This window comes from Onychostoma macrolepis, chromosome 17 (genome assembly GCF_012432095.1).
Source record: "Onychostoma macrolepis isolate SWU-2019 chromosome 17, ASM1243209v1, whole genome shotgun sequence".
Taxonomy (NCBI): Eukaryota; Metazoa; Chordata; class Actinopteri; order Cypriniformes; family Cyprinidae; genus Onychostoma; species Onychostoma macrolepis.
Window position 1 is genome coordinate 29,348,311 of NC_081171.1, and position 127,067 is coordinate 29,475,377.

Below are 127,067 nucleotides of genomic sequence, written 5' to 3' on the forward strand. Positions count from 1 at the left end.
TATTAGGCTAGCTTCCCATTCTGAACAGCACAAGAATAATGTGTGTGACGTCTAAGTAACTTAAACTGATGTATAGATTTTTGTAGGGTTTAATTGAAATGATACATCCAGAAAAACAGACTTGGTAAAAGAATTAATCACCACTAGATGGTGCTGCATTCATGTTTAGTGTCATGTTGATTTCCTTGTGTTCTATAAAATCTTTGTGCAGTTTAATACATTAACAAGTTGTAAAATGGTGCCATTTGAATGGAAATCAAAAGCAAAAAAGTCACTCATTTTTACAGCTACATTTATTTATATAAAAATACAAAACTTAAAAAAAAAAAAAAAAAAAAGTTTCCATAGGAAAGCAATTCAGAAGCAATCCCATCTCTTTCATATCCATTTCAAATGCATCAGTGGCATACATTTCAGTTCAATAATACAGATTTTAGGTTAAAAATAACATTAACTTACTAATCAAGTATAAAATGGAAATGGTCACTGAGGAGGAAGAAATCTGTGCGACTGTGTGAAGAGGAAGACCTCCTTGTCAAAGATTGAAGAGTAGCCATTTTATGAAATGTTCTCCCAACAATCTCTTAACACTCCTCAATAGAAAATAGCATGAGCTTCCATTTTAACCTATAAAAGGGGGAGTCTGTTCAGGAATTAACCTTCCTCCAACACACAGAAAACTACACGTACGATTAAACCTCCCTCATATCCTCCAGTCAAGTATCTGGCCTCATGATTTACAAATTTATACGCATATATAAAAAAGTACTAGAAAAGAAAAAGAAAAAAAGAAAAGCGAAACATCCACAGGACTGAGAGCCTTTGTGCGTCTTTCAGGTTTGAGCATTTGCAACTTATACAAACAAAGTGAAAAACAGCTGCATTTAGAACAGAAATTTAGCTATTGTTATGTGGATATGGTGGACCTCAAGACAGGGTGTAAATCACTGGAGAACTACGATAAACCGCTGTCTGAAGGAGAACTGGCTCTCGCTCTGGCAGTCTGCACTGAAGAGCATCACAGCACTTGAGTATGGCACGGCTTGGCTGGCACATCCAATGTGCTCTCGCGTCCGCAGTGGGATGGCATGTTTCCAGCGCACTGCTCAGCAGGAAGTGGAATCCCCTGAGCACGGATCTGCTGCATACACTGCCTGCAATAAAGGAGTCGATGAATTTAGTCAAAACCATTATCCATTAGTCATTCTTTCAGTACAAGACTTTTGTTTGGATGGTAAAAATATTATTTCTTACCGTTTTAAGTGTAATAAAATATTTTAAGCATAATTTACTGAAGTTACACATCTACAAATTCAATGTATGTTGATATTTAGATTTTTTCTCTTTTTGTATTTTCGGTCTTTACTGTAATTTAATCTATCTGCAGTTTATTAGTAATATTGTTGTGTTTGTCATTTTTATTAGTTTTGTTGATCCTGCTCGTTTAGCTTTTATTATAACTTAATTTTATTTCAGTTTTAATACACTCCATTTTTTTCTGATTTTAGTTTTAGTAATTCGGTATAACTTTTTAATTGATTCAATCCAGTTTATTCGGAGTGTGACATGAGTAAGCCTTTCTGAACGATTCATTGAACAGAACTGGCTCATTTTAGTATGGTGTTCGGTCTACTTTGACAAAAGAACTCATACATTACAAAGAACTGTTAATGAAGCTGAAAGTAATGAAAATTGGTTCCCACATCCTACTTACCAGGCTGTGCGGGACATTATGTAATGAATATCGGGTTTCTGGAAGCCATTGAAGGTGGAGGATGCAGCTACAGTGTAGGCACCCATGTTCTCAAACAGCAGCCAGTCGCCCACCTGCATGTCAGGCAGGCTGCACTGCTCCACAATACGGTCCAGCCCATCACAGGTCGGGCCCCAAATGCTGCATGGGTACATGCGCTCGTCAGGCTTGGGTTTCTGTGAGAGATTATTGGTTACAGGTTAGTCTCTGGGAAGAAACACCATCTAACAAACAGGAATCTGACGGACTTATTTCCGTACCTTGTGCAGAGTTGGCAAGACATGCGCATGGTCATACAGAATGCAGTTGAAGGAACCATAAACACCATCGTTCACGTAGTACATCAGGGTTCGGTCATTGGCCCCATCCTCTTCTTCTGAAAAAGTTAACAAGAAATTAAGTCAGTTAAATCAGTTTTATGTAATGCTTTACACACTACCCTTCAGTTATAAACAGGACAATAACAGCGTTATTCATTGCAGTTAAATTGATAAGATTACTGAATATTAGTGTGTAGTTACTGAATATAGTCCTTTAATTTGAAGTCTGAGAATAATCATTAAGAGCACATTAAAAACATGGTTTTGAATGTTTGCTTTTACCATCTGAGGCGGATTGCTCATTCATGATGACCTTTTTGGCAATGATGTTGACAGCCAGCGTGTAAGCAGACGCTACATAATAGCGGCCAGGTTCAGCAATGATCCTCACGCCGCAGTCAACAGGGAAATATTTATCCAGTGCAGGGTTAATCACAGCAGCGATCTGGCAACCAAAAAAAGCCCACAAGTTAAGTTTGGTATAACCTAAACATCTTTGGTCACTTGAAGTTAAGAAGGTGATTAAGAATAAATACCTCTTCAAATTTCAGTTTGGTGTCCTCGGAGCCTGGAAAGCCTCCGCCAATGTCAAGCAGGGTCATGTCATATCCCAGTTCCGCCTGGTGGACAATATAATTTTCAGACTAAGTATATTCTATTGCATAAATGTGTAGTTTGAATTTTTATAGCAATAAGGCCACTTACCCCCATGTCAAAAACATAGCGCGCATCTGAGATTGCCTGGCTGTATGTCTCCGGATCGGTGCAACCGCTGCCCACATGGAAACTGACTCCAATCACGTCCAGCCCGAGCTCCTTCGCCCTCTCCAGCAACAGCCGGCTGCTCTTTAACGTGGCGCCAAACTTCACACTTAACCTGCACACCGCCTTGGAGTCGTCGGTGGCGATACGGAGAACCAGTCTACAGAAACAGAAAATTTGTGTTTAAAATGTCAGAAAAATCTTGTAGCGAGGCACTAAATCATTTTTTTTAATTATATTTTAGTGGTATAAAATAAATCATTGTCAGCCGATAAATTGTTCTGTTTGGCAAGCATCATGAGCAGAAAAATGTTTAATCGTCACACAAATCTTGCCACAATGCACAATTTTTTATTTTTTTTACACTTTGAAGTGGTCCAAAAAATATATCAGCTTATATTTGGCATTTTTTTATTGCCATAATAGGTTTACAGTAAAAGTGTTTATTTCACAGATTGAACAAAGTACATTTTTTTTTTTAACGGATACATTTCCAAATAATAATTAAATGTTAAAATAAACAAATATATTTGCAATAATTGTTATGCTTGTTTTATTCACTGTTGCTAATTTATATGGTCTGATATCAAATACAATCTGCTTTATATTGGTCATCAGTCACCCAGTTATCAACCATAAAAAAACAAAAAAAAAAAAAAAAAAACAAACAAACTGGTAAGATCACTATTTTGTGGTAAAATGTGACCTGGTTTTCTAGTAAAGTTACTCACTTGGCATTCTCATGGCTTCGTGCCACCTTCATGAGCTCCACTTCACTGTCAAACGTCATCATCTGCACTCCATGAGCAGAGGCGTATTTGATCTGAGACACCTGCTTGCAGGGGTTGGCGTAGATGATCCTGCTTGGCTCCACACCCACAGACTGCACGAGCTGGATCTCGGTCTAGCAGAAGAGATGAGGATTAGAAGTCAGGTTAATACAGGATTAACGCTGCTACATTCTTACAGTTTGGTGCTGATGTCATGCACTCATTGAGACACATGGAGAAGCCACATTCGTGATTTAAGGGACTTGAAAGATCTTCCACATACCTTGCTCGCACAGTCGAATCCGGCTCCCAGAGACGCCAGTGTCGTGACGACAGCCCTGCTGTCATTGCACTTCACTGCATAGAACGGTGTGACACGGGGTAAAACACGCAACCAACGGAGGTGCTTCTTCAGGACGTCACCCAGGTCGGCCACATAGAAGGCATCTTTGTCATCCTAAAAGAAGAAAAGATGTGATAAGAATGGTGGATGGCATATGCAGAGCCATTTAGAGAAAACTAAGGCTAAGTTTACATGAATAAACGTGTAGGTAGAATACAACACGTTCACTTACTGATTGTAACGACTCATTGATCTTCTGTTCCACGATATCACGTGCACAGAATCCCTCCTCCAGGAAGGCGAAGTCAAAGTCTGATCCAGTCAAAGAGGTCATGCTGTTTGTTCAAGATTTGCTTGCAAAAGAAACTGTAAAAGAAAATGACGGGTGTTATAAAATGTGACCGCTAAGATAACAGACTCCACTCAGTGGCCGTTCAAGACAAAGAAAGACTATCTGTCAGTGTACGTAAAGTAGTAGCTTATCTTTACACCAATGACGGCTTTAGAGACGGTTCAAAGGCAACTCACAGACAGCGATCACAGGGAACTGCAGCTACTGTGCAATGACACATGCTACAAATCAGTGTTAATTTAGTATTATGGAGATACCATTATAGTTATTCAATTTATTACATTTGACATTTTTAATTTGAGTTTGTTTTAAGTTCTAATAATCTTGCATTTTTATAATTTGTGTTAGTTTTAAATATTTATCGATTAGTACTTTATTTCGGTTTTAACTTTAGTATAAGTGAAATTAAATGATAAATTTAGCTTGGCAAGTAGCATTCATTTTATAAATGTTTATTAAATTAATTTTATTTCAAGTAAAGTGTTTTTTGTGTGTGTGTGTGTTTTTAGTTTTAATTAACTATAATAACTGACAAATTTAAGGAAAGCACTCATATCACATCCACTGCTCTCATTTTACCCAGTCACCAGGGTTTCACAGCTACTGACCAATTTTTAAAAGCGATTTCGCTGAAAAAGAGCTCTAATATTTTAGATCTAAAAACCACTAAAATTATTCAAAATGTCTACATTACAACATAAGACTGTACTATTACTTGCACAAATTTCTGTAGAATTATTAACCTCTCTCACTGGTGAAACTTGAATTTAAAAAGGTACAAAATTACACTGAGCTCTTTAAGGGGTTTGAGTTTTTCATCCCTCTTTATTTGGTGCTCTCAAAAGGCAGAACGACTCACCAGATGAATGGAAGAGATGGAATTATAATGTGGCTAACAGATGTCAGACAGCCAAGGAGGTTCACCAGTGAAGTTGAATCCTTTCAGATAAGCCTCAAGGCCAGGGCCAGTGTGCACGTCTCCCAAGCAAGAATTCTGCAAGGATCAAAATAAGAAAATATTACGTCGAACCCTAAAGTACAGGCAACAAATCAGTCCAACAAAATAGGTTCTCTCGGTAATTCTCACAGCATGTAAAACTCTCATTACACGCAATTTGTCGTTTATCGTAACAGTCCATTTCGTGTAAAATTAGGAAATTATTTCTCAATGAACCGGGCACCCGCACACACATTTTTGGACACTTTTAGAGCAATTTCGCAAAACCGGTGAAATTAGTCCCTCCCCTGCGAAAAGCGCGACTACATCAGTTACCCAATAAGGAAAAGCCCTGTTTGGACAAACTATAACAGACATTCCTGTCAGCCAATCAGCCAGCCGGCCTCGGCTTTCGGCTCAGCCAATAGAATGCGCTCATTCAGGCTAGCGAGGCTATGCAGCGTGAGGCTTCATTCATTGATCTCGATCTTGAAGATAACTGTTAGCATTAACCAAAGAATATAGTGGTATACATATTAGCAACTCCACGTTTGTTAACACAGCTGGCTCCAACGATAAAGATCTTTGTTATAACACTGATAAAAGTCGAAGTGAAATACGCACAGGAAAGAGTGACACGGCGGCCACGTTGACTCAGAGGCCATAGTGTCATAACATACGACACAACTAAACGAGCTTACACAATTAAACTACGTCGAAAAACATTTCAGCGAATACGTTAGAGGCTGATCGGTTAGTTTCTTTATTTTTGATTAGACTGTACCATACTGAAAGTTTACCCTAACATAACGGATATAAGACACTTACCGTTAATTTCGCTCAGTAATATCGTATAACTCACCTTAAAACGCATTTACAAAGAGTTTTCCCATTAGACCAGAGTGCTGGAAATGAATAATATCGGTGTTGTCCCGCACACGAACGGTTGTGGAGGTCTAGAGGCGCACAAGCGGAGTAAAAGCCGGTGCTGGATCCCAGCTCTATATATAGTGAGGTGGTTGCCAAGGTGACGCACCAGCTAAAACTGGCTTCCTCTGAGCGCGCGAGCGCGAGCGAACCGGTTTGTTCTTGTCAGCGGCTTCGCGCGTGAGCGTTTGAAGGAGTGAAGAAAAAACAGATTTCCGCATCTGACTGAACCAAAGTTACACACAACTGCGATACGATTCATAATAACCATTTAATCTAAAACCTGTTAATGATACAGAGCCCATTATGAACAATCGGCTTAACCATGTAAAATATAAACAGCTGAACTCTTGTGGTTTCCTGAGCATTTATAAACGTAAAAAAGTCTCTAAATTAGAAAGTTAAATAGCCTATACAAACACACACACACACACACACACACACACTTTAGTATTCTCTATGCGGTTCAAATGTATTTTATTAAAATGTGACACAACTGTAAAATAGAGAAATGGTGTGTTTTTATCTCTCTAAACATCTACAGTACATTTGAAGTGGATCAAAAAAGTGCATCAAAGTTGTCCTGAGACGAGAACGCATTTTGGTTTTAGGTTTTAGGACGACTTTGATGAAAGGTTTTGATCCACTTCAAATATTGACTATAGGCTACTATGTAAACTTCCTGAAAAGTTCAAAACTTTAAAGCTTTTGTTGTTTTCCACAAGTCTCAAAATATCATGGGTAAAGTGTTGTTATTAATTAAAACTATTGGAAATTAATTTTAGTAATTAAAAAATACTGGACAACAGCACACAACAAAAATACTAACAGTTAGCCTAAATGAAAACTGAAAAAATAAAAGTTAATTCCAAACGTTAATACTAAAATAATACTGAAATATCACATCTAACGTTGTAGGCTACTATTTTGGGAAATAGTGAGCAAACAGCAGTTATATTACAGTTACGTTTACGTTATTAGAATTAGGCCAATAAAACCTCTCTTACAAAGCATAGAGGTCAGATTCATAGAAATGTGTATTTTAGAAGCAAACGTATAATTGCTCTTAATTGGAAAAATACCAGTGAGCCAAGATTTGGAATGTGGATTAAAGAAATGGTGTCAATGGAAAAGATATTGTATATTGTTTAAAAGAAACAAAATGTTTTTGAAGATGTCTGGAGACCTTTTACTAGGATTAATGTTGGTTGCCTGCTACAACAAGAACTAGGGAGTAGTGTAGCATCATGATCTTCTACATAGACTTGGGAAACACTCTTTACCGATTTAGGTATCCTTAATATATATATATTTTTTTCTTTTTTCTTTCATTTGGGGATGGGAGGGAGAATAGGGTCTAAAATGTTTGATGTGTTACATGATTGTTATTCATTGTGTAATCTGTTGTGATATGCGAACTGAAAAAGTAATATATATTTTGTTCAAAAAAAACAAACAAAAAAAAAATGAATTGGGCCAATGCAGATGAGGTCATGTGGAGCGTTTCTGTGCCTTTGTAACTCTTCCTTCCTTGTAATTGGGACATCTGGTTCCAGTTACCCCACTTTCACGACAGCAGCTTTCAGTCAACATGCTGCAAGGCCTCGCTGAAGATGCCAGAATGGATGTTTCCTCACCTTTTGCACAAACGTCCTGTTCCCTCTTTTATCTTTGTTCTGCACACTTTGTTGTCATCCTGCCAGATGTGGTGTAATTAGGAGTGGACACTACACCTAAATATATCAGTCCTAAAACTCCCCGTAATCAAAGGAGCAGACTAATCCTGTGCACCTGGTGATGGAAACAAACACATTTTCCCTCCTTTAAAAAATAAATCAATAAAATCAGTTAAGGCATTTGAGTGCATTACAAGACTCATTGTAGGCATGTATATTTGTTATTCATGAAGTTCAGACATATCCGTCGCCATCACCTTTCTAACTTTATAACAGAGTCAGTTCATGATTATTTTATCTTCACAGCCGACTATCGGACAACAGTTATCTCTGAATGTAGTGAATAGTTAATTACATTTCTTTACACACCAATGAAATGATCTTTACTACCACATATCACCAATTACCATAAACTAGTCAAATAAGTTCACATACAGTCTGGCTCATAACATTGGCAATTATCTCAACATATGCAAATGTAAGTCTCATATGGTCCATGGATCTGCAGTTTTAATATGTGACCCTGGAGCACAAAACCAGTCTCAAGTCGCTGGGGTATATTTGTAGCAATAGCCAAAAATACATTGTATGGGTCAAAATTATATATTTTTCTTTTATGCCAAAAATCATTAGGATATTAAGCAAAGATCATATTCCATGAAGATATTTTGTAAATTTACTACTGTAAATATATCAAAACTTAATTTTTGATTAGTAATATGCATTGCTAAGAATTCATTTGGACAACTTTAAAGGCGTTTTTCTCTATATTTAGATTTTTTTGCACCCTCAGATTCCAGATTTTCAAATAGTTGTATCTCAGCCAAATAGTGTCCGATCTTAACAAACCATACATCAATGGAAAGCTTATTTATCCAGCTTTCAGATAATGTCAAATGTCAAATCTCAAATTCGAAAAATTGACACTTAAGACTGGTTTTGTGGTGCAGGGTCACATATAGTCTTGAAATTTCACGATTTGTAAAACCTTGGCATATAGAAGTTATCAGAGCAATTACAGCACACACATTTTGATTTATAGCATTTTAAGTGCACGTGCAAGCCCATCTGCATTACTGTCAGACCCTTCTGATCAATAAATATTTAAATATTATCAATATTATTATTATTATTAAATGAAAAATCACATATCAGGCTTGTGAATGTATACAGGCTACAAAATTGCACAAGTTAGAAGTGTTTCAAAAATCATTTAAGAGTCATTCACAAGTGGAAAATCCTTAAACCTCTGTATTTCCATCTGTACTCTCACATACTCGCTGTGGCTTTTACCCTGATCTTCGACTCGAGAAACTCTATGATCCATGACGACTACATTGCTGTGGCCGGGAATACGTTTCCCAGATGCAAATGAGCCCCAAGCTTAATTCATCGTCTTGCAGAATCCAGACAGACCTTTCCAGAACTATGATTTTTCCTTCAGAGGTCAACTAGACCATGAGGTCATTGTTTATATCCTCAAACACCACAAACCACTTTTTCATGAACGCAATAATATTTAATAGGTAAGAAGGTTCCTATGTCAGTTTTTCCCCTTCCTTTATATTAAGGCTCCATACAACACTTTTAATGTGGCAACATTTTCCACCCTTATCACGATTTCAGTCGGATTTCCTAATCTGTCAATCTTGTATTTTCCTCACAATTCCACAGAGAGAGATCATGGAAAGGAATTAGTTCGTGACGTCTCTCTTTTTAATAAGGTTCTTTACCTCTGTATATTAAAGAATGTTGTATGTGCAGTTGACAATTATTGTAATACACTGGTGTTTGTTTGCACAGAGAAAAAATGGCACGTGCACATTTATGCAAATAAGATATACACGACACACAGGCTATTCTACCTTGTTCTGTGTACAGTACACACTTGAACTTATGACCTCAATAGCTTTATTTCTAGCAACACGGATAGTTTTGGGTCAAAGCAGTTTGAAGGATGTGCCTTATTTCATCAAATTCAAACACTTGACATAAACACTGAGAACATGAGGGGTAAATAACTGGGTAAGATTTTGTTTCACTTATCAATATAATCATGGATAGAAACATCTCAAAAGTCAAACATAACAAAATCTTCAGACAATGTTTTAGTAAAATATCTGTTATACCTAGTAAACAGTTATCTAGAAACCACTTGAATTTTGACATATCACACACACACACACACACACACACACAAAATGCTTGATGCATTCGCTCAATTAAGACAAAGTATTTTTTATTAAGTTTTTTTTTTTAATTAGATAAGAAAACACTATGGAAACACATTTATCCAATACATTCCTGGGTGTGCAACTCGCGTGGCTTTGATTGAATAACTGGACTATAACCAGCTGACCATCGCAAACATTGTTTTAATTATTCTGAAATGCCTGAGCCAAAAATTATTTGGCATAATCACCTCCCAGAAAACATGACAGCGTTCCCAAACATGACATACCTGAATGCAAGATAACATGAGAGTGTTTGTTATTGTGTGTCTTCTATGTGCTCTGAGTTGCAGGTCATTTATTATGTAGCAAAAAAAGAGTCACAGGCTTTATTGCAGCAACCTTTTAATATTTCTTTATTGATATTTGCAGTTTTCCAGGAACTGAAGAACATATGGGATGGAAAACGCAACTGTTTTATCCGATATTCCAATTTTTTGCACAAATTTAATTCACAACTTTGGATGGAAACTTAGTGACAGGCCCAAAAGATAACATCTTTCACAGTTTTCCTGAGACTGTATGATATGTGTGGGGTGACAGAGATTAGATGAAGGAGGTTTCTATGTCACAGCCATCAGGAACGATCACCGATAAGCCTACTTTATTTACCAGGACTCACCTGTTTTCAGACCTAAGAGCATTTAGACACATTATGTGTGTCACCATGAATGACACGTTCACACACACATGCACACCAAACAAGAATCTACCCATTTGATTAATGTATGACTAGATTGATTAGCTCATATTAAAACTTTGCAATTTAAATGGATGGAAATTGTATTTGTAATTCAAATACATAAATCTTAAATTTGGGCCTTTTTTTGTATAGCTCTTTTAGTTTTACATAGGGACAGTTCACCCAAAAATGAAAATGCATTTCTTTTGCAACCTATGCAATACAAAAGAAGGCATTTTTTGAAGAACGTGGGTAAACAAGTTATTGCTGATAGAAAAAAATACTATGGAAGTCTGTGGCTTCCAGCAACCGTTTGGTTACCAATATTCTTCGAAATATGTCTTCTTTTGTATTCAGCAGAAGAAAGAAATTTAATCAGGTTTGGAACAACATGAGGGTATTTTTAATTTAATTAAATTTTTTTTTTTCCTCTACTGACTTTTCATTGGCATTTACCATTCTTTGAATTATGGTAAAAGGAAATGTCCACAAACCTAACAGAAAATATATTGATAATTTTCTGCCAGGACAGATTTATTTATTTTTTCTTACAGTATAGTTAATCTTACATCCTAATGTATTTTAGATACCAGGGGCAATGCAGGTGTAATGTCAGCACAGGTCATGACACAGTTTGACAGCAGTTTAATCCTCAGGATGTGTAAACCTGGGTCAAGAGATTCTCTCCTCTTTCAGCCAGCAGAGTCTGGATTCAACTTGTTCTTGATCCTGTAACGACTCACACATAAACAATGTGTAAAGTGCTTTCAGAGCATGCTCTCTTTTCATGTATGTGATGACTGTTAGCTAAAACATTTACATGATTCATCTGGCAGACGCACTTTTTCCAAAACGACTTATAGTATATTCAACCTTTACACTTTATTAAGTGCATTCCCTAGAAACTGCAACATGATCTCGGCATTGCTTTAGGAACTCACACATGACCGCGTTTCCAGATCCTGAAGCACTTACAGGTAGGTAAAAGTCACAGATACTGAAGCTATAAAATGGCAATGGTGTAAGACAGCATTAAAGAGTCAAATCTTTTTTGATGAAAACACACTTTAATCCTTGTGCTGAGCTGAAAATCCTCTACACTCTTAAAAATAAAGGTGCTTCACGATGCCATAGAAGAACCTTATTGTCTAAATGGTTCCATAAAGAACTGTCTGTATCACAAAAGGTTCTTCAGAATATAAAAAGGTAAGAAAGAGATGGTTCTTCTATGGCATCGCTGTGAAGAACCTTTTAAGCACCTTTATTTTTAAGATGTGGTATTCCCTGTCAAAAAATAAATGAATAAATTATTATGCTACATATACCACCAAATTTTAGATTCTGTCTTTTTGTAAAGTTGTTTTTTTCCCCCAGATTGAATCCATTATTTCGTAATAATATAGCATCATGAAAAATGTAGGCTATAAGCAATTTCTTGTAGGCCAGTAATTTTTCTATGTGAATATCAAAATTGTAGCAAGGTGGGGAAAAGTACAATAATTAAACACAGTTTCACCCTGTGTGAGCAAAGTCAGTAAGTTTAAACAAACAAACAAAAAAACCTAACACGAGCTTCTCTACTCTCTACTCGTTTTCTTTTTATTTATTATATAATTTTAAAAAAAAAAAAAAAACCTTGCTACGTGTACGGCGTTAAGACTTGTCATAGCACTTGCACATTGCTCTTTTGTTGATTTTGATTGCTTCCACTGTCCTCATTTGTAAGTCGCTTTGGATAAAAGCGTCTGCTAAATGACTAAATGTAAATGTAATGTTTTAGTACAATGTGACAACATTAAAGGGGGACACTGTGTGTGTTCCCTTTAATGTCATCACATTGTACTAAAATTTCATTGTACTAAATTTCTGCCAATCTCATATGTTCATCTTGAGAACCTATATTAGTCCTTCATATCTCCAAAGAGTCTTTAGTTTTATCAGATTTATAAAAGAAAGATACAGCTGTACCGCTTCTCTCTGAAAACAGTCGAGTACCTGGAGGCGTGCCGTGGGCGGAGCTAAAGAGTAATGAGCAGCTTATGCGTATAATAATGCGTATTATTGATTTTGTGGTAAAATCCTTCTTCTCGAAACAATGATATCTCGCAACTACGGTGTAACGGGATAGCAGACTTGGAGACGCCCAAACAGGCATGTTTATGGACATGAGACAAATGATTCTGATGATCTTGGTTTGTTGTACTGGGTTGCTGAGCACACACGGGTTGTCTGGTAGAACAAGGATGGATTCCAGGAACTGGTGGCAGGTAAGTGGACAGGTGAGTAGATCCGCAAGGGAGACGAAGGAGATCTTGGAACAGGTAAGAGTACATCCAGAGAGAGTGTGTAGTCCACAAGGAGACCAGACAGAAGGAAGTGTGTGCTCTTATAGTGCTGGTGATGGGATGACGGACAGGTGTGTCTCGTTACTCAGGTGCGTGGAAGAGCCTGGCTCTCGCTCAGGACATACAGCCACAGGTCACAAATTCAGCTGAACGCATAAAACTACTTGGAAAATTGCAGGAAACTAGACACCAAAGGGTCGCTGTGCGTTCAGTTTCATCTTTCAGTCTATGAGTGTGGAATTACTCTATCCACCTTATTCTTCAACATGGAAGTAAGCCTATGGGCGAGACTTCCGGTTCATTAGCCGCTGTAGGGAAATAGCGAGAACAATAACAACGTGCAGTAAACTGTAAAACCGTTTGCACTACAAGCTAGTGTGTTCATAATTAAGATAATTCATTAAAATAATAAAGTAAGACACACCAATTTTCAATATCAAGCAGCAAGACTAGCTAAAAATAGCTGGATGTGGATGAGACCGGAAGCCAGATCCCATAAAAATTACAAATGGCCACGCCCATTTTTACGGCAAGAATAAGGTGGATATACATTACAACAAACACACAATTCTGTTTTCATACGTGTTCTGTATTTCTCAGGAAACATCGAACTTTCTCAAGAGGAAACTTTATTGGCAGCAACATCACAAGGTTATGTAATAGGCGTACATGGATGTGTGCAAACATGTTGTGTGACGTAAGCCGTTTAATATTGCCTTACAGACAGATATGAGTCATTATTCACTCAATGCTGAAATTATAGATCAAGTAACGTAAATCCACTGATTTGTACCCTCCCTCAAAACAAAAGCAAATCTTCTGGCACACATCCGCTTGCAGTTGGTAAAAAGTCTCTTATGCTCAGAAAGGCTGGATTTATTACATCAAAAATACTGTAAAATTGTGAAATATTACAATTTTAAATAATTGTTTACTATTGTAAAATGTAATTGACTGCTGTGATCAAAGCTGAATTTTCAGCATCATTACTCCAGTCTTCAGTGTTCAGCGTCTTCTGTGCTGCTTCATATTTTTGTGGAAACCATGATAATTGTTTTTTAAGATTGTTTGATGAATAGAAAGTTCAAAAGAAAAGCATTTAAAAAATAAATAAATAGAAATATCTTTTGTAACAGTGTATTTTAATATATATATATATAAGATTAAAGAAAGGAATCATGTTTCACATTAGAGTAAATCCAGACACAAACTGCTTCTCACTGGTTGAAGGTTGTTCAGACATTTGCTGATTGCATCACACATCCTCATCACAGACTGAACTAGTTCTTTCTTTCTTTCTTTCTTTCTTTCTGTATTTGTTGCTTCCACTGGATGTGAGGAGAATTTCTAAGTATTTCAAGGTTCTGTCAGGACGTGTGAAGGAAGACGTTATCTGGCTTGAGGTTGTTGATAAGTTGCCCTAAAATGAGCTTTATTCAGAAGCACAAATACTTTTTAATTGCGTTTGCAGTACTCATGTATTAAAATGAATGGCACAGACTAGGATTTTTAACATCAACTTTACATCAACATCATCATGCATCAACACCCACCAGCCTTTTTGAAGATCTGTTTGATGAGGATGAATACTGAAGTTTTGAACCCTGTTGGAAAAAACTAAACAAAAAAACAACAGCATATGCTGGTTAGGTGTGTTTTGAAGCATGGCAGTTGGTTTGAGCTGGTTTAAAAAGGTCCTTAGTTCGTTTGAGCTGGTTTAAGCTTGCTTAGGACCAGCTTATAACCAGCTCAAACCAGCTGCCATGCTTCAAAATAACCAGCATGCTGGGAATGGGGAATGGACCACCTGCTTGTGACAATCCAGTGTTTGAAAACTGCCTTACATTTGATATGATTTAAAGCGCTTCTGGAGCTCTGGAGGTTGGTGTTTAAGTAAACTATTAAATAATGTCAACTGTTTAATTTTTCCATTTAAGAAGTAGAAGCAAATGATTTAACAAATAAACCACTACTTTGGCTATAATTCCGCTTTTGATGGCTAGCCTGCTCTGTTTTGGCAACTTGTTTAATGAGTTAAAAGCGTAATGACTTTAACAATCAGTGTTATTAAGTTTAAGTGAAAAGAAGTGGATGGATTTGCATGGCTTTTCTCTCTGTTACATCATGTCTCAAGAGGTTTGTGACCACAATCTTCTGCGGTCGTACTTAAGCCCCAGTTCAAGACAAAATGCATTAGATTACATATTCCCCTGCTTTTGATCTTTATAGGCTATGGCTTTAGCAGGTGAGCGCTGACCGCAAAGTATAGGCCATTCATTTCAGACTTTTGCAACAAAGAGATGCTGCTGATCTCAATAAATGTCATTTATGAGCTGTTGAGAATTGCGATGGCTGTCAGGTGCCTTCGTACTAGACAGACAGGCAGGACGAGCGCCAAGACCCGGTGTGGTGAGATCTCTCTGTTTCTCGAGTCAGCACATTTCTCTTTTCAGTTCCTCCCGCAGAAAACCAGGGAGACAAAAGAGGGAGATCAGAAGGAAAGCACAAATGAGAGCAGGATCAAAAGAGGATAAACGAGGCCAGACGGAGTGCAAAGAAGAGAAGCTCTCCATGATCGAGACCACTTTTTTACACACATGAGAGCACACTTATAGAGAATGACAAAGCACTGCCAGAGATGGGCTCATGGCCTTGTGAAAAAGAAGTGTGCTTAAATGTAGTGAATGTGCTCTTGTAGTGTACTTCAAATAGATGGTTTATTTTTAAAAACTGTACTTGCAGATAATGTAACAGCAATGAAAAAAGACCACTTAAGTGGGTTTTCATGACACTTTAATGACTGTAAAGTTTAAAGTACATTTTAAATCAGTTTTAAATAATCTTTTATGATGAGTGCACTTATTTTAATGTTGACTAACTCAATATTACAATTAAAGTAAATGTACTAAATTAAATATATTTAAATACATGACATACAAATTTCAATATAAATGACATTATAGTATATTTTAGTTTAAGTCAAGTCAAGTCAAGTCACCTTTATTTATATAGCGCTTTTACAATACAGATTGTGTCAAAGCACTTAACAGTATCAAATTGGAGGATAGAGTGTCAGTAATGTATAATGATAAGATTAAACACTCAATTTTCAGTTAAAGGCATTTCATTATTGAATTCAGAGATGTCATTGTCTAGCTCAGTTTAGTTTAAATAGTATCTGTGCAATCAAATCGGCGATAATCGCTAGAAATTACTGTAGAGTTTAGAGTTTACTGTAAATGCTTGTCAGTACATTCAGCAGTTCACTTTAATCAGATTTTAAATTGCATAGAAGTAGAAATGACATTACATATAATGATGTACCGTAGGACACGTGTCCAAAAAAAAAAAAAAAACATGCTTAAGTTCATTTAATATAAATTATAATACATTTAATTAAGGTTTTTAATCTTGTAACTGTAGCTGAACAATTTTTTTTTTTTAACAGAATAAAAGTTTCCATAAAGAAGCATGCTTTGAAAATGCTATACAACCTTAATGGTGTTGTTAAGAATGGACAATGTGAACTCTTCACAGTAAATAGGGTAAGCTTTGATTTCATGTTGACTTTAATAAGTGCTTGTGTTCTCTGGCATCGTTTGATCTGTCTGAACGCAAACTATGCAACAGATATGAGATGAAAAATGTGATGAAGTGGAAGGAAGCGCACCTCCTTTTCCTAGAAATTCCCAACTTCCCACTGGACCCTCCAGCACTGAGCCTGTAAATCCCAGCGTGGCCCTCAGACGGTCCTGGGCTCAGACAGTGATGTGTAGTGGGGCGGCTTTTTGACCCGGATCACTGAGGGGGGATTACTCTGAATAAGCACACCCTCTTTTGTCTGGCTGTGTGAAACCCAACCAAAACTCTTCTGTTCTTCCATATCATCCACTAAACACAAAAGAAAACTTACACTGGAGCAAAATGTTTAAGTGAAACATTAGTTTTGGTCATATTTTTTGTAAAATAATGAGCTCACATATAGTTTCCCTGGACGGCTTCATTTTTTTTTTACATTTTATGTTGAGCCTAAAAGCCTGTTCACACCAAGACAAATATTTGGCGCAAAAATTCTGTGCAGTAAACATTTTAATTTTACGTTAATGCATCTGTTAAGAACGACACAAACATTTACTTTTTTTTTGCCATTGCACTGTGAAGAAAACGGGCGAACCTATAAAGTGCTGCAGGGATGACATAATTACATTGTCCTGAAATCAATGGATGAATGGGTGTTTGGATAAATGCCTAAGATACAGTAAGGTGAACACAAGCTCAAGATATTTTCACGTTTTAATATATTGCATAATACATCGGTAATACCCTCTTGTGATTTTTACATTTCCATTTAATCATTTAGGAGACGCTTTTATCCAAAGCGACACAAATGATAAGAACAATAAAAGCAATCAGATAATCAAGAGAGCAACAGTATACAGGTGCAGTGACAAGTCTCTGTTAGTCTAGCAAAGTACACATTGCAAGTTTTTCTCTTTAAATGAATTAGAAAAAATAGAATAGAAAAGAATAGAATAGAATAGATAAGTGCTAGTTTTAATTAGTCCAGTGCTGACAAAAAGTCTTTAGACATTTTTTGATGTCATCATTATAAGTCTGAACTAGCGAGTTTAGGTATATTGGTGCAGAGCCAGTGGTTGTCTTGTAGGCAAACATCAGTACCTTGAATTTGATGCAGGTGGCTATTGGCAGCCAGTGCAAACTGATGAAGAGAGATGTGACGTGGCCTTTTTTTATTGGCTCATTGAAGACCACTCTTGCTGCTGCATTCTCGATCAGTTGCAGAGTCATGATAGCACATGTCAGATGATCCTCCAAGAGAACATTACAATAGTCCAGTCTGGAGAGAACGAGAGCTTGGACAAGGAGTTGTGTGGCCTGCTCTGATAGGAAGGGTATAATCTTCCTAATGTTGTATAAGGCAAATCTGCAGGACCGGGCCGTAGTAACAATATGGTCTGTGAAGCTTAAATGATCATCCCTGGCTGTCCTGGAAGGAGTTATAGTTGATGAACCTAGCTGTATAGAGAAGTTGTAATGAAGAGCTGGGTTGCTTGAGACCACGAGCAGTTCTGTCTTAGCAAGGTTGAGTTGAAGATGATGGTCCTGCATCCATCCAGAAATGTCTTTCAGACAGGCTGCAATGCGAACAGTCACTGTTGGATCATCTGGTTGGAATGAAAAGTAGAGTTGAGTGTCATCTACATAGCAGGAAAAGCCATGTTTCTGAATGACAGATCCTAATGATGACATGTAGATGGAGAAGAGAAGTGGTCCAAGCACCGAGCCCTGAGGAACCCCAGTACAAGAAGTTGTGACTTAGAAACCTCACCCCTCCAAAACACCCTGAAGGACCTACTTGAGAGGGAAGACTTGAACCACTGGAGTGCAGTTGCTGAGATGCCTATCTTCATGAGGATGCAAAGGAGGAGGATCTGGTGGTTAACTGTGTCAAAAGCAGCTGACAGATCCAGCAAGATGACTACTGAGGATTTGGAAGCTGCTTTTGCCAATTAGGGCTTCAGTAACCGAGAGCAGGGCAATCTTATTGGCCGCTGATTGTTCTTGTTATATTTATGAAGAATATAGCAAAGTTGTCAACTGTAAAGGTTTTTTCAAACTGAGTCCGAAATTCTCGTCTGAAATTTTTGCAAGGTTTGATTTACTGCGTTTTCGCATGCGTAGCAAACATTTTAATAGGAAAGGATGACAAATATGAAAAAAAATAAAAAAATACAAATGCATACGAAAATTTCGGACTCAGTGTGCAAGGACCTTAAGAGTTGATGAAGGAGAAGGAGGAGGGGGGCAAAGAAGAGAAAGGTTTTGAAAAGTGTGCAAGAGTCTGAACAATTGTTAATTTTGTTGTGGTAGTATGTAATTTTAGCAGTGGAGACATTTGCATAGAGGGAAGAGAGGAGTGACTGATACGAACTAAGGTCAGTGGAGTTTTTGTTTTGCACCACTTCCTCTCTGCGGCCCTGAGTCTAGAAATGAAACAAGACAGCTTTTCTAAGACAGCCCTGTTGAAAAAAACAGCATATGCTGGTTAGGTATGTTTTGAAGCATGGAAGCTGATTTGAACTGGTTTAAATGGAAGCTGGTCCTTAGTTGGCCATGAGCTGGTCCTGAGCAGGAGCTAGTGGCTTAGGGACCAGCTCATGACTAGTTTATACCAGGTCATGACCAGATAAGGACCAGCTTAAACCATCTCAAACCAGCTGTCATGCTTCAAAACATACCTTACCAGCATATGCAGTTTTTTCAACAGGGAGGTAAAATGTTTTTAAAGGAAGAACTGACCAAAGCTTAATGGTGGTGATGTTGGAGTCATATGATCATGGTGTAGCTTGTTTGAAGTCTACATTTAGATTTTTACTTTTGCCAATTGTATTTAGGCTTTAAAATCCATAAAAGTTGTGTTCAGTTATAAAGATTATCATGATGAGGAAAACATGCAAGAATCATCAACTTATCATCAGTTTATTTTCTACAATAATCCAAAAGCCAATGGAAAAAAAAAATCATATATATATATATATATATATATATATATATATATATATATATAAGCGAACCATGGTGAAGCTAACTTCACTTTTCACTCCATATGGCATAATGACAGTCCAAAAAAAAAAAAAAAAAAAAATTAGCAAAATGTAGCATTTCATCGCTTGTTTACCAATCCCAGCAGGCACAAAACAGGCACACAACATCATAAGACGTTGATATTTGGTTAAATTTTGGTTGCCACGTCGGTTGACCAAAATTCAATGTAAATTCAACGTCTAATGTCAATGTTAAATTGATGTCCGACGTCAGCTGACGTTGAGATTTTGTTGTTTTTAGGTTGTGCAACCAAAATCCAATGTTAAGTCAACGTCAAATTGACGTCAACCCGATTTTCAACTGCAACATCTGTCCGACGTCATGTCCAACGTCAACCTGACGTTACATAGACGTCTGGTGCCTGCTGGGATGGATCCTCTGCAATAATTTATTTATTTAGTTATTGTGATGAAGTGGCTTGAATTTATTGTGAGGTTGTGGTTTAATGTATGGTTTTGTTTATTTGTTTTGTTTAAATGGGGTTCCCATTCTCTTGTACATGGTTAACTCTGCTAAAGTGAGGGGGAGCAATTTGTAGTGGTTTGAGTTAAGTGAGTGTTGGGTTTTGACACTTGTAGTGATATTTGGTTTTGTGTTGTGATTGATTAAAAAAATAAAAACAAACAAACACATTAAAACCAAACACGCTTACTATAACCACAAGAGTCACAACCCTTACCTCCACAAATTACTTCCACACTGCTCACAAGGTAACTAGTTTTTTTTTATTTCCTCTTTATAGTAACTAGACTCATGGGATTTGTAGTCCAACTCATTTGTAGTCCTAAACAAGCTTAATATAAAGCCACTACCAATACTACTTCCACCCCATTACATAAAGTAAAGCCACAACTTACACAACAGATCTTTTTTCCTGACAAAATCAATATAATGCAATATTTCTATCTGCTGAATGTAAGCTTTTCCATATTCCAAGCTTGCCTGCTGCACTGGGGACATCACATGCATGTGCGAGTCATGCAAATTATGAAAATAAATCTAGGAATTATTTGATTGTTAGATTTTAAATAAGTGGGGTCAAAAGTAACTAAGAGGCATCAAAAGTAACTAAGATGTTTTATGGAAAGTAACTGTAATATTATTACTGAAATCTTATTAGTAATTAGTTACACTACTAGTTACTGCAAAAAGTAATAATATTACAGTAACTAAATTACTAGTAACTAGTTACTGCCCAACACTGCTTATAAACTATCCAAACAGAAACACTGCATCCTCTGATGTTTCTGTTCTCTTGAATTAAAGTAACCTCGCATTACATAAACTAGCACCCTCAGTCAACTATAATTTAGACAATTGAAAGTTAGATATTCACCACATTTTACAGACTTTAAAATAGCTTTTGCTTTTTTCTGCTTTAATGGAAAATGAAACTGTCAGCTGGTAATATTTGAATACTGAGACAAATTTTGAAAAGTGAAACCACAAGATTGTCCATCTGATGTTAGATTTGATGGTAGTCACTTCCTCCTGCCTTCAGTGTCAAATTTCCTTCTAAACTAATATATATATACTGTATATAATACATTTTTGTTTTAGTTTTACATTTAAATTTTAATTAACTGTAATTTGATAATAACAACAATGACAACAAATACATAATAAAATTACTACAACTTTAAAAATGTAAGTGAAAAAAATAGTATTTCAATGATACTGAAATATCATTGTTTCAGATCTCATCAGTTCCTGAAAAAAAGACCACATGAGGTTTTAGTTGGGTTTGGGTTTTTAATCCTGCAAAGCAATATTATAAATGCGCTGTTTTAAGTGCAGGATTACATCATCATTGCACAAACCACATGCTTACAATAGCCAAAACATTCTCAGAGTTTGTTTAATTACCTTATTTTAGCAATCAGGTACATGAAATCATACTATATACATTCTGAATATTGTCACAACTAAAGGCCATAATTTGCCACTACACACTTGAGTGCCTAACAAGTTTTCTTAAAAAATAACAAGTTTCTTTATAATACTATTTAAATAATCAAATTAGAAGATCTAGCTGTGACATGTCAGCTAAAGTTAATAGTTGTTCTCTATGGTTGCTGTGCAGTTACATGCATAGTTGCTGCTGGGCACCCGTTACATTGACTTTCAACAAGTGCTGAGCACAAATATGGTCTTAAACGTTGTAATTCTGACGTATTTCTCATTTATTGGCAGGGACAGAGCATTTTTACAGCTGGAGCTCTGCTATGAAAAGATGCTTTTACAGTAATTGCAACTGATAAGAGGCTCGTGTCCAGTGATCAAAGAACATAAAAGACAACAGGCCATTAGGCGATCATTTCAGGTGTTGTACTGCCAAAACATGCTTCTAGGGTAATCAATAGAGTTTTATAGTCTGTAAGCCTTTATAAAGAGCTAATGCAATGACAAAATGATTTTCCTGTTCTATAAAAGCTCTTCCCTTGTGCAAAAGATATACACAGTTGGACATTTGAAAACGTATCACTATCATTGCATTGATATTCAAAATATCAAACCAAGTGGCATTTGGAGAAATGTAGCATTTCATCACTTGCTCACCAATGGATACAGTGCAGTGAATGGGTGCCGTCAGAATGAGAATCCAAACAGCTGATAAAAACAGCACGATAATCCACAAGACGTTTTTAACTTCATCTGTGCATATCTCTCTCCTTATTCAGACGTGACGACTTTTTCTATTGAGGAAGACTTTTTATTGATTATTGGTGTGTTTACTGGAGATACACTGATGGGTGTTTCAGAGAATTGAGTAGAGTTATTCAATAACACAGGTACTGATTTTAATTGAATTATTGGTGTATTTGAAATTAGTTTTTTAAGCTTTTTTATTGTAACTTGTGTTATGTTTTATTCCAATATTTTAAAGGGGCAATCATGAATCGTATTTTCTTTGTTTTTACAGATGATGCATGATTGCCATTTACTTTTATTGAGAATATTGGTGGCTTCATGTTGGGTCTCAAGATATGACTTTAAGTGTTACATTGTGATGAAGTGGCTTGAATTTATTGTGAGGTTGTGGTTTAATGTATGGTTTTGTTTATTTGTTTTGTTTAAATGGGGTTCCCGTTCTCTTGTACATGGTTAACTCTGCTAAAGTGAGGGGGAGCAATTTGTAGTGTTTGAGTGAAGTGAGTGTTGGGTTTTGACACTTGTAGTGATATTTGGTTTTGTGTTGTGATTGAGTGTATATTCTTTTTCACAGAGGAATTGCCATTTTATATGATTGGGGAACCCTATGGTTGGTAGTGGGTTTAACCTTATTTGTTTTTTCCTTTTGTGTTTTTGCCACTTCTAATTATCCTTTGTGCCCAATAAATTTTGTTGTATTTGCAAGGAAACACACTGTGGTTGTTGCCCTTCTTTTATATCCTCCCCATCACTGGTGAGGTCTGGGGAGGGTTACATTTACTCTGGCATGACATCCCTCTGATCAGCATGTGGTAAATTATATTAATATAATTAAAAATATTTTTGGAAAATTAAACAGTTTCTTACAAATTCATGTGATTTGATAAAATACATAACGAAATTTAATCGCATAATGGGTAACGGAAAAATTACTTCAAGCTACACATGACAATTAATGACATGAATACAACACTTCTACTTGAATGTCACTATCAATCACTATTGAGTGTTTGTAATAACTTCTGACTGCGATCCAATGTGGATTTTAGTCAAATGATGAAGCAGAAATATGTTGTTAGTAACATTCTAGAAGAATTTTATCTGGAAGATACACAGTTCTTCTTCTGTGGGGCGTGAAGGAAAAGTAATGTAACTAGTAGTGTAACTAATTACTGTTGCCAGAAAGTAATAAGTAAAGTAACAATATTACTTTTGAAAGGAGTAACTAATAATGAGTAATATATTACATTCTTTGAGTAACTAGCCCAACACTGTTTATAAGTCTGTGATGCTGTGTGCCTTTGATCTATGTCTGTGTCCGAATTTGCAATAATAGAATTGTCTCTAAAATCATTAGTTTGCTAAATAATTTTTGGTACTTTTTTTTTTTTTAAAGTATGCGTATATGTTTTTATATTGCACATGACACCTTGTACATCTTACAGGTTGCTTTTTTCAAAAGAGATTTTGCCACAAACAAAATATGAAAATAAATGTAAAAAAAAATTAAAAAAAGTTGTGACAACAGTTTTTAAATGTATAAGTGATATAAGTAATAATAGTAGCCTCATAACATTACGGTTGAACCACTGATGTCACACGGAGCATTTTAATGTCCTTACTGTGTTTCTGGGCCTTCAACATCGTAGTTGTGTTGGTGTCTATGCAGGGTCAGAAAGCTCTTGGATTTCATCAAAAATATCTTTATTTGTGTTCAGAAGATAAGCAAAGGTCTTGCGGGTTTACAACGACATGAGTGTGAGTAATTAATGACAGAATTGTCTTTTTTTTGGGTTAACTATCCCTTTAAATTGTTCCACACCAAAATCATCCAACCCTGCCTTTAAGGACCTTGCTTCTTGCTTTGAGCACCGGGGCTCAGTCATGCTGGAATAGAACTTGTTCACACAAAGTTGAATCATAGCATTGTCTGAAATGTCTTGTTATGCTGAAGCATTAAGATTTCCCTTCACTGGAAGTAAGATGCCTAGTCTGACAAACAGCCACATTGTCCATTGTCCCTCCTTCACCAAACTTTACATCTGGCACAGTGCAGAGGCAAAGTGAATGTTCTCCTGGCACCAGACTGTGAAACAGAGAAGCGTGATTTGTCACTACACAGAACAGATTTCCACTGCTCCAGAGTCCAGTGCTGGTGTGCTTTACTCCACTCCATCCATCTTGGTGATGTGAGGCTTGCATGCAGCCACTTGGCCATTGAAACCTATTCCACGAAGCTCCTGCCACACAGTTTATATGTTAATATTATGCCAGTGGATGTTTGGATCTCTTCAGCTCTGGAATCAGCAGAGCGCTGGTGACTTCTACACACTCGCTCTGGTCACCTCGCTCTGTGACATTACATGGTCTTCTGCTTTGAGTTGCTGCTGTTCCTAAGATCTTCCATTATCCACTTACAGTCGAAGGTGGACTATCTAGCAGGAGTGACATTTCACAAACTGACTAATTGCAAAGGTGGCATCCAATCACACTACCATGTTTGAATTCACTGAGCTCTTCAGATAGACTCTTGCACATATGTTTGTAAATGCAGATTGCATGGCGAGGTACTTGATTTTATTCACCCGTGGCAACGCATCTGATTGAATCTTCTGAATTCAACAATTGAAGGGATAGGTCACCCAAAAATGAAAATTACCCCATGATTTAGTCACCCTCAAGCCATCCTAGGTGTATATGACTTTCTCCTTTCAGACAAATCCAATCGGAGTTATATTAAAAATAGTTTAAAAAAGAGTATTCATCCATCATTAAAAAGATGGCTCCAGGGCGGCCTTCTGAGCGGAATAGATGCATTTGTGCAAGAATAATATCCATATTTAAAACTTAATAAACCACAATCTCTAACTACGTAGGTGTAGTGTAAGCTCCGGTGAGAATATTCTAGTCTTACGACAACCAAGTTTTGTTTACAGCAAAGGAAAACCACTCTCTCCTCTTGGCTTATATTGAAATCCTCCGACATCTTCGTTTTGTACCTCTAATCATGACAAGTGTTTTGCTCTCTCTCTGTGCTTCTGCGTTCATCACTTCTCACCGGAGCTTACGCTACGCCTAAAACTTGCGCCATCCGCAGAAATGCCACTCTCTCGTGAACCCGCGGACAACAGTTAGCAGAAGATTACGGTTTACGAAGTTGTAAATATGGATATTAATCTGACAAAAATGCATCGATTCACTTCAGGAGGCCTTTATTAACGCCCTGTAGAGTACTTTTTATGATGGATTTATCTATGCACTTTATTTTGCTTCAAAATCTCGACCTCCATTCACTGCCATTATAAAGCTGGGAAGAGCCAAGACATTTTTTAATAGAACTCCGATTGGATTCGTCTGAAAGAAGTAAATCATATACAGCTAGGATGGCTTATGAGCGAGTAATTCATGGGGTAATTTTCATTTTTGGGTGAACTATCCCTTTAAGAGATGTGTCCCAAAACTTTTGTCCATATAGTGTATGTAAAATGGGACATGGCCCTGTTTGATTTTGGTCAGCCTCTCTGTGCTGCGGTTTTGTATGAGTCAAACCATGATTTAGTTGTTAAACCACTATAAAGAATCAAAAGCATTTTAGAAATGATCAGCACTAAAAGTGAATCGATGCTGAATGAGAAATGATTTGTGTGTAAATCAGAACAGGACAGAGCAGATGTTGATAAAAATGTTTTATGGTTCTTCACAAAACACAAGGTCCTGTTTAGACTGTACTGAGAGATGTTGTGGAAAAAGGGACGTCTGACACACTGACTGACACACACACACACACACACACACACACACATCATTGAAAGCATCTGTAAAAAGGAACTGTCTCTTGACATCTGTCTCTTGAACACAAAAGTGGTTCCTGCAGATGTATATGATCAGACACGTTGTAAGGCTGTTTTAAAAGTCCTGCATATCAGCATCCATGAGGACGATCAGTCCTGAGTTTAAAAGGGTTTCCTTCCTCTTCCACCACCTCTTCCTCCGCCACCACCTCTTCCTCCGCCACCACCTCTTCCTCCGCCACCACCTCTTCCTCGTCCTCGTCCTCCTCCGCCGCCTCTTCCTCGTCCTCCCCTGTGAGAATGTAAGTGTCCGGCCGACCGTCTGATCTTCCTCCGCTCCTCATGATGGTCACGTTCAGCCTGCTGTTGAAATCGCTGCCTCTCCGTCTGACAAAATACAAGTACAAGAAACGATTAAAGCCAAAATGATCCACAACTTGTCTAAGTTTTTTTTATATTTTTTAGAATTTTTTCCGAAAGGTTAAAAAAAGGCTTGGCTGCGTCTAAGCAGCGTTGAGTAGTGATTAACTAAAAGCAGTGACACAGTAGACTCAGCACAACAATAGCTTTTTTTATTTTTTTTTTTTATAAATAGTGTCGCTTTCCACTAACAGAATATCCTTTTCCAAAAAGTTCAGTGTAGCGTAACAACTGAGCTGTAATCAAATGCGTTTGCTCGCTCTCTTTCAAGAAGTACTGGAAAACTTGATTCATTTTAGTGATTCATCAGCTTTCTTTAGTCATTCTTTGGTTTGTTCAGACTCTTCACGGAAAGGTCCCTGCATGGCATTTTACATTATTTATAGTGAAACACAGCTTTGAAATTAGTACTGCTGTCCATCAGTATATTTTTACTCTGTTCTAGTTCTGATAGTTTGTATAGTGTAATTCAAGCTTACTGAGGTCAACTTAACTAAAATGGATAGAAAAGCAACTACTGCTTAAACTCGGAGAACTAAATTCCGAACAAATCCACTATGAGAAAAATCTGGTGTTTTAATTCTTTGTCCTATTGTGAATGTAGCACAACCACAGAGAACAAGCAGGTGTTTTCATGCGGATAATCTGCTAAAAGAAAACTTTGTCTAAAAAAAATGAACAAAGTGTACTTTTATTTTAAACTTGCATGCTGTTGTTTTTCCACAAACAGAGAATGGTTGAGACGCTCAAGAACAAATGATGCCAATGAAAAGATTGGGGTCACTGATTTTTTGATGTCAAGATGTTGTGTCTCATGTGTTTACCAAGGCAGCGTTTGTGTTATCAAAAACATAGTAAAATAGTGATTGTGTAATATCATTACAATTTAAAGTATCCTTTTTATGTGAATATATTGTAAAATGTAATTTATTTCTGTGATCAAAGCTGTATTTTCAGCATCATTACTCCAGTCTTCAGCGTCACATGATCCTTTAGAAATTATTCTAATATGCTGATTTGCTGCTCAATTATTGATTCTATTGAATTATTATTGCTCAATTATCAAAAACGGTTCTTATTGCTTGAAAACAGTTTTTGTATACAAAATATTTTTAAGGAAACCTGAGGGACAGGAAGCTCAAAATAACAGCATTTCTATGAAATATTCCTTATATTACAATCCTAAACATCTTTACTGTGATTTTAACTTAATTAATTCTTGCTAAATTAATGTCTTTTTCAAAAAAATGTACTGACCCCAATATTTGAACATTAATTGTGTCATACTTCCTTGAGAACTACAGCAGAATGGTTAAATAATCACTGAACCATTACATAAGCTATTAAATGACTTATATGATTATAGCGCATGAGTCATATAGACTACTCAAACTATCCAGTTACGAAAATATTTTCAGGTTCATTTAACAACCCAACAAAGCAGCTAAGTGAGTTCCCTGAATGATGCGTTGGACAGACAGGAGGAGTATGGGAATTAAACGGGCGTGTGAGCGGTCAAAGGACAGAAAACCACGGTGAGAATTCAGAGCATACAGAAGCCATTCTTCAGTCTTTGCTGTGAGTCAGCAGAAATCTGAGCTGGGAATGAGTCTGACCCAATTTTACCACACCATAACCTTCATTTGACCAAAGACCGAGACGTGAAGACAGAATAATATATCGCAGTAACAAATTAAAAATGTCTTAAACTTTCTGCAGATGAAACCTCAGCAGAGATCAAATGAGTGGAATAAAGCCTCAATCTGCAGACTGGTGGCAGCTGGGATAGGTTGCCATCCTCATGCTTACCTTTCTGAGAGTGAACGTGAGCTGTTTGCTTCCAACCGCTGTGTCCTTGAGGTTTAGCATCCCTGAGCTCTCCTCCCGCTGGAGTCGCTCCGCCAGAGACGTCCTGAGTGACATCAAACAGTGTTACGTTCAAGTCTGAATACACAGCAATTGAGCAAAATAATAACCAACAAATAAAAATCTTTTTACTTCTGTAACGTGACTTATAATCTTGAACAGGAGAAAATAGATCATGTTAGATTTATATACGTATAGATTTAAATATCAATTCTTTTTTCTTTATAACAATTTGCATTTAGGAATCGTTCCCAATAAGACCATAAACATGTATTAATAATGCAAAATAGAGTCAATTTTGATTTCATGTTGACATTAACATGGAAAACCCCTGCTAGATTAAGTATGTAAAACATCAAGTCTGAGAGCATTAGACGATTGTCTAGCACTTTAAAACCCATTAGGAGCTTATATGGCACGTTCACTTACATGCGATTCAACCCAGAGTCAACATGTGTTACCCGTCAATAAACCACCCACTGCACGTCAAACAAGGTTAGGACGGGACAGCCATTACTGACCGACACGGAGTGCTAGTATAGCTGTTCTAACAGCAGTCATTAATATTAAATAGGTCATATCATGAAAAAAATAAAAATAAATTAAAAAAATAAATAAAAGACATTTTCCACACAATTAGAAACTATGGGTTCAGTGGTTTTAAAGGTAACCTCATAAACTAGAAACTTGATCATTTCTAGATAGATCCCTAATCATTTCAGTAGCACAGGGATGATCATTTTGTGAGTCAGTATAACGCAGCTTTACGCACAAGTCTTCAAGGTGTACTCTATTGACGGCGAGCGCAGATAAAGCCTTCTATGACAGCAATCGATCAGTTGCATGTGCCATTGTCCACACGGATATATAAAAAAAATATAGATTGTGCATTAGACTGTGCTGAGGATGAAGGGAAGCATACCTCAGGATTTAAGCTCTCAGTATACTTGGTGCTATAACAGGGTTTCTGTAGGTTTTATGATGGTAAGACCTTTTTAAGATCAAGTAAATAAAATTTAAGAAATAAATGGAAGGGAACACAATATATTCTCTAAATCTACATGTCTAGGCACACAATGAGTGTTTACCAACAGTTTGAAAATACAACTAACAGATCTCCACTACAACAGCCTGAATACCTATTTCCAATCACTAGAACATGGAAATAGCAGTAAATTTGTGTGTGCGTGTGTGTTTTTTTCCCAGTGCAAATGAATGGAGATTCTTAAAAGACACATTAATTTGAGATTTCTGAAAAATTGATCAAAATGAAGTGAATTTATGATTAAAACAAAAAGTCTTGTTTTCTTGGGGAAAAAAGTACAAAATTTAATTCATTAAACAAGAACAAATCTACCAATGGATTCAGAAAGAGCGACTTAATTTATAAAGAAAACAAGTTTTTTTGTTTAACTCAATTTTGTAATTTTCTTTTTTTCCAGAAAACAAGACTTCGTGTCTTCAACTTGCATCTCAGTTAAATGTATCTTGACTTAAGGATGTTCAGATATTTATATTGGTTAAAAAAAAAAAGAAACACTGAGAAAGATTTATTTTTTGCTTTCAAGGACATCATTTCATAATTTTCTGTTCCAATTTAAGAACTTAACTGGTTTTAAAATGATCTAAGATAAACTCACTTGTGCATCTTCTGTTTGCGGACCACATCGCCGAAGCTGCGAAACTCCTCTCCTGCTTTGATCTGGTAGAATCTGGGCTGATTCTGGCTCTGAGGCTCCTGCTGGCGGTTCCTGACTGAATCAGAGCTCTGTAAGCTGGTTTCGCGGTCCTGTTGCCTCCTCTCTTTCCACTGGTTGAACGTGCGCTCTCGCTCCTCCGCCCGTAAAAGACGGCGCTGCTCCCTCACTTCCTGCACCCAGCCCTTATCATCATCATCAGAGCTCTCCTCTTCCTCGGAGCTGCCACGGCCTTCCGCCTCCTCCTCTTCCTCATCCTGCTAGTGAGATCAAGGCAGTTTGAGAGAAATCTCAATGTGACATTTACATGTTGCACTTGTTTAAAAAGTTTCTTGGTGGTATTTTTATAATTTCCACAATCAAAGACTTCGGCTCTGTTCATAAAACCTTGAGACCTGCCTTCAGAGCTGGTCTAGTAATTGATTACATGTTATCTGGATTACATAATCAGATTACAAAAATCAAGTACATTACATTTTTTAACCCTCATAATCAGATTACAGTTTTTTTTTTTTTATAGATGATTAGATGATCTTCACACAATAGCAGTAAATCATTAATAATTTACTGATTCTGAAAAACCTTGAGCGTGTAATGTCATTATTGTCTGTCTATTAAAGTTTGTTCATGTAATGCAGGGATTCCCAACCATTTTTGTCAGCCAAACACCATTGAAATGATACTTGCAATATTTCAATAATTTAACACATTTGCATATTTACAGTTCTCTAATGCTCACATTGACATGGTAAACAGATAAAAAAGGAAATAATTTCTATTTTTAGTGTTCACGTGTTTTTTATTTTTTTATTTTATAATTGAATTAATTATTAGCATTTTATCAGCTCACAAACCCACTGCAGTTCTTACATTAAGCCCAGTTTGGAAAACCCAGGTTTAATATATATATACAGTGGTGTGAAAAAGTGTTGGCCCCCTTCCTGATTTTTAATTTTTTTGCATATTTGTCACACTTAAAAGATTCAGATCATCAAACTAATTTTAATATTACACAAAGATAATGCAAGTAAATACAAAAATGCAGTTTTTAAATGATGATTTAATTTATTAAGGGAAAAAAGCTGTCCAAACCTACCTGGCCCTATGTGAAAAAGTGCTTGCCCCCTCCTATTAAATCATGAAAGAACTGTGATTAATCACATTATTTTAGAAAGGGGAGTTAAATTTCAGTAGCCAAACCCAGGCCTGATTACTGCCAGACCTGTTGAATCAAGGAATCACTTAAATAGATCCTGTCTGACAAAGTGAAGCATGTTTAAAGACAAACACATCATGCTGCAATCTAAAGAAATTCAAGAACAGATGAGAAACAAAATAGTTGACATGTATCAGTCTGGAAAGGGTTATAAAGCCATTTCTAAGGCTTTGGGACTCCAGCAAACCACGGTCAGAGCCATTATCCACAAATGGAGAAAACTTGGAACAGTGGTGAACCTTCCCAGCAGTGGCCGGTCTACCAAAATTACTCCAAGAGCACAAAGACAACTCATCCAGGAGGTCATAAAAGAACCCAGAACAACATCTAAAGAACTGCAGGCCTCACTTGCCTCAATTAAGGTCAGTGTTCATGATTCAACAATAAGAAAGAGACTGGGCAAAAACAGCATCCATGGGAGAGTTCCAAGGCAAAAGCCACTGCTGACCAAAAGAACACAAAGGCTCGTCTCACATTTGCCAAAAAATATCTTGATTATCCCCAAGACTTTTGGGCAAATGTTCTGTGGACTGATGCGACAAAAGTTGAACTTTTTGGAAGGTGTGTGTCCCGTTACATCTGGCGTAAAACCAACACAGCATTTCATAAAAAGAACATCATACCAGCAGTCAAACATGGTGGTGGTGGTGTGATGGTCTGGGGCTGCTTTGCAGCTTCAGAACCTGGATGACTTGCCATAATTGATGGAGCCATGAATTCTGCTCTCTATCAGAAAATCCTGAAGGAGAATGTCCGGCCATCAGTTTGTGACCTCAAGCTCAAGCACACTTGGGTTCTGCAGCAGGACAATGATCCAAAACACACCAGCAAGTCCACCTCTGAATGGCTCAAGAAAAACTAAATTAAGGTTTTGGAGTGGCCAAATCAAAGTCTGGACTTAAATCCTATTGAAATGCTGTGGCATGACCTTAAACAGTCCATTCATGCTCGAAAACCCTCCAATGTGGCTGAATTAAAACAATTCTGCAAAGAAGAGTGGACCAAAACTCCTCCACAGCGATGTAACAGACTCATTGCTAGTTATCGCAAACGCTTGATTGCAGTTGTTGCTGCTAAGGGTGGCACAACCAGTTATTAGGTTTAGGGGCAAGCACTTTTTCACACAGGGTCATGTGGGTTTGGATTTTGTTTTCCCTTCATAATAAAAAACTTCATTTAAAAACTGCATGTTGTGTTTACTTGTGTTATCTTTGATTAATATTTAAATTTGTTTGATGATCTGAAACATTAAAGTGTGACAAACATGCAAAAAAATAAAAAATCAGGAAGGGGGCCAACACTTTTTCACACCACTAATGCATTTTATGATGTTAATATTAATAAAAATGGAACAGGTCTATATTTTCTTTCTATTTGCTTTTTTATATCAATATGGTACATTTAATGGTAAGTTTAAAACAAGTTAGATAAAAAGTAATCTAAAAAGCAGTCAGAATACATTACCTAAAAGGAGTAACCTAGATTACGTTACTAACTACAGTTTTATCATGTAATCAGTAACTTGTAAGTAATCTACGTCTTGCTGTCTAGATCAGTGATATATACAGATTTCATTAATATTTGTGAATTAGTTTTTATGTTTTGTTTTCATTTAAATTTCAGTGAAAAACTTAGATTGGTCCTTTTGTTGTTGTTTTTTGTCATTTTTAGTATTTTATTATCATTTTTTTTTTACATTTACACATCCCCAGCAGAGTTGTCACGAGTTCTAACTTTGATACAATATCTTGAACACTATTTATATTTCATACCTTTTTCAATACAGGAAGGAAAAAAAAAAACGTACCTGTTCCTCTTGCTGAACAATCTGGCTGAGTTTCTTCCTCCTCTTTTCACCCACTTGAGACACGATGGGGTTGAGCAGCCGGAACTCCTCGCTTCGCTCATCCACCTGGTAATCAGGGTTCTCGAACATCACCTTGAAACGGTCGTCCGTCAGGAGATTGGCTACGGCCTTGAGAGAAAAACAGATAAGAGCAGGAGGAGTGAGAGAGACGACAGAATTAAAACACTCGACTAAAATATTTCTGTATTCCATCAGTGTAGAAATCAGTCAAAGAAACATTGCCCACATTGCCCTTTTTCTTCTTCTTCTTGGTTGAAAGCTCACTTTCCTCCATGAGTTTCATGGCCAGTTCCATGTTGACCTTGGGCAGCTTCTGTTAGAGAAAACAAGACAGAGAATGACGGAGTCAAAGCACTGATGATAACAGACTATGAGAACTGCTCTGGAAAAAAAACTGTTATATTCACTCAATACTAGGGAAAAAGTGTATTGACAAAATGGCGATATGATCTAGTGTCTGTGAATATTGTGCTGCAAAAACACTGGTTTAAATATGAAGCCTGCACGTCTGTGTGAACGAGTGACGTGATTTCATCTTTTACACGCAAACTGAAGCATACTCACTACATGAGCACATAAAAACTTCAACTTCATCTCCAGAGCTGCTCTGAGAGTCACTGCAGCAGATTTACACCATTTCATTTGTGAAAAACTACCGTCATTTACAGACACAAACTCAAAGACCTTCACTACAACACACCATAATAAATGTTAAAACATTTCATAGGGTCCTATTACTGTGAACATTTTAATAAACTATTAAAGTGGTTACATTTTATGATTTCAAATAAATATTAAATTAACTATTAAAAAAGAATAAAATGGAAAACATGGAATTTGGGAAAAATAAAATGAAATTTAGTAATGGGGTCCATATTGGGTCCATATGGTTAAACATTTAATAAAGTGTTATTCAGTTATGGAAGTTTCATAATTTCAATTAATTACACTTGCTTTTTTATTACTAAAATTACAAAATGGAATAAGCTGGAAAAAAATAAAACGGATTTGGTTGCACTTTATTTTAAGGTGTCTTTGTTACAGTGTAATTACATATTTAAGTACTGAGTAATATTAATTAACTACATATACTTACTATATGGTTAGGGTTAGGATTTGTCTTAGGGTTACTTGCATGTAATTTGCACACACACACACACACATTACCTTGAGCTGCACTCTCTGAGTTCTCGACTCCTCGATCTTCTGCCGGATTCTGTCCTTACGGTAATCTTCATAGGCAAACGGGTTTGCCATGGTCTTCACCTACGCCAATGCACAGGAATTAAACATGAATCATCATTTAAAAACCAAAAATGTTCAAACAAACTACAAAACGTGCACAAATGCTCAGACACAAATCTGCACCTTGTGGTAGAGCCTGATGTCCATGAAGAAGCCGTGCATGTAGGCCCTGAGCAGAGGCGAGCCAATCAGATGCGTCACGCCTTTCAGGAGGGAAAAACAAGCAAAACATCAGGAAATGCAACACAAGTTCAAGAATCACAAAGAACAATAGATTTAGAACAAATAATATAAGCTGCTCGGTTGGTCCCAAACCACTATGTGTTTTGGGTGTATATTCCACACTCAAGTTGTTTCAAAACTGTATGAGTTTCTTCCTTCTGTTGAAAGCAAAATAAGATATTTTGGAGAATGTGGGTAAGCAAACAGTGATTGGTTCCCATTGACTTCCACAGTATGGAAAAATAGTAAGTCAATGGCTACCACCAACTGCTGCTTTCAACAGAAATAAGAAACTTGAGTAAATGACGACAATTTTCATTTTTGGGTGAACTATCCCTTTAAACCTGATTTAATGTGCAAATGCCATAATATTATAACAATCTATCAGATGAAGTGGACAAAAAGATATAATGTTCAAAATAAAGACAAGTACAGACTGACTTCATGCATCCACTAAAAATCACTTTGGCATCAGTTGAACAAAGGTCACCGAGCAACAAAATGATGAAGAAAAGTTAGTTTTGAACAAAACTGGTTTGATAATTTGCTTAATACTTTTTGGGGTCATTGTAGTGTTTCCTGAGCATGCACAGTTTATCTGCTGGATAATCTCATGCAACTAAACCCTCAGAGAAGAGACACAACAAGTACACAATATTACGCCACCATTAGACACTCTGAGCACCAAAACACCAGCATCCTCAACCCAATGCTGTATTCAACAGACAGCATGACAAACCTGCTTATATTGTATTTCCATGGATTTAAAATCGCAAGGTTCAATGAAGACATGCTAAAGCATTTAAAGAATTCAGCTGACCTTTGTCTATTGAGCAGGGATGAACTATTCCTTCAATTACACTCTGAAAACTTTTACTGTTATCAGGAAAGAGGCTGATTACACTACAGATACAACACAAAACTGACCAGAGACTGTCTGTCTGAACAGATCCGGACCCAGAGCACCTCTGCTGCAAATTACAAACATGTCTCTGTGACAGACCAGGCTGCCAAATTTCATCATGGTCTACTGTTATTTTTATTTCTTCCTTCTATTTTTATGGCTGAGAAACAAACCAAAATTTAAAACCTTTTTCAAAAACAAAACCTTCCATTCATTGAAATCATGATGCACACAATAAATCAATGGTAACGCTGCACATTAAATAAAATGTTCTATATGTCATCATTATATGTTATAATATTAATGTATTAGGTATCATAAACTAACAGCACGGTTTTTATAAATTAACTTTTTACTAATTAATTTTAAATGAATTAAATAATGTAATATTTGTAATAAATGTATAAACTACCATTTGTTCATTGTTATTCCGTAATCCATTAGCAGTTATACGTTACGGTTAACGATAAAAATGTAGTTAATGTGTGTATGTAGAAACGTTAAAGTGACAGTTCAGCAACAGAATTTCCATAAACACCAGACATTCATTATTCTTTGGAACACGAATTAAGATATTTGTTATATTCTCATTATTTTTATCTATGCATTGAAAAAGCCCACATAACCAACATTTTCAAACTTCAAAACACAATCACTTCATATGATGAACAGATTTAATATAAGCTTTTATGCACAAACACACAACGACACACATTCACAGAGCTTATCAAATATGGTAAATGAATCAACCGCACTTGCTTGACATAAGAAAAAAAAGTTTTCCATATATGTGCGCTGCATGTGCATTCATCAATATTTATGCATGCATAAAAAAATAATAAATAAATTAAAAACGCATCATATAAAGCTATTGTGTGATCAACGTTCAATGATTCAAAGTCCACTGTGTTAATAAATGCTCCTGCATACCATCTAGGCTAACTCATTTAGGGGGAGGTGCAACAGTACAAACTTTACTGGATCTCCTGCACATCTCGATATGTTTAGTTTAAATGCATTTCTTGAATTTCTGCACCAGCGTTTTTAAAATTTGTTAAATGAGGGAAAGTTTCAGTTACTACGACTTTTGCCAGTGACGGTGGCATGGCCAGACAAGAGACAGAGCGCTCAATAGGCACTAGTCCTGTTACATAACCCTGCTGAACCCCGTCCCTCCACGTCACATAACCCACTGCATCACATGCTGACGCTGGCATTCCTCTGCTGTTTTCCCATCCTCGACCCACTGAACTGGATCTTATCATCGCTGTAGGCCTCACTCAAGGACTCTCTGTGGCTCAAGGCCTGAAATCACGCCTGCGACTGACTGACGCAACTACTGGAATGTTCTCGTAGTAAATACTTTATAAGCAGATGCACCTCAAACTTTGCACAAAACTTGTCATAACGTGCTCCTCGGTGATAAAACTACAACTAGACCTGGACTGACTCTGCAGTTTAAATACCATTTCTGTTCAAATTAAAACATACAGAAACAAAGGAAAAAATGTGAATACTTGTGGCTTTAATTAATTACAAATTCAAGCCTGAAAAATTGACCAGAACCCATGCCAAAATCTAAATTTTAAGTTTGCTGGGTCCAGTTGGGCCCTGATTGATTAGCGGACCTCTAATGCATTTATGATTTATGTATTTTAATTTAAAATAAAATTTCCATCCATTTGAATTACGGAGTTAACAAAAACTAATAAACTTAAATGTAATTCATATTTGTCAGTCATACATAAATGAAACAGGTCAGATTCAGTAACAGTGCAAATAAACTGATTTAACCAGGTATATTTATAAATCCAATTTGGCTTCAATCTCATACATTTTAACTAACTGAATACTTCTAGTCATTTTTAACCATGTTCATATTTTATAACTGAATAAATGTAATAGTTTTCACAAAGAACAGATGCATGCTGATTCTAAGCTATTTGAGTAAAAGCATTATGAAAATATGATTATTTGAATAAAATCAAAAATCAAGCAAATAGTTAATAATAAACTATGCTAATAAACAATGCCTCTACTGCTTCATTTCTGAATGACTAGCAAATATGCCTCACAATAAGTTAGTATTCATGCATCACATTAGTTTATATTAAATCTTTATTTGATGAAATTTTATATGCAATTCAAATACATAAATCTAAGACACATATATACATGTATATATATTTTTTTTTTACTTACTGGTGATCTTCTGACAGTTGGGCAGAAGGAGACAGACTTACCCAGGTTCTCCAGGTCTTTACGGGTGACAAACTTGTAGTCGTCATAGATGGTGCTCTCTGGGTTCTCCTCGAGCTCCTCTGTCAGGTTATCCAGGAAGGAGCACCAGCGTGGAGCCGGACCAAGAGCCTAAAGACAGCATGACACACCACAGATAATGTGAGTGGATGGGAAAATAAGGCTTCTTTTGTGGTAGATCATGAACAGCTGCTTATCGAAACATGGCAGTCTACAGATATTCTGGAGATGAACATTTAAGGATGAATCTCATTCAAACTGGTGTGATAACTGGTCAGGCTTCACAGAGAAATGCACCCGGAAGGCCAAAACCACCATCAGAAACCCAGGTTACAACACTTTCACCCTTCTGGGAAACGATACAAAAATAGCTTTTACTACATAGCAGTTGCTCTATTGAAAACCCCACCCTCCACAGGGGTGACCTAAAGACCTCAACCACTTCCCTACGTGTAAAACCCATTCACTGTGTAAAAGTCTTTATTTATCACGGTCAAGATCTCAACTTTACTACCTCAACACTTGTCACTTCCTGCTTAATTGCACATAATGTCTACATTTATGCACATACACAATGCTTACATTCATGCACATTTGTTGTCTTGTGTTATGTGTCCTCTGTGTACTGTGTTGAATAGCGTATTGTATATATTGTATTGTACAGAGTATTAAGTGTATAATATGTACATGGTACATCACTTATCTGCATGTATCAAGAAGGAACCTGGAGGTTGCTCCACCAGAGTTTCATTGTACATGTACAGTGACAATAAAGTTCGTTCTTACTTAGAAAGAAGTTGCCCAGACAAAGGCTGTGTTTATGCACCATTAAGACTGTTTGTATTGTGACATTTTCATGTCAATTAAGCACATTTTCAGTTAATGTGAAAAAAGATGCATAATGGCAGTATCTGTTGCAACTGACAATAATTTAAACTGATTAAAAAAAACAAAAACCCCTCAAAGCTCTTCACTGCAAACCACCAAATTAATTCCTAATTTATTAGTAAATTAATTATTTGATTACATTTAAAATAATTAAATGAAGTTTTATGAATTCATCTCATTGGACATGAATTCATAAAATTAATTGTAATTTCATTTAATTAGACTTTTAAACCCTGAAAGACAGAATTCAGGAAAAAAAGTTGTTTACGTTCATGCTTGAGCTCTAACAAACATGTGAAATGCATCCTTGCCCATAGATTTTATGTTATGAATATTGTGATATATATCAATATCAAATGATAATGGAAAAAATATTGTTTGGCCATATCGCCCAACCATAATTTTGTGTTTGAGGGGAAAATGTGATGAAAATAATGTCACAAAGTAAAAAACTTAACGGTCCTTAAAACAGGCCTTCAATTTGCAAAGTATTATTTAACGTCGTTTTGAGTTTGTTGAGAAATGTGACCAGGACTTTTCTTCACGAGATTCACTGAGCCTTGTTTGTTTGATAAGCACGTCACTGCTTTCGTGAAGGACATATCAAATGATCTGTTTATATTTTTTGGAGATCTCCAGTGTTTGGTAATTGTGTGTGTGTGTGTGTGTGTATTCAACAAGTACACACACACACACACACACACACACACACACACACACACACACAGAGTAAACGCTCTCTTATTGCCAAACACACAGAGTTATATCATGTGCAGGTCTAGATCAGAACATAGTTTCTCAGAAATGTTTCAGCGGCCCTTAACTACCATTGCCCTGTTCACTATAAACACTATAAAAGCACCGGGAGGGCTTACTTTTACTTAGAAAGACAGGAAAAGGCATAGTTGGTAGGCGTATACAGACATGCCATGACTAATCAAGATATGAGGAACAAAATGTGCTTTTTGCAGCATACTTTGATAGCACGCCATCTGATACTTACAGGGATGTAAAAGGTGTTCATTTTGGGATCTTCATTGGCAGTGAAGAGCATACCTGTAAATTGGGTCACAGAACAGCAATTAGAAAACAAACACACCCCTCATGGGACAAAAAAACTCCCAAATACAGTGAGTCAGCTGATGGACAATGTCACGCTCTGCCAATGGGTGCATGCAGGCCTAAACATTCGAGCTGTGTAAATATAATGTACTCCTAATGAACAAAGTACAATGAACAATAATCAGTCTATAACACAGAACTCTGAAATATTTTATTCTGGTCACTACCATACAAAAGAACGAGGTTGGTAGATTTTGGTCTGTAAGCCTCTTTTGTATGTTCACCAAGGCTGTATTTATTTTATATATGAAAAAAAAAAAATCTTTTGTGAAATATTATTATAATTAAAAATTCTATTGCAGTATCTCAACAACTATTGCATTGCTGTCATTCATTTACAATTTTTCATTAATAGATGAAAATTGAATAAAGCGGTCTGCAAAATATTAAAATGAAAGATTTAGTATAGTGTTACTGTAACACTGTAAGAAGTGTAACTGTATAATGAAATCCAATTTTTTCTATGCATTTATATATTTCATAAATATTTAATTTATTTTACATATAAAACAGCAATACAAATGAATGATAATTAATATAATTTGTGCTACTATTCAAATGTTTAGGGTTGGCAGGATTTTTCAAGTTTCTGAATTATGTTTGTTTGATCAAAAATATAGTAAAATGGCAATACTGTAGAATTATTACAATTTCGAATAATTGGGTCTATTGCAATATATATTTTGTCAATAATATATGCTGAATCTAAAGCTGAATTGTCAGCATCATTACTCCAGTCTTCAGAGTCACATGATCTTCAGAAATCATTCTGATATGCTGATTCGCTGCTCAAGAAACAGTTCTGATTATTATCAATGTTGGCTTTATCAAAGGAGTCTTTGATTTTGACTGCACATTATCACTTACATGGGTGCAAATTTTAATTTTTAAAAACAAATCAAATCAAACATTTCAAATCGTTTTCTTCACTCCTTTAAAAAGGCTATAATATAATAGTCTTCTCAGCTTTGAGCTTTCTGTGTCAATTACTTCCATTTCAGCTGCACAAAAGAGCCATGCTTGATTCTGCAGACTTGTATTTCATATCATATTCTTTTAATGCATTGTCGTAATTATAAACACACAGGTTTGTATTGAAAATAGTTTTACCATTTACTGCACTTAGTTATTCTTCTAATTATTTACCTAGAGCTAATAAATCAGAAGTCTGGCACATTCACAGAATATAGCTCACTTCTGAGTAGCAAAAAAGGTGGATATTACCTAATAAAATGACTGTTATATTTTTATTATATTAGTCTATTTTAAAAGGGGTTTTATTGTTTCGTTTAAGACACGCTGCCATACCACGACTAGCAATTTTCTATTGTAAGAGACATCCTACAAATTTGCACGCCCTGTGAGCAAGATGAGATCAATAATTTTGGTCTGCTTTCCAGTAAGAGAAGGATTATCATTTCTAAATATGCTACAAAGTTTATGTTGGCATCTTTCAGTACGAATGCCATGAAATGCCACAAAACTCCAATTTGGATTTCAAGGGGTCAGTTAGAAATGAACTAGTAGCTTCTTGTGGTTAAACGTCAGTTCTATTTGCGTGAACTAACCGGAGCCGGGGTAGAGACACACATCATTGATGTTGGCCTGCGGTTCGATGGAGGAAAATACTCTTCCCTAAAATTAAGAGATAAAAAAAAAAAAAGTTATGCATTTGATGTTTGTCTTTGAAGGTTCATTGCTGGACGTCTGGATATAAAGTACACCAGCAAAGCCGGACTTACATTGTCTTTATTCCACATCTTGATGATTTTGGAGTCGGCGGAGAGCACCAGGTCCAGCGGGTTGTGGAAGTGAAGGGATTTGATGGGAAGCCCATAGTAATGATCTTTAACCAGCAGAGGACGTGAAGAACGAAGATCGTAGACGAGAACCTGAGGACGCGTCACAGCTTAAAGTCAAAATGAGCACTGCTAGCCATTCAGCACTGTCAACCTGAAGAGTTTACTGATTTTAAACTGAGGAATCTCCTCAATGTGAGAAATAAAAATGACCTGTCCAGTGCTGGTGCCCACTGCCATGCCCAGAGAGCCATTAAACTTCAGTGCGCTGATGGACGGCAGGCCTTGCACCCTTCAAACATGAGAAAAGCACATAAGGACGAGGTTATTACTCATTTGATTGATAACAGTATTAGACTGGAGTAATCTTACTGACCCTAAACGTTTGATATGCAAAACATGATCAAAACATTGCTGCGAAACCTGTTGCACACAATCTACAACTACATGTCTTCTGTCGTCTGATTGATAGTTTAGGCTTTTTTATCAAATTAAAGGTCTTTTAGTATAATTGTATAAACGTCCACCTTCAGCTCGTGCTTCACATGTCTTTTTGATATTGAATAACTTTGATATTGTTAGTAATATTTCAAGATGAACACTTGCTGGAGTGAAGCAGCTTCACTTGATAATCCATAAAATCATGTTCAAATGCGAGTCTCAAATATTATCATCAGGCTTTTGATGAATGTGTATTTGTTCATCTCTCAATCATCGTGTTGCATTGTATTATATTGTATTTTGATCATCAAACTATTATGACATTACGTTTCAACATCATCTAGCTAAGATATATTACTGGAGATATAAAGTGACAACTGATATTTATGTAATTTTATATAAGTATCTGCTATACTGTTATGCATTACATCAGAATTGCATCTTACTTTTTGCCCGTATATCAACATCTGCACCAAATTTCATATTTTTGCTCAGTTTAGGCCTCTGAATAAAACTGATCTATTTTTCTTTGATATATCACACTATATGAGCCAAAAGGTCAGATGCATCAAATATGTTACTCAACAATGTTAATATTTTTTGAAAGATTGTCTAAAGGTTCAATCAATCTTTCCATTTCTAAAAATGAGTAATCATAATACAATGATTTAAATGATTATGACACAGAAATTATAAGCCTGGATAATTAACTATACGTTATACTTATACTGAAAGGCCTTCTGAAGTCATATGACAGCTTTTTAGGACAAACAGATAAATGATTCACAGAAATTCTGGTTTAACAGCCGTGGCCACCATTCATTTTCATCGCACAGGGAAAGAGCTGCATTTCTTATGCGTTAACGGAACAAGTAAGTCATATGAGTCATAAAACGGTGAGTAACAAAATGACAGATTATTCATTCTTGGGCGAATGGTGAAATATTTCTTTGAGGCGTATATGAGAATAACAGATGCATGTAAACTTACTCGGTTCCATCAGTGATGCTGCTGAGAGCGCAGTCCAAAACACCCACTCGACTCCGGACACGAGGGTCCCAGCAGTCCACTCTGCCCTTCACACACACACACATTAACACACAGCACAATAACTCTAACACAAAGACCAGTCCTGAGATAAACACCTACCTCTAATGTTCCCGCAGCAAATAACTGATGAACAGGATTGATGTCACACACGTTGATTTCTCTGTGAAGACATGAGACCTTTATAATTCATACACGACTGATCTACTGTGATCACTGTTTGGGTGTCCAACAGTATCATGTATTGAAACATGCTATTTTGCATCTCAAACTGTTATATAAAAATATTCTATTATAACAGCATTTTATATTCCTTTCTTATGCATCTTGTTATATAATTGTGTTAATACGCAATTAATTGAGACTACATCAGCATTTTATTAAAATCTATATACTATTATAGTTTGTTAATTTTGTTTTTTATTTTCTGTTTTCACTTTGATTTCAGTTAATGTTTAAGTAATTTTGCTTTATCAGGGCTCCAAACAAAAAAATCGAGTAAGTAGCCATTGGCTCCTATAAGAAAAAAACTTAGGAGGCAAGTTATTTTTTTAGGTGCCACAGAATAAACGTGTTTTATTTATTTGTTTTTTTAACATTTCAATCATACGGACATGTGTTTGTCTACTCTTTTCTTGACTTTATCAGCATTTTAATCCATCTTGTAGATGACCTGGGAACTAAGGTTCACTTAAAGTGGGAACTAAACGTCTTTTCCAACTTGAAATATACAGTCACAAAGAATTGTTTATTACACAGAATCTGTACCAATATCATGGACCATAAGAACTTTTAAGTAATTGCAATTTAATAAATTTAAGTTGGTCCAACTTAAAATAAAAAGTGAACAACACATTTTCAAACTGTTATTTGTCAGTGTAACTCAGAATTGTCAAGTTCACTTAATGTATTTCTTTAATTATGCATTAAGTTGGCGCTTTAGGAGCAAATATAGCGGCTTCTCCGAGATAGGTATAAACGGAGGTTGGAGCAGCTCTAAATGGGCGGGACTTGTTAATATTCCCTACACCAAACTCGTATTTATTCAATGACATCATTGCCTTTTGAAGTTTAATCCAGCTGTATCGAGGTTCTTGTCTTTCCATCCCCAACTGTAAGACCTCTTGAAATTATAATTAAGACTACCATTTAACATATTTAAAACTTTTTATGGCCGTAAATTTTATACAAGTAAATTGAGAGGTTTTTAAGGACCCACAGTATTTAAGTTAGCCCGCTGGGAAGGGCAGTGACACATTTTGGAAGCCCAACTGGAAAACGCAATAGCCCCGTGATTTTGCGAGCCCTGGGTTTCCTCAATTTTTTAAAGAAAAGTCAACTGATCGCTTTTTACAGTGTTAGTTGGGCTCCTCCTCAATGCATCCTATAGAAATGTTGTCAAATCTCTAACACATCCAGTCGGTTTTTGCATTTTTTATCATGTAGACAACAGGTTAAGTAAAAATATTAATAAGCAAGAGCGAATAAATATAGCAAAATGCTCCTCTTTATAATTATTTTTCTAGCTGACTGATGAGCTTACGGATGGCCAGTGGTTAGGTATTGTTACATGGCATTGTTTACAAGATTTCCACAGTTTGACACAGAATGAGCGATTACATGAGACATTTCAATAAGTGTAGGCTCTCTTATAAAACAGCCTACCTTTTGATATTAATTCACATTCATTTCATACTATAATAGAAAGATATAATGGGTTCACTTGCCACTTGAACTGAGGCGCTAAAGCGTTAAAGAGCGCCAAAACCGTATTTATTTTATGAATTTTGTTATGAATTTGGCAGAATGTTAAAGCTGATACTTTGTTTATTAAAAAGTAACAAAGCACAAAACGTATTATGATTACTGGATGGCAAGTGCGCTGCAAACAGGCTTTTCACGCATTTACAGAACTCAGCATATAGACCAGGGCTTTAGCTGTAACCCTAATCAAACACACCTGAACATGCTAATCAATGTCTTCAGGATCATTAGAAAATCACAGACAGGTGAGTTTGATCAGGGTTGGAGCTAAACTCTGCAGTGGATTGGACCTCCAGGGTAAGATTTGAGGAACCCTGAGATAGACTAAAGATCTTGATAACAAGAAGCCATATAATCGAGAATTGTTAACGATATTGCCAAGATCCACACAGCTGACAGCTTTACCTGTTGAAGTTTGTTCAAGTTGTGCATGAAATAGACACTGCTTTTCTGCACTTTAACTCTGCACGTCTCCGTCGTTTAGCAGGCATTTCGGCAGAGACGAGGACTCCTGTTTGAAACTCCTTTTTTCCATTAAAACTTTGATGCGCATCGTCTCAGTTTAATACGTGGACATAAAAGATGTGATCGCAAAACAATCAGGAAAAAAAATCAAGTCATAACATAGTCGCCATTGGCGACCTCAGCAAAAACTTCACTCGCAAATTAATATTTTTGGTCATAAATGCGACCGTTTGGAGTTTGGAGCCCTGTTTATGCCATTTTTATTTATTTTATTTTTTTATCTATTAGTCTTAGTTTAAGTTTCAGTTGTTGTAGTAGTTAAATTAAATGAAAATAAGAAGTGTTCCCTTGAATAGTAGCTGAAATAAAATAAATGTTATTTCAGTTAAAATAAATTTTATTTGAAATAAAACGTTTTCATGATTTCAGTTTTAGTGAACTATTAGAACCCTGGACTACACGTAATATTTTTCATTTTAACCATGTACGCTCCACACAGCTACATTATGCTAAAAAAGCTAAAGGTGCTTATATGCTACTAAAAATGTACAATTTTCTTGAAAGTTCTGATGTTTATATTTGATACACTAGAAATGTGTTTAAATGAAAGAAATGCTGTATTTTTCATTGCAAGCTGCATAAAGGAAACTCACCGATAACTTAATTAACTGCACCACTGTATACACAAAACATACTAACCAGCAGGCCTATAGCCACCATAGATGTGAGAAAGAACGGTTTCTATCCCACAAGCACAGCCACAATGGTGAAACAGCACCCTGAGGTGGTGAGATACTTACGCTGCATCTGTCTGTAAGGAGTTGAGGAATCGGCCTTGTTCAAGATTCAGTCTGACGACCTCTGAGCTACAGCGTAAACACAACACATGCACTTCATTTAGAAAACGAAGCAGCTCACACAAAGTTAGGAGTTAACAGGGTTTGCACAGCGTCCCGTGTATGTATATTGATACCAAAAAAAGCAATGAAAAATCAAAATGAATCGCAGACGAAAGGTCTATTCACACCAAGATTGAACTGAAAAAGTGCTCTGGGCATTCACTTGCATTGATGTCAGATGGGCAGAAAAACAGACGTCACTCGTTCCAGAACAAATCAGCCTAACTCGCATTGCAGCAAAAATTTCAACCTCTTTGATGCAAGTCATCTGATAATAAATATTTCACTCGCTACAGTGCATTAATTTACCAATAACATCATAAGCTTATTACACAGCTACGTGAATAAATGGATATAAAATATATTACACAACTGTTCAAAGGTTTGGGGTCAGTGAGTTTTTTTAATACTCTTTTGCCCACCAAGGGTGCATTTATTAGATTAAAAGTACAGTAAAAACAGTAATATTGTGAAATATTATTACTATTTAAAATAACTGTTTTCTATGTGAATATATTTTAAAATGTAATTTATTGCTGTGATCAAAGCTGTATTTTCAGCATCATTACTCCAGTCTTCAGTGTCACATGATCCTTCAGAAATCATTCTGATATGCTGATTTGCTGCTTAAAAAATGTCTGATTATTATCAATGTTGAAAACAACATATTTTTGTGGAAACTGTGATATATTTTAAGCATTCTGAAAGAACAGCATTTCCTTGAAATGACAATAGTAGATGAAATGATAAAAGTAGGAAGTAAATATGTGCTCTTGGTGTGAACAGACTTCGATAAGAGGTGCTTTTCAGTGTGATGTCTTACCTGGCACCCACGAAGTAGAGATCACAGGAAGGGTAGTGGTAGGAAAAATCTCGGCCAAACTTCGGGATGCGGGTCTTGTAGTAATGGCCGTGCTGAGAGTGGAATTCCACATAGCGGTCTATACGCAGAAATATTAGCTATAAGAAACAAGGACAAAGTCACACAAATCCTATTTTATTTGCTTTTCTAGTCGCATCACAACACAACAACTCTCAAACCTCATGTTGACAGGGTCTCTGCTGACTGTGTTTTTTAAAGTTTTTTTAAGTTAAGACTTAAGACCTGCACAAATACAATAAATACCACCTTTTTTCTAACAATCTTACTGCCTTTTATAACATTGGGAGGCACTTCTGGTTTGGGGAAGTTCCATTCAAAAAGACTGCAACAAATCATTTCAAATCAGAAGATTGCGCTACAAATAATCCTCATCCGTCATTTTGACTGAATGGGCTGTACATTTTCATTTTCAGAAATCAGGAGATAAAATAACATTACGTTTGGTATTAAGTAAAGATCATGTTCCATATTAGTAATATGCATTGCTAAGAACTTCATATGAACAACTTTAAAGGCGATTTTCTCAATATTTAGATTTTTTTGCACCCTCAGATTCCAGATTTTCAAATAGTTGTATCTCAGCCAAATATTGTCAGATCCTAACAAACCATACATCAATGGAAAGCTTATTTATTTCAGCTTTCAGATAATGTTTAAACTAAAATAACACTTAAGACTGTTTTTGTCGTCCAGGGTCACATATAGACATATATTACTATAATGATATTTAACACGTCCGCAATACTGCTGCGGATAGGAGGAGGATCTTTAGGAGTTCTTCATGGTATGCTGAAAGTCATTTTTAAAAATGATAGATGGTTAAAGGGTGAGTAAAATTACGTCACCTCATTGTACCCAGTTTTTCAAAATGCTTATTACTGTGTTCACAGAGCGAATCTTTTTCTGATTGATTACAGTGTAAATGGAAGTTACTCCCATAATTTGTGCAAAGCCTCGTGGGGCGTAGGAAAAAGGTGGATAGTTTATTGTGTAACCAAAAAAGAATGAAACAAGCCTGCAATACACCGAGACTCTGTTCGTTAAGTCTCCCGTCTCATTCAAAAAGACGAGAGAGCTGAAATATGCACTCTACAACCTATTACAATATATTAAACTCCATAAAGTAAACACTCATAAATCATCAAAATAGATCACAGGTTTGGAATAAATGCACAGTATTATTGCTCCAAAAACACAGGCCTGTAGAAAGAGCAACAGTGCAGTGTTTGGACTAGTGTTAAAACCACATTTCTGTCAAAAATCCTCTTAAATTTGTTAAAATAACGTAAGCGTACAACAAAAATAGCTGACAAGCAGAAAGAAGCATGTAAAGGCTGTGTGGGTTTACCTTCGAGTAGTCCTCAGATAGGATGTCAAACGTCACCACTGTGAGAGGAAAAAAAACCATGTGGTGAGTGACAAAGCGTCCTTAATTACAACATCAACCAGCCGCTGTGTTATTTGCAATCAACGGCACATTAATGAGAGCTCAGGTTGTTTGTGTGAGATTAAATATTAAGCAGTGCACTGGGCTTTTATTACAGAGACCATTAACAGCACCCAAACTAAACCCTCAACTTCATACCACTAGAACTAGCATTTATAACATAGATGGTACCATGGATGCTGATTGGATGATGATAATATCATATTTGCATGCATTATACAGTAATTATAACACTTACCATCAGACTCCAGGCACCTCTCGAATTTCAGAGACAGCTGGTAAGTGTCATAGCATCGGACTCTAGGTTTGTATGTTCCTGAGAGCATTCAACAACATTTTCAGATGATTTCAAATTAATGTTCAGCATCATTTATCTGTACATTCGGCATAAAAGATACAGACCTGCAGCTAAAATGAACTGTCCATCTCGTGACACTCGGATGGAGGTGCAGACTGTGGGCATCTCAAACTCCTGAATCAGCTCAATCCTCTTCTGGATATCTATTAAAGATATGATTGAAGATGTCTTTATTAATGCGCTACAGGAGAGCATATAAGAGAGAGTGAGCCAAACATTTCACATTTTACTAATGCACATAATTCATATTACAAGAACAGTAAAATGTACATTTCGCTAAATTAAAGGGCGTTACAAATGTTAATAACACTCAACCCCGTTTTTATTAAAACTATTATTTATAGCATTATTTCACAATATGTTAAAGGGTATGAAACATGAGAGCTCACCAACATCACTCTTCTGTAAGACTCTCTTCTTTCGATCCGACAGCCACTGAAATAAACATATGTAGTGTCGGTGTCAATTATTTCCTCAATTAATTGGATTACAAAAATATATATATATATATATATATATATATATATATATATATATATATATATATATATATATATATATATATATATATATATATACACACACATTCAGCATACATATGCTGAATGTACACACACTTATTAATTTAATAGAAAGAGAGAGAAATCAAGTATAGTGAATGAACAATATATAATGTGCATAAAAAGGAAACATTACATTCTAAGCCTAAAAACAACCACTTGTCCACGGTTTTAAAATCATTAGATTAAAAATGATTTTGAAATGTTGACATTACACGAGGTACATTCATAATTCACACCATAACAAAACCAGTTAAAGACAAATACTAATGTAACGTATGACATGTCTGTATTACATAAATCTAAAGCATTAGTACTTATTAATTAATTCACCGAGGGATGTAAACTCTAGCTGTGTACTTATATGTAAAGTCTTCTTAACTAGTCATCTTAACGGGAGTCATAAAACTAGCTGAAAATGACAGGTAACGTGTTTTTGTTTCTAAATCATGGGTGAAGGCTAAAAGTTTACATTACAAGCTTTACTGTCATTCACTGTATTCACATTTGCTAACTACCAACTCTTTGAGAACAACACAAACAGAAGAGTTTTACCTCCGGAAGAGATTTCCCATGACTCAGATTATAGATCTTCACGTTATTCACACTGGACACCTGCATCTCTAAAGCGCTCAGACAGAGCTTTCAATCATAACACACAAAATCATGTAAAAGTTGAAGTACAAATGGTATCCGGCATGAACATCAGCACAGGACCCCACGTGGATACACAACAGGAAGTGAAGAGGCGATGGATGAAGTCCGTGTGGAAACACATCCCGCGACGATGGTTCCAAGTACTGAGATTATTATTTTTTTATTTTATTTTATTTTATTTTTGGTAGCAGCGCTAAAATGACTATTCTCTAACTGATTGATGAGCACCATTTTATGTCACACATGTAGCCTATTTTAAATGTTCTTTTATCTATTCTCCCATATGTATTGTTTTAGGAGAATTTAAACGATTTTATATAAACCAGAGGGGGGGATATATATATATATATATATATATATAGCCTATATTCGAGTTTAGAATTCAAGACCCACTTAAAAGATGGACATTGCAAAAACACTATTATTTACAATTATCTCTATTTTGAAATAAAATGTATGTGAATATGCATTTTCCTAGTTATTCTCAGCTGCAAAATATTTCATTTGGTAGAATTAGGTGGGTGTTCTGTGGGTCATTCTACAGAAACGTCCACTTTTGGTATGGCGAGATGTCTTACATTAAAAAAATAAAAATGTAACATTTAAACTTAGACCACATTATTAGATTACCTTTTGACTTTATGAATACACATAAATGACAGCTTAATGATTTTTGTTTATTTTAAAAATATATTTTTGTACATTTATTTAAAGACCACATGTACCATTTTATTTTCACTGGTGTTACCTTACTTCTTTGGCAGTTTTAAAGGTTTTTATGAAATATTATTTCTCTATTTTTTTTCAGCACATGTAGTCAGAGTTACAGAAAAAATAATGATAATGCAACAAATAAAGATATTATGCTTTATTTATTTTAATCAGGTTTGTTAAAAGTGTGATTGAATGATGTTAGTTCATTTGCGCAACCATGTATTTGTTATAAAATGAAAATATTTGAAAACCATTATAAACAAGTAATGATGCTATCCTTTAAATCTTAACTCTTGAGTGAAGCAGAATTCAATGGATGTAAAATTATTATCATGTCACATGTGGTACATTTTATTTAATGTGACAGAAAAAACAAAAACAAAACATGGTAACACCAGTGACATACATTAGACCAAAGATCCTTATTCTTCAACTATAATTATTAGATGAGACTAAACTTTTACATTTGGCATACATTTGGCATTTAGTGAAAGCAGTTAGTAAAAGAACATAAACATAAACTGATCTTCACTGGTGTTACCCACAAGGAAGGTAAAACCAGTGACAGTAACACCATTGACAATTTTCATGAAAAATGCATTTTACTGTCTGCTGCAAGGTATCAAACCACATGTTGTCAATCATGGTATACTCACCAAATTAAGTAGTTTAATCCAATTGTATTCTAGTTTTTTACAATTCCCTAACAATAAGGTAGGTCATACCAGTGACTTCAACTAAAAGCTTCATATGAAATCATGAGATAACTGAGAAAATATCTGATAACTGAAAAGAGACAATGGACTTATCATGGGCCTTTTTTCATAGATCTTTATGAAATAGGTGGAAGAAAGTCAAATCATGTCATCAGTGTGATTTTTATTACAAAATAAATGATTAATACCATTAAACGGTAACACCAGTGACAAAACTCCAGGGGGCCAATACTTTCATTATATATTTTATAATATTCATTTGGCATTTTGTTTTTTATGCTTTTCAATTGTAATATTTCTGTAAAGGCTACCCCTATATATTAAAAATCCGCAAAAATGTTGGAGCCGATAGCCTCGTGGGCAGTGTTTTCACATATAGTCCTTGTCTTTGCACCCTGTGCTTCACTGCAAAAATGCTTTTCTTACTTAGATTTTTAGTCTTGTTTCCATCCAAAATATCTAAAAATTCTTAAATCACGAAGGATTTTCTAGACAAGTAAAAATTATTGTCTTGTTTTCAGCAAAAACAAGTCAAAATTAAGTGTTTTTGCTTGAAACAAGCAAAATAATCTGCCAATGGGGTCAGCAAAATATTCTTGTTTTCTGTTTGAAATAAGATTATTTTACTTACCCCATTGTCAGACTATTTTGCTTGTTTAGAGCAAAACTCACTTAATTTTGACTTGTTTTTGCTGAAAACAAGACAATAATTTTTACTTCCCTAGAAAATCCTTCTTGATTTAAGAATTTTTAGATATTTTGGATGGAAACAAGACTACAAATCTAAGTAAGAAAAGCATTTTTTGCAATGTTTTCTGTCCTATAAAGGCATAAAAATCCACAAAAATTCACAAATGACCAGAAAAGTCAAAGAACAGTTATTTTTTGGTGCCTTTTGGGCTTCGCCATGAAAGCATGTGAGAACCATGCTGTCTGAAGTCAAATCTAAAAATTTGGCTTGGTAACATCTGTGAGGAGAGGTATTTGTTGAAATCTCTCTCTCTCTCTTCAGCATCACGGAATGCAATGTGAGAAGAGCGCGTGTCTCTCATTATGGTAATGTTTGCACACAACACCTGTTCTCTCACAATGCTTTACCAGCGATCACTTTACATAACAGTCCACTGTCTGCCTTTCCTCACATACCTCATGAAGTACGCATACTTCATTCACTAACCTTTATCCTATTAATTCATTTTATAATACTACATTTTACATTCATTTCTTCACTGTTGTATGTAAGCTTCTTACACCTGCCTATGCAAAATACACAGTAAACCTAACTAACCACAGGTAAGTGAGAATCTATGTGAACTCATTATTTATTCTAAATGTATTGATAAACTTGTAAAACTGTTGTTGTTAAAGATGCTCATTACATTAAATATAAATGTGCATTAATTAAATATAAATCAATTTATCCTGAGTATAGTTTGCTGAATGCATTGTATTATCAGTTTAAGCGACATGATTTCAACAGATGACATTAAATTCTTGAATTGAATTGAATCATGCACACAAATGGATTTTGTAAAAACTGAAGATGGATCTCACAGACTATTTCTTTAGCTGATCTTGATGAGGTATTACCTCATTTACTCTCATCATAAAACTTTAGTGTCTTTAGAACATGAGAATTGTGCTCGTCTGTCTCAGAAACCTAATCTTCTCAGACACTGTAGTCAGCAAACCAGTGATACAGTCAGCAACTGCTCAATGTACGTCCACTAGAATTCATAATTTGACTCATTCTAAGTCACAGACTGCTGTCACAGGTGAGAAGAACCAGCATGATGGAGTTCTGGTTGATTTCGGTTCCTCTGGATAAAATCAGCTGTCAGTCTTTAGAGAAACTCAAACGGGTCTCAGCCAAAACAGGTCTGGCCACGAGCTCCAGATTTCACATCCCAGAGCTGAAGGTAAGGAAACACTCTTCTTCTAAGACTTCTGGGCTCTCTGGAGGATCTCCGGTGCTTCACTATAGGCCAGTCCGAGGCTTATAGTTGAAAATTGTTGCTTAAGGTCAATAATCAATGGACAGTAAACAATAATAGAAAAAGGTTCATTTTTAGACACTTTCCACGAATAGAGTACAAAATAGAGTTTGAAGTTCTTAACAAAAGGTTTTTTCTACTTTTTCAATCAAGAGTCAGTAAAAATAAGTGCCAAAATCTTTTTACTGATTCTTACTGACTCATTATATCATTACAAATACTTTGAAAATAGTGTTAAATTGTTGAGCTTGATAAATGCAGTCAATGCTATGATTTTATATAATGAGATTATACTTCTGCTGCCTTCAAGTGCACCTGGGAAATTAAATTTCCCAGAATTACAGAAGCCTGAAACATAATGCAGAAGTAGCCTAAACAAAGCAAAATAATTATATTGTGAACAGTAATCACCAATAGCTACATGAGAATTAAAAATGAGGAAATTCATTTCTTTCTCTTGTTCGTGCATGGTTGGTAACTCTCTTTATTATAAATAATAGTTGGGTGATTAACTCATTGTCGCTTTATATAGATTATAGGTATATCATATTATGTTATCTATGTAATAGATCAATATTTTCACCATATTTCAATGTGATGCACTCCTTCAAATGTCACAACTTGGCAACTCATTTAGAAATGAGTTTTTTTTATTCATAAATACAACTTCCTTCTGTCATTCATGTGCTCAAAATGCGTAATTACAATATTTAGACTTGCACTTCCAGAGCAAATTATAAGGTCCAAATAATGTCACTTCCGGTCTGTCATGGAGATACCAATGTAAATGAGTTATGCTGAAATTATGAAATTTAAATGATTTTAATTCTTGGATACATGTAAGAAGGTACACAAAACTAAAAGTGATTTACTCATCCTTAAGTTGTTCCAAACCTGTTTCTTTCTTCAGTTGAACACAAATGAAGATTTTGGAAAAATGTTGATAACCAAACAGTTGACGGTAGCCATAGTATAGAAAAAATATTATTGAAGTCAGTGGTTACCGTCATTGGTTACCAAGAAGGTGGAGGGCTTAAAATTTTAAGTTGGCTCAACTTTTCCCGTGTATTTGTCTTAAGAAAGCAGTTTTACATGCAGATGCTGTGGGTCTGGATTCTGCTGGATCAAATTGTTATTTCACCCAAAAAGGTTCACTCAAAAGATCTGTCATCATTTACTCATCTTCATGTCAATTTAAACCTGTATGATGTCTTTTTTCTTTGGAGAATGTTGGTAACCATATAGTTTTGGTGCCCATTGGCTTACAAGATAATTCTCAAAATATCTTCCTTTATGTTCGACAGAAGAAGTTAATCATACAGTTTTGGAACGACATGAAGGTGAGTAAATAATAACAGAATGTTCATTTTTTTGGTGAACTCTCGATGTAATGAGAAAATGGGCACAAAATGGAATATAATATTGATTATTTCCAAGCAGGTTATTTTGATTATACTGCACAAGTGTCTGCCATTGTTTGGATTAAATAGACAGTCTTTCCTCAAACCCATGCCAGTGGTTTAGCCAGAATTTTACATTTGGGCCACTCAAACTATGAGTGCCACAGTGTTACACTCTTTAGAAAGTGAGAAAGGAGAAAGATACACTTTTCACCTTTAACTTTAATTAACAGAAGTTTAAGTTTGTATAGAATGATAATGGATAGCGTGATTTCCCTTTACAAACCATGTGACTGGTTTTGAATTGCCCTGTCTTGGCAACATGACTCTAGTTAGTGACCAATTTGTTCCATATGAATTAATGGATTCAAAAGAGCTTAACTGTGTGTCTGTCTGTGCATCAAAACAGGTGTTAGATTGTCAAATGTCTCCATCAGGAGCAACTTCTCAAAAAGTGGTTTCAGAAATTTCTGCTATGATTTAGGTGTTTTGATGGTAAAAAAAATATTGGCTAAATGTTTGATCTCTCAAAGGTTGAAGTGGTATATATTTTTGGGAGGCATGTAGTATAATGGGCCCTCAGTGCATTTTGTTATGTTTGATTCATCTATAATGCCATTGCTGTAGCTTGTGTAACGGTTTATTGTGATGTTTCTGAAGGTAGGAACGCTGGATGTGCTACTGGGGGTCTCTGATGACCTGTCCAGACTGGACTCCTATACGGAGGGGTAAGCACTATTGCTTGAAAAATTACAATTATGTGTATCTAAATATATAAATGCATCATGTGTTCATTACTGAACTGCTTTCTATATTATAATACATTCCAGTAATAATAGGCCCACCTTTGTCCTTTTTAGTTGTTTCTAGTTACTAGCAACCAGTTATTTAAAGTTGTTTTTAGGGTATGATTGTAATAATGGAATATTTTTAGTGAATGTGTTTGCAATCACCTAATGCCATTTAACCCTGTAAAGTGCATATAAAAAAAGTGTACATAAACAAATTGTCAGAAAAGCTATATATGTAGGCCTATATATTTTAAAAAAAGTATAACAAATAATAAAAAGCATGTGTTTTATGTTTTGTATCATATTTGATAAATCAGGATTTCTTATACAGTATATAGTATGGCATAGTGAGAATATGGAAGGGGAAAAAACATGAATTTATTCATGTCCCAAAGCAAGCAAACATACAAAATTTTGCAGATGCTGATATTTATATGACCAATAAGTAAGATAACACTCTGATCTCTTGTAATTTAAATCAATGAGATCTTTATAACAGTATAGTAGATACCTGCATAAAATTATATAAATATCAGTCGTCACTCTATATCTCCAATAATATGCCTTAGTAAGATGATATTTAGATGCTTAGTTTTATGATACAAACATATAATGTAATTCAATACAATGACGATTGAGAGATGAACAAATAAATGTTCTTCAAAAGCCTGATGATCGTATTTGAGACTCACATTTGAACATGATTTTTATAAAAAAAGATCAAATAGATCAAATAAAGTTGCCAAAAGTTTCAGTCCAATATAAAAGATATGACAGTATCAAAGTTATTCTTAAATTTATTTTATAAAATCGGTCAAGATTTGACAGCAAAAAGACACGTGAAGCACGAGCTGAAGATGGACGTTTGCACAATTATAATAAAATATATTTTATTACTAAAAACATCTAAACTATCAGTCAGATGACAGAAGGCATGTAGATTGTGTACAACAGATTATTCACCATTTTCAGTTTTGACCATGTTGATCATTTAGAGGCCTTAGAAATTTTCCAATCAAATATGATACAGTAGACTTTATAGGATTAAGAATCTATTAGATCTTCTTCTGATGGTGTGTGGGGTTTACAGGTTCTTTGTCACTTTAATATATCCCCATATTACCAGTAAGGACTATAGATCAGACTGATGTGTTCTATAGCACGTTCACCTCCATGTGTTTGTGGGAAATTTCTCGAGCTGTTGTCACTCAATCCAGTCGAGTCCAGTTTCAGGTGCCAGCTGACATGAATCTTCCTGTCTCAGCTGCAGTGTTTATGTGTTGTGGAAACTGCCCTCTCCTTTACTCCTTTCTCTCTTTCAGTCTACGATATCCATTCATATGACTTCCAGACAAGGTTACACCGGGTTCAGGTGCTGAGGTGACCTTTGGGGTCATAGCTCTAAGTGTGAACACTAGCAAATACCTATGCTTAATTATCATTATCCTGGCTGAGAGATATTTTGCAGCTCCAAGATTACTGTAAAAAGTGATAAGTTGACTTAACTTAAAAAAAATGAGGAAACCCGCTGCCTTAAAATGATTACGTTTTACAGTGATTCATCGCTAAAGATTTAAAACAGTATTGTTTCATGACCTTATTATCTTGTTAAGTTTAGAGAGTGGAGTCTAGGTATTGTATTTATGTTATATATTCATATATTTAATAGGTTCAGTAATTTCACTTTAATGAATAGCTCCTTTTCATGCAATTAAAGTGAAACAACTGAACATAAACAGGAGAAAAATGCTAATTTTAGAATAAAAACTCTTCATGCAAATGTAATATTGAATAACGCAGTTAAAATGATAATCAAGTGCTTTACATGTGCTTTAGTATGTTACTCAACACATCAAAATAAGTGTACTTTTTCAAAGCACGACAACTTTAACGTAAACTTGACACATTATCACACTTATGAAAATGTGTACTTAAATATGTTAAGAAACAAGTGTACTCTCCTTAAGTAGCCTTATATTTTATTATTATATGTCTTCAAGTTCTGTTTTTAAATATACTTTGAAGATCTGAAGTGCATTACTTATTTATGAATTAAAGATATAAATAAATGGTATAAAAAGTGTTAGTTCATTCATAATAAATTGTACATTAACTACTGTTCAAGTATAGACCCTTAACCAACATGTCACTCTTCTGCATTCTCTTGTACCACTGTAACACAGTGTGATGCGTCAGACCTCTCAGTGTTTGGGTGAGGTGATGGAAGAGTTCAGTGGAAAACTGCTGGAGAGCATGCTGGCCAACGGAGGTGAGTGAATGTGGGGAGCACTCCTCTGTAACAACTAAACCTGAGAAGAGCCAAAGCAGAGAAGAGCTCATTAGCAGAAGGCCACCTCCTCTGAACCAGGCCATGTTCACCGCGAGATCAAGTTGCATAAGATATAAACATGGCTTATTGGAAGTGTTACATACCATGCAAATGCATGCAAATGATCATTGCCTTGCGAGATTGTTTCATTTCTTTGATTGTTAATCAAAAGTCTCAGTAATGCTTTGTTAATATTATCAACAGAGCACAGGACTCATCAGAAAGATCATCAGACACCTTTGAAATCGTACTTCCAGACTATACAAGGTATGCTAACATTTGCTAACTTTCTGAGCTAGTACTAACCTTATTAGTGTAAAGGTATAAGCATATCTTTCAACCTTTGATGAAGTGCACTTAATTGTATCGAAAGTGCACTTGTAATATTAGAAGTATATATATTTTTTAAAACTGCTAATATAATATTAATGAAATACTTATATGTAGTGAAAAAGAGACACTTTCAAGACTGTTTCTTAACAAACTTTTTGAAAAAAAAAAAATGTTTTGAAAAAATGCACTTTGTAATAATGGCAAATTAAAAGTTTTACATTTTAAAATAATTTTAATACACTTCTCTTGATGTGCTGACTAACATACGCTACACATGTGAAGTATGTTTATTTGAACTGCATTGTGTATTTGATGTTACATTTAGCGTTAATATGTTTTACATGACATGTAAGTTTTAATAGCAGTTACATTAAAATATATTTTACTTTATCATTGCCAGTACATTCAGCAGTATACAACCCGAATTCCGTAAATGGTGGGACGTTTTTTAAATTTGAATAAAATGAAAACTTAAATACTTTCAAATCACATGAGCCAATATTTTATTCACAATAGAACATAGATAACATAACAAATGTTTAAACGGAGAAATTTTACAATTTTATGCACAAAATGAGCTAATTTCACGGCGCCCGTGATTTCCAACAAGAATGTCAAATTTGGACTCGTCTGACCATAGAACTATTTTCCACTTTGAAACAGTCCATTTTAAATGAGCCTTGGCCCACAGGACACGACGGCGCTTCTGGACTATGTTCACATATGGCTTCCTTTTTGCATGATAGAGCTTTAGTTGGCATCTGCAGATGGCATGGCGGATTGTGTTTACCGACAGTGCTTTCTGGAAGTATTCCTGGGCCCATTTAGTAATGCTAATGACAGAATCATTCCAATAAGTGATGCAGTGTCGTCTGAGGGCCTGAAGACCACGGGCATCCAACAAAAGTCTTCGGCCTTGTCCCTTACTCACAGACATTTCTCCAGTTTCTCAGAATCTTTTGATGATGTTATGCACTGTAGATGATGAGATTTGCAAAGCATTTGCAATTTGATGTTGAGGAACGTTGTTTTTGAAATATTCCACAATCTTTTTAAGCACTATTTCACAGATTGGAGAGCCTCTGCCCAACTTTACTTTGACTCTGCCTCTCTAAGACATCCCTTTTATAGCTAATCATGTTACAGACCTGATGTCAATTAACTTAATCAGTTGCTAGATGTTCTCCCAGCTGAATCTTTTCAAAATTTCTTGCTTTTTCAGCCCTTTGTTGCCCCCGTGCCAACTTTTTTGAGACCTGTAGCTGGCATCAAATTTGAATTGAGCTCATTTAGTGGATAAAAGTGTAAAATTTCTCAGTTTAAACATTTGTTATGTTCTCTATGTTCTATTGTGAATAAAATATTGGCTCATGTGATTTGAAAGTCTTTTAGTTTTCATTTTATTCAAATTTAAAAAACATCCCAACATTTACGGAATTCGGGTTGTACTTTAACCACATTTCAAACACAATGCCCCCCCCCCCAAATATGATTGTAAAGCGCTTTGGGTGTACAGCAATACACAATAAAAGCGCTATATAAATGCCTCATTCATTCATTAAAAAATGCTAAAGTATACATTGAATAATTCAGTAATTCAACTCAAATTGTCAAACTCGTGTATTAAATAAATTCAATGCACACAGACTGAAGTAGTTTAAGTCTTTGGTTCTTTTAATTGTGATGATTTTGGCTCACATTTAACAAAAACCCACCAATTCACTATCTCAACAAAATAGAATACTTCATAAGTCCAAAAAAAAAAAAAAAAAAAAAGAATTTAGTTGAATTTTTGGCATTCTGGAAAGTATGGTCATTTACTGTATATGTTTTCAATACTTGGTTGGGGCTCCTTTTGCTTTAATTGCTGCCTCAATTCGGCGTGGCATGGAGGTGATCAGTTTGTGGCACTACTGAGGTGGTATGGAAGCCCAGGTTTCTTTGACAGTGGCCTTCAGCTCATCTGCATTTTTTGGTCTCTTGTTTCTCATTTTCCTCTTGACAATACTCCATAGATTCTCTATGGGGTTCAGGTCTGGTGAGTTTGCTGGCCAGTCAAGCACACCAACACTATGGTCATTAAATCAACTTTTGGTGCGTTTGGCAGTGTGGGCAGGTGCCAAATCCTGCTGGAAAATGAAATCAGCACCTTTAAAAAGCTGGTCAGCAGAAGGAAGCATGAAATGCTCCAAAATTTCTTGGTAAACAGGTGCAGTGACGAAAAAACACAATGGATCAACACCAGCAGATGACATTGCACCCCAAATCATCACAGACTGTGGAAACTTAACACTGGACTTCAAGCAACTTGGGCTATGAGCTTCTCCACCCTTCCTCCAGACTCTAGGACCTTGGTTTCCAAATGAAATACAAAACTTGCTCTCATCTGAAAATAGGACTTTGGACCACTGGGCAACAGTCCAGTTCTTCTTCTCCTTAGCCCAGGTAAGACGCTTCTGACGTCGTCTGTGGTTCAGGAGTGGCTTAACAAGTGGAATATAACAACCGTAGCCAAATTCCTTGACACGTCTGTGTGTGGTGGCTCTTGATGCCTTGACCCCGGCCTCAGTCCATTCCTTGTGAAGTTCACCCAAATTCTTGAATCGATTTTGCTTGACAATCCTCATAAGGCTGCGGTTCTCTCGGTTGGTTGTGCATCTTTTTCTTCCACACTTTTTCCTTCCACTCAACTTTCTGTTAACATGCTTGGATACAGCACTCTGTGAACAGCCAGCTTCTTTGGCAATGAATGTTTGTGGCTCACCCTCCTTGTGAAGGGTGTCAATGATTGTCTTCTGGACAACTGTCAGATCAGCAGTCTTCCCCATGATTGTGTAGCCTAGTGAACCAAATTGAGAGACCATTTTGAAGGCTCAGGAAACCTTTGCAGGTGTTTTGAGTTAATTAGCTGATTGGCATGTCACCATATTCTAATTTGTTGAGATAGTGAATTGGTGGGTTTTTGTTAAATGTGAGCCAAAATCATCGCAATTAAAAGAACCAAAGACTTAAACTACTTCAGTCTGTGTGCATTGAATTTATTTAATACACAATTTTCACAATTTTAGTTGAATTACTGAAATAAATGAACTTTTCCACGACATTCTAATTTATTGAGATGTACCTGTACTTCTTTTTCACAAGTGAAGTTATGTCATAACCAGTTGGACTAAGTTTTGCATGATAAACACAAGGACACCAGAAAATAATGTGGTGTAAATATCCTTAGAGTCCTTTTACATGGTGCAAACTCCCACATGAATTATAGGCTATCAGCAGCCATAACCAGAAGTCCATCCACAAGGACAAGTAGTCTCACCTAAAATATATGATTTAGACAACTTCAGCTTATGTAATAAACACTCATGTGCTTCCAAGCTTTACAAATCGGAAACTCACCAATAAACATAAGTGCATTATTGTGAGTGTAACAGAAGCCAGATGGTAAGATGTAAACCTCATGATCTCAAGAGGTGTGCTAGGAACTGGTGTTAGAGGCTGCAGTCTGTAGCGTCCTTATTAGCGCACCTACCTCCCATGCCAGAAAGATAGGTTCGAATCCTGCTCTGAGCAAGTACGTGGGAAGTAGAACTGCAGGGGTTACATTGATGCCATTTTGTCATGCGTAGCACACTGAACTACAGAACACTGCACTGTAAACCAATTTAGAAATTTGATCTTTTGCAGTATAGGCCTTTATGAAGTTTTATAAAATTTTAAAAAAGATGTCTATTGAGATTGATTCCACACTAAGTGAAAGGTTTCTATTCAGTAAATCTGACTGAATCCTGCTAATTTAAGCAGTTAATAGCTGCACTTCCACAAAAAAAATATTAAAGGACATATTCTGTATAGTAAATGAGAAATCACTTTATCTGCCTGCTGTTGTAATTATGCCGCTGTTCTGCTTACAGCATTCACTTTTTTCTTGATGTTTCAGTGGATTTGGCAACATATGTGACCAGGTTTCAATGGGACAGAGCCAAATACCCCACTGCACAGCCTCTGAAAACCCTCGCTGACATCATCTCCAAAGTATACCCCTTATATAAAACACCTTCTTAAACAATTACAACTATTTGTTTCTATATGCCTGTTCTATTGTATAAATGTTTGTCTGTGTGGGTGGTTGTGTGTGTGTTTGTATGTATGTTAGCAAGTTTCTCAGGTGGACACCGAGTTGAAATCCCGCAGGGCGGCTTACAGTCATGTGAAAGCCAGTATTCAAAGCTTTGAGCGAAAAACTGAGTGAGTTTTCATATCATGAAATATCATATCATGAGGACAAACATAATATTTTGAGGTCTATTTTAGAACTATTTTTTGCATTGTTTTCATTAAAAATTATATTACAGGAAAAATTATATTTCAATGCTTTAGTATTTTCCCGAGAAACTTTTGAGTTCACTTGCAAAACTTTTGTGATGAAAATAATATGAGGGAATGGAAGGAAAAAATATATTTCAATGCTTTTGCATTCGCTCATAAAACTTTTGCATTCTCTTAAGAAACGATATTCACTCGCAAAACTTTTGTGATGTTAATAATAATAAAAAAACATGGTTCCCTTTCAGTCAGTCATGCTCTAGTTACGTCGATACGGATGTTTGGGGTTTCCCTTGTGAGCCCCAATCACCTCTGTGTAGTAAAAACAGGCCACAGAGACATTGACGAGTGGAATTAGCATGCAGCCACTCCTCCGTGCACGCCGGTATATAAGAAGGTGGAGTGTATGCACTCATTCAGATTTTTGTTTGGAGCCAAACGGTTGCTGCTATATGTGCTTTTCGTTTTCTCCAATCACCTGCGGGAAATTCTCTTTGTTGGCCACTTCTGTTTACGGTGCATTCAGTGGTGTTTCCCCTGTCATAGCACGGTTAAATTCTGTGATTCCCCCCTTGGCGCTTTGGCATCAAAAGAGCAGTTTCCCTTGAAGAGCTACACAGATGAGAGTGTCTTTTTAGCATTTCTAGATTAGGTTGTTTCCTGACCCCCTCTGACAGCCACGATAGTTGTCTCATGTGTCTGGGCCGTAAACATGCTGAGACTTCGTTCATGGATGGTTCATATCCTCATTGTGAGCACATGTCCATGGCAATGTTGAGATCGTGACTTTCCCTTCTCGTGAGGGGGGAAGTCCCCTCAGCTGCAGCTCAGCCCGGAAATTCTGGAAAGCATTAGTCCTCGTTGGTTAGCACTCTGGATCTGAGGGTTACAGTGGGAGCTCTTCTGTCATGCCAGTCCTCACGGACCTTGTTGCATGCCATCAAGCTCCCGAAGGAGATTGCCGGGCTGTCTCACAGCAGTCCAACAATTTCATTTGGGGTTCTGGAGGAGGACCAGGTGCTTCATAGGATGAGGACTCTGATGAGCTTTCTCCTTCTGGGAGCACTGCAAAGTCAGAGTCTGACTCTGAAGTGTCTTCTATGCTTTCCTGGGCAGTCGAGAACATTGGGCTTGAGTGGAAACCTCCACCCAACCTGGAGTGTTCTCGGCTGGACGATCGGTTCCTAGACATGTGGCGCAACTTGCAGCCATAACCAGCCTCAGTGCCAATTTTCCCGGAGGTGCATGAGGAGGTCACGAAGTTGTGAAGGGCACCTTTCTCTGCCCTAAGCTGCCTCCTATTCCCTCACTACCAACGTGGCATTGTTAAAAGCGCTATACAAATAATAGTGACTAGGTAGGCTACGATGTGGAATGATAGCTGTTACTTGGCATGCTTGTACCTGCCATCTTCTGCATCACCAGATCTCGTAACACAGTTAAGTAGTTGTGGCGCTTTCTATAAGGAACCCAAACGTCAATGTCATAACATCGGATGTGTCTGATTGAAAGGGAACGTCTGTTTGCCTTGCTCTACCCTAATGTACTACTCAAACAGCCTACCAAAGGAAGCATGAAAGATGCTAGAAATGCTCAGTAAATAGCACTACATACTACAACCTTCAATGTTAGCACTCCTCCAAGGGGGAGCATACATCCCCACAGCTTACTCAGGAAAGGGAGGCAAACAAGAGCAGGACATAATGCTTTGCCCAGTAACTCTCATTACCCAGGCTCTAAACCTCAAAGGAGCCACAGGGAAGCTTAGGCCCTACTTCAAGTCTCAAAAGTAACAGGAGGAGAGCAGCTCATACCCTGCATTGAGTAAAGGCACAAAGGGGAGTGATATCCCTACTTCAAGAACCAAAAAAGAGTTGGGGAGGGACATAACCAAAGTAAAGGGAATATATACTGCCCTACCTAACTCTGTTCACTTTGCTTAACCATTGACTAGAGGGCACAAGCAACAAGGTGTGACAAGGAGAGTGATTTAGTTCTAAAACAAAACTCAATCCCTGTGAAACCAGCAACCAAACCTCCTAGTCAGAGGAGCAAACAAGAGAAAGGCAGGTTGCCATTTGCCAATAACTCTCACCCACCATACTCCAAACCCAAGGAGGCCACAGGGAAGCTTATGCCTACTATGGGAATCTGATCCCATATATGCCCTACTTAAAAACCCCACGACATTGAGGAGAGCAGCTCAATCCTGACTTAAATAATGATAATTCTCTAGGACTCTCTATAGCTAGCACTTTACTCTAATGCTAACCGTAGTATGCAATATATAAGAAGGGACACCCCACAGGTCAACTACCTCTGCTTGCCAGGTTTCTACCACGCAACCATCCACAGGGGAGTGTAAAATTATACTTTAGACCCTAACATAGTGGAGAATATACCTCAACCCTTGAAAAACATACTTCAGGATATCTGAACCAAAGTACAGTATCTTGCTGAAAAAGTGCCGGTATGCATAAGTAAACAAATACTACTCAGAGTGCAATATGAAACAAGTGACAGAAAGAGCTACTCAAACAGTTGGGAGCCTTGGTGAGCGTGATTTCACCAAGTACAACATGTTCCTGGATCAACATCCTTGTTGATCCTGGAACGTCATTCCAATCAACCAATCAGAATTGAGGGATAACTTTTCAGGAAATAAAAGTTTTAGGCTTATGATCAGGGTTAGGTGCTTCGACACCCTTGTTAATCAGCTATGATTTCTCACTTATTTTAGGAATAAATTATGGGTAGGGTTAGGTTTAGGGGTAGAGATTGAGTTAAGTCTATATTTTTGGACAATAATGTTGATCCAGGATCAACAAAAGATGTTGATCCAGGAACATGTCTTACTTGGCAAAATCACGGTGACCGCCTTATTCATCCTACATCTCCACACTGAGGTGTTGAGATAATGGAGGAATTTCTATGTAGCTTGTATAGTCTCTGATTCATCTAGGAGGTTTGGGTGCTAGTTTTACAGGTTTTCAGTAGGGTTTGAAAAGGCTTGCAAACTTGTGCAGGGAAGTAGAGGAACCAACATGAAAGTGAACTGCCAACATGAACTGCCATCGCCCAATGAATTGGCATGTTTGCTACATGTGCTCAGACTCAAGTCACGCTGATGGCGCTCCCCATAGCATGAAATCCAGTGCCCCCTCAGATTTTTGAGCCAAGTGGATTTTGAATGCAGCTTCCAAAGGACAAAAAATACCTGAATAATATTTTCTATAATTGATACAATCATACCAGCGTGATTAAATCGTTCAGCGCTTCATATCATCAGCTGCTAAATACAAATCTGTGTTTGCTGGCTGGCCCTGAGCCAGAGACAGACGCGGTTTTACTGCACAGCGCATTATAACCAATCACACGATTCTGTTGAGCTTATGAATGCAATAGTCAATCAGAGGCACTCTTTCTGGCAAATTGTCTCGTCAGAAATAACAAAGTGCAAATGTGTGTACGAATATGTAAGTAAGATATTCATTTCACTGTGTAAACAGCTTCAGTGATTTTAATGGGAGTTTTTGAGAGTGCTTGAACTCTGTCAGTGAAAATGTTCTTTGATAATGTAAATGTTCTTTGCTCTCTTTCTGTACAATGAAAGTGTTATGATAAGTACCCTAACTTACAATGTTTTTATTCATAACTTTCAATGTTAATTCACATTAAATATAAAAGTCAGTTGTATTAAAACTATGTTATGGCATGACACCCATATATGTTACTTAAGTAAACAGACAGGTTTTTATACATAGTTAATAGAAAATTAGGTTACTTTGACCATCGCCCACTACAGATCAACTAACATAATCTATAAAGGTGAGAATTGAGATATTTCATGATATAGTTAATGCGTTTGGGAATGTTTAAAAAAAAAAAAAAAAAAAATTATATATATATATATATATATAGTGCTATTGTGCTATTGTGGCTGCTGTGTGTCACATGCCCACACAAACACACACACACACTCGTGCCCCCTCAAAAATAATGAGTGCATGACGCCCCTGCTCCATACATTTCCCTTCTAAATGCAAAAATGTAAAATGAGGTTCTTAGTTTTTAAATGTGACCTGGACGTTTATGTGAGATTCAAAGAAAACTTAATAACCATCACTACTGCTGTACTTAACCAGGGGAAGCTTGCAGACCCGTGCATTGACCAATATTGTGAAAAAGGAGGACTTGGTTTTGAATTCAGAGTACCTCACAACACTGCTAGCTGTGGTGCCCAGGTCAGTGTGAACTCTGAGAGCATATCTTAGCTCACATATTACTGATCAAGCATTTTTTTTAAAATTTATTTGTTACATCATTTCTGTAGAACGGCATATGCACTATGGGAGAAGACATATGAGTCGATGTCAAAGTTTGTGGTTCCTCGTTCCAGCCGGTTGGTCCCCATGCATGTTTGTTGAGTGGTTTGTATTTCAGGGTTCCCACGGTCATGGAAAATCTGAAAATTGTAATTTTAATAGTTTAAATGCATTAATCGCGGATTAATTGATCATTGATATCTGGACATCCACCCCCTTAATCTCTATAAAATGCTATTATGAAATCTGTATCTAGTAATCATGAATGACTGGAAAGGTCATGGAAATTCACTGAAAAAACAGGCGTGGGAACACTGTTGTTTCGACAGCCCAGATTTCATCTCATTTTACATATCTTGCTTTAACCATGTAGCAGAAGGCTAATCCAGCTGTATTATCAAGTTACTGTCTGGTTGTCGTAGTTTGTCTGGCTGTAGTCTGGGAGATGGTTTCCAACTCATTGGCTTTAATTGGCTCTGTGTATTTTCTCTCTGTTTCAGACATATCAACCAAACCATAGTCATTTTTCAGTTTGCCTCTACTCTTTTGCATGGCATAATAACTATGTTTATATTTGTATAACAGGAAGTTGGTTGAGGATGCAGATGCAGGGATTTTCACAGTAACCCTGTTTAAGAATGTCATTGCCGAATTCAAAACCAATGCCAAAAAGCACAAGTAAGCTTACTCTCAAATCTTTACTACACAGCCTTGTTAAAAAGATGCAGACTTTTAAAAAGAGTGTTTTTGGACATTTATTTGGATGTTCATTTCAATTAAAAGAAAATATATTATTGAATTTATATTAAATGCAATTAACAAAACTTTAGAGTGCTTTTGAGTGCCACCTAAGTAGAACTGAAGTACATGTTCATAAGTAATTTCATAATTACTTCTATGGAGTGACATCAAAACCTGGAAGACCAATTTGCCATGAGTTCACTCAAGATCTGCAAGTACACTCTCCTTTAAAAATGTACATAAGTGGCATGACCTCTAAAGGGTGCATAAAAGTGCCTTAAAGGTACATATTAGTATTTAAATTGTACATACATATACTTAAATGGAACATATTAGTAACTTTTTAAAGTGTACCGCCCCTATGACAGCTTTTAAACCTTTTTTTTTCTGAAAGTGTACAGTTTTTTCATATACTTTTAAGAATTTAATATTTAATATTTAATTTTAATATTTATTTAATACAATTAAGTGCACTTCTTTTTAACAAGGTTTGATGTGCCTCTATGCTTATTTAGGCTGAATAAAGAAACTACTTATTCCTGTGGTGGCCAACAGGTTTACAGTGCGGGAATACAACCTGGATGAAGCCGAGAAGCAAAAGCAGGAGATAGGCCATCTTGCTGTGGATAAGAAGGAACTGTATGTAAGTAAATCCTAATAACTGAGAGCCTATTCTTTTTTCCTAATATAAACACTAAACAATATTCATTTAAAGTTCTTTATTGAGCACTGTTTATAGAGAAGAAAAAAAAAAACAGACCACAGAGATGATCAAATAAGCATTTTGCATCAATGATTCTTCAACATGTTCAACTGTGTTTGGATGCAACCTCCTGCTTTTTCCATTTTCACACTTTTTTATTTTGTTTTGATTTTTTTGTCTGTCACCAACACCGTTAGATAAAAACATGTGTACTGTCTTAAAGAATATTTATGATATGTAATTTCAAATCTACACCTTCAGTAGACTACAGAATGGCATGAGACTGGATGTTTTCAATCCCAATTTTTAGCTTCAATTCGTCAGTACAAAAATCTTGTTGAAAAATTTCCATATTTCCCATTTTATGCGTTAAATGCATGCATGCAATTTATTTTTGTCATTTTTACTAGCTACTAATTGACCTTATAACAGGTGAAATATGGAAAAATATCTTCATGGTAGAGACAGACCGTGATATTGTTTGATTTAATGCTATCCTTAATTTCAATATCTGAGAGTGCTGGCAAAAAAGTAGACATGAAACCTTATAATGTTGTAACAGCCCATAGCGCTGTTACTATGGATTTAGTTAGGGTGCAGTTTTACTACAGCCCTCTGGGGGCTCTAGGGTGCTCCCCTCCTCTATATTAAGCCCAGGTGTGGTAGTAGAGTGAGTTACATTGTTTGGTTGGGAGGAAGCATGGCTTCTCATGCTACCTTCAATGTTTAGAGTCCTGGTTGAGAAAACGTCGATGTTTTAAGCTCAATCAATAGGGACTCTTTTGTACCTGTGGTTATTCTTGCCACTGAAGGCCACGCTGTATGTACCTGGGAGATATCTCTAGGATGGGTTTCCTGTTGCTGTCGTGGACAGTTTGAGTTTCCTCACTCGGGGACTAGAGTGGTTTTGGGACTATATGGTGGAGTTTGTTGGATGCACATTGAGCTTTGTCGTCTTCATCAGAATCATCGTCATCACCTTCGATATCATCGTCTTCATTGATAAGTACTACAGACATTCAGTGACATTCATGTTCCCCATTGGACTATGCTTAACTTTCAACCAGTTTCCACTCCTGTTTGTATGCTTGCAAACCTACATGCTTGCATTTCACAAAGCAACCGAGACTGTTGTTTTTTTGTTGTTTATGTTGTGATTGGTTTATGCCAACTTCTACCACACAATAATAATTGGTTTAATCTCACTCTGTGTATTGATTTGGTCATTTGTGTCAACATATTTGTGTTTTAAGGTACACTTATGGAGAAAGGTTGGTGGGCCCCTCTCTCAAAATATATTGTAGTGGCTCGTTCTTTTAAAGAGAAGGGGAGCGGTTACATATTGGCGCCCGAACAGGGACCATTAAGCCTTATATTTGTTACCTTTAACAGTGACCATGTCTTACAATAGGGACAGCCAGATTGCTCTGGATGGGATTGAGGCCGTGCCTGATGGGGAGTTTGCTTCTGCTCCGTTCACTACACGAAGGGAACCCCTAAGAGACTTAATCCACACTTTTAGTGACTTGTATATTGATTCAGATGACGAAAGTGTGGGAAATGAGGACAATGTACCTGAGGTTCCAGATGATTCCCATTTTCCACCTCCTCCACCACCACCGGCGATTGATCCTGAAACAAACCACGACCCGGCTGCTTCAGTGGGATCGTTGATTGAACGCCTGACAGATCGGTTCGCTGGTATCGAAGACCAACTAGCTGACTTTGGCCAGAGAGTGAGTACGAACGTTTCTTATGGTGAATTTGAAAGACGATGCAAAAAGAGGAAAGAATGTCATATCAAATACAACGTGAGTGTGAGAAAGTGAAGAGTCAAGTGGAACTGCTGGTTCAGGAGCTGGGCCAATCTGTTGTAGATTGCTTAAAGCGAAGGGATCGTCAATTGGAGCACAGATTCCAATCCTTGTTTGCCATCTGCATCCACCCCGATTGCCCCAGTCCCTAATTCTACAGTTTCCTTTCCCCACTCTAAACAAAGAAATACAGCTTACAGTGTACAGTCCAGTTACTTACCAATGCAGGGCAGCCAATCCGCAGTACAGTATAATCCCCCAGTGAAACTAGATTTCCCTACTTTTGGTAGTACCCAAGAGGATGATCCTGTGGTATTTATTGAACATTGCCAAGAATATTTTGCTGTCCGACCCCTTAGCGATGATGAAATCCTCGCCTCACTCACTGCTGTTCTCAAGGGCACCGCAAAGGATTGGTGGATGGCAGAACGAAGGAAGGTATATAACTGGAGCCAGTTTAAAGAAAGTTTTCTGCACTCTTTTTTAAGTGAGGACTATGATGTTGCAGCAAGAAAACCGTTAGAGAGGAAACAAGGTACCAAAGAAAGTATCAGAGATTTTGCATTTCACTATCGAGCATTGTGTGTGCGGTGGAGAAAAGGAATGACTGAGAAGGAAATGGTCCAAGCCATTCTTAGAAATTGTAATCCCCGGCTTGCTAGTTTACTACGTGGGACCGTCAAAGACGTGGGAGAATTAGTACGGGTTGGAACCCAAATAGAGAGAGATTTTGATGAGTCCAAAAGATATTGGAGTCAGGCTAATGTGGAGGAACAGAAGAGGAAAGTCTCTTCAGTTCACGATCCTCAGCAAAAACCACCACAAGCAAGCAATCGAGTAGTGCAATCTTTCCAAAAGGCTGTGCAGCATGACTATAGAAATATCACCCAGCCGATAATTCTACAAGACAGGTATGCCATTGCCTTGGTTGACACAGGTAGCACTTACTCGCTGATCCAGAAATCTTTTTGTAACAAGTTGTGGCCCCAAGAGCAGTACCAACCCAGTGAAGGACAATCCTTTCTACTGGCCAATGGACAAAAGCAGACCGCCATTGGAAAGGTGACGTGGAAGTGTGAAGTGCAAGGACAGATTGTAGACCTGGCATTTTATATAATGAGAGATACTGATCTGACAGTACCCATCATACTGGGAATGGATTTTCTGTTGAAGACCGGAATGGTGCCAGACTTTCACAATGCCCAGTATAGCCTGCCCATTGCAGGGTCTATGAAAGTAAAAACCTTCCCCTTTCTTCATCATGATATCAATCCCACCATGCATTTTTACCTTGCCATTTCTTCACCTGCCTGCAGCGACGAAACTCTTCAGTGCATACACCAACTTTCTTCGGCAGCAGACACAGATCCGCAGACAAAAGAAAAGTTGGAGAGTTTAATGTTGAGCTGGCCTACTGTGTGTACTCAAGAAATCGGTCGCACTAACCTTATTAAACACCGCATCATTACCACTGATGAAGTACCGTTAAGGAAGCGTGTGTATAAGGTCTCTATTGAAAAGCAGCAGTTCATTGAAGAGCAGATACAGGATCTGCTAGACAAAGGGATCATTCGACCATCTACATCCCCCTGGGCTTCTCCGGTAGTGGTGGTACAAAAGAAGGATGGAGGATCTAGGCTGTGTATTGACTATCGTGGATTGAATGCTAAGACTCACCTAGATGCTTACCCCATGCCCCAGATACAGGATATCTTGGAGTCACTACATGGTGCCACTATTTTTAGTACGCTGGACCTAAAAAGTGGTTACTGGCAGCTGGAAATGGAGTCCGACAGCATTCAAAAGACCGCCTTTGTAACATCCACAGGGCTATATGAATTTCTTTGTCTTCCCTTCGGCCTAAAAAATGCCTCTGCGTCTTTTCAACGGCTAATGGAACATGTTCTCCGAGAAGTAAGGGGCACGTGTTGCATGGTATATATTGATGACATTGTCATCTATTCTAAGACCATGGGAGAACATCTACAACACCTCTACCAAGTATTCACATGTCTTCACAAGGCTGGACTCACGCTTAATCTGAAGAAATGCAATTTTATTCAAAGATCACTTGCATTCCTTGGACATATAGTTTCAGATGAAGGTGTAAAGACAGATCCAGCTAAAGTCGATGCAGTGAAATCATTCCCTGTCCCTCAATCCATCAAGGACGTACAAAGGTTCTTAGGATTGGCAGGTTGGTACCACCGTTTTATATCTCACTTTTCAGAGAAAGCCGCACCACTGCACGCTTTGAAGCAGAAAAACTCGACATGGATGTGGACAGAACAGTGTCAGAGCGCATTTGACACAATTAAGCAAGATCTGGTACAAGCTCCTGTTTTAATAGCACCTGATTTTAGCAAGAGTTTTCGAGTGCAAACTGACGCAAGTGACTTAGGCCTGGGAGCTGTTCTTACACAGGAATCCTCAGGAGAGGAGCATGTGATTGCCTATGCTTCTCGGTTGCTCAGAGGAGCCGAGAGAGCATATTCAGTATCAGAAAAGGAGTGTTTGGCCGTAGTCTGGGCTGTTGAAAAGTGGCGGCCATACCTTGAAGGTCGGCCCTTCGAAGTCATCACTGACCATGCTGCCCTGACATGGGCCTTCCAACACCCAAAGCCTTCTTCTCGCCTCATTCGTTGGACAATACGGTTACAGGGATTCCATTTCACTGTAAAATACAGGAAGGGACAATGTAACACAGTACCGGACGTATTGTCCAGAACTCAAAATCACAATGCTCTGCCTGACACGATCTTCATTGTTAACGCTTCCAAGACCACTGCATCACAAGTCAGCATGCCAGTAGACCTCACTCAAATTGCAATATCACAAAGTAATGACCGTGAAGTTCAAGAGCTGATGGCCAAAGCTGAGAATCAGACTGTACCAGATGCTTCACGAATCCAATACATTGTGAAGAATGGTTTTCTGTTTCGCAGTGTGCCTGATGGTCAGAAAGGACAAAAATACCAACTGATAATTCCATCTGTTCATCGGGAGGCCTTTCTGAATTATGCCCACGACAATCCACTCAGCGGGCACTTGGGAAAGCAGTGGGGAGTTGTCCAAAAGTTGACTACTGCGTACCATCCTCAGACAAATTTGACTGAGCGGGTAAATCGTAATCTTAAAACTATGATAGCATCCTATGTAGGAGAACAACATCGGCAGTGGGACAAATGGTTAGCAGAATTCAGATTCGCCATTAATTCTGCCTGGCATGAGAGCACAGGATTTACCCCGGCAGAAGTCGCTCTTGGGCGCAAACTCAAAGGACCTATGGAAAGAGCTCTTTAGCAACCACCTGACAGCCCTTTCTATTCCTTACTTGACCGACAAAAGGACCTCATCAGTCTGGTAAAGGAGAATGTGGAGCGAGCCCAAGCCAAGCAGAAACGGTACTACGACCAGCGCCACAAACCAGTACAGTTTCATGTTGGAGATGTAGTTTGGGTACGGACTCATCCTTTATCCAGAGCAGATGCTGGCTTTATGGCCAAACTTTCCATAAAATGGAAAGGTCCATAAAAGTTGTCAAACGCTTAGGTCCTGTTAATTACTCTGTTTCCCTTGAGTCTGATCCGTCTAACGTTGATACCTACCATGTACAGAATCTTAAGATTTGTCACGGTTATGACAAATCTTCCATTGAGCAGGGGGGTATGTAACAGCCCATAGCGCTGTTACTATGGATTTAGTTAGGGTGCAGTTTTACTACAGCCCTCTGGGGGCTCTAGGGTGCTCCCCTCCTCTATATTAAGCCCAGGTGTGGTAGTAGAGTGAGTTACATTGTTTGGTTGGGAGGAAGCATGGCTTCTCATGCTACCTTCAATGTTTAGAGTCCAGGTTGAGAAAACGTCGATGTTTTAAGCTCAATCAATAGGGACTCTTTTGTACCTGTGGTTATTCTTGCCACTGAAGGCCACGCTGTATGTACCTGGGAGATATCTCTAGGATGGGTTTCCTGTTGCTGTCGTGGACCGTTTGAGTTTCCTCACTCGGGGACTAGAGTGGTTTTGGGACTATATGGTGGAGTTTGTTGGATGCACATTGAGCTTTGTCGTCTTCATCAGAATCATCGTCATCACCTTCGATATCATCGTCTTCATTGATAAGTACTACAGACATTCAGTGACATTCATGTTCCCCATTGGACTATGCTTAACTTTCAACCAGTTTCCACTCCTGTTTGTATGCTTGCAAACCTACATGCTTGCATTTCACAAAGCAACCGAGACTGTCGTTTTTTTGTTGTTTATGTTGTGATTGGATTATGCCAACTTCTACCACACAATAATAATTGGTTTAATCTCACTCTGTGTATTGATTTGGTCATTTGTGTCAAGATATTTGTGTTTTAAGGTACACTTATGGAGAAAGGTTGGTGGGCCCCTCTCTCAAAATATATTGTAGTGGCTCGTTCTTTTAAAGAGAAGGGGAGCGGTTACAATGTTAACCTTTTCATTCTCACAGGACATAGCAGTAAATGTATATACCAATATTTCTGTTTGGCTGAAGTTTAATATATATTTTTAACCAACATGTAATATAGATATGAGGATGGGCTAGTGAGAGCATTTTTTTGGGGGATAGTGAGAGACTAAATTGAAAAAAAGAGAGAACTAAATTGTGTTAGAGCATTCTAGTGATCATCTGTGATTAATTTCAAAATTAATGGCCAGTAAAAGTTTTATTCAATGTCTCAAGAATCAGTGCAATGATAACAGTGTGCTTGTTTGTCCCAACAGAGAACATTTTTGTGTTGGCTAAAGGTAAATTTCAGTGAGATCTTTGTGGCCTGGATTCACATCAAGGTCCTCCGTACATTCGTTGAGTCAGTTCTCAGGTAAAACGTATACTTGAAGTAAACTAAATAAATCATACATATAAACAGATAAACACAAAACTCATTGCAATTGCTCTGCTGTTGGTTAGGTACGGTCTGCCGGTCAGTTTCCAAGCTATTTTGCTACAACCCACTAAGAAGAGTTGGAAGCAGCTAAGGAAGCAACTCAACTCTTTATTCAAACACCTCGACCCAGCAGCGGCAACCGGTAAACCAGATGTAAGATTTGTTTTCATTCTCTTTTTGTACCTCCAAAGTAACACACGATTAAAGGATTGGTGCACCCAGAAATTACTTTCTATTATAAAATACGGAAAGTTTAAATGTTGCTTGAAAAAAAATTGGCTGCATATAGAAATATTTTTGAAAAAAAAGAAGAAAAAAAAAGAAATATTTTTGAATAGTCATCAATGGAAAAAGATCCTCTTTAATACCAGGTGGTGTGGTTACTACATCTACTAGCATTTATACTCACCCTCATGTCATTTCAAAGCCGTGTGACTTTTTATTTCTTACGTGAAACACAAAAGGGAAAATTCCAAAGAATTAAACACCTGCTACTCACTCTTTTGTAACGAATGGGACTAAAGTGTTGAAACTTCAAAAATTACACAATAACACCCTACACTGTAAAAAGAAAAAGGTTGAGCCAACTTAAAATTTTAAGGCAACAAACTTCAGCAGATTTTTGAGTTTTCTCAACTTGTTGTTTTTAAGTTCATACAACACAAATTTGAGAATCTCCCACAAAAACAAGTTGAGCAAACTCAAAAATCTGCTGAAGCTGGTAAAAAATGTTTTTTTTTAAGTTCGCTCAACTTTTTTTTTTTTTTTACAGTGTAGAAATACCTCAAAAATATCAGAATTGTAGAACTGCTCACTGACATTAGCTGTTTACATTTATATATGAAGAGTTCGGATACAAAAGCCTCTAAGTGCCATCTGAAAATTTCATCTAAAATGAGCATTTTTTTTCAGGCTCCCATGTGTAGGTTCAGTAATTTTACTCTAATGGCAGTGTATAGGTCCTTTTCTATGCAATTAAAGTGAAATAACTGAACATAAATATAGGAGCCTGATAAAAATGCTAATTTTAGAAGAATATTTCAGACTCTTCATATTTTTATATACTGTACAAGGTTTGGGATATTGCATAAAAAACACCAAGATGCTCATAAAATCTTAAAATGTGCATAAAAAAGGAATGTACTCAACTGAGGTGGTTATTTTTTTTATTCAGTAAGAAAACATGCACATAAACTACAATGAAAATAAATATACCGAATAACAAAATTACAGAATCAATTCCTGGATACACAACAACAACAACAACAACACCAACAAAAAAAAAACAAACAACTAATGTGACTTTGCCTCAACATACCATTAGATAACTGGATTAACCAGAATAGCAATCCCGTTTCACCCCATTTGTTTTAGTCAGTCTAAAATGCCTGAGCCAAAGACTGCCGTCAAAATAATTTGGTATAATTACCTCCCAGAACTGGCTCACAGATTTGCATTCCTAAAAATCAGGCATCCAAACACAAGATGACAGCAGCTGTTATTGCTTTTTATCTGTGTACTCTGAGGTGCAGATGATTTGTTATGTAGGAAAAAAGAGTCAGAGGCTTCCCTGAATGCAGCAACTGTTTGTTTATTAATAGTTTGCATCCTTTTCCCAGAAAGTGAAGGTTTTTTTTCTCTTTCTGTCATTCTTCCTAGGTGGTACTTGATATCCCAGATGGAAACACCAGCCAGCAGGAATATTACTCTTACATCTGTTATCCTATCAAAATTCATTTGGTGGATCCAAGTTAATGCTAAATCATAGAATAACTTTATTTGGCACTTATTGTTTTGCATCTTGCAGATTTAAATAAACCCTGACAAGCAGATGGAAGGCATGGTTATTGAGTGTGAACTTTATGACCTGCAGTGTGTGAAGTTGTGAAGACAGATACATTTACTTGGGAACTATACTGGTTTTTAAATGACTATTTTTGTTGCCAAATTACAGAATCATCTGAATTACAGATTAGTTGTAACATTGATCCCAGGTTTTATACTCTGGAAATGTATCATACTAAAAATATATTTAAAAAAATACATTTTAAATACACAATAAAAATGTATAACAAAATGTTTTATTTCTGTCACGCCCCTGGACTGTTTTGTTGTGGTTTTTGCTCCCCATGTGTTCCCTGTGACCCAGTTTCTTCCCAGTCTGATTGTGTTAATTTGATTCCAGGTGTGTCTCCTTAGTTTCCATGATTGTCCTGTCTTTAAAACCCTCAGTCCTTTCAGTTAGTGTTTGTCGGTCTTTAAGTGTCTACCCTGCCTGTGATCTGTGTTCCTATTTTGAATATTAAACTCCCGTGTTCTGAATTCCTCGTTCCTGGTTTCCGTGCTCCCCGTGAGTTGTGACAATTTCAACATGTATGTTGTAATTCAACACACACACACACGCACACACACGCCACACATGCGCACACACGCACACAAGTGTATTTGCAAAAAATGATTGCATTGTCGGTCCCGCTTTATATTAGGTGGGCTTACATGGATAATTAATCATTTGATACAATGCACTTTTTGTGTACATGCATGTTTTTACGTTGTACTTATATTTTAGAAAATACCTGCATATAATTACATCTGTAATTAATTTCTGTAATTACATTTATAATTACACTGTTGACCCATCCCTTACACCTTAAACCTACCCATACCACCAAACCTGTCCCTAACCTTACCCGTATCCCACCGCAATAGCAGCAGAAGTGTTTTGCAATACAAAATGAACACTAAGTACTTTTTTCTTTTTTTTTTCTTAGGTAAGTACATAGTAGTTAAGGCCACCTAATATAAAGTGGAATAATCAGAATAATCATAGCGATAACATTTATACCACCATATATGTGACCCTGGACGACAAAACCAGTCTTAAGTATAAATTTGTATGTATGGTTTGTTAGGATCGGACAATATTTGGCTGAGATACAACTATTTGAAAATCTGGAATCTGAGGGTGCAAAAAAATCAAAATATTGAGAAAAACGCCTTTAAAGTTGTTCAAATGAAGTTCTTAGCAATGCATATTACTAATCAAAAATTAAGTTTTGATACATTTACGGTAATAAATTTACAAAATATCTTCATGGAACATGATCTTTACTTAATATCCTAATGATTTTTGGCATAAAAGAAAAATTGATAATTTTGACCCATACTATGTATTTTTGCTATTGCTACAAATATACCCCAGCGACTTAAGACTGGTTTTGTGGTCCAGGGTCACATATACAAGTTGGCATAGTTCGTGAAGCATAACAAAAATATATCAAAGCATTTAACATAATAGCTAATTTTATTGTAGTGTATAACACCTCAATGTAAAATAGCAAACCAGTGAAAAAAGTCAGGACACTCAAACAGAGAAATATGTTATCAAGGAGTAGAGTTTTCTAGAAAATGTTTATGTATTACATTGATGTTGATTCCACCAATGTACAACAACAAGATATATACTACTAGTTATTGGTGTAACTGTGGTTCTATTAATAGTGGAAGACCACCAGAGACAGTTATGTCAAGTGTCTTATTCAAGGTTATTACGATCCATCCAAATAACAGGTATCCCTGAGCCCTCCAACCAGAGGTGCTACTCTCCCAATGCCAACCTGACAGCCAGTAATTACCGATATTGTTATTTCTGTTCCACTGGGGAAAGCTGGTGAGAAAAAAAAAAACACAGCTGTGTATTTTTCCATCAGAACAAGAGCTCTGGGGCAAAATGGCCCCCCACTTCTGATGCCTTCACCACAAATTGACACAAAGGATCAGGATTAGAAAGAATGGAGGCGAAAACAAAGCAGCTCTTAAGTTCTTGAAATGCCTGTGGTGACCAGCTGAAGCGTTTCTTGGTGAAAGTTAAACTTGTCAGAGGGAAGGCGATCTGACTAAATTTCTGAATGAACCGCCTATAAAAACTGGAGTCAACAAGGGCAGAGACTTGAAGGAAAATATAATATAATTTTGCAATAGCCTGGCCTGGGGAAGAGTGCAAAGTCCAGGTAGATTGCCATTTTTAGGGGACACGTCCTTGCTAGGATTTCTATATTGCCTAAAATATCCAGGTTTTGGCTGTTTGTGCTACACAGACCAATTGTTGTATGACATGTACCTTGAGAGCTATAGACCGCAGACAGCTCCTTTCAAATAATTCTTGCGGTACTTTAATGTCATTCACCGATGAGTCTGAGCAGCGTTGCTTCATGTCAAACACAACTAATATGTAAGTATATTTGCATTGCCTTGACCGTTCTTTGTAGATCCCACCTTCTCACGTGCCACGATTGGTCGATGCATGTTATTGGTCAAACTTTTCAACTTTACCTTCAGCAAGTATGAAAACAGGAAAACAAAGCATGTAATAACAACCTAAAGAAATAATTATAAAGTGTAATAATAACACATTTGCATAGCAACTGTTACTTGTATTGTGTTTACAGCTGCCATTAACATTCTTTCATGCGGGTTCATTCTGTCCTTATAGAAACAGATAATCCTCAGTCTGAGGACGTGAAAAGTCCCGAGTTGAATGTTATGTGTTGTCATCGAATTACGGTTACATCCTCAATTCCAATAATGCTCACAAATCTTTGTTTTTGAACAGTAAAAGCATTGTCATACTGAGTCATGTTTATCATAAAACACTGAGCATATACCCCCACTTTATTGGAATTTAAATAGTATATGTTTATTATTCTTTATTCTTGAACAGATGGCACTATATTAAGCTGTATAAAAAGTGTTTCTGTTGCTCATGGAAAAGTTTCTGAAATGTCTGTGTATTTAACAAATATTGCATTTAATTCACTTCATCTGTGATAGAGTATGCAAACAACGTGCGAGCATCACTACGGGGAGCAGAAAGTTATGGCAAGAATTATGCTATAGATTAATCGCATTTACAGCCAAATGTTGTCAAATACGGCGTTTCAAGTTTGATTTAACAACAAATTTAACAACAGCATTTTTACAGTATCAAACAGATACAGCCGTGGTGAGAAGAAAAAACTTCATTAAAAATATATATTTTTAAAAGTACAGCTCATTATTTCCATTAGTTCCATCATTATTTACTAACCCCCCAGGTCATCCATAATGTATAACAGTGGTTCCCAAACACATTCCCAGAGCCCACACCCTTTTCAGGTTTTGGAGTAGCTTAACGGGCTGAATCAATTGTGTTTGATTAAAAGAGACGTGCAAGAAACATATACGTTTATATTGCAATAATTTCACATTCAATCTACAGCATAAAGACAGTCCATTTTTAATTTTTGATTAATGGAATCTTTTTTTGTGACTGAAGGCGAGTATCACTGATACCAATACTACTGATGTCTCTATGAAATTGCTTTTGTTTTGTTTTGTTTTTTCTAAAATTTAACCATTGACTATAGCCATTCATCTGTTACGGGGCTGACGAGACATGAGACGTGCGGATCCATATGCAGACTTTTATTTACGAGAGACGTGGTCTTAACAGGCAGGGTCGAACAATGGCAGACAGGTATATCATAGGCAATGCAAAGAGTAATCTAAAATGGGCGTGGGTCAGATGACAGCGAACAGTATCCAAAGTGGCAAAGTGTCCAAGGCTTTTAAAACGTGTCTAATGGGTTTCAGCTGTAATCAGTGCAATGTGTAATCTGTGACAGCTGTGTGATCTGTGCAATGGATGATGGGAAATGTAGTAGATGGTGAAGTGCAACAGTAATGTGATCAGTGCAATGGATGATGGGAAATGTAGTAGATGGTGAAGTGCAACAGTAATGTTGTTACGTGCCGCGTGTGTTTTTGTTTCTTTTCTCTTATTTCTATCAATCTGTTCTCTAGTCTGTCATCATTGTTCTTAGGTCTCTGCTGGTTGGAGGAGACTGCTGTCAATCATCATTAAGGGCGTCGTTCCTGCAGCCAATCCGAAGTCACCCTGCTGTTTAAAGATCTCCCGGCGTGTCACGCTGGATAGCTCAGTGTGTGTGTGTGTTCAGGTGTTTTGAATTAGTTTGTTTCGGCGTTCGTATCACATATGTGTGAGCTTAATACTTGTTGCTGCGTTATCGCAATTTTGAGCGGAGTGTTGATAATAATTACTGTTCTTTCTTTGAATGGGGAAATGAGGAACAGGTTAGTGTAGTGCGCGCCCTAGGATACATCTTGCCCGCAGTTAACAAGTGTTAGACACACTAGATGAGAGGTGAGCGTCTCTTTTGTATTTTTGTTTGTAGTTAGTGTAGTTTAGTTGTGGCGTCGTATACGCCGAAGATGTCGAGTTTGTTTTCTGCATTTTTCTTTGGTTAGTTAGGTTAAGAGGGTTTTGGGGACTTGGTTTAGAATATTTATGTTTTATTATTTTTGTTGATTTGACGCCTCCTTCGTTCCTCAGGTTTTCCTAATGTATTAATGTATTCTTATTATTTTTGCTTTATAGACGAAACCTGCGCTCCCTTTCTCCTTCCCATCTTTCCTCTGTAGTATCCTCCTCTCTTCCCTCACCTACCCATTTCTCATCTCTGGATGTAAACGCAGCTACTGAAACTTTATGCTCTACCTTAACTTCTTGTCTAGACGACATTTGTCCTCTCTCCTCTAGGTCAGCACGGACTGCCCCTTCTAACCCCTGGTTATCTGATGTTCTTCGTGAACATCGGACTAAACTCAGAGCGGCAGAGAGAAAATGGCACAAATCAAACAACCCGTCGGACCTGAGTAGGTATCAGTCTCTGCTCTCATCTTTCTCTGCTGATGTCCACACTGCCAAATCCTCACATTTCCACAACAAGATCAACAGCGCTCCAGACATGCGTAATCTCTTCAGAACATTTAATTCTCTCCTCTGTCCCCCTCCACCACCTCCCACCACTTCTATTACAGCTGATGACTTTGCTACTTTTTTTACAGACAAAACTAGATCGATCAGTGATCAGTTCTCACCTCCACGCACACAGGACCCCCAACCAACCACATCCACTGCTAAACCGCCCATTTTCTCCTTCTGTCCCCTGACGGAGGCTGAAGTATCCAAACTTCTCCTCTCCAACCATCCTACAACATGTCCTCTTGACCCAATCCTCGCACCTTCTGCAAGCAATCTCTCCCACGCTCTTACCGACACTCACACACATCATCAACACATCCCTCCTCACAGGCATCTTCCCCACTGCGTTCAAGCAGGCTCGGTAACCCCACTGCTCAAAAACCTACATTAAACACTTCTCTTATAGAAAACTATAGACCTGTCTCTCTCCTTCCATTCATAGCGAAAACACTTGAACGTGTTGTCTTCAACCAGGTCTCATTGTTTCTTTCACAGAACAACAAACTGGACGCTAAACAGTCAGGTTTCAGGAGTGGCCATTCAACTGAGACTGCACTTCTCTCGGTCACTGAAGCCCTGCGAATTGCAAAAGCCCATTCCAAATCATCAGTCCTCATTCTGCTGGATCTATCTGCCGCGTTTGACACTGTCAATCATCAGATACTCCTCTCCACTCTCTCATCACTGGGCATCGCTGGAATTCCACTTCGCTGGTTTGAATCCTATCTCACTGGTAGGTCTTTCAGGGTGGCCTGGGGAGGGGAGGTATCCAAAGCACATACACTGGTCACTGGGGTTCCTCAGGGATCGGTTCTTGGACCCCTCCTCTTCTCCACATACACTACATCACTGGGTCCCATCATACACGCACATGGATTCTCCTACCACTGCTTTGCTGATGACACACAGCTCTATCTCTCTTTTCAACCAGATGATCCAACGGTAGCTGCAAGGATCTCAGGTTGCCTGGCAGACATCTCGGCATGGATGAAAGAACATCACCTCCAGCTCAACCTGGCAAAGACTGAGCTTCTTGTCTTTCCTGCCGCTCCAACTCTACAGCATGACATCACGATCCAGTTAGGTTCATCAACAATTACCCCATCAACTTCGGTCAGAAATCTTGGTGTAATCTTTGATGACCAGCTGACCTTCAAAGACCACATTGCAAAGACTGCTCGATCTTGCAGGTTTGCACTACACAACATCAGAAAGATCAGGCCCTTTCTGACGGAGCATGCTGCACAACTTCTTGTCCAGGCCCTTGTCATTTCTAGGCTGGACTACTGCAATGCTCTTCTGGCTGGACTTCCATCAAACACAGTCAAACCTCTACAAATGATTCAGAATGCGGCGGCACGACTGGTCTTCAAGGAACCCAAAAGAGCCCATGTTACACCTCTCTTTATCTCATTGCATTGGCTACCAATCGCAGCTCGCATCAAGTTCAAGACACTGATGCTTGCTCATAGAACAACCACAGGCTCAGCACCCGCCTACATGCACTCACTATTAAGAATCTACATCCCTCCAGAAGTCTGAGATCTGCTAGTGAGCGACGCCTCGTGGTACCATCACAAAGAGGCTCAAAATCACTCTCCAGAACATCCTCGTTCACCATTCCTGGCTGGTGGAATGATCTTCCCACCCATATTCGGAGTACTGGATCCCTGTCAATCTTCAAGCAACAGCTGAAAACTCATCTCTTTCGACACTACTTGACTTCAACCTACACATAAAAAAAAAAAAAAAAAAAAAAAAATCTTTCTCCTTACTTATTCCTTCCCTTGCTAGCTTGTACTTATTTAAACAATGCCTGAGACTTGGTGTTACAAGCACTTCCTTCGTCGGATTGCCTCTTCAAGATGAATCGCTTCATGTGTTCCCCAAATTGTAAGTCGCTTTGGATAAAAGCGTCTGCAAAATGACTAAATGTAAATGTAAATATATTATGCATTGTATATAGCTCACACATTTAGTGGCTCAGGCTTAAAGAAATTAAAAACTTCTGATTGAATTAAGCGTTCTTTCTGCCTGGTTTCTTCTACAATCTCCATTCTCCCAGCAATATTGAATAATAATGTTGCGTTCCAATCCCTAGATCTTTAAAGATCGTAACATTTAATGGGGGCTCGTCCGGGATAAAATAATGATCATAATGATCTAATAAATATATTTCCCGTGATATTGAATATTGCTGGGGTAGAGAGTAGAATGACCGTGGCTTTAGTAATTCGTTGGAGCATGTTTTTTGAGGCGTGACTGGTTGACTGAGTGGTTGGCGTATATTTCGGCGTAATTATGGCTGATTTTGATCTGGAGACTTTTGTTAGTGCACCGTCTATCGAGAAGCTTGATAAATGTCGAAAGAATGATTTGATAACTCTTGCGGCTCATTATCAAATTTCGATTACGACGCAGCAGCTGAAAAGAGAGAAAGAGTGCTGTCATACAAAGGTTGGTGGAAAAAAAGGTTCTGGTGTTGCCTACAGGAGTCGAGGAAGAATCTCCTGGAGCCGATGTTCAGGTGGCGTTGTTAGGTGAGGAGGAGCAGGGTGGGGATGCTGAGGTAGAGGGTTCCGAAGCCAAAGCTTCCCTGCCGCCCTTCGAACCTTTTTCTCCGGCCTCTATGGGGTCTGGAGGTGATGCGCGCTTTAAAGTTCGTTTGGCGCGTGTCCAAATGGAAGCGCATGAGAAGGCAGAGGAACGTCAGGCGGAGATGAAGTTACGACTCGAAGTTCGTAAATTGGAGATTGAGGCGGATAAGCAGGTTATACTGCGTGAACTTGAGTTGAACGCAGCTAAGAATGCACCTGCCTCACTTGTCGCACCGTTGCAAATTGCTGGTGCTCCGTTGGGGCCTGGACCGCCGGTGACCACCTTTGATGTAAGTAAGCATATCTCTCTTGTTCCGCAATTTCGTGAAACAGAAGTTGATTCATATTTTAGTGTATTCGAGCGCATTGCGTCGGCACTAAATTGGTCTAGGGAAGTGTGGCCTTTACTTTTACAGTGTAAATTAACGGGTAAAGCCCAGGAGGTGTGTGCAACTCTATCTTTAGAAGATAGTTTAAATTATGATATGGTAAAAGTTGCAATCCTGCGTGCTTACGAGTTGGTACCAGAAGCCTATAGGCAGTGGTTTAGGAATCATAAGAAAACTTCTAGTCAAACCTTTGTTGAATTTGCCCGAGAGAAAGGTGTTTTATTTGACAAATGGTGCGCATCGAGTAAGGTTACAGATTTTAAGACATTACGAGAACTTATTCTTCTAGAAGAATTTAAAAACTGTGTGCCCGAACATATCGTTGTCTATTTGAACGAACAAAAGGTGTCGTCTTTATCACAAGCTTCTGTCTTTGCAGACGAATTCGCGTTGACACATAAGAACGTTTTTACTCCCGTTCGTTCTGATAAAATTGCGCCCGTTCCTCTGAGTAATCAGTCACGTCCGAAATTTTTTGCACCGAAGTCAAGGGAAGACCGAGAATGCTTTTATTGCCATAAGTCTGGCCATTTAATTGCTGACTGTTCCGTGCTGAAACGGAAACAGCAGAGCTCGGTGACTAAGAGCGTTGGTTTTGTGAAAGCTGTGGAGGTTGACAATGCTGAGCGTACTGGTAGGCTAGATCCTAGTTATGAGCCGTTCCTGATGGAAGGGTTCATTTCCTTTACGGGGAAGGTTACAGATCAGGTGAAAGTTAAAATACTTCGTGACACTGGAACTACGCAATCTTTTGTGGTTGTACATTCACTGCCGTTTTCTGAACACACTTTTTGTGGCAGTAATGTGTTGGTACAGGGTATAGAGATGGGACTCGTTAAGGTTCCGCTACATCGGATACATTTGCAGTCTAAGCTTTGTACAGGATTTGTGAACATAGGTGTTCGAGACTGTCTGCCTGTGAAAGGGGTAGAATTGATTCTTGGTAACGACTTGGCTGGGGGAAAGGTTTTTCCTGTGTTAGAGGTTTTTGATACTCCTGTTGTGTTAGACCAGCCTGATGACTTGACTGAGATGTACCCTGCAGTTTTTCCTGCTTGTGCTGTCACACGAGCTCAAGCTCGTAAAAGAGATGGCTTCGATCTGTCTTCTTTTATTGCACCTATTTTTGCTAACAATGTTTTACCACAAGTTGAAAGTAAAGCCGCTGAAAAGTTTTCTCCTGTTAGTTTGAACAGTTTGAAGTTGCCTGTGACTCGTGACAAAATTAGTTCTGCGCAAAGATCAGATGTAACTTTGCAGAAGTGTTTCTCTGTTGTTGTTCCTTTGGAGCAAGCACAAAAGAGAAAATCTGCTTATTTTGTTGAAGATGGTTTGTTAATGCGCAGATGGTGTCCTGATGTCAAGGATGATTCTGAATGGGATGTGGTGTATCAGGTTGTTGTTCCTGCGTGTTGCCGACAGCAAGTCTTATCGTTGGCTCATGATCATGACTTGTCTGGACATTTAGGAGTTAAGAAAACGTATACTCGGATCCTGAGGCACTTTTTTTTGGCCTTGTCTAAAAACTGACGTTGCTAATTTTTGTCGCACCTGTTGCACTTGTCAGATTACTGGTAAACCGAACCAGGTAATTCCTCCGGCACCGCTCGTTCCTATTCCAGTTGTAGGGGAACCGTTTGAACACGTTATTGTCGATTGTGTTGGACCCCTACCTAAGACTAAAACTGGTAACCAATTTATGTTAACGATCATGTGCAGTGCTACGTGTTTTCCTGAGGCGATTCCACTGAGAAAAATAACAGCATCTGTTGTTATCAAAGCACTTGTGAAATTCTTTTCTACGTTTGGCTTACAAAAGTGGTGCAAACTGATCAAGGCACTAATTTTCTTTCTAAACTTTTTTCACAAGTTTTGACTACTCTAAATATTTCTCACAGAGTGGCAAGCGCTTACCATCCAGAGAGCCAAGGTGCGCTTGAACGTTTTCACCAAACGTTGAAAGCGATGCTCAGAAAGTACTGCAGAGACACTGGTAAGGATTGGGACGAGGGAGTACCGCTAGTTTTATTTGCAGTTAGAGAAGCTGTGCAGGAAAGTCTTGGATTTAGTCCTGCCGAACTTGTGTTTGGACATACTGTCCGAGGTCCTTTGAAAGTTTTCAAGGAGCGCATTTTGTCTTCTGACTCCAGTTCGAAAATGAATGTTTTGGATTTTGTCAGTAAGTTTCGTGAACGGTTACATAAAGCTTGTTCAATGGCGAGGGATTCATTGACTGTTGCTCAAGAGAACATGAAGTGCCGTTTTGATCACAAATCTGTTCAGCGTTGTTTCAAAGAAGGTGATCAAGTGTTAGTTGTGCTTCCTATTGTTGGTTCTGCTTTATCTGCGCGATTTTCCGGCCCTTACAAGGTGCTGAGAAAGTTGAGTAACACTGACTATGTGATTAGTACTCCTGACAGGAAAAGGAAGTCTTGTGTTTGTCATGTAAATATGTTGAAGGCATTTCACAGTAGGGAATTTCCTCGAGTGGAAGTTCCACTCGTAGAGGATGCTGCTGTTCCTGTTCCAGTCTTTGTAGCCACAGCATGTGATGTAGGTGCTGCTTGTGTTGCTGATGTTGAGGATGATTGTGTGGTGTCCCGTCATATGTATCAACAAGGTGCTAGATTTAAGAATTCTGAAGTCTTAAATGATTTGTCATCTTATCTATCACATTTATCTGAACAACAAAGAAATGATATTGTGCATTTGATTGATTGATTTTCCTTCCTTGTTTAATGATGTTCCTTCTCGTACCACAGTTCTGCAGCACGATATTCGAGTGGGCGATGCTACTCCGATCAAACAGCATGCATACCGTGTGAATGTCGCGAAGAGAGCTGTTATGCGTAGTGAAGTGGATTATTTGCTTGAACATGGACTTGCTAAGCCTAGCTGTAGTCCTTGGAGTTCGCCGTGCCTATTAGTCCCGAAAAGTGATGGCACCGCTCGATTTTGTACTGACTATCGAAAAGTCAATGCGATTACTATTCCAGACTGTTTTCCTTTGCCGCGTATGGAGGACTGCGTTGACAACCTTGGGTCTGCTCGATACGTCAGTAAATTAGATTTATTGAAGGGATACTGGCAAGTACCCCTTACCTCTCGTGCATCTGATATTTCTGCTTTTGTGACTCCCGATAGTTTTCTACAGTACTCGGTTATGGCGTTTGGGATGCGCAACGCGCCCGCGACATTCCAGCGACTCATTAATATGGTGCTTTCAGGGGTTTCGAACTGTAATGCTTACTTGGATGACTTGGTGGTGTACTCTATTGACTGGTTAGAGCATATCTCTCTATTACGGACTGTATTTGAGCGTCTTGCTAATGCTTCTTTGACTGTGAACTTGGCAAAGTGTGAATTTGGCCAAGCAACTATTACCTATTTGGGTAAAGAAGTAGGTCAAGGTCAAGTGCGCCCGTTGGAAGCGAAGGTTACAGCCATTGCCGAATTTCCACCTCCAACTACTCGACGAGAACTTCGCAGATTTCTTGGCATGACTGGTTACTATCGTAGCTTTTGTAAGAACTTTTCTACTATTGCTTAACCTTTAACGTCACTCCTTAGTCCATCGTGTCAGTTTTATTGGTCTGACAAATGTCAACATGCTTTTAACTCGATTAAAACTCTGATGTGTAGTGCTCCTGTCTTAGTGGCACCTAATCTGGCTTCTAAATTCAAACTAGAAGTAGATGCCAGTGCGGTTGGTGCGGGTGCCGTGTTGTTGCAGGAGGATGAGGATGGAATTGATCATCCTGTCTGCTACTTTTCGCGAAAGTTCAACAAACATCAAGTCAACTATTCAACAATCGAGAAAGAAGCTTTAGCATTGCTTATGGCTCTCCAATATTTTGATGTTTATATTGGATCTAGTACTTATCCCGTTGTTGTGTTCACAGACCATAATCCTTTAGTTTTTCTGGCACGTATGTACAACCAAAATCAACGCTTAATGCGTTGGTCCCTAATTGTGCAAGGTTACAATTTGGTCATTAAGCACAAGAAAGGTGTAGAAAATGTGATTGCTGACGCTCTATCTAGAGTGTAACTGTGAAGCTCTAGAGAATTGAAATAAACTTATTGTATATAGTTTATTCTTATGGGAGGGAGTGTTACGTGCCGCGTGTGTTTTTGTTTCTTTTCTCTTATTTCTATCAATCTGTTCTCTAGTCTGTCATCATTGTTCTTAGGTCTCTGCTGGTTGGAGGAGACTGCTGTCAATCATCATTAAGGGCGTCGTTCCTGCAGCCAATCCGAAGTCACCCTGCTGTTTAAAGATCTCCCGGCGTGTCACGCTGGATAGCTCAGTGTGTGTGTGTGTGTTCAGGTGTTTTGAATTAGTTTGTTTCGGCGTTCGTATCACATATGTGTGAGCTTAATACTTGTTGCTGCGTTATCGCAATTTTGAGCGGAGTGTTGATAATAATTACTGTTCTTTCTTTGAATGGGGAAATGAGGAACAGGTTAGCGTAGTGCGCGCCCTAGGATACATCTTGCCCGCAGTTAACAAGTGTTAGACACACTAGATGAGAGGTGAGCGTCTCTTTTGTATTTTTGTTTGTAGTTAGTGTAGTTTAGTTGTGGCGTCGTATACGCCGAAGATGTCGACTTTGTTTTCTGCATTTTTCTTTGGTTAGTTAGGTTAAGAGGGTTTTGGGGACTTAGTTTAGAATATTTATGTTTTATTATTTTTATTGATTTGACGCCTCCTTCGTTCCTCAGGTTTTCCTAATGTATTAATGTATTCTTATTATTTTTGCTTTATATATTATGCATTGTATATAGCTCACACATTGTTTAGTGGCTCAGGCTTAAATAAATTAAAAATTTCTGATTGAATTAAGCGTTCTTTCTGCCTGGTTTCTTCTACAATCTCCATTCTCCCAGCAATATTGAATAATAATGTTGCGTTCCAATCCCTAGATCTTTAAAGATCGTAACAAATGTGATCAGTGCAATGGATGATGGGAAATGCAGTCCAGTGTGATGTATGGTGTGAGAGTCAATGTGGTGAGCGAGTGACCTCTGGTGGTGAGTGAATGGAAGTGCATGGACAGGATTCGTGACATCATCATTACTGTATAATTGAGAACTATCAATTTTATCATTTGTTAGACTTTAAAATAACAACTTCTAATTTAAGTGAACTTAAAACAATCTTCACGTAAACCCATTATAATAAATGAAGAAGAAAAGTCTCGTACATCTTCAATGGCCTGAGGGTGAGTAATTTAACAGCAATTGTTTCAATTTTGGGTGAAATATCCCTTTAACGGGATCCACTGTCACCATGGCAACCACACTATACAATGGTAAACCATTATACCACATATCGTACATGAGCGCAAAACCTTATGTTTAACACTGTAAGTCTATGACATAATGAAATAGAACTATATGTAACATGTTTTGTTATATAACCTTAAAAACAACATCTAATGTTTTTTTGTTTTTTTTGTGTGTGTTTTTATACTTTATTTGTTTTTCTGCATGTGACATTTAGAAATAGGCTGATGTCAGAGTATTAGTAAAATCTAGGATCCTTTCCTTCTGCCATCACTTTGTAAAGCTTCACCAAAGGCATCCACTTGCAGCATACAATAGCAGCCTGAAAGAATAAAACAAGAAGATGTCTTGGCTGGCTATTTGATGCAGGTTCAAAGTGTAATGAAATGCTTTATTATTTGTTTTGTAGGTCAGAAAATTCACATATCAAAAGTTGGCATCAGCACGATTAAATGTCAAACGCCTACACAAGCATATACACACACTGACATTAACACCCATTGCTCATTACGATGCCACTATAATGTGGACACAATTCTAGCTTTCCCCCCCCCCACATATTGTTATAAATAAGCCTAACTGTTATTAATTGACTTAGGATGGTAAACTTAATTTAGTTGCAGGAATTAAAAAAAACGAAAACAAAAAAACCCTAAACAGGCAACAGTTCAAAAACAAGAGGCTAGTAGAACAGGGAGAAAATATAAAAATAAAATAATTCAATTCAATTAAAATCTCTAAATTTGGATAAGCAGGAAAACAAGACCAAGTCACACTGTCACTGCAGACAAGTTCCTTGTTAACTGCCAGAGCAAAGATTCAATCTGACACAGGACTGAAAACAAGAGGGGAATAAAAAGAGTGATGAATAAACTAAAACAGGTGTGAGCCCTGATGAGATAACAAGGTAAAAAGAAGTTCAGGGTAATAATAGACAACAAACAAAAACACCATGCGTCAGCCCTGTGAGCCAGACAAACAAAGGACACAACATAAACACTAAGCTGATCAAACTGGCGTCCTAACAGTTTACCCTGGTATTGTCGTAAAACTGGAACTTTTTGTATCTTACAACAGTCACTGGGTTCATTGACAAAAGATAACCAAAAAGAAATTCTGCAGAAATAACTTTCAGTATGTCTGTTATTCATTCTTTCATGCATGCATGTATGAATGTATATATGAATGTATTTATTTATTACCAACTATTTACATTTGCACTTTGGTTTCATAATGTTAAAGCTTTGTGACTTTAAAAGGAGGACTGTCAAATCAGAGTATGGTTGTAAATATCAGGGTAAAGTTATGAGGAATTATTGTACAACCCGAATTCCGGAAATGTTGGAACGTTTTTTAAATTTGAATAAAATGAAAACTAAAAGACTTTCAAATCACATGAGCCAGTATTTTATTCACAATAGAACATCGATAAAATAACAAATGTTTAAACTGAGAAATTTTACACTTTTATCCACTAAATGAGCTCATTTCAAATTTGATGCCAGCTACAGGTCTCAAAAAAGTTGGCACGGGGCAACAAAGGGCTGAAAAAGCAAGAAATTTTGAAAAGATTCAGCTGGGAGAACATCTAGCAACTGATTAAGTTAATTGACATCAGGTCTGTAACATGATTAGCTATAAAAGGGATGTATTAGAGGCAGAGTCTCTCAGAAGTAAAGATGGGCAGAGGCTCTCCAATCTGTGAAAGAGTGCGTAAAAAGATTGTGGAATACTTTAAAAACAACGTTCCTCAATGTCAAATTGCAAAGGCTTTGCAAATCTCATCATCTACAGTGCATAACATCATCAAAAGATTCAAAGAAGCTGGAGAAATCTCTTTGCGTAAGGGACAAGGCCTAAGACCTTTGTTGGATGCCCATGGTCTTTGGGTCCTCAGACGACACTGCATCACTCATCGGCATGATTCTGTCATTGACATTACTAAATGGGCCCAGGAATACTTCCAGAAACCACTGTCGGTAAACACAATCCGCCGTTACATCTGCAGATGACAACTAAAGCTCTATCATGCAAAAAGGAAGCCATATGTGAACATGGTCCAGAAGCGCCGTCATGTCCTGTGAGCCAAGGCTCATTTAAAATGGACTGTTTCAAAATGGAAAAGTGTTCTATGGTCAGACGAGTCCAAATTTGACATTCTTGTTAGAAATCACGGATGCCGTGTCCTCCGGGCTAAAGAGGAGGGAGACCTTCCAGCGTGTCATCAGCGTTCAGTTCAAAAGCCAGCATCTCTGATGGTATGGGGGTGCATAAGTGCATACGGTATGGACAACTTGCAAGTTTTGGAAGGCACTATGAATGCTGAAAGGTATATAAAGCTTTTAGAGCAACATATGCTCCTGTCCAGATTACGTCTATTTCAGGGAAGGCCTTGTGTATTTCATCAGGACAGTGCAAAACCACATACTGCTGCTATTACAACAGCATGGCTTCGTAGTAGAAGAGTCCGGGTGCTGAATTGGTCTGCCTGCAGTCCAGATCTTTCACCTATAGAGAACATTTGGTGCATCATTAAACAAATACGTCAAAGACGACTACAAACTCTTCAGCAGCTGGAAACCTATATCAGGCGAGAATGGGACCAAATTCCAACACCAAAACTCCAGAAACTCATAACCTCGATGCCCAGACATCTTCAAACTGTTTTGAAAAGAAGAGATGCTACACCATGGTAAACATGCCCCCGTCCCAACTATTTTGAGACCTGTAGCAGGCATCAAATTTGAAATGAGCTCATTTTGTGCATAAAATTATAAAATTTCTCAGTTTAAACATTTGTTATGTTATCTATGTTCTATTGTGAATAAAATATTGTCTCATGTGATTTGAAAGTCTTTTAGTTTTCATTTTAGTCAAATTTAAAAAAACGTCCCAACATTTCCAGAATTTGGGTTGTATTTGTATTATATTGTATTTGTTCATCACACCCACACTTTAGGGAACAAAAAGTGGTACAGAATATTTTTAAACCGCAAGGAAACAAAAACAACACAAAGTTTTACTAAGAGATGCACCTGGAACAGTCAGAAAGAGTGAGAGCAGTGTGAGAGCTTGAAGTGTTTAAAAACATGGGACAGAGAATTTTAAAGTGAAAATCAAATGCGTATTTACAATATTCACATTAGACTTAAAACAACACAATAAAAACAGGAAACCTCAGGCTGTTAAAAGCATAGAGCACATAACGCCATACCCTAAAACAGTCCAATGAGTCCCAGTGTGTTGATTGTCTCAAATGCAAGTGTCCAACCAAAGCCACTAGAAGGCAAGCCTGCAACCTTTAGTCAAAAATGTGTAACAGAAAGGAGACCAGAGGCCATTTTTTATTGAATGGATGTCAATGGAGGAGAGGCTTCACTACGCTGATAAGCGTATCATTTAATGAATGAACAGCCTATTGCCTAATCTTCAACATTTACATCTTAGACTTTACCACGAAAAAAATTCTGTTTTATAAGAGAAGTCACTGACTTTTTGCGGTACTTCTCGTTCATTCCTATGGTATCCATAAACAGTGATTGAGTGTCGCACAAAGTTAAGGCTGTAATGTGATTGGTTATTAAAGCACATGTGATCCAAGTTGACCGTTACGCTTTCTCCAATAGTAAGTATTACAGACCCCCTCATCTCCCAATAGTAAGGCAATCTCTGGTCCAACAGTGTATATACAATCCAATAATGTTCATTTCCAATTTCCTGTCATGTGATCAGTGATCGCTCTCATGACAGGCAGCCCCAGTCTCATTTAAAGGTATATATACATTAAAATAGGTAAGAGGAATAAAATGGCTAAGACATCATGCAAATCCATAAAACTAATATATATATAAAACCATCATAATACATATTGACTGGATTAAAACATGTGTCCTGTGTGACAGTGTCACAAGACAATGCAGCAATTCTCTCTGTTCCTCTGTTTACTTCTCAGTTTTTGTTTGTTGAGGTCAGCTGATCCATGTCTCGTCTACTTGTAGAGATATCAGAGGTTTAATTACAGACTGGTGTAATGTTTTTAAAAGAACAGTTTCTTAAATTTTGTTTGATATATTTAAGAGTTCAAAGCTTTTCCTGGAGGTGGTAAAAAGCCAAATGAACATTGTCATCAGTGTAGGAGGAAAAAAAAAGACATCAAAGAAGAAGCCTCATCAGATAGCAGAACCGGATAACAACAGAGACAATTTATCAACACTATATTTGTGACAGCACCTACAGCATGATCTCACATGTGGGCCGGTCTATAGAAGCATAAAGGAACACACTGAAGCAGGTGCATCGCATTCACATGTGAACTGTGGAAATATCTCTCTCCTCTCAAATCAGTCAGAGAAAGTCTGAAAAGAAGGACTTTAAAGAAGAGGCCACTTTGAGGTACAGTATTTTAAATACAGATATTAATTTGAGGAAAATGCATTTGTTTGCAAGAGACTGTGGAAAAACATGCTTTTATTTGTCATCGTTTTGACATACAGTAGCTGACTGAATGTTAGAATTATGTCAAGTGACATTTATTTCTACACTGTACACTGTAAAAAGTGATAAGTTGACTTAACTTAGGAAACCCGTTGCCTTAAAATGATTAAGTACATAATAATAATAAAAAAAAAAAAAAGTTAAGTGAACTTGACAATTCAATTAACTTATTTTATAATTATCCTTTACTTAAAAATTTTAAGGCAACGGGTTTCCTCAATTTTTTTAAGTTAAGTCAACTTATCACTTTTTACAGTGTATAGCACTTTATACAGATATACAGATACAGATTATTTCAAAGCAGCTTCACAGGAATAAACAGCAAACTAACTTTGTAATAATGTTGTAAAATGAATCATTTATGAAAATAATTCATTTGCACTAGACAAGAAGACAAAATTGACATTATTCAGCTCAGTTCAGTTCAAGTTTTGTTCTCATCCGTTAGTGTCAGTGCAGTTATATTAATACTATTTTTAAACAATTGTTTAATGCTTAAATACTGTTGGATATAAATTGTGCCTGAGCATGGCTTTCTTGAGAGAAAACAAACACTTTATTTTCCATTTATTAGTATTTTAACGAATGAGTTGGATTGGTCTTTATCTAAACCAGTGCTTCCCAAACCTGTCCTGGAGGACCCCTAGCCCTGCACATTTTGTATGTCTCCCTTATCTGACACACCTGATTCATCTCATCAGCTCCGTTAGTAGAGACTGCAAGACATGAATCAGGTGTGTCAGATAAGGGAGACATACGAAATGTGCAGGGCTAGGGGTCCTCCAGGACAGGTTTGGGAAGCACTGATCTAAACATTTCCCCCCATTTAATACAAGTATATGCAGTCAGACTTTTACATGTGCAGAAATACACCTGCAGTGCTGTGTAGGTTTTGCAGTGCGTTCAGCAAGCTGCTGAAACAAGGACACAAAACGCCTTTCATTTTTCGTAAAGATCACTGTGGTATCATTATCTTATCTGCTATCTATACAGAAGCAGCCATGATGCAGAATCATTTACATAAGTTCCCTCGTACACACGCTTCTAGGTAAAAGTTTAGCATACTTTTTATGGTAATATACTAATAGTGCAAACTAACTGTAATGTTTTCTGACACTTTGCACATTGAATCAAATCAATGTACTATACTTTATATGAAATTCAATTAGCTGGACTTTAGAGAGTGTTTTTTTTTTTTTTTTTTTTTAAACTAGCTGAAGTAGGACTTCAGTACATGTTAATCATTTCATAATTACTTCTGTTTTCTTTGAAATATGGTTAAAAATGGTTACTAAATTGAATTTCGATTGACATTATATGAAATTGAATTGTATTGTATTAGCTAACAGCATCAAAATAAGTGTACTTAAAAGCATGACAAAAGATGATTAAAACATAGTGAATTAAAATGTTCTTTAAAGTAGAACTTTGAATTTGACATTGTTACAAAGTGCACTTTTTAAAAGAAATGCGTTCATGAAAGTGATGGTGGCATCATTAATATTACAATATTTGCATGTACAGTTTTTATTTAAAGTACACTTGTTTTCACAGGGGGATGAGCTTTTGTTTTGATATGCAAATTTATTTTTTTCTTCTCTTAAAAAACATTGGAAGTACTGTGTGGTTGTTTTCATTTTAGATGTTCAGATCTGAATTCTTTCCATCTCTCTTTGCTTTCAAGGTCAGTCATACAGTCATGAGTGAGTCCATGGATTATTTCCAAAATTTTACTGAAGATTATGATGATGCGGAACCTTGTAACCTGGCACAGTTCAGCGAACAGCAAGTGACCATCCCAACATTTATCTACTCTCTAATTTGCACACTCGGCGTGCTGGGCAATGTTTTGGTCCTCCTAACGTACGCCTTCTACAAGAAAGCAAAAACTATGACCGATATCTACCTGGTTAACGTAGCACTGGCGGATCTGCTCTTCGTCATCTCCCTTCCATTGATCATCTACAACGAACAGCATGACTGGAGCATGGGCACGTGGGCTTGCAAGTTTCTGAGAGCAGCCTACAGCATCAACGTGTACAGCAGCACGCTCCTGCTGGCCTGCATCAGCGGCGACCGCTACATCGCCATTGTGCAAGCCAGACGATCGGTTCGAATTCGACAGCAAGCTCAGGTGTACAGCCGTCTCATCTGCTTGGTCATATGGCTGCTTGCTTTTATCTTGTCTCTGCCTACACTTTTATATTACCAGGAGGAAAACAAGGAATGCATCCTTAACTTTGAAGAGCACAACCTTGCCAGAATCATGAAAATCCTGATTCCGAGCATGCAGATGGTCCTCGGGTTCTTGGTGCCGTTGATGGTCATGATATTCTGCTACTCGTGCACCATGGTGACTCTACTCAAAGCACAAAACTTCCAGAAGCACAAGGCCATCCGTGTGGTCCTGGCCGTGGTCTTCGTGTTCGTCCTTTGCCATCTGCCTTACAACGTGGCGCTTCTCATCCACACCAGTAAACGGTTCAGTGAGAGAGTATGTGAGGAAGAACAGGTGACTCTGATGACGTTGTCCATCAGCAGGAGTGTGGCCTACCTTCACTGTTGCTTGAATCCCATTCTGTACGCCTTCATCGGGGTTAAATTCAGGAGCCACTTTTGTCAGATCTTCCAAGACTTGCGGTGTCTGGGGAAACGGTACATTTCAGGACGCTCCTCTCAGCAGACCTCTGAGCTGTACATATCAACAAACAAAACCGTTGTTGGACAGATCCATGAGAACCCATCATCATTTACAATGTGACAGAGCTTTTTTAGTGTTTGTTCTCAAGGAAGCAGTGATCTGTGGATTGTTTGTTTGGTGCTTGGTTTGAGTTTTATGAAATGCCGAAATGAAACTGAAACTTTTGGTAAACTTTTTGGCTTCAGAATAAGGTTCCATTAATGCATTAACTGACATTGACTAACAACGAGCAATACATTTATTACAGCATTTATGAATTACATGTCATCTCAGGTCCATTAAATAATATTCACATATTCAAATTTTTAGAAATGCATTAGTTGGCCAAATGTTGGAGGGAAAAAATGTATTATCATTGTTAGTTCATGTTAACTAATGTAGTTAACTCATGTTAATAAATGGAACTTTATTGTAGTGTTACCTCTTGTTTTGAAAGTACTGAAAATATAGTAAATATTTTTGTTTTCTAAATGTTGTCCTATTCAAATGCTTTTTAACAGTAACTTTATTGTGGGCCGACTATTACAACCCATACCTGATTTGCAAGGCAAATACATATCGGGAAATGCATATCAGTCTTGTCAACAATATGGTATTAAACTATGAGTGTTAAGGTAAAAAATGCATTCATCTTGTAAAAGTCTCAATATAATGCATTATAGAAATATTAAAAACAAGCTTTAATAAGAAAACCAAACCATGTAAAGTCTACCGAATCATTGTGCATTGCATTATATATTTTGATAATAAAACTAAGCATCTAAATATCATCTTACAAAGACATATTATTGGAGATATAGAGTGACGACTGACATTTATATCATTTAAAGCAAGTATTTGCTATACTGTAATAAAGATCCCATTGGATTACATTATAAGCTAATAAAATAAAATTTGGTGAAAGAGCATTGCATTGCAGCAAAATACAGGTGTGTGTGTGTGTATATAAAGGTTCAATAAACTTTTGAAAATTTCAAAACTCATTTTCAAAAATTGATTTTTCTGACTATTACCTCATATGTCAGGCTTTACATGGGTCAACATAAAACCTTTAAATATTAAGAAATCTACGATTGCCTGAGTTCACAGTGCTCGATGAGATCTGCTGGACAGGTTTATGAAGTGATAAAACAGTGTTGTATTATGTAGCATTGTATTGCTGTATGACTTCTGGAGTGTTAGACAGGGACTTTTGGACTTGTGGTTGGAAAGGAGGCCCTCTATCTAAGCATATCTTTACAAACTGTAGACACTGACACGCTTCTTCTTCCTCTGAATATAAATGTGCACACACTGAAAGTAGTGGGATGTTATCTAAATCAAACGAAATGGGTCACAGAGCAAAACACTTCCAGAAAATGCTTAAACAGAAAAGCAGAAATGAAACACTTTATAAATAAAACGTCATGACATGACCTGGAGTAACATCATATTCACGAAAGCAGGAAACATTACAGGAGGAAAACCCTGGTGAAAGAGACTTTTCAGCCATTTCAGCAAAACATAGGTCGTCTCTCCAGGAGTTTTACAGTATCTATTTAAATGATGCTTATCTTAGTTCCTCATACTACATCTGTGAACAGCACATTGAGTTTGCATACAGATGCAATATGGCATCATAAAATGCCCAAATTTAAATTACAAATTCACCAACCAGTTAAATGAATGGTAAGTTTCTAGGTCATTATTATTATTATTATGCTTTTTAAATATATTTTAAAATGTAATTTAGCTGAATTTTCACCACATGATCTTTTGGGAATCATTCTATGATGCTGATTTGCTTCTCAAGAATCATTGCTTCATATTTCTGTGGAAACCATGATATAGTATTTTCAAGGATTCTTTGATGAATAGAAAGTTTGGTAACACTTTAGAATACTGTTAATGAATAACTACACAAGAACACATGAGTAACGCAATATTAGAACTCTAGTAACTAACAAGCAACTCTGATTAATGAATTAATAAGTAATAGTGCTTAGTCGAATGTGGTAGTTCACTTTTACCTAATCAGTAAATATTATTTTTTTCATACCTCCCCAAGAACTACTAAGAACTACTGTATACAGGTTGATAATTAATATGAATAATACGTAATGTATAATTCATTCTCAAGTAAAGGTCATGGTAACCCACTAGTAATGACTCAAGCATTACCAAATTCTTCAGAAGGAATTACTAATTATTTGGATCATTATTCTAAAGTGAAGATCATGATAATTATCTTGTAATTTCTGAAGTCATTGTAAACTTTTGAGGTTTTTGTAAGGTCCTGGTTAGTAATTCATTTAGCTAGATTTGGTAACACTTAAATCATTACTAGTGGGTTACCGTGATCTTCACTTTAGAATACTGATCCAAATAATTAGTAGTTTCTTCAGAAGGATGTAGTAGCACTTGAGTCATTACTATCCAAAACCTTACACATATCTCAAAAGCTCACAATGACATCGGTCAATATTAGGAAGTTATGATGATTTTCACTTTAGAATACTGATCCAAGTAATTAGTAGCTCATTTAGAAGGATTTGGTAATACTTGAGTCATTACTAGTGGGTTACCATGATCTTCATTTTAGAATTAATTATTCATTATGCATAATTCACATTAATTATGATCCTGTATACAGTAGTTCTTAGGAGTTCTCAGGATATATGAAAAAAAAACAGTAGTTATTGGTTAGCTAATAGTGAACTACCAGTTTCAACTTAGCGCTATTACTTAATAAATCGTTAATCAGAGTTTCTTGTTAGTTAATAGTAGTTACTACAATGTTAATAGTGCATTAGTCATTTGTTCCTGTGTAGTTATTCATTAACGATGGAACAGTATTCTAAAGTGTTACAGAAAGTTTAAAAGAACAGTATTTATTTTTAAAAATAGAATATTTCAATCAATTTCACTGCCCCAAACTTTTCAGTCTTTCACCTTCAATATTTTTAGTGGTCCTGTGGTGTTGTGAATGCATTTTTGTAGCATAAATGTTCCACATAGTTTCTCAACTCATACATCTATAATAGCAGCCACAATTCAGGACACCTCGTGTCCAAATAAAAAGGGGGATGAATTGGAAGATTTTCTTAACCCTTAAAGTCTTTTTAATGTTGCCCGTGATAAATTCTTCAGCATAGGGTTCAGCAAGATTATCTGTGATATATATACTTTATTATGTTTCTACTCAGAAAGAAAAGGGAAAGGAGTACATAAACACACCTTTATAATAAAGAATGTTTCAATATGCATTTCAGTATTTTTGTGAACAACTGTCCAGGAAAAAGTTGTAACGTCTCATGTTAGAGTTACAGCAGTCTTACAGCAACACTTAGGACTTGAGCCATCTGTAAAGCAAGCTCTCTTATTCTTATCATGAATAAATAAATTATGAGTAAAGCATTACTCTGCGCTTGTGATACATGGAACTTACATAAAACACAGAATCAGTGATATAAGTAGGGAGAAAAGGGCATATGTAGAAAAAAAACATATCTCTCCAGGATACGAGCAGGTATCGGGTTTGAGGTTTGGGAGCAGTGAGAGCGTGTAACATGGCATTGATAACCATAGAGCAATCCTTAAATCCTGAAGTACACAATAAATTAAAATATTCAAATGCCATCTCAATGTATTTTTGGTTGAATGTTAGTTTACGTGCATCATCAAATTCATCCCATATGTCTTGCGGTGTTTTCTTGGGCAGAATGTTTGTGGCTATGCCAAAATTTCCAGGCTGAATAATACTGACCTACAAGAACAGAAAAATAAAATAATGCACAAAGTAATGTCCAATTTGTAATAATAATAATAATAATAATAATAGAAAAAAAAAATAGTCCATTTATGCCTTAAACATCAATGAAAATGTGAGTTTCCCTTTAAAAGAACGACTCAGGCCTTACCTTAACTCCAAAGCTGGCCATCTCTACTCTCAAGCAGTCTGCAAATGCTTCCAGTCCCCGTTTGGATACACAGTATGCTCCCATGTTCAGACAGTTGAAGAAAGAAAAGATACTTGACACATATAACATACGACCTAAGAATGAATGATGAAATTAAAAGTAGTAGTAAGTAAAACTCTCAGTGAGAAAAAAGTTACAATTCCAGTCACTGGCGCGGTAGTACCCTTTCAAAAGGGCACACTTTCTGCCTTTTTTTTTAACCTCTAAAGGGTGTATATTGCTACCTTAAAAGTATACATTACATGAAGTCTACATATTAGTACCTAAATGGCAAATATAAGTGATCAACTGAAATTATCAAGGCATTTTTAAATGATCTGCATCACTCAATAAGCTTTTCTGTTTGGCTGATCAGTGTCAGAAACAGCGTTTATTTTGACAGCGCTAAGAACACTTGAGCTGAGCGCAGATGAGAGCATAATCTCTAAATCATTTATTTTAAATGTTGCTGCACTATATACCGTTAGCCTCTATGTCATACGTCAGTGTACTGTATGCAAAATTAGCATTACCTGGAGTTTATTTTAGAAAACATGATTCCCAGATCACACAAACTTACCAGTTTACTTCCTTTTTAGTCATGTTTTTAACTATATGTGGAAAACACTATATAATAGGATTACATAATCAAGAAGAATCAGTTTGTTTAACAGATTTTCAAATTTAAATGATTTTTTTTTTTTCACAGATTAATTTTAGAATTCATTACTTCTAATTTCGTAAATACATCAAATATCAATTACATTGTAGCAATTGTTGTGCATTTTATTTAAACTAAATACCGTAATATCATATATATCAGCTCTAGACCAACATGCTGTCGAAGCTCAACAGAAAATACAAATCAGTCGACCACTTGTGAATATTGCCTATTAAAAAGGTACTACCCCAGTGACAGTGTACAGTCAAAGAATAATTTAAATTGCCCCATTATGCCATTTTGAATACTGCCTTTCATGCAGTGTGTAATGTAGCTGTATGTGAATGTAAATGATAGTGCATGATAAATAATGCTCTATCATGACAACTCTCGGAGGGTTTGGCCTGTTATGTAGGGTTATGTACATGACAATGTTAATGCTTTGGTTGAACACATCATTTTTGCTTGGTTGGAACAGCAGCTGCGCTAATTTTGTCTCAGTATTGGCATCCCAAGGTAACTACTGTACACAAGCTTCAGTCTGGATCCAACCCTTACAAAGATCTGAGATGACCGAGCACCTGAGAAGAGATGATGCCAACCCCTCAGATGATGCCAGCTCTCAAACAACATACAAAACTACCAAACTCTGCAATAAGTTTGATTGCAATATATAATCTTTGCTGTTAATGGTGTTCGCTGTCTGTTTGATTACATGTCATTAACTGCATGATTTTTACTCTACATTTCTGCCATATGGACATCAACTTGACAGTCACCACTGATAAGCTATTACTAAATATAATATAGAAACTTTAATTTTCTGTAAAGCTGCTTTGCAATGGTTTGTAGCATGAAAAGTGCTTTACAAATAATCTTGAATTGAACTGAATTGAACTGATGTGTCTGGTCTTGTCGGAATAGATCTGCTACGCTGCTGCTGCATCCACAACATGCTGCATGTATGAAAAACTGCTGCTGCACATATAACATATGAAATAACCCCCATATATGGCATACATGAATCACCCCACAGCTTTATTTAAACCTCTCTACTTAACCGGTCACACACATTCAACATGTTTGTAGTTTTTTTTTATTCGTGTTTGTAGTTCTTAACCAAAGCGCAATGGATTGTGGACAATATTAGCCGTTAGAGTGTGCACGGATCCACACTTCAAAAATCTACCTGAAATAGTAGACTTTTGGCAAACTCCTTTCAACATCCCAGCAGTCACACAACATAATAAGATGTTGATATTTATTTAAATTTCGGTTGTGACGTCTAATGTCAATGTTAATTTGATGTCCAATACCGACTGCTGATGTTGATATTTCTTGTTTTTAGGTTATGTAATCAAAATCCAATGTTAAGTCAACGTCAAATTGGTGTCAAATACTGATGTCAACTCGACTTTCATTCTCAATCAAAATTCAACGTCTGTCCAATGTCAATCTGAACTTATATTGATGTCCTGTGCCTGCTGGGATACTATGCTTTGGGATAATCTCACATTCTAGATAGTATGAACATTGGGATGTAGAGTGAATCTTAGAACTGCTTTGAACAAATCGTTTGAGAATCATTGGAAAATGAGGTAAAAATAAATGCATTTTATGAGAAAACAAGAGTTTTTTGATGTTGCATGCATGTAAACCAATTGTAGGAGATTCCCAAAACAATATTAGGAATCTTAAAAATGGCACAATAATGACTTTAGTACATTATACGCTATTTAGAATAGACAGCGCCAATGACCTTTGGATGCTCTGACAAGTGGCAAGAATGGGATAGTGACTCTGATGGCACCAAACAAGTTAACGTCAGCCATCTTCTGGAAGTCCTTGGCAGTGCTCCACTCGGTCTCTCCCCAGTCGCTGATTCCAGCATTATTTACCACAGCATAGAGGCCTGAAAAAATTACAACAATATACAGAAAAAGAGGGATTTCATCCTTGAAATTTGAAATACTATAAATAAGACACTTTGAAGTGTTTAAGTTACCCTTCTCTGGCAAATTTGCTTGCACAAAATCCTTGGCCAAGCTGACATCTTCATCTTTGGTCACATCCAGCTGGAGCACCTTCATACGGTCAGAGCCTTCTTCAACCAGACTCTGAGCCCCGGGACCCTCAGCACATAAACATCCGGCAAACACTGTGAAGCCCATGCGGTCCAGTTTCTTTGCAAGGAAATGTCCAAATCCACTATCACAACCTGTAATCAACACCGCCCGGCCAAATCCATCCGACAAGCCATTTTCTCCGTGGAATACCGTTTTAGCCCAGAGCATGAAGCAGATGACCAGACCGATATATGTGTAAATGTGTTCATCACTCAAACAGTTGTAGGAAATAAGCAGGACGGTCATGCCGAAAAACACTGGCTTCATTGTGAATTAGGAGCTCTGATTGAGGAACCTTTAATTGATGAAACAGAAAAATGATATGAAAATTTTGAAACTGAAAAGAGCATCAAAATACAAGTGGGTTAAGGGACCTCGCAATATTAGTAGTTACATAAGATATCATGCATGTAATATGCATCGTTACAGCATTATTTACCTTGTTTTTTCCTTGTGGTATCTGTTGACATGCAAACACACACACACACACACACACAAAGATGAATAAGACCGCACTCTACTGCAACCAGGTCATGCACAAAGACAGATTGATCAAGCGATTAAGAGCTGTGATCAGATTTACTGTAAACTACAGGCAGGAAATTAAGAAAATCAACAGATATACAGACACAAAGTTAAACGCCTTGGCACAAGCTGATTGCTTCACGCTGCATATGCAGTCGATGAGCTTACTGCCTTGCATTTATATGGCTGGCTAGTATTCACTTGACATTCCTGTTTGTTAATGACTCACATAGTGCACGTTTCTACCTAGGTAAGTTTGAGCTATTGGCTCAGACTCACATAGTTATTTAGGTCATTAGTTAAATAAACCTAAGGTTTAGTGATGGCGTTGTGAACCAGTGAAGCTTTCAACCCAACTGTATCGGAAAAAGGTTCATTACTCAAAGCTTTTTTAAAACGGTTCATGCTGTGGCCAGAGGTGTAAAAAGTACTCAACAATTTTACTCAAGTGAAAGTAAAGATACTCAGTGAAAATTTTACTCAATTAAAAGTACAAGTATCTGGCCAAAAACATACTCGAGTAAAAGTAAAAAAGTACAACTTTAAATTGTACTCAAGTACTAAAAAAGTAGGTTTTGTTAAAGGGAGAAAAATACAGGTTATTTGTATAGCGCTTTTCACGATACAAATCGTTGCAAAGCAGCTTTACAGAAAATTAAAGTTTCTACATTACATTTAGGAGTAGGTTATTGGTGGTACAGTAAAAATCATGCAGTTAAATTATATATATATATGACTTTGATTTATTAGATGAACACAAACTAAGATCTAAATCATCTAAACTAAATCATCATTTTTCGTATAACAGGTATGGGACGTCCAAAAATGACGCTTCAAAAACTACACAAAGTGAATATGACAGTAACTCATACAACCCCTGTTAATGAATCAGTGTCTTCTTAAGTGAAACAATGAAAATTACAAATACTAATATTTTAAACTTGACCGTCGTGTTCACTTTGTGTGGTTTCTGAAGTGGTCCTGTTCCCTTGCATTATACGGACTAATAATCTTTGCTTGTGTTCATCTGAAAAAAGAAAGTCATAAACATCTGGGGTGACATGAGAATCTTAATTTTCGGGTGAAATATCACTTTTAATAACAATGTGATGCAGAGGTTAGAAACATATTCCAGACAGAATGCAAGAATGGGTTGAATTAATGAAGAGAGTCATAGAATTAAAACATACAATATTAACGATTTGAAAGGCCACTTTTTTGTGTTGTCTACGTCACTGTCTAAAAGGATAATTAATCTTTTAATTGTTTATTTGGGGAATTTTTTTGTGGGGGCTTTTTCTCAGGAAATATTGCTACATAATTATTTGCGACTAATTATATGAATTAATGAGCAAATCGTGTAATTATCAAGATTAAGAAAATATACACTAAGAGTCCAAATTCCTACTCAATGCGTCATATAATGACATTATTAATACAACTTATCCACTACCTGGTAAGAACGTCACTAAACATGAATTACAATTAAGTAAACGTACAATTTTCATTTAAACACTTTTTTGGAGATTTGTAACATTTAATTAAAAAAAAGAATTCCCACAAAAATATTAATTATATTAAAAAAAAAAATGTATCAATGATTTTATTTGCACTCAATCTTGTGCATTCAGCCAATGTATTACACAGCTAATGGCTCTATCAAAACAAAGAATAATGAATAAACTTTTTTGGGGGGAAAACGCGACTTTGCTACCTCAACATGCTTCCTCAGATTTGATGGTGAACTTTTGAACCCAGACATTTACCTGATGAAAGTCATAACTGAAGCAGAACTGTGTGTGTGCTTGATGCGTGAAAACAATGATCATTGGTTCTCATGTCAAGCACGCACGTTTGAGCTTCCGTTTCCCGTATTTAATGTGTATAAGATAACATAAAAATGTAATGTACTTTTTAAGTTGAAATAAAATTGTAAGGAGTAAAAAGTACTGTTTTTTCTTCAGAAATGTAATCAAGTAAAAGTACAAGTAGTCAGTTTAAATTGTACTTGTACAAAGTAAAAATCCCACAAAATAATACTTAAGTACAGTAATCAAGTAAAATTACTCAAGTATTTTACACCTCTGGCTGTGGACATCTTGTGGTCATAAAAAAATGAATAACACCTTCCAAAGTGCTGTGATTCATTACATCTGCTGGTTTCACATCTGGTTGTACTACTGATTCCTTGTTTTAATTTATTGTATAAAAATAATGGCCATTGTCAAAGTCATTCATTTGTGTCTGTACTGCCACTAAAATAATTCAAATAAATCAAACATTAACTCATGAATTAAATCTGTGATCTGTCAATGTTAACTCCTCAGTCCTTAGACTGTTATTTCATGGGCAAAGTTCAGTTGACCTTAATATATAAATTAGGATAAAAAGAAAACAATGCTAACACATTATAATGTAATATAATGTAAAGGAAACGGCGCAGAGGTTCGCTTGTTTGAACCAGATACTGAAGCAGTCACGTGGTTTTCAGGCAAATGAAGCTTCGCACGTCATAGATCACATGCTTTTGGCAAAATGAATCAAGCTCCGATACAGTGCTTCAATGTGAAATGTGTTGTTTTTTTGATACAAGCTTCGAAGCCTCGGTGTCGAGTGTCACATCACTACTAAGGGTACAGCACCCAGGTTCACATTGTTAAGCCACTAGTTAATTTATCTGGGCTCCATTAGCCCAGAAACACATTTAACTCAGGTCACTAGTTTAAGCTATCTGGTCAACCGATCAGATACACACAGCGATAGTTCACTAGCGTTAAGCCATTCGGCAAAGCCAGCCCAGGCTCACATAGATAGCCAACACACGGTCTCACGGCTTTCCGGAGCAGCAGCAGTACATATGTTTTGGCAATAGATCTGCTTGTTCTGGGGGGTTTTATCTTTTATATTCCTTCTGCCTTATAGGAATTATTTTAAGCATATTATTGTATAGCAGCAGCATACATAATAAATTATTTTGTTTTCTTCTTCCAGCTTTGTTGGGGGGTTATTTTATATGCTATTTGTGCAGCAGCAGTATGTCTTAAATACTCAATGTGTGTTGGCAGTGTGTGTACACAACCACCCAATAATGATAAAAAATCCACCAGCCCTTTTTTTAATCCCCATAAATCATAACCAGTGTCTCAGAACAAGCAGTTTCTGAATCTGTAAAGTGTGACGTCACATTTTACATGCCCCGACACTGCTGTATTAGCAGAGACCCCACCCTGAGTGAGCCACAAACAATCCGCCATGTTTATCTGCTTGCTAGTGCATTTAAAAGCAGCATTCGAGTAAGAATTGTCTGCTTATTAGAGCTACAGAAATGATTTATTCAAGAGCAGTGAGTGATTTTCTGTTTTTATTTTATTGTTTGGGTCATATTAACAGAATAGGTACTGCATTATTCTGCTGTCACTTAATACACAGATCTAATATAAACGCATTTATTTCTTTCCCAGCTTTTTACCTTCACAGACATAACCGACTGGTTTTTTTTTTTTTTTTTTTTTTTAATTCGTGTTAACAAACTTGTGTGTATTCAGAAATTCAGAAAGAAAGACTTTCAATTTGACAGTTTTTGCTTCTTTTATTTACATATATATATATATATATATATATATATACAGTGAACACGTTATTTTTATATTGCTCTTCAGGTCACTTACTCACCCACTCCTAGTTAGCTCTGCTGTTTTACTGTCTCTGTGCTTCATTTACAAGCTTAAACTAAATATATACGGATCATATTGCTTTAGAGTAGGCCTCTGAAAGAAGTCTTTAACAAACTATTAATTTCAGCTGTACACCTCGTTTCCTCTTCTCTCCTCCCAAGTGCAAACTAAAATCAAACACTAGCAGGCCCTAGAGAGCCAACGCTCACAAGTTGGCACATTCTAAATTGATTCTTTTGAACAGATCATTTTGAAAAAATGATTCAGTGTGAAGAGCTTTGTTAAATCAGACTCATAATGAACCACTCGTTCATGATTAACTGTCAGGTGTTCCCATTTTTTCTGTAAGAGCGGGCGCGGCCATTTGTAATTTTAAAGGGTTAGTTCACCCCAAAATTAAAATTCTGTCATTAATGACTCACCCTCATGTCATTTCAAAACCGTAAGACCTTCATTCATCTTCGAACACAAATTAAGATATTTTTGATTGGTGCTACCCGCCATAAATCATAAAATTGTTATTTTTGTTTTCTTTGCGCAAAAAGTATTCTCGTAGCGTAGCAAAACTGAAGTTGAGCCACTGATGTCACATGGACTGTTTTACCGATGTATTTACTACATTTCTGGACCTGGGGACATTTCAGTTGTGTTGCTGTCTATGGGAGGGACAGATAGTTCTCCAATTTCATCAAAAATATCTTAATTTGTTTTCCGAAGATGAATGAAGGTCTTATGGGTTTGGAACGACATGAGGGTGAGTAATTAATGACATAATTTTCATTTTGGGGTGAACTATCCTTTAATGTGTCTGGCTTCCGTGTCAGCCACTTTCAGCTATTTTTTAGCTGTACAAAACAGCTCATTTTGCTGCTTGATATTGCAAATTGGTGTTTCTTACCATAATACTTTTATGTATTGTCTTAATTATAAACACAATTTGACAGTTTATTGCATTTTGTTATTCTTCTCGTTATTTCATGGGCAAAGTTCAGTTGACCTTAATATATAAATTAGGATAAAAGAAAACAATGCTAACACATTATAATGTAATATAATGTAAAGGAAACGGCGCAGAGGTTCGCTTGTTTGAACCAGATACTGAAGCAGTCACGTGGTTTTCAGGCAAATGAAGCTTCGCACGTCATAGATCACATGCTTTTGGCAAAATGAATCAAGCTCCGATACAGTGCTTCAATGTGAAATGTGTTGTTTTTTGATACAAGCTCAAGCCTCGGTGTCGAGTGTCACATCACTACTAAGGGTACAGCACCCAGGTTCACATTGTTAAGCCACTAGTTAATTTATCTGGGCTCCATTAGCCCAGAAACACATTTAACTCAGGTCACTAGTTTAAGCTATCTGGTCAACCGATCAGATACACACAGCGATAGTTCACTAGCGTTAAGCCATTCGGCAAAGCCAGCCCAGGCTCACATAGATAGCCAACACACGGTCTCACGGCTTTCCGGAGCAGCAGCAGTACATATGTTTTGGCAATAGATCTGCTTGTTCTGGGGGTTTTATCTTTTATATTCCTTCTGCCTTATAGGAATTATTTTAAGCATATTATTGTATAGCAGCAGCATACATAATAAATTATTTTGTTTTCTTCTTCCAGCTTTGTTGGGGGTTATTTTTATATGCTATTTGTGCAGCAGCAGTATGTCTTAAATACTCAATGTGTGTTGACAGTGTGTGTACACAACCACCCAATAATGATAAAAATCCACCAGCCCTTTTTAATCCCCATAAATCATAACCAGTGTCTCAGAACAAGCAGTTTCTGAATCTGTAAAGTGTGACGTCACATTTTACATGCCCCGACACTGCTGTATTAGCAGAGACCCCACCCTGAGTGAGCCACAAACAATCCGCCATGTTTATCTGCTTGCTTGCATTTAAAAGCAGCATTCGAGTAAGAATTGTCTGCTTATTAGAGCTACAGAAATGATTTATTCAAGAGCAGTGAGTGATTTTCTGTTTTTATTTTATTGTTTGGGTCATATTAACAGAATAGGTACTGCATTATTCTGCTGTCACTTAATACACAGATCTAATATAAACGTACGATTTCTTTCCCAGCTTTTTACCTTCACAGACATAACCGACTGGTTTTTTTTTTTTTTTTTTTTTTAATTCGCGTGTTAACAAACTTGTGTGTATTCAGAAATTCAGAAAGAAAGACTTTCAATTTGACAGTTTTTGCTTCTTTTATTTACATATATATATATATATATATATATATATATATATACAGTGAACACGTTATTTTTATATTGCTCTTCAGGTCACTTACTCACCCACTCCTAGTTAGCTCTGCTGTTTTACTGTCTCTGTGCTTCATTTACAAGCTTAAACTAAATATATACGGATCATATTGCTTTAGAGTAGGCCTCTGAAAGAAGTCTTTAACAAACTATTAATTTCAGCTGTACACCTCGTTTCCTCTTCTCTCCTCCCAAGTGCAAACTAAAATCAAACACTAGCAGGCCCTAGAGAGCCAACGTTCACAAGTTGGCACATTCTAAATTGATTCTTTTGAACAGATCATTTTGAAAAAATGATTCAGTGTGAAGAGCTTTGTTAAATCAGACTCATAATGAACCACTCGTTCATGATTAACTGTCAGGTGTTCCCATTTTTTCTGTAAGAGCGGGCGCGGCCATTTGTAATTTTAAAGGGTTAGTTCACCCCAAAATTAAAATTCTGTCATTAATGACTCACCCTCATGTCATTTCAAAACCGTAAGACCTTCATTCATCTTCGGAACACAAATTAAGATATTTTTGATTGGTGCTACCCGCCATAAAATCATAAAATTGTTATTTTTGTTTTCTTTGCGCAAAAAAAAAGTATTCTCGTAGCGTAGCAAAACTGAAGTTGAGCCACTGATGTCACATGGACTGTTTTACCGATGTATTTACTACATTTCTGGACCTGGGGACATTTCAGTTGTGTTGCTGTCTATGGGAGGGACAGATAGTTCTCCAATTTCATCAAAAATATCTTAATTTGTTTTCCGAAGATGAATGAAGGTCTTATGGGTTTGGAACGACATGAGGGTGAGTAATTAATGACATAATTTTCATTTTGGGGTGAACTATCCCTTTAATGTGTCTGGCTTCCGGTGTCAGCCACTTTCAGCTATTTTTTAGCTGTACAAAACAGCTCATTTTGCTGCTTGATATTGCAAATTGGTGTTTCTTACCATAATACTTTTATGTATTGTCTTAATTATAAACACAATTTGACAGTTTATTGCATTTTGTTATTCTTCTCGTTATTTCCCTACCTAAATTTTGCACATTCACAGAAAATAGATTACTTCTGCATTGAAAAATAAGGTGGATACAAAGAGAACATTTTCATGTACAAGCATGCACATTATAGGAAACACATTTTGATTATTTAGGGCTGCTAACTCTCAGACATTTGACATGAGACACAGTCACAGTCTCTGTTTCGGTCTGCCTAAACAAATATCATGCACATTATTAGCAAAGTTATGATCAGACTTTTTCTGCATCTCAATCCTGCATAGTTGTTATCTGTTGCATGTTGGCATGCGTTTTTGTTTAACACAAACATTTCCCAGATGAATAATGAACGTAAACATTAGAATCTTTTTCAAAATGGTTTTATGGTTTAGCAGCTGATTCTCCTCAACGACGGAAAATGTAAACAATTCAAATTAAACACTGTTGTAATAAAGCAGTTCCAATTAGAACAATGTTAATGACCATATATACATTTAAAAAGATGTATGACTGCTAATACAAAATTCGTCTTTAATGTTTAATATATTAGATTACATATATTAAATAATATCCTGTATGGTATTAGATTATATCTAGAATATTTAATATTGAATGTAATATCATAAAATTAAGTTTATTGGGAATTATGATTTTCACACATGCAAAATCTGAATGTGTCAATAAACTATTACATTTTCTTCAAGCAGCTGACCTTTAAGCTGGTCATCCTGGGTTATGGAAAGTGGACATGTGCTGTCCTCAAAGAAAAAGGCCATTCATGGAGCACAAAGGCTGAACACCATCTGTTCTTTATGGCAATAATTAATGGGGTTTTTGATGGGATTCCCATTTCTTTTATGTTTTCAAAATTCAACTTCTAGAAAATGTGCCTAAGAAATCTTAGAGGGAGAGTTTGACATCTACTATTAAATGTGTAGTGTTTATTTTGAACTCTTTCCTTGTTCCTTTGTTCAGTATTGTAGAGTCATGCTTACTGATGTGTATTCAGGATACGGAGTCCAAGCGCTGGAAACAGTATGTCAAAATAGCTTGAAATGTTCAGTGTGACAGCAGTGTCCTGAGGCATTACACACTATTGGAAGCTTAATCAAAAACTAATTTAAACAGCACTTTTACAGTTGTATTATAATTGTTATGCATGCAGTTTTTATCACCATTTATTAATTTGAGACTCTAAAAATGGATTTTCTCATCATAAGACTGTTGAATTAAATGACTGAAATCATGAGATGATGACTAATCAAGGTATCTAAAACATAAGCTTTCCCCACAAATATTAACCCAAAATGTTAATAGCATTTTTGTACACAATGCCACGCATCCCTCTCCAAACTTACTTTTGGCTCTCGTGATGAATATCCAGGTAAAAGTTAATTCACAAACACCAAGCCCTTGTTTTTCATGGATGGAGAAGTTGGCGTCAGTCTCAGAAGAGGATTCTTCAGCTATAAGACGGTAGGGAAACCTTCATTTATTCGACCTAACCCAACCTAACCAAATATAATGACATCATGACACTCGTGATCGCAGTGGGAAATGCCACGTTGGATGCATGAGTTTGGATAAAAAGGATAAAGAACTACATTATAAGCATTTAACCAAAGATAATGAAACTGATAACTCGATTTCATGTCTTTAATCAATAAGCCATGAGAAAACAGAAGCAATTAATTCACTCAAATGTATTCTGATTAAAATACAAAGCAGCAATTCAAAAATAGTATAACAAAATGCTTTTAGAGTAAAATTATACAACTATATAAAACAATTATTATTTGTAATTCATTTACTGATCTGAAACAAGCCTAAATAGTGCATTATTTAGGAATCCTGTTTCAATCTTTTCTGCTCAGTATGTCTAATAACAAATAATATGTAGAAATAATAGTAAACCATACTAACAAAGAAAATGAATGATGCTTATTCACTGACAACATGTGTTAAGAGCTGACTGTCATGGGAAAGAGGTCTAATAGTCACATGATATATGTAATTATTATTATTATTTTTAGAAAATGTCCTAAGAACCACCAGTAAAAGGAGACGTAGACATTTACATAAAACAACAACAACAAAAAACAATATAGTGAATAATATCTGGAGAAAGTGTAATCCGTTTTTTTTGTTTTGTTTTTTTGTACATCAAGCATGTTACAGAATAAGCGTTAATGTAAACTCAGAAACAGAATAAAAAAATATTTAAAAAAAAAAGTTTTGATAAGTTTTCCTGTATGGTCATTTAGTGTCAGAAGCAGGATTAGCCCCACAGAGAATAAACAACTGTCACAAGAGGAGAAGAGGATGACAGTGGTAACATGAACAACTAGAGCCTTCTTTGTACTGTGTTCAGGGGCTGGAGCAATCACTAGACTATGGTCAGGAGCTGGAGCCAACACTGGGCTGTGGTCAGGGGCAGAAACAGACACTGGACTGTGGGCTCAGGAGCTGGAACGGGTTTGTGACTGGACACAAGCCAGCTTAGTTTAATTATTAAGCTTTTATTTAAAATAAATGTAAACATAAAGATAATATAGATAATATGCAATATAAATAAGTTTTAGAATCAATAGCTTTAAACATGACTACATAGGAGCTTAGATTTTTAAGTGTTTTTATACTACAAACTAATTTTACAACTTTTACTTGCACTTATATGGTAAGATGTTTTCCTCTTTCATGGATAGATCATTTCATCTTGCTGTGTAAATGTGTTTAAAGTCTTCATATTGTTCAATCTTTGAATGACTCTCTCACAAAAAGTGAATCATAGTTTTAAGGCGTGTGATTGGCTGCTCATTACTGATGTCACACTTTCATGTGCACGGGCTCCATTAACTCAGGATCAAGCCTGAGTTGACAGAGAAAGTTGATGATCAGCTTCATGGTACCAACAAAGCCGGATTGGACTGGTTTGGTTTTGTCAACTCCGATCTAATCCTGTAACCCTGAGTTTGTTCAGCCACCATCATGGTACAGGCCCCTGGACTTCTGTCACACTAACAGAAGAGGTACTGGTTAACTTAACAGGGTAAAGACTGGAACAGCAGACAGGCTGAAAGCAGGTCCAGAGTGAGTAGTCAGGTAGCCCTTCTTGTCTTCAACAAGACAAGAGAGACAAGAACATACAATGCGTGTGTGTTTAGTGCTGGCTTATAAAGACCAACTGATGAGGCTAATGGCAGACAGGTGTGGTGATTGTGGACTGTGAGCAGGTCTGAGCCAGGAGGGATTCTGGGAAACGTAGTGTGCAGAAGTGACAGGTATGGTGACTGTAGATTGTGACAACAACACACCAACCCATCAAAATGAACCCTAAATAAAACCTAACCCTAAGCTTTGACAGTGATGGTAAAATAGTTAAGCACTTTTGTCTATGGTATGAAAATACTGATGAATAAGTAATCTATTACTCCTATTTACAAATATGTATAATTGTAACTGATCATCAGTTACAATACAAAACAAATTGCTATTTTAAACAATGTTCTTTAACATTCATGTGACAAAAATTGGTAACTGTTTTGATGGTCCCTTTTGAACATTTTGTTGACATTAAGTAACCTTGTATTTACATGTCAGCTAACTCTCATTAGACTATCTGATTAATATCGGCTAACTCTTTATTGTGATGGTCTCCCAACAGAAATTCTACTCAGTTAAGCCGTGCTGAGCAGCATTTCTCTCCCGCAGCGGCGCTGGCAGAGCGGCCGGACCATCGTGAGACAGGCGGCCATAAAGACGACCGTTTTAAACATTTTGAGAGGGTATGTGTTCTCTGATTATTGTTATATACTTTTACTAATTAAGTACTTTAACTCTTCAAACCGTAAAACTGTGATTTTACTTTTAGGCTATACACTGCCAGTCAAATGTTTTTGAACAGTAAGACTTTTAATGTTTTTAAAGAATTATCTTCTGCTCGCCAAGCCTGCATTTATTTGATCCAAAATACAGCAAAAGCAGTAATATTGTTTTTTTTTTTTTTTTTACTATTTAAAATAACTGCTTTCTATTTGAATATATGTTCAAATGTAATTTATTCCTGTGATTTCCTGAGTTTTTAGCATCATTACTCCAGTCACATGATCCTTCTGAAATCATTCTAATATTCTGATTTGCTGCTCAGAAAATATTTTTTATTATTATTATGTTGAAACCAGCAGAGTAGAATTTTTGTTCAGGTTTCTTTGATGAATAAAAAGTTCAAGAACAGCAATTATCAGAAATAGAACATTATAAATAGAACATCTTTTGTAACATTAAAATGTCTTTATCATCACGTTTGATCAATTTAAAGCATCCTTGCTAAATTGAAGTATTAATCTCTACCCCCCAAAAAATTATACTGACTCCAAACTTTTAAATGGTCTAGTGCATAAGCTTTTTATTTCAGATAAATGCTGATCTTTGGATCGTTCTATTCATCAAAGAATCCTGAAAAAATGTACTCAACTGTATTAAATACTGATAATAATATTAATAAAAAGTGTTTCTTGAACAGCAAATCAGCATATTATAATGATTTCTGAAGGAAATTCAGCTTTGATCACAGCAATAAATTACATTTTAAAATATATTCAGATAGAAAGTAGTTATTTTAAATCATAAAAATATTTCACAATATTACTGCTTTTGCTGTATTTTGGATCAAATAAATGTAGGCTTGGCGAGCAGAAGAGAATTCTTTAAAAAACATTAAAAATCTTACTGTTCAAAAACGTTTAACTGGTATGTTCACTGATGAAATATGGTTAATATGCTGGTAATTCTGTGTGATTGAAGTTCAGCTATGAAATATAAAAGATGAATCATGAATAAAGCTGTTGGTGTGAAGCAATAACTTGTGTTATTGAATATATAACAAAATAAAAATAAAATAAAATAAATAACTGTAATTCTGTACTTCATTTTAGTGTGCTTAAAACTACTGTACTTAGTTTTACAGCAATTTTAGGTAACACTTTATTTCGATAGTCCACTTTAGACATTCTACTAACAGTAAGTAACTTTGCAACTACATGTCAACTAGCAGTCATTAGAGTATTAGTAGACTGTCTGCTTAATATCTTCTAACACTTTATTTTGATGGGTCCACAACATACAACATACTGACTATGAGAAACTTTGCAAGTATATGTCAACTTATTCTACTAACCCTAAACCTACCCTACTGAGAGTTAGTAGACATGTAGATGCAAATTAATGAGAATTAGCTGACATGTAGTTGACATGTAGTTACGAAGTTACTTATAGTTAGTAGAATGTCTAAAGTGAACTATCAAAATAAAATGTAACCCAATTTTACAGTGGTATGAAATACAGCAACTACTGGATAATTGTTGCCAGTAAGTTACTTTTGTCACGGCCCTGCTGGTGTGCCCCGGTTGGCCACCAGATGTCACTGTGTGTGTCAGCACATGGCTTATTGTTTGTTGTTTGTGCCATGTGCTCTCCTGTCTATTGTCTGACCCCGCCCTCCTTGTTATCTCATTATTGTTTCAGTTCCTTCACCTGTGTCCTCCTCGTTTGGCTCCCCATATAGTCTCCTGGTGTCTGCAGTCCTGTGCTGTGTCGTTGTTAATGTTGGATGTTTAATGTCGTGTGTGAGTTCGTTTAAATGTATTGCAGCTCTCTGCCTGCCTGCCTGTTTTTCCCCTTCGGGGTGGTTTTTGTTCATTTTTGTTTCTCCTTTTTTATTAAAAAGACCCACTTCTCCTGCACTTGAGTCCTCGCCTCATCTCTTGACCATCCCGTGACAGAACGACACAGCCAAATGAGGACTCAGCGGAGAATGGGCTCACACCATCCACCAGCCTCTAACGTCAGCAGCCCCCTCTACCAACGCATCCTCCAGTTCCAGGCCCTGAGCTCCCTCCGTCAGCAGGATACTGACGTGAGGAAATTTGCCCTGAGGTTCTGTGGTGCAGCAGAGGGTTTGGGGTACAATGATGCGGCCCTCAAGGACCTTTTCAATAGCGCCCTTGAGGAGCCTCTCAAATGGTGGAGGATGAGGGGCTGGACCACCTGACGCTTGGGGAATTTGTGGAGTTCCTGGCACGCCCCCAGCTAGGGTGGCTGGAGGGCCTCAGGCAGTGCTCGCCGAAGCTGCAGCGCCTCCAGTGGTGGCTGACAAAGCTGCAGAAGCCGCAGCGCCCCCAGTGGCGGCCGACGAAGCTGCAGCGCCCCCAGCGGCAATCAAAGGGGCGTCAGAGGCCTCGCCTGCCGCACCCAGTACCTCCAGCCCGCCCCAGAGCGCCCCGGCTGATACGGCGTGCAGGAACCCCACTGATGTCAATGCGAGCAGCGTGGTCGGCTCGCGCTCCCGAAGCGGCGGTGTCCGCACACAGGGTTCCCGAGGCGGCGGTGTCCGCACACGATCCTCACAGGATCCCCGGCGGCGGTGCCCGCCACGATCGCCCCGGCGGCGGTGTCCGCCACGATCTCACAGGATCTCAAGCGGCGGTGTCCGCACACGATCGTCCCGGCGGCGGTGTCCGCCACGATCCTCACAGGATCCTCGGCGGCGGTGTCCGCACACGATCGCCCCAAGCGGCGGTGTCCGCACACGATCGTCCCGGCGGCGGTGTCCGCACACGATCGCCCCGGCGGCGGTGTCCGCACACGATCGCCCCAAGCGGCGGTGTCCGCACACGATCGCCCCAAGCGGCGGTGTCCGCCACGATCTCAAAGGATCTCAAGCGGCGGTGTCCGCCACGATCGCCCCGGCGGCGGTGTCCGCACACGATCGCCCCGAGGCGGCGGTGACCGCACACAAGGCTCTCGAGGCGGCGGTGCCCGCACACGGGCTCTCGAGGCGGCGGTTTCCGCCACATTCTCCCGAGGCGGCGGTGACCGCACGCATTCTCCCGAGGCGGCGGTGTTCGCCACATTCTCCCGAGGCGGCGGTGCCCGCACACAAGGCTCTCGAGGCGGCGGTTTCCGCTCACATTCCTCCCGAGGCGGCGGTGTTCGCTCACATTCCTCCCGAGGCGGCGGTGCCCGCACACAAGGCTCTCGAGGCGGCGGTTTCCGCCACAGTTCTCCGAGGCGGCGGTGCCTACACACAAAGCTCCCGGCGGCGGTTTCCGCCACATTCCTCCCGAGGCGGGTGCCCGCACACAAGGCTCCCGAAATGGCAGAGCCTGTCATTGCCTGTTTCAGGGTGGCAGCTCCACACACACTGCTGTGGTGGCCGCTGGTTCTGCCCTGGGTCCCCATCCCGCCGGCGCTGCCTCAGTGCCCAGGTCCCCCTCTGCCGCTACATGGGCCTGGCCCACCATCTCTCCCCCTGATCCGCCTCCGGCCCCCCTCCCTCCCAGACATTTTTGGTTGTTGTTTTAGTGTGTGGAGCGCCTGAATCCGCCTCCTTAAAGGGGGTTGTGTCACGGCCCTGCTGGTGTGCCCCGGTTGGCCACCAGATGTCACTGTGTGTGTCAGCACATGGCTTATTGTTTGTTGTTTGTGCCATGTGCTCTCCTGTCTATTGTCTGACCCCGCCCTCCTTGTTATCTCATTATTGTTTCAGTTCCTTCACCTGTGTCCTCCTCGTTTGGCTCCCCATATAGTCTCCTGGTGTCTGCAGTCCTGTGCTGTGTCGTTGTTAATGTTGGATGTTTAATGTCGTGTGTGAGTTCGTTTAAATGTATTGCAGCTCTCTGCCTGCCTGCCTGTTTTTCCCCTTCGGGGTGGTTTTTGTTCATTTTTGTTTCTCCTTTTTTATTAAAAAGACCCACTTCTCCTGCACTTGAGTCCTCGCCTCATCTCTTGACCATCCCGTGACAACTTTTCATTTAACAAACATTTTACGGTTATACACTCTTTTCAAATCAAACTGTGTTGCATTATCATGTCGGCTATTTTACAACAAAAATAGCTCCTAGCACATAATTACATTTCTTAACTGAATAGTGTCATGTTTAACTTGTTCATATTACCTTTAGTAATAAAATATGTTTTGTCACTTAGGGAAAAGTACTGGCACGGCTTAATTATAACCACACATGCCTTTTAATGCTCTTGTAAATGTTTAGTAGTATTTTAAAATAAATTGAGCACCACATAAAATCAACAGATCAGGTCAGGTACAGGTTTCCAAAAAACATAAATTAAAAAAAAAAACATTTTAACTTAAGAGTTGGAGTGGTTTGAAAGATGGCCCACCTTGGCCCCAATTATTAGAACCCATTTGAGTTCCCATAGATAATGAAAATCTACATGGGCCCCACCTAGAGCCCACTATGGACCCATCATGTGCCTCTATGGGTTAACACACAAGTGGAGCCGATGGACAAAATCGTCTGGGCCCCACTTGGGTTGCCCATGCAGGGCCCAAGTAACAGCCCATCAAAAACCCACATGAGGCCCACGTGGAAATGTTGGCTGGGTATAAGTAACTTTGCAAGTACATGTCAGCTTAATCTAACCCTAACCCTACCACTCTACTAATACACTACTAACACTAACATAAAAGTGAAAAGATATGTAGGTGCAACGTTACTTATAGTCAAAAGAATGTGTTAAAGATCCAACAAATATAAATTTACGCTTTGTCTATTTACAACGCAACGATATTCTAGGTTCCAGTAGTCTGTGAGGACAAACAGATGACAGTCCCTTCCAACCAATGCCTCCATTCTTCTAAGGCAAGCTTGATGGCAAGTAACTCGCCCTGCAAACAAGCCTGCACGGGCCCACTTAGGGCTAGCCTAAGGGCCCCCAGCGGGGTGGCAGAGCAGGGCCTCTGAGATTTTGCTCATTGGCAAAACGTTGGCACCTTAGTGCTGGCCCTGCACAGGAAGCCCTCACTAGGCCCACACAGGGCCCGCACTATTAGACCGTTTCTCAAACGGAAGGCTGCATCCTCCAGAGGTCGCATTTGTGGGGTGCATACGTCATAAAGAAGATATTATTTTAGAATATTAACAGTAATAAATTTGACCATTATTCTTAGTTAAGCGTAAATTGTTGTAATATGCGTATGACATGCGAATGTAATGCTCAGTTAACTGAAATAAACCAGGCTTGATGACGTATGCAGCCTGCAAATGCGACCTCTGGAGGATGCAGCCTTCCGTTTGAGAAACGGCCTTAATCTACAACGGGGTGCCCAACCCTGGTCCTGGAGATCTACCTTCCTGCAGAGTTCAGTTCCAGCCCTGATCAAACACACCTGTCTGTAATTATCAAGTGCTCCTTCAGATCATAATTAGTTGGTTCAGTTGTGTTTGGTCAGGGTTGGAGCTGAACTCTGCAGGAAGGTAGATCTCCAGAACCAGGGTTGGGCACCACTCATCTACAACAAAAAATCGGTTTCACTTTAAATACTTTTCAGCTACTATAACTTAAGTCTTTAGGAAAAGCAGTTATTATGCATCTGAAATGGATGCAGTCACCACATAACTAATGTCTGTATTGTCAAAAATGTACATTAGATACATTTATTAAATACAAAATAGAAAACATACAATTCAGGTTAATACAGCTACATATAGCCAAAAATGTAAATACACAAAAGTACAAAAAAAGAAAGCAAACAAAGCAATGTAAGATTGTAGGATTTCGACATGTGAAAGTTGATGTGTGCGAAAGTCTTATCTGTAGTACATCAGTGTCAAACCACTGTCCACAGCTGAAGTTGGCTGATAGCAAATGAATAATCCAACCTCTTGTAATGAAAACACTCCACAGCTCTCAAACACCAGACTCTTCCTAACCAGGAACAGTCAAAAATAGTCCAGACTATGGTCTCACGTCAAAAAGAACTTTAAATCCATATTCAAACTTGACCATGATGTGGTGACCTCACCAATAAAAGTCCTAAAATGCATACAAATACACTGTCTTAAACTCTTAGCATCAATCCAAACATAGGCCATACATGTAACATCTCTGCAAAAAACAGAACAAATGTTTTTATGCCCTTCATTTGCAAACTTCCCTCCGTCTCGTTTATGTGGATATACGTCATTGATTATGTTGCATGAGTGCCCACTTCTGGCAGAACCCTTGCAATGGGCTGAACTGGAACGTCCTAAGCCCTTGATCACTTAGAATCCACTATGGAGTTGGTTTATTGTTTACATTTTTTCCCTTAGGAATTTGTTTGGTGCAGCATTCTATATGTACAGTATATAGGTATGCTTGGGCTGTTATAAACGTTTAAAAAAAATAATTTATATATTATAGAGTTGTTTGGGGTGGGGATAAATTAAACGCGATCTGCAATGATGTCATAATCGTGTTGCATTGTGGTCTGTTGGCCTGAAGTGTGCATATGAAGCAGGCTCGCTCCCTCGGTCAAAATCGAGGGGTCGAGGGTCTGTCCATATAAACTTCCCTCGTCCACTTCATGAAGTGGACCGCAATTCAAAATGGCTGTTCGCGAATGAGTGTCTAAAAGTGGAGTGGAACGCAGCCCTTATTAACAGGCTCATGTCTTTTACATCTCAAATATGGCTCATGAGATCCACTTTCCTGCAGAGTTTAGCTCCAACTTTGATCAAACTCACCCACCTGTGATTTTCTAATGATGAAGACATGCTCAGGTGTGTTTGATTAAGGTTAGAACTAAACTCTGCAGGAGAGTGGATCTTGTGAGCCAGATTTGAGGATCCCTGGACTATATGAAAAGGTCTCTTTTGGTTTGAGCCATTCCAGTTCAATTGAGTGGCTAGAGAATGGCCAATCAATGTTGTTTGTATTCTCCTAGTTGCATTACAGGGCTGCCTACACAAAACCTGCATGGGTCCAAAGGTACAAAAGTTGCTCTGGGCCCGAACAGGCTGGCCCACACTAGGCCATCATGGGATTAATGTGGACAGTCCGCTAGTGGGGCCTGCTCATAGAGAGCCTGCGGTAAGTCCAAAGTTGTGGGCCTCACCTGGGCAAGCCCGCACTGGGCCTGTTTGGGGTTTGGTGTGGGCTGGCCCTATCCCACTGTGCCCACAAAAAGCCAGCATGGGCCCCGCAAGGACATGTTTGCAGGGTCAGGTTTCCCAATGTCATAATTTTGCTCCACCAAGGTGAGTTTCTTGGAGAAGGCAGTGCATGAAGTTTGTAGAGGCATCCACTTCAATCCACTTCAACAACAAAAGGAGGGAAGTGAGTGGAGCCGAGCTGTAGTTCCTGAGGAATGACCTTTAGAAGCTGGATAACTCTGAAGTTTTTGTTGATAGGTGTTGACTTACTGCCTCTACCTTCCCCTTGTCCATCTTGATGCCCTCTGCACTGATATGGTAACCTAGGAACTAGGTGGAAGACTGGTGAAAGGTCTATTTCTCTGCCTTGAGAAGGAACTGGTAATCAGAGATGTTCGGCCTGGTACCTGGAGTATACCAACATGATATGCAGCTCAGCAGGAATCAGTTGAGGTAACCCCAGAAAATAACGTAGTCATGAAGTCCTGGAATAAGGAGGGGATGTTGACCAGTACCCAGTATTTGTAGAGGCCAGTAGATGTCACAAAAAAAGGTCTTAATTCCCCTCATGTATCCAGATGAGGTTATATGTGCTTCGGAGGTCCAGTTTGGTTAAGGTGGTTGCACTGTGGAGCTGTTCATGAGCTGCAGAGACGAGGGAAGTGTGTAACAGAACTTGACTGTAATCTTATGAGAGTCCAGTAATCTATGCAAGGCCGCAAGACTCCTTTGCCACAAAGAAAAAGCTGGAAGCAGTAGGGGAATGTAGCCTTGCTGGAAGTACTTCCACATACTCATACATCGCCTTCAGTTCTGGAAGAGAGAGTGGATAAATCTTTCCATGGGGCACTGGCTCACCCAGAAGGGCACAGTATGTCAGTGGCACAGTCCCATGGTCGGTGTGGCTGTAACTGAGATGCTTATTTAGGGCAGAAGGCATCTTGATAGGTGGAGTAACATGACAAGATCTCAACTGACTGTTGTTCTATCAAGAGCACTTCAAGACTTCTCCAGTTGACCAGGAAAGAACAGGATTGTACTTGATGACCCAGGGTTGCCCCAGTATAATGCAGTTGATTTCTCCACTCTTTTCTCTCCTGCGTGTGACCATCAAATACCGTCTTCAGACCACTGGGCAAACAAGGAGGAAGATCTAGGAAATCGAGTGCTTTCTTCACACCTTTTGCCACAGCCGCCAAACCTCACCTCACGGCACCGGTTCCTAATGTGGGCCAGGTATGCTCAAAATTCTCGCTGTCAACCAGAGACTGGATTAACACCATTCCAATGGATACTTGATTGCCAGCCACCTCTGCTCCCCTGGGATGGGGAATCATTGAACATTCCAGCGGTGAATCATTGGTTTTCAACTTCCGTGAAAGCAAGAGTGTTAAAACTTGGATGTGCACAACTTACAATCTGTTATTTTAGCTGTTATGCTGCTTGATAATGCAAACTGGTATACAAATCTGTTAATTCTGTGTGAGTCTGAAGTGTAAATGTTGTGAGATGGTCTGTCCATACAAAGGCCAGGAGAGGTGGTCAGGAGATTTCTGCTGATACGGGACATTTGAACAGGTGAACTATCCCTTTAACTGCGTTAAAATTGAAAATGTGCAGGACAACAGATGCATAGCTGTGAACTGGTGCCTTGGTTCAAAAACCATACCTTTAGTGCTTAGCCCTTAATAGGCAAAGGTAGAAATCTGTCAGCCAGTATATAAGATATACAAGTATACAAGATATACATATTCAAACAATTTACCCTTATTAGTATTAAAGCTTTTTAAAATGACAAATTACTTCTATCAATTTTTTTTTTTAAATTACTGGCAATATTGAAAAATCATCTAAACATTTTACAATAACCTAATTGCATCTTAAGATCTTTTTATTTCTCAGCGGTTGTCAAACAAGAACAACACTTCCTCAAACCTGAGACATTATCCCTGTAAAGCCTGACATATTCAATTATACTTTGAATTTTTTTATGAAAGGTTTTTTTTTTTTTTTTTTTTACTTTAGGCAAAATTTCATAAAATGTATTTTTATAAAATAAAATAAAAGTTTTTTTTTTTTTTTTTACTTTTTGACTCATAGTATGTAGTATGAGAATATGAAGCTCAAACTCAAGGAGGAAAGAACACCTCAATTTTATTCAGAGGCATAAACTGAGCGAAAAATTTGCAATTTGATGCAGATGCTTATATAAATCAAAAAGTAATATGAAATTCTACAATACATTGATGATTGAGAGATGAATAAATAAACCTTCCCCAAAAGCCTGATGATCATATTTGAAACTCACATTTGAACATGATTTTTCTAAAAAAAAAGTGATGTCTGGATATCCAAGTAAAGCGAAGCTTCTTCAGTCCAGTAAGTTCATCTTGAAATATTACTAACAATATCAAAGTTATTTTATAAAAATCAACAGATTTTCAGCAGTTTTGATGATGTTGATCATTTAGAGGCCTTAGAAATTTTAGTATCAAACATGATACAGTAGGGTTACAGAGCAAATCACGAGAATGTATCTTCTGCAAGTGGGTCAACAGCTGCAAGCATCTAAGGTACAGGCAAGCCAACAGTGACTCACACAGTATGTTCTTGATGGTGTGAATTTTCTTTTTCTCACAGTACTCTAAAATCAATGGAACAAGCTAAACTATGCGTGAACATGTTTGACTGTAATTTGTATTTGTGAATCTACAGCTTCATATGCGGTCCAAAAACATATGATTGCTGACTAATCAACACGATTGCTAACAATGAATTACCATGCATTTACAATCATGCATTTACTACTATTATACTATTGTGCCAGACATTTGCTGATTATGCTGGATTTAAATTAGATCCAACCTTCATTCTTCCATCCAAGCAATCAAACCTTGACCATAACCCTAATGAGGAAAAGGAGCCCAAAGACAAGGCAAAAGAACATGACATAATGAACAAAAAGCCAAACCTACAAGTCTCACTTCTGACATACGGACATCAGTGCATACATATGCTCATCTGGTCATGACACGTTATTATAAATTAAAATGTAGCTTACATTTATATTATGCATTTGGCAGATACTTTTATCTGAAGCAAATTACATTGCATTCCAGGCATGCTTTTTATTAGTTCATGCATTCCCTGGGAATTGAACCCATGAACCCTTGCAACCAGGCCCCATTGTTCTTATTATGTGTGTGTGTGTGTGTGTTTGGACTTTATTAAATTTTAATGCTTGCATTGCAAGGCACATCTACACTTCCTTTCACTTTACAATTCACGTTGCACATTTTGGTTTGATTATTTATTGTTGGGTAAATGTCCATTGGTATGTCAGTGCAAAGATTAAATGTAAACGTAAAGGGTTTACCCTGAATGTAATATAAGTTGCTTTGGATAAATGTCTCCCAGACATGCAAACGTAATTTAATATGTGTGTATAAAAGTATAAAAGGACTGCTTTTGTTATTTTTATTTTACTGTAATCCTCAAATACCTCTGTGTGCGTTGTCTTGCATTAGATGCTTTTCAACCACTCGACCACCAGATGGCGCTAATATGCACCATTTTTGATCAACTTTGAAGCTCAGATTCAAACAGATTTTGTAATTCATTGCAAAATAGGTATGGATGTGTCTGAGATTATAAAAGATTCAGATCTGGGAGATATACAATGGCAAAAAGTACCTCAGTGACCTAAGATTACAGAATTGCAATTGTGTTTCAGTGTATAGAGGAGTCTATTGAAAACAAGAAAACATAAAACAGTTATAGGTAAAAAGAAAAATCAGTATCATGGTGGACAGATCAGTGTTGTATTGCTGTACAAAACAATAATAGAAAGTGTTTAGGAAGATTAGTGAGACATTTGTTTGAATGTTGAGAGTAAGGAGGATAGTTTGAGCAGCTAAAAGGAAATATTGGAAAGATGGCGTAGTCTGAAATCATGCGTCACTTTTCATGCATCAGAGCCCAGAAGCAAACAATAAACAGTGCAAATATACACTCACAGTGTGCTGTAATTCCTGGTCCTAACCTTTATCTCCGTACTGGAATCTCAGATGGCCAGACAGTGACTCATCTTTTCTGAATCATTACAGTTTTTGGACACTGTCATCCCAGAGACTGTAGTGAACACGGAGATTGAAAGCTTAACTTAATGAACCAACATTTGACATTATTGCAGAAAATGAGCTCTTTGACCAACAAAAGTTTATGATTCTTACTCATCGTGATCATCTTCACAAATGAACATAACCTTTATGGATTATGGAGCCTAAATTCAATTTTGCCAGAAGTAAAAAGCTAAACATAGGCTATAAACGTGATCATAAACATAGTGATCTCCTGGA

General features: G+C 37.5%; 5 protein-coding genes across 7 annotated transcripts; 2 read left to right on the forward strand and 3 right to left on the reverse strand.

Moving 5' to 3' along the window:
- Positions 1-275: 275 nt before the first annotated feature.
- odc1 (ornithine decarboxylase 1) lies at positions 276-6,254 on the reverse strand. The gene is made up of 11 exons (XM_058750124.1): positions 6,100-6,254; positions 5,160-5,294; positions 4,181-4,314; positions 3,889-4,062; positions 3,567-3,739; positions 2,779-2,995; positions 2,610-2,693; positions 2,356-2,518; positions 2,014-2,129; positions 1,715-1,929; positions 276-1,154 (listed from the first exon to the last, which is right to left on the reverse strand). The coding sequence occupies exons 3-11, from the start codon at positions 4,280-4,282 to the stop codon at positions 1,019-1,021; spliced, it is 1,380 nt and encodes a 459-aa protein (XP_058606107.1). The 5' UTR covers positions 4,283-4,314; positions 5,160-5,294; positions 6,100-6,254; the 3' UTR covers positions 276-1,018.
- Positions 6,255-26,048: 19,794 nt separating this feature from the next.
- nol10 (nucleolar protein 10) lies at positions 26,049-50,296 on the reverse strand. Of its 2 annotated transcripts, none has more exons than XM_058749971.1 (21): positions 50,093-50,296; positions 49,367-49,412; positions 49,022-49,120; positions 48,858-48,935; positions 48,521-48,558; positions 47,113-47,249; positions 46,191-46,256; positions 43,264-43,324; positions 43,105-43,190; positions 41,887-41,965; positions 41,617-41,766; positions 41,443-41,509; positions 39,756-39,808; positions 37,849-37,975; positions 34,603-34,682; positions 34,402-34,500; positions 33,461-33,547; positions 33,175-33,342; positions 30,095-30,408; positions 28,398-28,500; positions 26,049-26,555 (listed from the first exon to the last, which is right to left on the reverse strand). In XM_058749971.1, the coding sequence occupies exons 1-21, from the start codon at positions 50,156-50,158 to the stop codon at positions 26,331-26,333; spliced, it is 2,229 nt and encodes a 742-aa protein (XP_058605954.1). In that variant the 5' UTR covers positions 50,159-50,296; the 3' UTR covers positions 26,049-26,330. The 2 variants fall into 2 exon arrangements, with proteins under 2 accessions (XP_058605954.1, XP_058605953.1); XM_058749970.1 differs by having other exon boundaries at positions 30,095-30,411.
- atp6v1c2 (ATPase H+ transporting V1 subunit C2) lies at positions 50,293-77,603 on the forward strand. Of its 2 annotated transcripts, XM_058749972.1 has the most exons (15): positions 50,293-50,334; positions 52,637-52,680; positions 53,400-53,543; positions 55,679-55,746; positions 57,993-58,078; positions 58,343-58,405; positions 62,412-62,506; positions 62,628-62,719; positions 66,943-67,041; positions 67,131-67,199; positions 67,708-67,800; positions 68,419-68,506; positions 75,135-75,232; positions 75,322-75,451; positions 76,958-77,603. In XM_058749972.1, exons 2-15 carry the CDS (start codon positions 52,678-52,680, stop codon positions 77,051-77,053), a joined length of 1,224 nt encoding a protein of 407 aa, XP_058605955.1. In that variant the 5' UTR covers positions 50,293-50,334; positions 52,637-52,677; the 3' UTR covers positions 77,054-77,603. The 2 variants fall into 2 exon arrangements, with proteins under 2 accessions (XP_058605955.1, XP_058605956.1); XM_058749973.1 differs by lacking the exon at positions 67,131-67,199.
- Positions 77,604-94,543: 16,940 nt separating this feature from the next.
- Positions 94,544-98,574, forward strand: ccr6b (chemokine (C-C motif) receptor 6b). The gene is made up of 2 exons (XM_058749533.1): positions 94,544-94,788; positions 96,575-98,574. The coding sequence occupies exon 2, from the start codon at positions 96,590-96,592 to the stop codon at positions 97,649-97,651; it is 1,062 nt and encodes a 353-aa protein (XP_058605516.1). The 5' UTR covers positions 94,544-94,788; positions 96,575-96,589; the 3' UTR covers positions 97,652-98,574.
- A 2,399-nt stretch (positions 98,575-100,973) lies between these two features.
- zgc:113142 (uncharacterized protein LOC503524 homolog) lies at positions 100,974-108,576 on the reverse strand. Its single transcript, XM_058749956.1, has 6 exons — positions 108,514-108,576; positions 104,756-104,776; positions 104,196-104,611; positions 103,950-104,102; positions 101,491-101,624; positions 100,974-101,336 (listed from the first exon to the last, which is right to left on the reverse strand). The coding sequence occupies exons 3-6, from the start codon at positions 104,581-104,583 to the stop codon at positions 100,974-100,976; spliced, it is 1,038 nt and encodes a 345-aa protein (XP_058605939.1). The 5' UTR covers positions 104,584-104,611; positions 104,756-104,776; positions 108,514-108,576.
- Between the last annotated feature and the right edge of the window lie 18,491 nt (positions 108,577-127,067).

Coding starts and splice junctions, on each gene's coding strand:
- odc1 (XM_058750124.1), bottom strand. CDS start 4,282: ATGACCTCTTTGACTGGATCAGACTTTGACTTCGCCTTCCTGGAGGAG. Junction 2,694..2,778: donor GCTATGTTTTTGACATGGGG/GTAAGTGGCCTT, acceptor ATTGTCCACCAG/GCGGAACTGGGATATGACAT. Junction 1,155..1,714: donor ATAATGTCCCGCACAGCCTG/GTAAGTAGGATG, acceptor CCTTTATTGCAG/GCAGTGTATGCAGCAGATCC.
- nol10 (XM_058749970.1), bottom strand. CDS start 50,158: ATGCAGGTGTCCAGTGTGAATAACGTGAAGATCTATAATCTGAGTCAT. Junction 43,191..43,263: donor TTGCTGCGGGAACATTAGAG/GTAGGTGTTTAT, acceptor GTGTGTGTGAAG/GGCAGAGTGGACTGCTGGGA. Junction 26,556..28,397: donor TCACGTTCACTCTCAGAAAG/GTAAGCATGAGG, acceptor GTATTTTGTCAG/ACGGAGAGGCAGCGATTTCA.
- atp6v1c2 (XM_058749972.1), top strand. Junction 67,042..67,130: donor CTGCTAGCTGTGGTGCCCAG/GTCAGTGTGAAC, acceptor TCATTTCTGTAG/AACGGCATATGCACTATGGG. Junction 67,200..67,707: donor GTGGTTCCTCGTTCCAGCCG/GTTGGTCCCCAT, acceptor TTTGTATAACAG/GAAGTTGGTTGAGGATGCAG.
- ccr6b (XM_058749533.1), top strand. CDS start 96,590: ATGAGTGAGTCCATGGATTATTTCCAAAATTTTACTGAAGATTATGAT.
- zgc:113142 (XM_058749956.1), bottom strand. CDS start 104,583: ATGAAGCCAGTGTTTTTCGGCATGACCGTCCTGCTTATTTCCTACAAC. Junction 104,103..104,195: donor AGCAAATTTGCCAGAGAAGG/GTAACTTAAACA, acceptor TAATTTTTTCAG/GCCTCTATGCTGTGGTAAAT. Junction 101,625..103,949: donor ACTTGTCAGAGCATCCAAAG/GTCATTGGCGCT, acceptor ATTCATTCTTAG/GTCGTATGTTATATGTGTCA.